The following is a 144179-nucleotide window of genomic DNA, read 5'->3' on the forward strand; positions in this document are numbered from 1 at the left end:
TTCTTTCACTACTACATTAAGTTATCTTTCTGAGTTGCTTTCCTCTTTGGCGGTGTCTTCAGGTATTTTATGCTGATCTTTGCACATTTCATACACTAGAACTAACCCGAAGGTTGTTTAAGATTCAGCCTCAATTTCTTCCTTTCGTTGTAAGTCAGCAGGTAAAATTGCTGTGCTCCTTTGCACCATACGATCATCTTTTTCCAGGAACCCGTTGGCTCACCAGGAGACCTCTTGCAAATGTTGAGAGTGCTTTGTTGGCTTGCCACATTAAAGCACTGAAGAGCATCAAATAACATTACTAATTTGCCTTTTTTCTTAGACAGCTACCATTTCACCTATTAGCCGGAAATTCCCAAGCTGTCCTTATTTAGTGTCTGTCATTGTAAATGTCCAACAAAATCTGATAAAGACCCAATCTGTCCACTTTTTTTTTTTTTTTTAGATATTATGTCCAACAGAGTGAATAGCTTTCCCTACTCATAGAGGAAACTCACTAATATTAACTCCTCTGATTCTTTCTCAGCAGTCCCTTGTAGGCTGGACCAGGGTCAACTTCTAGTAATTTTTGTATTTTCCCAATGCTTCTCAGCTAAGATAAATTTGCTACAGCTTTTCTTAAATGAAATATAATTCTCAAAGAACCTTTAAGAAAAAAGCACCACACAAGAGGAAATGTGCTCCTTACCTGATATACTGTTACGTTCCTTAGCTTTACTTTAAAAACTTAAATGACCTGTTTCAGAGCCCCTACTTGCTCCTTTAGTGTTCCCAAGGCTCTCTGGCTTCAGAGCTACACTGTATCTGAATAAAAGGATAGTTTTGGAGACAGGGGAATATTGTTAACAGAAATTTAAAAACAGGTTAAACCTTAAGCAAATAAACACTAATGAACTATAAAGACGTGAAATAGCCTCCAGAGAAGTAACGAATACTGAAATGTTGACTGGACACATTTCTCATGGTAAAACAGGAATATCTCTAATGCCAGAAAATAGTTTAAGAAGGAGCTATTTGCCAGAAGTAAGAGGAAGAACATTTTCATATGAACTGCTAGACCACCGTACAGTTCACTGTATAAAGACATTTTATACACAGGGCAAGATTAAGCGCTGGTAGATCACAATATTTCCATTAAAATATTTTCAAGAATTTCGGTTTACTCTGAGAGAGGATATGGCCTGCCTAACCCACGTCACCCAATGTCAGCTTACTTTTCTAAACTACTGTTCAACTGACACTGTAAACCTCATCTTGAAAAGATGCCAAAGATCATCTGCATTCTTGGCTGAGAAAGGTTTTGGGATGTATACTGGTTGGTTTTCACTTCACCAGATTGAGTGACCAACATGCAGATATTCGTAGGAAATTAGAAAACAAGGTCTTTATTGATTTCATGCTCAAGACGTCCATAAAACAATCATTTATGTAATCCAAATAATAACTGTAAATTTGACTTATGAAAAAATATATGCCTCATTATGCCACAGTATTTTTAAGAAAATAAACTTAATTTAGTAACTTGGCTTTAATAGTATGCACTTATTTTTTTAGAAGATTTCAAAATAAAGTGCATTAATTGGGAAAAGGGTGAACAACTAATCATTTATCAGTTTAACCAAATCATTAAACTTACTTTTTTGAGCTAGCTACCAACTTTAAAAAGAATACAAAAGCAGGAATATAAACATCACTGACTTAACGCCAAAATACAAAATCGAGACTGTACAGTAACTAAAAAGGCACTTCTGGTTTCTGATTCAAGTAAGTATTTCCAGTCTTGGCAAAATTCCTCACAAATAGGAGCTATATCAAAACATACATTTGTTACTGGAACATATAATTCTATCATTTCAACACTAAATTTTAATGTTTTATATCAAAGCCTTGGCATTAACTTTCTGTTCATTCAAAACTTCTGAATCAACAAGCAGGCATTTTTATTTCTGCAAGCAGAAAATCTGCAACACCACTGTTTCAGGCTGTTCCAACAGTTAATTGTCATTTGCAAGGCAAAAATCTTTACAATGGCACTTTAATAAGGCATCATCCAATTACAGTTTCCCAATCTTTCAAAGATTTTCATTTTTGATTTTTCTATTTGTTACATTCCCATGCTATTCAGGTAAATCAAATACAAGTATTGATTTTTTATTTATCCATCTTATTCTACAGTGATAACTAAGTAAATTGACTTCCAGATTAAGCACAGACCAACCATTAGTCTTCACTAATAATGTTCATAAAAAGGAAATTCATCTATTAGACTAAGAAACACCCTTTTAAATAGCTACAAACTGTTTCATCACTGGACATACCCATAATGTGATGATGGCCTTTGGAAATTTCCAAGGAAGTTATGGTTCTATGAGCTAGCAGTGAAAGAAAAGATGGAGTCTCAGGATTTAATTTTTTTGCACTTAATTTACAATCTGTTTTCTGGAATAAACTTTTATGGTCAAGTAGCTAACTCTCAGAACATCTTCAGTAGCCATAAATCATAACAGCCACACTAAGGGAAATCAAGATACAGTAATTAGTATTAGCTGTCGGGTTGGCCCACAGCATTTATTTCTTCTTTAAAATCTTGCATATTGTCTGTCCATCAGATACCCCAGCTTACACAATATAAAAATCTAGTGTAATTACATTTCTGTTATTAAAAATGTGTTACTCCAGTTTATAATCAAATCTCCACCCAAAACCATATCCTGATCTTTCATCACTGGCTGCATTAAAATATATTTCAGAAGTAAAGTTCCTTAGTAAGCATGGAGACCACGCAGGGAATCTGCTTCTTCTCACTGAAGCGTGGATCATCAGACTGTGATTCAAAATTTGTGGCAACCACATAGTTGACCCGTGTGAGGATCTGCATGATCTCAAGTTGTTTTCCATGCTCATTTAGCACAGAACACAGAGACTGCACAAACCAGGAGCCTCTTCCAGGATTCCTCCAGGAGTAATAACCTTACAAGAAAGACAGATAAGAAAGTACATGGGGTTATTTTTCGTTTTTTCTTATTATCTTGTGCTGAAGAACAGAATGGCAGAGAGATATGTACTAATTTGTGTGAAGGATTCTGGGCAAAGAGTAACACTGCACACACAGAAAGTCTAATTCTTATCACTTGTGTCACATATCCTACTTCATTAAAGTGGAGAATAATGTGTATTAACTCTCCAAACCTCACACTACCAAAGTGCCATACTATATTTTTGCATTTGGGAAACTGCAAGAAGTAAGATTTCATGTTTTTCCTCTCTAAGAATACGTTTCATGCTGTAACTGTTCCCCTTCCTGCCTTCATTACATATTCAACATACTCACCAAACTGGGACGTGGAAGGGCAAGATTCCCAGAAAACAGTACTGCCTTTGCCATCTGTAATGTCTGTGTCTCCTCACCTGCAAATCTGGGCTTTCTCCTGTTTCTGCTGTAACTAGTGTGAAAGGGGTGGATACAACACCCTGGCCCAACATACACTGGGCCTTAGGGTTCTGTCCATCAGTGTACAATGTATCATCAATGAGGGTCAGTCTTCAATCAAGTCAATACGGGTGGCAAGTTTTTAGGCTTTTATCCCCACCCTCACCCCCTTTTCTTTACCTGGCACTGTGGAATATGCAAACAGAAAATCTGCTTCTACTGGGATTTTGTATCTCGGATTGGCATCTGTTTCCAGAGTGTCATTTGCAGGTCCAGAGTCAGTTTGTATACCTTCATCAAATTCAGAGCCTCTGCATGCCTGAAAGCAGTGAAGATAAAGAGAACTTGTCCAATAAGGAGAATCAAGGTGTTGTAAAAATAAGTTTTCATTAACATTTTTTAATGGATACAGTTTTAAGCAGTACTTTGTATGTATTAGAAGCAGAAATGCAATTCTGGGGCACACCTAATTGTTCAGTGAAAAAGTTACTAGCTTACCCATTTTAAAATATACATCCTGTACAGTAAAGGGAGGTAATGCTGTTGCAGGCTGTGGATCTCAGTGGATTGTCAAAGTGCCAAGTCAGCATTAGCTTATTCTAATCATGATTAATTTTACTAGTCTAGAGTCATCCTCAGCACTCAATTATTACATTATGTCTTGTGCAGTGTCACTTCCGGACATCTTCTTTATAGGGGACTACACATTGTTTTTTGTTCCTGGCACGCACTGCTGTAGCACTACATTTCATAGAACAACAAAGTCACATCCTGAGATCATCTAGTCCAACCCCCCTTCTCAAGCCGGGACAGCTACAGCAGATGTCCAGGACCGTGTCCAGTTGGGTTTGGAATATCTCCACAGATGGAGACTGTACAACCCGGGCAACCTGTCCCAGTGTCTGACCACCCATTTCAAGTATATTGCATTTTTAACATTTTTTCATTTTTCTCTTTTATTCTTAATTTCCTTTTCATTATGTGGTTTAGCTAAAGGGCACACTGGGACCACAGTCCAAGTTGGCACTTTTCAGCTCTTGATCTTTGACTGACAGCTCTTGTAAAAAAATAGCAGTCTGATGGGCTTATATAACATGAGTTGGTTGCCTTTGTTAAGATAATTTTAAAGGCAACAAAGTACCCATTCCAAACTTATAATTAAAAGAAACATCACTTTAGTAGTATGAAGAGTCTAAAATATACAGTTTTCACTTTGAGGTTGAGGATTAATTGACAGAACAGCCTAGGGAAACCCACATCTGCTCCAACTCCCATACCTACATAATACTATGAAAGAAAAGAGAAATCAGACCCATGGTATGTCAGTTAATACTGTTTGAAACAGCTGTCTTTAAAAGCTTAAGTAATATACCATTAATTATATGCTAATACAATCATGCAATATAAATTTTTAGGTTACTGAGGGAGAGAAAAAATATTTATTTTAGCAGAATGCAGTAATTTGTAGAGACAACCTTTATTCAAAGAGACCTGGACAGTATTATTTCTATTGATAAGCACGTACTGTCCTCAGCTCTGTCTGCACAAGAGGGAGTTTATCTTTCCGCTCTAAAGTTTGTATGTTACCAAGCACAAAGAGAAACCATGTACAAAATTACAATAACAATATGCTGTTTACATCTGTGAATTTTGTATAGAAATTATCTTTTAAAAACAGACAATACAAGTCACCCACAGTCAACTTCTTTTCAACAGATTTTTTCACAAAACCCCTAGAAAAATTCCATAAGGCTCTTCTAGAGCAGAAAACCAACATAGCGTGTTTTCCCCACTGCAGCAGTAGGATACTGTATTTACCTTAGGGCTATTACCTGAATGAAAAATAATTTGGGTTTGCCTATAAGGCTTTTACACTTGTCTCCTCTGAATAGCGCAGTCAAACTCTTGATAGCCATGGGTCCATCAGTGCCATAGATGAGGCCTTCTTCCCCATGGCTTAGAAGGATACAGGCAAAACAAGCAGCATCACTGTGATTCTCCTCTGCAGCTACAAATCAAATACTTCTTAGCCAAAAGGAAGCAACATTTTAAATTAAAATTATATTTAGCAAACACATTTTTCTGAGACTAAATATACATTGGGCCTCTACTGGAAGGCATAAGAAAGAGTGATAAAGATGACACGACCCACTTTTTATGTGATAAGTAACTTGAATACACGAACACATCCTTCACTTGACTCCGAGACTAGCCCACTGGAGTCAACAGGCTGGACTCTTTATCTAACATGACAAGGCTCTTCACCTAATACATAGGAGAGGCGCTTCACATAATATGACAAGAAAACTGTATTTCTGAATTGACGTTGGAGGAAGAGGTAGGGAAATTAAGCCTAATCCATTCAGAAACTGAATCCTTCTGTATAGAAGATTCCATGTAGTGGGGCCTAAGCAATCTGTTCTAATTTGACCTGCTTGGAGCAGGGGGTAGATTCGGTCACTTCCAGAGGTCTTTTCCACTCTAAATTATTTTATGATTCTAAATTTTTACCTTGCTTCAGTAATTTTTCCATATCATCACGGCTTCGGTCATTGTATGTGCAAACATCAAAACCTAAGCTTTCAAAACTCTTAGCTAGATCTCCGGCATCTTTATCAGTGCCATTGCGTGTACCCATTCCTGTGAGAAAACAAAAAATAAGGTTGATTGCACATTACACAATTTAAAATAATTCATGTGTTCAAAGGTAAATTTTTATGTTTATACTTACTAAACCTAAACAATGTCATGGTGACATGATTTTAAAACAGTCCTCTAACAGCATTCTCAGCATTGAGAACAAATTGTGAGATTTGTTTTAATGCAAAATAATGAAAGGTTCAATGTTAAAATGTATCTTATCCTGAAAAATGTTGGCATACCTTCAGCACCTTGCAACACACAACCTCTATGGATGGTTCGATCTCCTTTTGATTACGCAGTATAACGTATGCATAAAGCACCCCAAGGAAAAACTGTTGAAAAGAGTCCCTACCTTCTATGTGAGATACCCGCATAAAAGAAACTGATGTAAATTCTTTGGAGTAAACACTTCATTTAGTGTGCTTGCCAAGTGTATAAGAAAAGACCTATAAAGTTGACTATAACACAAGTATCTGTCTGCTTTGAAACTGTACATGGTCTGAAAAGTTAAATGCTGGAGTGTGAACAGAGCACAGCTATGGCTATTAGCTTTTGTAGGGACAGAGAAGCTATAACATGGGCTGCAGATGCCAAAATTCAAATTTTAACAAAACAGCCTTGAACTCTGGGACAAAGGTTTAGTCTGAAGTTGGTAGAGCAAGGTGACATGCTCTTTGAAACATATAATGCAAAGAGCTGCTCTAGTATAAGTGTTAAAGAACAGGAATAAGTTGTAGGAACAACTATTTATCAGAAAAAAAAAATTCATTAAAATTCCATGTCCTAAAAAATGAAATGCTTATTGATTAATGAAAGTATAAATACTCTAAAGTCTGTAATGAGTATCATCAAAGGAAGAACATTACCTGTTTTGTCTTCAAAGTTTTTGTTGTTTATAATAATACATTTGCCAACTTTCTTGTAGTCCATATTGTACTGGAATGTGGGTGTAACAATTCGGTACTGATTACTGAGAGAGGACTTTGGCTGTTCTTCTTCTCCATTCTTCTTTTTTCTAGGTGAACCAAAAGAAATTATTGTTAGTGGTCAGTCACATGCAGTGTACCTATTTGTCTTAAGTCAAACAATTTGAGCAGTCCTACCTAATGATTTTTCTTGTCTAATATTTTCTTCCTTCATATTTCAGATTGAGGCATAAAGATCTCATGATTTCTATGACGTGATTATTGTGTGCAATAGGATTCTGATGATGGTAAAATGACTCTAGAGTGAACTGCAGCCAACAGTAGTATAAACAGATTCTGATCGACAGATAAAACAAATGGCCTAAACATGAAGTCAGGCTCACACTTACCTTTCGTAAACTATGATTCTGGACATATTTTACTTTTACTATAAATAATTCATGGAAGGACAGACAGATCTCCCTTAATAACTATTCCAAGCACAAGAAGATATGCAGTTTATCCATTGGTGTGATAGGATTTGTTTATTGAATCACCATCATCCCTAAATTCTCTGAAGATTAAGACTGAGCAGTAGGTAGTTTCTACTGATAAAGGTTATAGATGTGAACAGGTCATGTGCTAATTTGGTCTGCCAAACAGCAGTCTGAACCTATGCAAAAAACTAAGCACATTTTAGTGTAATCATCGATCCCTGCACCTCACTTCAAAACAAAACGAGCTATAAATTTTCTCTGTAATCTGTTAGATTGGATTAGGAAGAGATGCAAAGGGACAGCACAGACATTACTCACCAATTTATTCTAAACAAAGTATTAAGAACAAATCAATTACAGCCAGCACGCACACCTGAAGTATAAGCATGAGGAACTCAGCGGTACTTGCTTTTACAGGTGAACTTTTTGGCCCAAGCAGGTGGCTTCAGATGTTAGTAAAATCTCCTCAAGCAGAACTGAATCTACTGAGAGCCTATAAAGGGTCTGATTCCACCTCAGAACTATAAACAGGCTTTGGAGCAAGCTCAGTTAGAAACAATGTGCAGGAAAAGGTTGAAGTTATCAGCACCTCTCTTATTTAATCTGGTCCAGCATCCTGCCTCCAATAGTATTTATTGCTGATGTCTGAAAGGAAAACATAACCTACTTTCACAGCACAAATAACTGTATAGCAGTTTGTTTCTAACAAAATTAGATTTTTCCGATAATCTCAATTAATTTAAGTACTTTCACTATTCTCACTCTGACATATTTCTAAAGAATTACTAAGTTATTTGCTTCAGTAATAGCCTGTACACAAGAGATTGCTATGAATTGATTAAATGTTGTTTAGGTAATCTACTTTCTCACCTTCCCCATTTAACAATTGTTGTCTTTTAGCTTTAAGTGTCCTCTTTTTATTCCTAAAGGACAAGAGTAATTGGAAACTTTAACAAACCTTCTCTAGATGATTCATCGTGTTTAAATGCTACTGTAATTCAATTTTAAACCAGCTTCTTACCTTTGAGAGTCCTCATGTCTTGTTATAAAGGGTCAAATTAAATAGCTGCACTTGGCAGGCTTTCTCTGTACTCTTTTTAAATGTGCTCATCCTAATATCATCTCCTCTCTTAGACTTCTCCTAGAGACTACAAAACTTGAGGATTTTGTCTGATACTCTGGAAGTCCTGTTTTTTCTTGCAAATCACAAGTATTGGTATTCTCCTTGCATACTACTTTTTGAGGGCTCTGTGAGCAATAATAAAATATGCTTTGCCTCAAGAAAAGATTTTCACCATTTTAAAGAATTATCCACAGCTCTATGATGTTAATTTGATGTACATTTGACTTTCAAAGAGATCTTGGATTCTTATTTTAGCCTAAAATTCCCCCTGGTCCTACATCACTAGACAGCTCTCTGGTAAAGACAGAAGAAGAAATTTCAAACCAAGAAATAACCACTCAGTTTGATGAAGAGGCTAATTTCCTCAGTCCACACTGGATTCAAGTTTCAACAGATTTATCTAGCTTCACTGACTTCCTGAAAAAGCTGTATGACTAATTGTAGCTGTTACACACAATAGGCTATTTTCAAGTGGATTGTACACAAATTTCTGTTTATGCCAACCCTTGAACAGTTGTGAACACTCAGGACAGATCCATGTGAGCAGTACGGTACCATGTTTGCACTGCCTGCTCTCTCAAAATGCTGGAAGTGATCTAATTCTAGTCCAGAAATCATGCAGCCATGTTATCCCACAAAAAGCCTCACCGAAAATAGCAGCTGGGATTAAGTGACATAACAACGTAGCCACGCAGCTTCTCTGAAAGCACTTCACTTCCGTGTTCAATAGTTTGCATTCATTCATGCAGAAACACTTGGGAGTTTAAGGGGTGTACTGGTATTTCCAAAAGTACTCCAGAAGCTCTTTGCCAGTCAATGTCAAACACCACAGACAAGTCTCATCAGCACGGTAGCACACAAAACTAGCATTTCCCCATGCCTTTAGAGAGGACAGTATGGTTTTGTTCTAATGATTCCTTCCAAGCTGAACAGGTTAGCAAGATACTAAGCAACAATAGCATGCTTTGTAGGGTTACGCCTATCATTGCTTTACTGGCAGACAACAAAAAGTTCCAGAAATCTTTTGGTATCTGTCCAAACTGAACAAATAAGGAAACAAAGGTTGTGGAATATACACATCCTGGGCCTGCAGTCCAGAGAGAAATTGTTTTTTGAAGATTTTGTTTTCTGTGCCAACATCGTGCAATATGGGAATTGCCTGGCTGGATCAAACTGACAGTGTAAGATCCAAGTCTTCAGTTTCAACAAGCTAAATCAGACCTTGTAATAATGACTAATAAGGTAATAAATACGTAATAATCACTCCTTATGAGAAATGCCCTGTCAGTGACAGGCTGGCTTATGACTGAAAGCCTAAAGCTTTCCTGCTAAATTTTATATTCTAAGCTTTGAACTGGACACATGTTAACATAAATGTTTACTGCTGTTCTTCTTACTAAGCTTTTTAATCACTGTATTATCCAAAAGGGTTTCCACAGGTTAGTAATGTGCTGTTATAAAATGTTTTAAACTATTTGCCCTCAGTTTTATTTCATTCTGCTTCTCTGACATCCAGTGTCTTTAATTTCCCTCTTTTGGGACCCAAACTTGCCCAGACTAAATAGAAACTTGAATTTTATGACTGTTTACTCTTTCCTCAGCTTTTCATTACAACTATGCCGTAACCCCTCACTCTGCTAATGGTCAATGATCTTTCTCTTAGACAGAAATATTCTTCATATCAGTGCTCTCACATATTTCATGTTCTCTCCCTTTGGTCAAGAGTTCAGCAAAATTGAAGCTCCACTCTGGCACCCTCATTTAGCTTGCACATTTTCACCCTTACTGTGTCTCTAAATTCAGGCCTTAGGCTTGACAACAGTATGTCTGGGAATGTGATTTCATTGTCTAGACTTAATTGGTGTCAACCCTGGGAAAATCATTATTATCAACTTCTCACTTTTCAAATATAAAGTTACCCATACCATTTATCATTTTGTTATTGAACTTTTAAATAGTAAAGGCTGAATTTCTTATCACCATGAGTGGCTAAAATTCTGTCAAAGTCAATGGAGATACATCACTTGCACCAGTAGTGAACTTGATTGTCTAAAGGACTGCTACTTAGCACAACTTTTTTTTGTGTTACACTTTGGGTAAATTATTATTTTGGTATGTATATATATCAAGATTTAAGGATAAAAATATCACTGTTAACATTTAACTATACCTAAAAATTATTTTCAATAATAATTTTACTGAAAGCAGTGTCTCTTAGCAGCCTCTCCTTTGGCTTCCTTTCTACTGGCATCTTCCTGCACTTTCTTTGCTACTGTATATGAGTATGACAAACCAACACACTAAGAATCCATGTGCAGGAGAATGGCTTCCTTGAGTGCTGCAGTCTCTCACTGTCTCTCCCACCTGCTAAAGCCAAGCTCTTGGGCTCAGGTCTGCCAGCCCTCCAGAGGAACAAGTGTTTCAGTGAGAACCAGCTGCTTAACTTCAAATGTAGTGTGATTTATTTCCACAGGGAGGGTCTTCACTTTCCATCACATTGCATAATTAATGTCAGTTGTGTAGGCTGGTATTGCCTACCTTTGTGCAGGGTATAAAGGCCAGGGACTGTAAAAAAAAAAAAATGCTTTAAGAAAGCTGGTCCGCTCTAACTATATAGACTCCCCTCGGAACAGTATCAGCGTAATGCAGGGAAAGTTCTCCAGAGCAGAGTGGATGAAAGGGAAACATTAAGAAGAAAGTGCAATCTCTAGGGTAGAAACTGTTACACCAATCCATTTACTAAATTTCAACATTAACAATGATTAAAAAGAGGATGATAGTAACCGACAGACAATAGAGCTCTTTTGAAAACATGAGCTGCTTGGCCTTAAAAGCAACGTGACATTTAGCACTCAGAAGAAACAGGTCTCCCTGGAAAAGAACAGTCACTTACATAGCCTTATGGGCAGAGGAATAGATGAATAAAGACAAATCTCACAATCATCACTTCCCAGTCACAGGATGGGAAGAGTTTCCTGTTTGTTTTTTTCTTGTTTGTTTGTTTTTCTAAGAGGAAATTAATATGTTAATCAAAATGAACTCTAAAGAGGATATTACAGAGGGATATCCAGGCTTTGAAAACAGCTATAGTCGCTTTCTCTCCCAGGAAAGTTGGGGACTTTTGTTGCTGTACTGAAAAATGCAAGCAGATAAAAAAAAATCTACAATTACAATACTATTCAATTTAAGGAAGTTGACATTCAGAGGTGAGAGGAAAAAGACTAAACTGATTACATTAATTTCTGTTTGAAGTACACATACACAAAAGAAGAGAAATCTGTCTTGCTCTATGAAGTTCAGTACATTTGGGCTTTACTTGATAAGAATATCACAGAACATTGTGACAGTTTTTACTCTGGCATGCTTCTTTAATACAATGTGCAATCATATATGATTTTTGAATGACTGATAACAGGTTTGTGTTAAAAAGAAAATTTGCCTTTAAAAATATCCTATCTTTACAGAACACATCACCTCAGGATCACTTCTGGACTCCCCATACTTTCTGTCATTGGAAAATAGTTTTATCCTAGTTTCCATCACATTGTCAGCCTTTCTGTTGAGTCCAGGCAAGAAGATTATAGCAGTGGTACAGTGACAAAGTCCATAGTACAAATCTTCCAAGGTAATCCATCAACAACCACCAGAACTTTCATACACTTAATGTTGTGGAATGCCAGGTATCTTAAAACTGCAAAGCTCTTTATTCTATTACAAACAACTGAGATGTTTCCCTCGAACCTCTTTAAAAGCTTTTTTTTAATAAATTCCCCATTGAGTTACAATACTGTGGAGTAAGTGTACAGGACAATACATTAGTTTTAAGTCTTCTGAAGGAATTCACGTAGCCTATATTGCTGATTTAGTTTTATGCAGTTTGTGTGTCTCTCTGCTGCTCTTTCTGTCTAAAAAAACCCCACTCCTTCCATCACTGCATGCACAGTATAAATGATGTTTGCGACTACTGCTCATCACAAGTGCTATGTTTGCTCTCCTGGGGAAAAATCCTGGGCTGGATTTATTTTCTGTAAATAGGTAGTTAAAGGCTACACAGGAAACAATGAAAATGCAAAGAGGATTGTGTTTGAATTCACAAAGCATTACCAAGCTGTGTGTAGTAAAACTGAGAGTGCTGGAGACCAGTTCAGAGTTATTCTTCCAAAAGAAGTGAACAGGAAACAGAATTCATAAATTAGACAAATCAAGGTTCAATGTTTTGTTCTATGTTTCTACCTCAGTCTCAATAATTAATGGTCTATTCATGATGCTTTCTGATGATCATGCATTAATACGTCTTACTCCTACATAACCTTCTCTCTAAACTGCCAGCTTTAATACCTTTATCCAGCTTTAACAGTTTTATCCAGTCTAATTTCACCATATTTAGTACACCTCTAATTACTGTACACTCTCCCCTTTTGATTTTTTTCTCTCTTGAAGCCTATTGGCAATAACAAGCAAGACACTTGTTAAACCTGACTACAGCTTTTTAGATCATAAGTTCTTTATGGCAGATTCTTTGTTCTTTGTCAGATCCATTTTGGTAAAGTGTCACACAGATTTAGAGCTGCATGCAAATAATAGATTATCCTGTTGACTTTTCCCATTAATATTGCATCAGGTTGGCAGAGCAGCAACATTTCTGGACAAGAAGAATGTGTCACTACTTGAATTCTCTTTTATAAAACTGAATATTCCTTTACTGCTAAAAAGGAGAAAGCATAAATTGTATGGGATCAGGACTAAGCATTAACCATAAGGGCTAGATCAGATACCGAAACAGTATTATGCTGCATTCAATGATCCTGGGTCACACACTAAGGCAGCAGTGTGCTAAAATACAAAGTGAAGCCTAGGATGAACATTAACAGGACCGCTGCAGAAGACATTGGCATTTGGAAGACCTCAATTCTGTTTCCAACCTGACTGTCACATACCATGGGCTCACAAAGCTTTTCTCCTGAATATACACCAAAGGCAGGTGCAATTTCCATCTCTCTTTTCAGACAGGTAACACCTTACCAAGGACTCTTTCAAAAAAGAGGTTAAATATAATTGCAAACCAAGAAAATAAATACTATCCCTCACAATCTTTTTTTAAACAAAGGTTACTCAGGCTTCCAAATTATGTGCTAGTAGATAAACTGAAAAACAGCTTAATAGTTGAAGCAAAAATCTCCTGAAGAAAAAGGGGCAATACTAATTACACAGGAGGAAGTTCAAGTAAATATTGCATTTCAATTTCTCTACTGAAAGTTATTAGCAAATAACTGCTGACTTTGACAGACTACCACCAACAAAATATCCAGTTCTTAGAAGGCTATTTTTAAATACTCTCCAGATAAATGTGAAAAAATAATATTAGAAATTCTTTTAAGTCAGAATCTTTTCAACGTAAAAGAAAGTCTTCAATTAGAAGAGAGAAGAAAAAAGTGGTTCTACAAAACTGAACATAAAAGTTCCCCAAAAAGCATCTAAACGTTATTTCACTTATATTGCTTACTATGGCAAGGAGATACCTTATGCAAAAGGCATGAAAACTGACAGCTGCAATTTATAATAGCAAACATAAGCAATATAATAATCCCCCTGCCCCCGAATATTAAAACACAAAACCCACTCAAACAGTTCTACCTTTCTGTTCCCTCTAATGGTCTTGTCTTGTCTGATAAAGAAACTTTAAATTATGGTGAAACGTGCCAAACTGATAATACTGGAGTCTAAAGTTCATATTTATCAGTGACATATAAAGTCTGTGCAACCCTTGCATCTTCATATACTACTCTGCTGAAGTGCCTAAACCTTGAGAGTAATTTTTGGGAAGGAGTGGAATAAAGGGAAATGGCAAGTGTGCTTACTCAAACACCTCAGGCACTAACGAATGCAGCCCCTTTCCTCCTGGGAGCAGGCCTACTAAAAGCAGCAGGACTAGTCAGGAAGTAAAATAATGCATGTTTGTAACTGTTCTCAAGATCAGGGCCATAGTAATTATTTAGCCTCCAGCTTTTTGAACTGCCAGTTAGTTCATGACTTTGTAAGGACATCTTTGGAATTAGATTATCGGCTGACTGAACAAAGCCAGTTTAAAAGTCACCAGAGGCAAAGCCTTTTGCTTGAATGAACCTGAAACTAGGAAGCTAATGGAGACAGTACTTCTTGTTTCTTTGGAAATCTCTCCCAAGCCCTCCTTATAACTGTAAATGCACTGATTTTGAAAGGAAAATACTGCTGTAGCAGTCTTGAAAGAAAGGATGGGGTTATTTCCTTTTAATTATTGTTCCTATTAAACAATGGGATTATTTCCTTGAACTTGTAAAGATAATAATAGAGCTGGGAGGGACCTGAGCTATCACTAACAAATTCTTTGCCCAAGACAAGAATGAGTTCATCCATCCAATAAAACAGTATCATATTAAAAACCTACTTTTGTTCTTACTATGACATATGTAGCAGTACTGTTACAGATTTTGCAGAAAGTTCACAAAATAAGATGCTTTAATTCTTTTTAAAAAATCCTGGCATTTCCCTAAGTTTTCTGTAGCATGCTGTATCACCTCCAACAGCTGAACACAAGCCATTAAAATATTTATTAAGATTATGTGCTAGCTATGCTTTGCTCAGTTAACTTGATGAAAAGTATTAAACAATGCTCAGCTGGGGGCGTGTGTGGATACGTTCTGTTATCCACTACGAGCCACTTAGTTGTGCTCTGGATGGCGAACTGAGTGTGAATCCTGCTTCTGCTATTGAATAACTTTTGGAAAGTAACTCCATGGCTCTTGGTCTTAGCTTTTCCATTACAAAACAGAGCCTAAACAAACTTATTTCATAAAACCATTGTAGATCTCATGGCTTCTTTCCAGGGGGAGAGTAGTGTACAGTGAAATAGACAATTAATTTAAAATCCACTATTTTGTACATCTGTACAATGTTTAGGTCCAGAGCGTGCGTAGTAGTTTACTGCCATGTGTCTACTGGAAAAAAAATGCTTGAAACAAAGGCATTCTTACTGTCCACAATGGAGGTTTACCAGTGGATCTCAGTCCAGAAACGAATGCTTCACACCTGAGTGTGAGCACACTTTCATTTGATCTCTTGCAAATCAAGCCACAAACTCTTATTCAGTAGCCTCTATAAACCTGCAGAACATCTGTTTAATCTGCAGAACATCTTTTCGATTTATAACCAATCTTTTTTAAAAGATCCATTTATGGATTCATTGGATCCATTTATGAATTCTTTGCTTACAAAAAGTGTCTCCTATCTTCTGATCTTCCATCACTTATAGATTTGTACAGTACACTATATATTTGTATAGTAAAAATAAATTATCTTTCAACTTTAAAGAAACTAAATAAATTTTAAATACCTCATTATAAGACATTTTTCAGACCCTGACCTACTCTTGTAGTTTTTTTGTCCCATTTTAGTTTGAGACCCTTCTTCAATTAGGAGGGAGAATCTTCTCTAAAAACTTGGAAACCAGAGAAACCCAGTCCAGGACAACTGGAAACTCACTGTTGGAAGGGTTTGAAAGGAATTGAGTTGTTTGACAGAGCAAGACTTAGACTACAACTTCTGGCATATTTTCTATATTATATATGTATCCTCGGAGTTCTGATGATTACATCTAAATATGTCTTCCTCTCCTTTTAACTATGTGTTAGTGATGGCCTTAACATAATTCAAATCAAAACCATGGCTGCAATTTTGTTACATACAAATGAAGCAAAGTACACTGAGGCTAAAGCAGCTACACTTTGTAAAAAAGGTTTCAGCACAGACTATTATGTCGAATATTGTCTGCGTTTTGCAACAGTTAAAAAAAAAACAAACCCAGAGGAAAAAAAAAAGAAACAGGTAGTAGTCTCCTAGTCTTTGTGCACTTAATATTGTAAGTGACATTTACAGCCTACATTACAATTCCGTGGTGTAACACCTGCAGCAGAGAGGACCAAAGCAGAGTAAGTTCTAAACTCTCAACCATCAATTTGTAATTCAGCTTCAGCTTCCTAATTAGATGCATGGTATCTGCTGTGCAGGCCTCACAATATTGTATACAACATAATATTCAAATAACATTCAAAAGGTAAAATTTTACAAATAAATGATATTGCTTGCTGAAAGGCTTTCTGCTCATTTCTAGAAAACCTGCACACACACCTTCCATGAGGGTTCTGGAAACTGAGATCTTGCATGATCATATCCTAGGTAGTATAATATACATTGGAAACTGCCAATTACGTGAAAGAAAAAAAAATTTTAAAAAAGCCTCTCATCTATCATAGGTACTAAGAGCAATTAAGAGGTATATATTGCTATACGGACTGTTTGGAAAATGACTCAATATTAAACATCCCCCCCGCTAAAATACTATTTCTCAGAGAACACTCTGTTTAGGGTTAGCAATTGCAAAATGCCAGCAGAGTTATAATTAGCTGGATATATGCACTGAGACTAAACTCTTTTAGGGTATTCATTCATGAGATTTCCAAACAGGTGGCAGAGAAAGGAAGAGATAAATAACATTCCACAGTACCTGGGCTCATCATCAAATGGCACTCCACACTGCATCTGAAAACAGCTTCAGCTTGTCCTCAAGAGCGAGTCTAATCTTCTTTGCTAATGCTAGGAGGCCACCATGCTCAGGGCTACATTGGAGAGTGAAACAGGATGCTCTCTGTGTTCAGGCCCAAAGATTCGCATGTGTCAGCAGTGGGTCACACTGGACTTTTCTGTGGGGCTATTCAAACCCTCATAGCTATCACCCTGCAAGCTGAGGTCATGCAGGCCTGATCTACCTTTGCTGACAAGCGGAAAACACACTCCCATTGCTCTGATTCTATCACTGTTCCTATGTAAGAGCGTAGGAAAATACAGCAGATCTTGAGATGGAGATGGGACAGCAGACTTCCCTTTTAAATATGTCTTCCTTCCTTCTCTCAAAACTTGATCCACCATTACTACAATATTTACACAATGAATATTTCTAGGAAAATAATGCAGATTAACATGCTCAGTTTTCAAAACCTCTTTATATTCTAATTTATAGAACTATTTCCTACATATTTATCCTTTAACAGTTTTGGTTTATTATAAATTTGGCTTAATTTGAAAGCTTAAAAATTACACTACATAATGGCTTTCCTCCAAATTCTGTATCATGACAGCCCAGAGTTTGTTGTAATGAAGGAAATACATTACTACACTAAAAAGAAATTAGGATACTTGACTCACTGTTGTGATTGCTATAGATACAGTTCATGGCTAACCCAGTGTTTGTTGTGCTTCACAAGATAAAGTCTCTAAGGAGACTGGAAACAAATATTGACTGTGACTTAATGACTTCTTATACTTTAGACTAGATACTATTTCAAGATATTTGGGCATTTCCTATATGGCACATCTAGTAAGTGTCCAAGGGAAAGTACAAGCACTGATCACAATTTTCACTAATTGTTAAATACTCCTGCAGTGTTCTCCAGAAGCTGGGTTCCAGATCTAACAAAAACTGCAATGACAAAAAATAAAAACCAATCTCTGGCTAAAAAGAGAGTAACAAAAATGAAACATCCCTGTTGCACTATGTTAAAATCTCTTTATTGTCTTTGTAGGAATTAACATTAACAGACTATAGATGCCAGAACCTATTGCTTCTGAAATTTTATGTTCAGTGCTTTGGGGGAAAATACACTGATATTTAGCTTGTGCTAAAAGTAACTTGCAAGTAAAAAGTAACTTGCTATATTTATTCTAATTTAAGGATAAAAGAGACACTTTTCGTAGCAGTATTTATTTTTGAAAGGTCTGTAATATTCTGTTGCTGAAAAACCTGGAACAGAACTGCATTTTTAATTTTAAAACTGTATAAAAATTATGATAAATAAGATGAGGTATCATCAAAGCATCATCTGGATTTGAACACATTAATTTCAAGGCAGAACAGCTGACATTCAGGCAGTGCAGGCCAATACAGTTTCTTCATAAGCATATGATGCTAGCAGTAGTACTTTTTCTACAAAGCAAGAAATTTATAAGATCAGACTCAGTGTTTTCAAATGGCTCAAAAGTACAAAATGGGTAACTCTCGAAAACGTATGCACCTGCAGTACTGGGAAACTGTTCTTCATAAAGTTCTACCTGCAAAACAGCTTCTTACAAACCAAAGAAAAATAAGCTGTTGGTAATCAAAAGTGGATGGAAAATAGCTGCCCAAAAGACAGAAGAACAACAGAGAAGCAAAGCTGAAACAAAGACAATTTTCCACACCTGTTACAGCTCCAAAGCTGAGGCTCAGCTGAGGCTGAAACTCAAAAAGGAACATTTATTCAATGAACGACAAGGCTACTTATTTTGAGAAATACAGCTATACTGACTTAAGGGTCAGGAAGCTAAAATAGACATCTTTGGTAACATCTGTGCTTCCCCACTTTGATGCTCTGTAACCCAAATAAATACCATACAAATGAAAAGAAAACCTATATATCTGTGAGTCTTTTTGATCTAAATACTAGTTTACAAACCTGGTAGATATTGTAACTATATAACTATCATAACTATTGAACTACAGAAGACAAGACACACATTGATGTTTCCAGCAAACTTTCAAATTAATTACAATGAAAACTCTCAAACTTTATACTGGCCTGACTCAGCAGAAATAAATACCTTATAGACATTTTGGGTTTGCACTGTTAAACACCAAGTACTCTTGGTCACTATACGTGAGTGTAGCCTACAAGCCTCTCAAGTTCCTCAGTGGGATTTTCTTACAATGAATTTCATGTTTCTGCATTAAGGGCACTACAGAATCACACTGTTTCAGTTGTGATTACGTATTTGCAAGAATTCTTAAATTCTTAAATACATATATTTAAATGATGTTTTCTCTTTCCAGATGAGAAGGGGAATACTGACTGTAAAACAAGACAGTAAGGCTGGAGTAGCTAAAAGTAACCAGAGGACAAATAGTTCTATACAAGTAAATTAGAATAAAATAGGTACCTAGATACTGCTAACAACCATCCTCTTCTGTATAATGCTTCTTCACTGAAGTCCACAAAGTCATGATTATTGACAGTGCAAGTTCTAGTCTACCAAGCCTTGGGAATTTTGAGATGCAGGGTTTTTTTAAAAAGCAACTTTCATTAGGAGTAAGAGAAATTTTAGCTCTACTTAATACAGTGGAATCACAATTTTATTCCGTTTCATGTTACATTATGTTTCAAGGATGCTAAAATAGGTTTGTTGCTATCAATCTCTCTAATGGAGTTCTCCAACAAAAGACAAAAGATACCAAATGAAGACATTAACTCATCCTGTGGAGAAGTGAGACTATTTTTAAAGCTTTGAAAGTATAACAGCAGCACATACAGCATAGAAAAGAAAAATTTCTATAGGAAAAATTCTATTAGTTTCTAACTATCACATAAAGAATTAAAATACACTTTTGAAATCCTCAGCTCAATCTTTGTTTAACCCTGTTTTAAAATTTTGTTGCATGCAGGCTTGCCAGAGTGTATCCTGCTATTTCTGCTTTCTGAAACATAACTTTTTGCTCTACTGCAACGCTTCCTAATTTTTGTCCCAACTTTTGCAGGAAACAAAATTGATACCCTCCTGCCATCTAGTGGCTAAAAAAAACCAACACCCACACCCCTAAACCAAACACCACCGGCAGATGGTAATTCAAAACTTACTTCCTTCAACCCCTTTCCCCACCAAACAGTTTCTCCCCACCAACATTAACTAAGTACTAGCTCTTTTTCAAAGAAAAGGAAATACATAGAAGGTAATTCCCCTAAACTGTGGTGCAGTCAGAAGAATCTGCCCACTCCATGACTTGTTCTGAGCCTCATGGCCTCCATGGTAAAGCAGGCTCACAGACTTCTCAGGGAGAAATATGTTGCAGCAAAGATTTTCACTTATTTCTACTTACTGCTCTTGCTAAATAAATCTCCAGTCACAGCCAGAGAATGGTGAATTGGACCTGTGAAGCTACTGGAACCAGTCTTTCTGCACAGCTTTGAATTCAGTTTCTCATTGATCTGTTCTCTTAAATTAAATTTGATGTGCTTATTTAATGATACAGGTTACTTGTTTTCCTATTGAGCTTATATATTTTAAGCAATAATAAATGAAATACAATGTAGAATTTCATTGAAAGTACTGGACAGCTGATAAAAACTGCTAAAACAAAACAAAGGATCATAAAATTGTAGTCAATCTAAAGCTTTCTAGACATCTTATTTTACAGATATTAATTTCATGTTGCCAAAATGAAGCCTTGGCAATCAAGACACAGAGCCATGCTGGTTCCACCTAAAAGCACATCTAGCCTAGTATCTGGTACTGAACTAGTAATGAGTTTTAAGAATGCAAACAAAAAAAAATTGGACACAGAATATAGTCTCACAGAAACCTGATTTAGGAACGTCTTGCACCAAAGATTTTAACATCAATATTCCCACTGGACTTTTCTTCCACAAATACATCTAATCTCTTCCAAACCCATCTAAAATCTTGACATCTGCATATCTTGTGACTTTTAGTTCTACAATTGCATTCTGCACTATGTGAAAATTACATCTTACGGGTTGTTTTAAACCTACTGAATGAATTCTTAATTGGATGTCCCCTAGATTTCCTGTGAGGCACAAGGAACAATTTCTCCTCCACTGCAGTCACAATTTTAGATCATATCCCTTCTTCCTTTATGATCTCACATTCCTGTCCTATCTTCCTTTAGGCCAAAGAGTTTTAGTTTCTATAGGACAAAGACCCTGTCACTGTGTTTGGATTTTTAAGACCTTCTCTGTCAACCAGCTCATTCCTCTTAGGCAATCATCACCTTCTTCAAGAAACTCTGACAGATTTCTCAGACTTAATTATTTGAAAAAAAATTTATAGAAAAAAGGTCATAGAAATGCTGATTATTGCCTTTCCTTCAGGAATTATTAACTTTGAGTTGCATAATTTAATAATAGTATATCACCTCTTACAAAGAAGACCAATTCAGATATTAAAAGGCACATCTTATAAAGTTTAAAATAAACCTTTGAAAAATGTGTGGGAAGATTTATTAACAAACATTACATTGTCTATTTTGTATGACATGATTCTGTTAAACTTAATAATACACATACACATGATTAAACATATTTGAGGAATGAGAAAATGAGACAGAAAAAGTGATTTGCTTAACAGTACATCTAAAGTCTTCTAAGACTAAAGGATCTTCACTTCTCTCACAGATTTGTTACCCCATTAGATCATATAATAAGCAGCAAAAATAAAATTATATTCTCCATTTACTTTCCCTGAATTATACTGTTCACTTGAATGTGTATATTGAATAGTAAAAAAAAAAAAAAAACCACCACAAAACTAAACCTGTCTGTAAATACAATAGTCTTTGTAATAAACACCTCTAATAAAATCTCTCTAAATCCATGAAGTTCACAATGTGAAGTAGCCATTTGTGGACATTCAATAGTATTTGTAAATTTTGCATGTTCATTTTTCATTTTTTGCATTTTCAATCATATTAGCAACTGCTTTCAGGAGTACAGACAAATAGTACATAGTTCTTGCTTCCTATACATTTAATGAAAGTAAACATGCTTCAGTGAGACTACTATGTTTTAAAATGAAAGGGTTTTAATTTATTCTGTAATGAGTTATATCTCTAGACTCAGTGAGGCTTCTTTGTGCTACAACCTAGATGGCACACCCAGGCTTTAAACTAACTTAAATAGTCAGCAGGGGATTCCAATGATATAGGAGATTAGCTGAGCTGAATGCAGAAAAATAGATAATTAATGGTATATTTAATTCCCAGCTCCACCAAAGGGCGATGTTTAAGATGAGGGGCTATAAGTGATGCTAAATGAACTTAGTGGTCTCTTGACTATCAAATAAAGGTTATGAGAGATACTACAGGTTTCCCTGTAGGAAAATACTACAGAGAGATGCTTTAAGGTACAGACCAGATACATTAAACCGATACAACATAAACCATCTCCCTATCCAGGCCATCTATGACATTGTGGACATGGCAAACTGAACACCAAAATCCCATTAGAAGGGTAGTATCACAGGTGATACAACAATAATAGGAATAAAAGTAGTAACTTACTTTGCAAAAAGTGAGAATCTGCTACTTCTGTCTGGCTTTGCATCAACTACGTCATTGCAATCTTCCTCACCACTCTCTTGAGCAGAGCGATCAACATGCTGATCTCCCGACATCTACTAATAAAAGTACAAGAATATGCCTCAATTAACACTATCTTTTCAGAAACACTTCTACAAACCAAACCATTAAACCAGATACATGTAAGGTTGTTAGTCAGTTATACTGTATAATACTTCATCAAGAGCGGCTACAGATTTCTGGCCCTGAATTAACATGACATTGCACATGCCCAGGCATCTGTATTATCTTGTAGCAGTTACTAAAAGTGACTTGTCTAATACTTCTCCCAAAAGTGCAGATAAGAACAAAAGTAAAAATCATTCTGTGGTGAAAGAACTTATGACTAATTCCCAGAAAATTTATTATGGTCTGAAAAAATAATTGTAACTGCAATGCTGTCCAGTACGAAGACACCCAGAAAGTTTGCATAAGTCAAATGTACATAAGAGGAAAAAAACTGTATTATTTTCCATGGATGGGATCTTAGGTTTCCACTTCTCTGTTTTGTCTATATCAACACTTAATATGAAATTTATATTCTTTTAATTATTAATACATGCATACAGTTGTTAGGGAAAAAAAAAAGGTTGTGAAGTGTTTCTTGGAAATTAAAAGGTATTTCCATTACACGAAGCAGCCTCTTGCACAAGTTACTGTATTTCAGTCATTTTTCCCCCCCTTACTCCAGTGTAAGGGTGGAACATCTTCACTCATCTCAAAAGCAACACAGGGCACCGCTAGACAACAAGGCTGAGCTGATCTAATGACTTTTTCCAGATGAAAAATGGTCTCTCTCCTCTTCTTCCATGTACTGAGTTGTCCACTCAAGAAGTTTTACATCATTAAGCCGGCAGAAAACAACAAGAAAGGAGTAATTTTTCTGATAGCACAATGATGTGCACCAGCTGAGCTCGGGGTGAGAAGAGCAGTGCAGAAGGCAGTGCGGGAAGCCCACCCTCGCTTGTGGTGGGACGCACTGAGCCAGCTTGTCCAACTCCAGGCTTTCACGAGGAAAAGCAGCAGCAATTTCTGCCCCTTCCCCATATTTAGGCAGATTAAACTTGCTTTTATAATACAGTTACTCAGAAGAGTACACGTTTACATCTAGCTTGAAAACCACCCTGGTGACCTTGCAGCAGCTCAGAGGCTGGCAGCTGGGCCCTGTGGCTACACGGCCGCCAGCACCACCCCAGCCCAGGTCCGGGACACTGACCGAGGTTTCTGAGCTCCCTGAGAGTAACAGCAATTCCCCAAAGCTGGGGTCTAGATTTGGCTTTGACAAATACATTTGTTAGTCATCTTTTAAAAACATAAGACTCAAAGAGCACGCAGGCCGCAGGTGGGCACTGAGGTGGCCGCCCCAGGGAAGCAGCCCCGCACCGAGGAAGGTGGAGCCCTGAGTGGAGGAACCAGCACCGCCAATGCTACCAACTGTACCTATCCAAACCCCGCTGCAAGAACGTCTGCTCTCCCTCAGAAAATGGTTGTGTAGTCAGTGCGGCCACCTGAAGGGCCCAAATGCCCAGAGCTGAGGAACAGCCGCTTCCTTTCACCCCTCTGCCGCGGGCGCCAGGTAAGAGCAGCGGGCCGGGCCCCGGGGCTGCCCGCCAGAGGGGACAGGCTGGGCACAGAGAGGGCAGGAGAGGAGAAGGCGCGGGAAGCCGGCAGCAGGCTGAGGGGAGGGCGGGAGGCGACGGGCCGGGCCTACAGCGCAGGGGAGCGGAGCGGGCTCCCTGAGGCGAGCAGGGAGAGTGGCCGGCGTGACGCGGAGGGCAGGGGGCTGGGAAGGGGCCGGGACCGGATCTTGCCTTGGCGGTGGGCTCCGGCGAGGCAGAAGCGAAAGCGAAAGGAATGGTGCCCCGCCGGCCGGCGGTGGGGCGGGGCGGGCTCCGCCGGCCCGGGCTTGTCCCGGCGAGGCCGCGCCTTCCGCCCGCTGTGGCAGGACTTGCGGGCCCGTCCCCGGGGCGGTGGGGCCTCGGCCTCTGCCTTCGACCGGCGCGGCGGTGGGTCAGGTGTGGGGTTGGGGGAAGCGACGGCTCCTCCTGCCCCGCTCCCTAGCCGGCTCCCCTGGCCCGGGCCCTCCTTGCTTCCCTGGTAGTAACGGCTTCATCACGGCAAAAAGGAAATTACCACTTTTTAATAGCTGCGCTCTGTCACACCCCTGCAAAAGAAGAGCCTTAACTTTCATGGTGACACGAGATTGTCTAGATCTAAGGAAATTTTTTCCCTTATATAAACTTCAGTGGCGTTTCCTTATCTTTCCAATTATTCAGTGGGTTGCATCTCTGCTAATTACGATATCCTACTGTGTAGCTGTTGCATCAGGCCCAGCAGTCCAGTACGTGGACTGAAGATTGGCACAGTCTTGCTAATTACTCCTGGATGCAGGCTCCATTCCTGCAAAATCATACACCTACCCAGCAGTGTGTGGTGTTTAACATTCACTACCTGAAGAGATTTACATCAAAGCGAGATTTTTCAGTGTAACTGCCTCATAATTGGCACAAAACACAGACATGGTAATAAACAGCCTTTTGCTTCACGACAGGTCACTGCTTCGATGTGATGGAGGAGTATCTGAACGGCATGGCGGCTCTTGCCGTGTGTCTGTGTGCTGCTGCTGGGGCCGTTCTCTGCTTCGTGGGATTATGCCTATAGCTCCTGGTTGGATGTGTAGCCAAAGTTTTCTCCTGAAAATCAAACTAACAGAATCCCATGGTTCCTCTCATGCCATCTGTTAGCTGCTGCTTTTCAAGAAGACAGCATCACTTCCAAATCCATAATGGATCATTATGGGCAACAGAGACACTGGAAATGTGTAGATCTTCAAGTAAATGCATGGAGAGGAGATGAGGGAGACTGTGCTGTCTTCAGCAATAACTGGCAGTGGCACCTGAGCTTCAGGACATCCAGATGTGCTTTCCTGACGATGTGTATGGGGGTTACCTAGGAAATCCAGAAGCTATTTGCCAGCTGTGACCTGTATCTTGATGAAAATGTTTATCCATTGCCATCTAGTCCCCATAGCTGAATTAGTAGGCCTAGAAATAGCTTTTTTCTAAAAGTCATTGTATTGCTATTGAAAAAGGAATATTGTATCTGATAATGCTTGCCAGTTTTCAAGAGTTTACTAATAGATTTGTGTATGGGGAATTCCTGACTCAAACTGTTGATGAAGCCCCTATTTCTATTTTCTTTTCACATTGGTTGCTGGCATTGACAAAGAGAAATGCTGATTCCTCAGTGTGCTGCAATACCTTTCTTAACTACATGTTAGATTAACCAATTTTAATACAGTGTAAGGTGCTAGATGATTCAGAAAATCTTGCTTATTTTCAGTAATGAGTAAGGGAGAAATTAAAAGGATAGTAGAAGTCAAAGGAAGTATCTTGCTTCAGGGCATAGAGTGATTGCTACCTGGGGAAGGGTCAGGAAGGAAAAATTTTCTCATGTATAATATTGCACAGCTGGCTGTATGCATTACTGGGCAGGGAGAAGAGCCAGCAGTGTGATACCTATAGCACCAGCATTCCTTTTCTTACCCCAGGAGACTCACTCTACTCCCTAAAAACATTAACAATGAAGCCTTTTACTGGATATTTGCATTGCAGAAAATAAGTGTTTAACTACCATGTAAGCAGCTGCAGGATGACAATGGAGCGTGCCTTTGGGAAATTGAAAGGTAGACGGCAGGTACAAACTAGAAGGCTTGAGGCAACTAAATAGTACCTGTCTGGAATAATAACTGTGTGCTGTGTTCTGCACAACATCTGTGAAAACAAGGATGGGGCTTTGCTGAGACCTGGGAGGCGGGTGTGGGGATACATTGAGGATGGAGGATTTCAGTGACTCGCGAGGTGTTCCCTCCTAAATAGCAGTGGTTAGAATTTTTATAGAGTTTTGCAAGAAAGGATGAATGGTTTTAATACGCTGTGGGGAATATGGGGGCTGTTCGGTAGAATAATGCATCTCAGTCAACTTGGTGTGTGTGTTTTGGTGGGATTTCTCTGTAATCAGGCAGGGATGATCTGTTGCACATGCCATGTTTTACGAGTTTTAAACCTCGTCATTTTTAGGTTATTATACATTATAAATGGGAATATTTGGCCACTGGAGGTCTCATTGTATGCATATGGGCTGTGCTGTGCATGCTTTGCACACATTTCTTCAAGCGTTCAGCTTAAATTGTAGCACATCCTCACCAGTTCTTTCTCTGCTCTGTAACAGTGATGCCTTCTTAGCCTGTTGGTTCTTTTTTCCATTTCTCTCTACTCCCTCTCTTGCTTTCCTTTGCTCTGTTAGAAGCATTTGCAAAATACCCATGCTCTCAAGTTTTCCTGACACTGGCAACAAAGGGAAAGTGTAAGCACAGATCCTTTTAGTCATGAAATGTAAACAGTTGTTGGTTGGTTTCTGAAACAGCAAAAATGTAAAAAGCTACTGTACAAGTTTGGAAGACAATCCTTTAGACTTTTTTCTTCAAGTCTTGGGAGATCCTGGTGTTGCTAAATCTTTTCCAGCTTTCTTTTGATGTTTTTGCAAGCTGGATTTGCTACTATGCTAAATTTGATTAGCATGGGGAGGTGATATGAGACAAAAGGCCCTGAGACCAGATAACTAATTAACCACGTGGTTCAGAGAAGGTTGTGATGAGGCTGGGCTAGTGTTTGAACTTTTACAGGCAGCTCTTAACAGTGGATAACACCCCCAAATTGTGTAGTGAAACAGCACCTTTTTTTTTTTTTTGGCAAACAGAGGGATGATAGGGTTGCCGTAATTTCTGGTGTCTAGCTTCCTGCTATTCTTGTGGCTGGAAGGGCACAGCTGCTGTTCAGGAGTGACAGAGAAGGCGGCCCTGACTTGAATGTCTGTTAGGAGGTTACTTTGTATAACTAATGCATGCTTTTTAGATTCAGATTCAGGATGCAGACATGCTCCAAGGTTTCTATGCAGTTAATTCAATGAATTTGAGGAGGTTGGAGAGGTAACAATGTTTCTTCCTACTAATTTGCACTTTCAAGGTACTGAGTCCTTGTACTTTACACGTAACTGCAGTACCTTTAAACCACATTGATTAAGGTTCTACTGTTAAGTAAAGCCTTTTAAGATTTTCATTGATATCAAAGAGCCTTTATGGGGCCTTACCAAAGGAGGAAAAAAGCCACAATGAGCTTTTAACTGAAGAGAAAATGTCTTGCTAAGATTTGTCAAGATAACAAACTTGCACTGGTTTTGTGATTTAATTCCTTGCATGATCAAAATGCAGTGCGTACTTTGCGATGTGACCATACAATGCTTGTTTTTCAATAAACTCTCTTTTCTATTAGCAACTTAGTTTTAATCCAGGGTGGTGAAGAACAGACCATGCAACATGACAGTTTTGAGGTGCTGAGAAATGGGGAAATCTTCAACAGACTCCAGCATTCCCTCACAATGGATGTGAGGGAAGTAGCGTGGCTGGGAAAGACAGCAGCTGTATAGGACATTGTGGCTTACCGCGCTTCTCTTCTTGAACGTGCTGTAGCTTGGGAGAAGCAGGAGAACTTGGAAAATGTGTTTGCCAACTTCCAGCCAAGCCGATAATATGTGTTGCTGTGAAAAGAAAGAAACAGGCTTTGTACATCTTTAAGTTTTATCTGTGAAATAAAGGGCTTCTAGCTGTCTGACAGGCATCTTGGAAGAAACACATGGTCTCATTCTTCTCAGGGACCTCTAGCATGCTCTCTGGGTGCACACTGCATATGGGCTGTATACGCTGATGCTCCTGGCTGGCGTCCTGTCCGGATCTTCGATGTTCAAGTGGCTCCTGGATGAATTATTTGTTCTGTAGTTGCCAAGTCTTTATGGTTTTGTGTGGTTCAGGGATGTCCAGCTTTCAGCACCTCCCAGAACTCCTTTCAGGAGAGCCTTAAGCAATGTATTGTCTGTGCTGGGACAGGAGCAGGTCATGCATCTTTTTTCTTGCCAAAGTGTGAGACAAGGGCTCTTAGCATGGATTCAGATAGAATGAAGACAACTAGGACTATCTAGAAAATACACAGTATGGTGACTCTTGCAGTAGATGAACGCAAAGAGGCAGCAGCTGGTAGTGTGCCCAGTGCTAAATAAGGAGGGGACAGCCTGGCCACTGTGACCCCAATATAGGTCACTTGCATAAACAGAATGGCAATCTGGGACAAGATGAAAAGCTGTGTGAGAAGGGAACTGGAAGACTTCCAAATTATTTTGGTTCACAGGTGTGGGCATGGTAAATATTATTGTGATGTAACCTGGTCAATATAAAATTGCTTCTGATCCCACAAAGAATAACGTGAGTTAACTCAGCAGTTACTTTAATACAAGAAGTTATGTTCTGTGAACATTTTTTTTTTTAAATTAAAGTACATCTGTTTATATACTGATATTAATTACTTACTTTGAAAGGCTTCAAGTGTTTTCAGGACTTTGTGCCATACCCATTGCTCTTCAGATTAGAGACTCTATTTTCAGCACGCCAGTTGCTGACAGTACGTTGTGCCAGTACATTGTCAGCATTCAGGAAAAGTAGTAATAATAAATTAAGCAGAACTGTGTATCTCCATAGAGAGCTGAATAAGAGGCTCTCTAAGCATACACAGAAAGTTTAGCCAAAAATAATTTTGATTGAATTGTATGTAATTTACAGAAAAGGAAAGTGATTAGCAATATCCCAGGACCACTGCAGGCACAGGAAGTAGTGCAGATGCATGGATAACTAAGTAGACTTTTACTTGGATTGAGATAACTCTTAGCTGTGTCCCAGGGTTATGGAGCCCTGCAGCTGGAGGTATTATGATTAGGTGAGATGTAAATCTCAAATCCTGACCACTTGTAGCCAGTAGAATTTAATAGCTTCTTTTGTTCAGAGCAGACTTACAGACCAACCCTAATAACTTGCTTGAATCCTAATATCAGGCATAATAATTCCTTATCATTATTTGGCTGAGGAATTTTTATAGTCTGATCTATGCCAGCCTACTCTTTGTGAACACTTTTAAATAGCTGCTTTGTTCATTCTATTCAAAAGTAAATGTTTCCTTTCTGAAGTTTTTCCTGTAGGAGATAGATGTTTGGATTTGTACCCATCACGTTTAGAACTCTGAGATAAGAGGCTCTGCCCTGTTCACTGTGCGTCCTCCTACACCTGGAGATGGAGTGACAGGTTGATGAAACAGAAATACATGAGAAATGAGTGTGCTGTGCTCTGCTGCCCATAGCATACAAGGTGAAACTGAGCAGGCACCAAGGGAAAAAAAGAATGACTTGGCTGGAACAATGGCTGTGTACCTCTTCTAGATCCAACGAAGGGCCAGGAAGCTCCAAACTCATCTCCAGCCTGTGTCTCTGGTGAGACCTCCTTTGAATATGAGGCAGTTCCTAAACACAGGGTAGTCCTCCATGAGGTCACTTATTGTATATCAGGATGAGGAGAGACTGTGACAAATTGCTGCTGCTGTATATACTTTTCATCCTGGGCTGATGACAACTGGCTTTGCAGCAAAACTGAAATACTAAATGATCTGACTCTAACATTCACATGGACATGATTCGTTTCTGTGAGTTCATTCTTCTATTTAGAGATGGATATTGCTACCCTCCCTTACGCACTGACACAGTTGCCAAAATAACCACTCTTACTAACTGGCAGCTTTAAAAGCCAGCCTGCAGCTGACTTTGAAACAGAAGGTCAGCAAACGGAGCAACAGACTTCAGTTCAGAGCTTTAATAGGAGCCATTGACCACAGCAAAAGGCCTTGACTGGAGTGTCTAGAGTGTGCTTTGCACAGGCCAAAAAGTCACTTTCATACTCTTTGAACCTTTTGTATAAACCTATATATATTTTTTACTCTGTGGATTTCAAGATGAATGTGCAGCCGTGTGCTAGATGTGGCTATGGGGTTTACCCTGCTGAGAAGATTAACTGTATAGATCAGGTCAGTTGTCTTTCTTTATTATTTTGGACTATAATAAATGTATAGATTGGCACTTTTAACACAGTGCAAATTTCTTGGTTCCAAAAATTCTTTATTCATAACTGGATTCGGAACTGAAATGATGTAATAATAGGCATGTATTTGAAGAAGAATTCTTCAAATTAATGAAATGAATGTTAAAGATCAATACTGGGATTTAAAACTCAACAGAATAATAATGAAATACAAATCATGTCTGTTTGGTTTCTGTTTTGTGGTATTTTCAGACATGGCACAAAGCCTGTTTTCATTGCGAAGTATGCAAGATGATGTTAACAGTAAACAACTTTGTTAGCCATGAGAAAAAACCTTACTGTCAAGCGTAAGTGTGTTTTCTTTTCTTTTTTTTAAAGCAAAGGTTTAAAATGCCAAGTCATTTTAATGTGATAGAAGATCACCATTTGGACTCAGCCTGGTCCCATGTGTGATGTGAAATTATGTACCATTAGTGCCTTTGAGCATATCTTTAGATTTATGTGATTCACAAATGATGGAAAACTCTTGATACTGTATATAAATCTTCCTCATTTTGTCCAGTGTGTTAAAAGATACCAAATTAAGTTCCATTTCAGTATTGAGGGAAGAAAATAAACCAACCATAAAATTCAGTGCTTTCCAAATCAGCGGTTAAGAGTTAACAAGGTTGAGCTAATCATCAGGAAAATGTATAAAATGCAGATTTTGGAGTTGGTTTGTTCTAGGAAGTTTTTATTTTATAATGATCAATTCCTGTCAAATTTGTCAGCAGAAAAAGGAGAGATGACAGTTGTTTTTTATTCTATTATTCTCTTTTGTTATTAGAACCACAGCATTGATATGACGATCATTAAAATTAATTTTGCTCTAGGCACCTACTTCGTATAGTAATAACTTGAATGTAATCGGAGATCTGTGTGTGAGTGGGGGAAAAGTTATGTATAGAGGGGTGGAGGCTGGTATTGTGTTTTTGATCGCTCAAAAAGAACCTTTCTGGTGGGCTGTCTGGTACATTCTTAATATCCTTCTACGTTTTCTTTTTTTTAGACATAATCCAAAAAACAATGCGTTCACAAGTGTATTTGAGACACCAATAAATATAAATGCAAAAAAACTGTCGGAAGTGGTAAGTGAGGTAAGAAGCTTGAGGCCCAAATGTATTTAGCTTTGTTTTACATTTTGATATCATATTCATGTCTTGGTTTAGAAATGTATTCTTTGCATAATGTAGATATGTATTCTTTACTTAACCTCCTGTGTTCTTTTAGAGCAGTAAGATCTCAGCCCAGGTTTTAATCATAATTTTTAAAATGCATTCACTCATAAGAAGGAGAGGTTATATCTGAATTTGCTTCTACTTTCAGAAAGAAAAATGGATAGCAGTTTCTCACTTGCCATATCTGATAATCTACATGGAAGCATTGTTCACATTAGCTGTGGGAGATACTGCCCAGAGCTATGTAAACTTAGTAACTAAATCAGAGGGGGTTGCACAGACGTTTGAAACAAGAATGACCTACTTGCTTTATAATCTCTTCTGAAACTGATACTAAAGGGCACAAAACAAAAAGTAAATTCTATCTCAGTATGATGTAGGCAAAAGTTCTCATAAATACTTTGTCAAGTATTTCTGACAAACCTGAAATGATATTTCCTTTTGTGGGAAAACATGAAGTCCAGGGAGCTTTGCATGGTTTTGCTGAAAATGTTTTGCTAAAGCGTTCAGGATGGACTAGCTTTCCAAGCCCTTTTAACTGCATCTATCCTCTAAGAGGCTGCCGTGCCCCGGGAAACCTCTAGGGGTGCTCAAAGTCTTCTTTCTTTTCAAATGCCATTCTTTTCTGCCTTGCATTGTTTTCCTCCACATACGTTTGTTTCAAACTTGCATTTTAAGAATTTAATGAAATGAGAAACATAGAGACAGCCAATAACTGATAGCAATCTCACTTCCATGTGTAATATTGTAAACCAGTGTGTTTCAATGTGATTAGCCATCATTAAAAGAAGTTGTATTTCTTACAGTATATTAAATTCATTCTGATGTTCTGTATTAGCTGTACAAAGTTAATGTACATTAATAGCATGTACAATAAGATAATGTACATTTATCAGACACTGTGTCTTTTATCATGCGTGTACAGTATTCTTATGCATCAGTTTTTGCAATATCATGGGCAGTAACTATTTCAGCAGTGACTATTGCACTTACTTTAAACTATGTGTGACAGATCTGGTCAGGAATGAATTTGGGATTACTGCAGGTTCTATTTCTGGTTTTAGGCAGTGATATGAGACTCTGATACTTCCAGTGCATGTGAATATACACTCCAGACAAATTATAGCTCAAAGATCACTTTCCCTTGTTTTTTACACCTAAAGCACCTTCTGTCCTTTTCAATCACATAATGAGGTTCTGCTCCAGAGAGAAAATTGCTAAGGGTACTAAAGAAGCTGATTCTGCAGTACTTAAAGGGAGTACTTCTGTAGAAATTATGAGTGCAGGAAAACTTTTCCATTGATAGATGTATAAAATAATGCTAACTTGGGAAAAAGTTTCAATTGATGCTGTAGTGTGTTGGGGTTTTTAAAGTAAGATTATTTCTTATGCAGAAAATAAAACGTTTCTTCAATCCTAACATGAATTCTCACATAAGTCTTATGTTGAGTCACCGACTCAAATGCAGAGATAAAAATTCAGCTCACTCTCTTTACACAGAATTTCTGTGTGACCAGACAAATCATTCATCTCTCAGTGCTTCTGTACTTAATTTATAAAATGGGAATAATGATACACATGCTTAGTGATTTTTCTGTCCAGTCAGTTTAGATTTTGCACTCTTTGGGACAGGGACTGTGAATTTTTGCATCTGTAGAGTGAGTTGTATAACAGAGCTGTGATTGCAGTTGGATTTCTGTATGCTATCATGATTAACAGTAGGAAAATGTACTAAATCTAGTAGTCATTTACATTTACACAGTCATGATATTTTGTGGACACTGTGCAGGGAAATAGAAGAGTAGAATATTGTCCACCAGGTAATAGTTCTTTCATCTAATGCTGCATTGATATGTTCTGCTTAAAATTTCTTAGGGATTTCAATCCTCACAGATTAGTTCCCCCAAAAGTATTATCTAAAGACCAAATTATTCTTTCAGAACTTCATTCCAGATTTCAGGTCTAATATGCTACTCCTTTACAGATGTACAGCTCCAATAATAGCAGAAATCTTAGGCAGACGCTGAGTGTGGATTAGAGAGTACAGTTTTGACCTTAGAGCTAAATGCAATCTTCTCTTCCATGAAAAATCCTTTGCCAAGAATGGGCAGTGTGGAGGAAGTACTTATGTCATCTTGGTGTTTTTCGTCTTTGCATGGCATAGAGCTACGGGCTATGTGGCCTTTTTGTACGTAAGCAGGGTGTAAGTGGTGTTGCTCTAAAGAGCGAGAAGGAGGAAAAGGTGGAGTTTTGCAAGCTCTCAGAAGGTGGGCTGTGGAGATTTTGTAGATCAGGTGTGTTTGTCATAGTCCATTGGTTTCTGCATTCCTATCATATATAAATGTGTCTTCAGGGTGAAGTTGGCACCGAAAACTGGGCTGGTCTATAGCAATTGGAGATCTAACACACAGACACAGGTAAACACGATGACTAGAGTAAATCATCTTAAACTGAGTTGTGTTGTTGCTGCCACCCAGAGAATTAGTTCTGTGCAGTCACATTGTTCCTCTTGTGTTGGTATTGATGATTTCTGCACTGAGGCAGATGAGGAACTGACATAGCTGAAAGCTAATGCAGCAAAAACCGACATACTAATTCCCTGGTCTAATTTGCCCCACGGCTGTCTGTCTGATAGTGTCTGTGTGATAGACAAGAATAATGGTCGCCTAGTAGGGCCAGAGGTGTTTTTGAAAGTAGCCTTCCTTTAGACTGGTTTAAGGTGCAGCCAAAACTAGCAGGCACTGAAGTGGGTTAGTGGTGGGAATTGCACTGTTTTTGTTGTTTTGTCTCCTTTTGTTGCTGCAGTTCATGCAGGCTCCATATCACTGTGGACTAAGAGACTGTGTTCACCTTGTTTGACTCCCTTCTTCTTCTCCTGAGAGAGGTGTGCGTTAGTCTATACTGACAAACTACTAATACCAAGTTAATTTTTTTACAGATAAAATATCGAGAAGAGGGTGAACAAATCAAATCAGTCTTTCAATGGGATGTAAGGTCCAGAGAAATTGAAGCTGCCTATAAAGCCCAACAGCTGGCCACCCAGGTAAGAAATATCCCTCAAGCCTCCAAGCCACTAGACTGCGGCAGACCAAGGATTGGCCTTTGCAGTCCTGATTGTTGGGGTTTTACTGACAGCATTACAATGCTAAAAAAGCCGTAGCTTCTCATTTCACTAAATTTTTCAAGGCAGCATAGCTTGATTATAGCTTAGGGTGCAAGAATCAGATGATGAGGAAGGAAGAGTGTATCTATACAGTTAGCTGTTTGGACTGCTGCACGTACAGCCATACTCAATGTGTCTTCTTTCTACTGACACTGAAGCTTCACAAGCGGTCAGATTCCCAGGGGGAATAATTTGAGTCTGAGTCCAGGATCCTAGATCCTGACATCTTGATGTCAGTTCTTGTTGTACAAGCTCTGTCCTGGTATTCTGAAGGTATGTGCAGTGTAGGCCTTGTGCTGTACGGCTGCAGAGGGTAAATTTCACTTCCACAGCAGTGTGTGTGTTTCCTTTTTTTCTGTCAGTTCAGCTGTTTGTGTATTAAAACACAGGTGAATATTTGTAGTTATTTAATTTTTGTTTTGTAGAATGCTTACTATGCTGCCTATCAGGAGGGAAAATCATGGTACTCGGGAACCATCCCAGATCCTGAGATGGTGAGGATAACACAGGCACAGAAGACTCTGAGTGATGTAAGTGGGCTGGTGTTTGGAATAGCTTTATTTTCATGGGCTATCGTATTCTAAACACTTAGCAGTGCATCAAAGCCAACCTTTGGTGAGATGTTACCAAAGGAGAGACTGACATGTTTGCTTCTGTCAATAACAATATTTAACCATGTAAGTGATTGAAGTCACAGTACAATGCTATTGCCCATCCTGAAAATCATACATTTATATATTTATGTAATTGAGAAGCACGTCAAATACTGACCAAAGATATCTGAGGTGAACTTTATTATATCCTGATCTAGCAGGCACTGGTGTTTCCCTCAGTAGAGCAGAAGTCATGATGGAAAACGTGTCTTATTTTCCAGAGCAGACCTTTCATTGACTGTATTTCCATGAGTGATGAAAATCACTCCTGAATTATGACTGATTGTCTGTGCCCATACAATGGGTTAGTGACTCAGTCAACATAGTCAATTAAGAGTGGATAACTGATATGAATGAGGAATGTTTTCTGTTGTATGTAGGAAATATTTCTACCTAACAAACTTATAAGGTGTAATTTCTTTAATTTTTTTTTACTTTTAAATAAAGTGATACATACCTTTAGGAAGTAAGCATTAAAAAAGAAATCACATTAAACTACAATGGGTTCTTCTGTAACAACAGAACAAAAAATGTTCATTTTCTAGTTTCAATATACAGAAGAATACGAGCCACGGAGAGGCAAAGGCAGCTTTCCCGCTATGATCACTCCAGGTTATCAGGTCGCTAAGAGAGCCACCCAACTAAGCAGTAACGTAAGTCACGTTTTTTTTTAATTTTATGTTAGATTTCTGAATTTGGAGACTCCTGGGTTTAGGCCATTTGCTTTAGACTGTAGGTTCTGTGATGGATATTTGTTGTACTCTTAGTTCCACAAAATTAGAAACCTTTATCATGATGCAGGAAACAGAGTTAACAAACTACTTGGCTTGGGAAGACAATCATAAATGGCAAGGTAGATATTTTCTGAAATATGTAGCCACTTTTGCTGTAATTTATCACAACCTGAAAGAGATCGTGAATCACACTAAAATGTTTATTTAATTCATTACCTTTATTTTCTCTTTATGGCTTTATTAATCTATTTATTTACATCTGATGTTTTTTGCTTGCATTATTATTTGAAGTTAAATACCATAATATGGAATAAAAACACTGTGATATTTAATTTAATTATGCACACAGAAAATTGCTTATTTGTAAAAAATAATAATTCAACAAAAAAAGATCAAGTAAAAATAAATTCGGTAGAAATTATTTTAAAGTATTGCATTGTTTTCTGCAAACACTGTCTGCATTGTCATTGCAGTGTGGTCTTAGTGTTTTGGGCCATTAATGACTATTCTCATAATGTTTTAATCAAATGTATGGCTCACATAAATCTAGTATAATTTGAAAATTTGATTATCTGGTTCCATTTCTGTCTGCTTCTGGCATTCACTTTAAGGAAATTGGGCCTTAAATATACTGATAGCTTGACCGTACAGTAGGGAGTGTCATGACTGCTGTTGCTCATTTTCTCTTGCAGTCTTCTGATAGAAAATGCATATCTGCTGCTTATTGTTTGTAATATGTATTTTATATGTTTCGTCCCTCAGGTAGAATACAAGCGGGGACATGAAGAGAGAGTTTCAAAGTTCACCTCTGTTGTAGACACTCCAGATATACTTCATGCAAAGGTTGGAGGACAGCTTTCAAGTGATGTAAGTGAAACAAAATAGGTTGGGCTGTTTTTGACTCTGCAAGTGGCTCTTAGGACACTTATAAATCACTTAAAAATATGAACATAAAGAAAAGTAAAAAATTAATATTTGAAAGGCAGACTCTTGAAATGTGTATTGCCTTAAAATATTCTTGATACATTTTACCATTAAGTATTTAATACTTCCAGTTCTAAAGACCATATTCGGTTCTAGGCCATTTTAGGGACTAGCTGTCAGAACTGAAGGTGGAGAACTAGTGGCATGGCATCTGGGTGCCATGCAAGGTAAAGAAGGAAGCTGCCTGACTCTAACATAAATAGAGCAGGCATCTTGCAGGCAACTTCAGTATTTTCTTTAAACAACTGAGATCCATCATATACACTGAATGAGACACAGAGGTCCTGCGGAAGATACGGGATCATGTAGTTGAAGACTACATTGCAAAAATTCAGACTTCATGGCTCATCTTCCTTTTGGCAGATGACAGCCGTTCAATGCCTGACTTTGCAACTTTAAGAATTGATTATGTGTGCAATCAAGATACATTTGATCTAATTGCTCATGAACTGTCTTGGATTTTTACAGTTGAAATACACAGAAGACTTTGAAGAACGGAAAGGGAAAGGCAGCTTTCCTGCTATGATCACTCCAGCTTATGAAATAGCCAAGAGAGCGAATGAATTAGCCAGTGATGTAAGTGTCAAAGCAAAGTCACTTTTTTTTTTTCTTTATAAGACACTGTAACAGGACATCAGTATTGCTTCAAAATGTACAGTTAATTGTGTTTTGTCATTGGAGACTGAAAGGAAAGCTCTTTTTATTGGAGAAGATAACATTGTGCTAACCCAATGGAAGTGAATTTAAAACATTATTAAGAGTCATTGAGGAAAATAAGAAGAGATCTGTAATTTTTAAGGCAAAAGCAACTGACTTTAAAACATTTAAATGTTTTTGTTTGCCTTTGATCTGTGGAAAACCTTTCATTTATGTCAGCAAACACACATGGTGATTAAAGGGCACCATCAGGCTATAGGCATTATTTTGACTTCAGCAAAGGTAGTGTAAATCTTGGTCTAAACTTGAAGGTTCATTGTCTAAAATTCCCTTGATCATTTGGGATATCAGCATCTTTCAGAAACAAGCCCATTTATTAATGGTGTTCAGATGACCCTGTGATAAAAAAAAGTGCTCTGTAGTAACCATGAATTTACATTGCAATCAGTTCTATATTTTTAACCTGTTGGAGCACCAGGGATTAGCCACTGACAAGCAGGGGGTACTGAACACACTGAACTAATGGTCTGGGTTGAACTGGCAAGCCCCATGTTTCTAGTGCATTGTTAAAAAGTACACCACTATTTTTGTTTTTATATCTTCAAGTGCAATATTTGACTTCTGTAGATTGATGACAATGGGAATTCTGACAATCTTTTATTGTCAACATGTGCATGTTGTTGATTAGTATTTATTATGCAGCATCTATGTACCGGACTAAACTCATCCAGATGATTCTTTTCCTTTTCTTTTTTCCTGTTAGGTAAAGTATCATCAAAGTTATGAAAAAGAGATCAAGGGAAAAGCCAGCCATACAGCTGGAACAGATGTTACTTTTGCAAGAGAAAATGTAGATCAATATGGCCAGGTATGCAACATCTGAGAGATACCCATGCTGATGTTGATCAATACTATGGCTGATTGCTCAAGACTTTAGAAACTGCACTGAGATCTATTTTCACTTTGCTTTCCTGTATGAGAAAGCAAGGTCTCAAAGGAAAAGATGGTGTGCAACAGCACCATGCTCTGAATGTGTATAATATATTTGTCCCTGGCACTTACAAGATGAGACTTCAGGGTGCATGCAATGTCACTGCATGATCCTTATGGTAGAATCATTCCAAAAGGTAAGCCTTACCTTGGCAGATTTTATCTGTGTGCATGTATGCACTATACATTTCTATTGTGGTGGTGTTACGTATCACACTGAAATGTGTTTACTTGTGGAAACTTTCCCATTCCATAAGAAAGAAAATGTAAATTCGGTTAGGAGAAAAAGTGAAAGGGCTGTGAAATAGTAGAAAGTTAGTAGATATTTAAGCATCTTTTCCCTGCCAGTATTTTTAGAAATTTTAGAAGCTTTGCAGCTCTAAATATGTGCAAGTGGAACTGAAGATCGTACACAATTTCTTAGATTTCAGCTCTTCTACAAAAGTGGTATTGTAAGCTTGACAAGTTGTAGTTCTGCATTTGTGGATCCAAATAAGCTTTAGCTATGTTTTAGTCGGTGGCATTCATTTTGCTTTTATTTAATTTTTAAGGGAATGCAATAATTTTGTGGTCTCCCAAAATGCATCCAAAGTTTTATTTCAATTAAGTCAGGGAAATAGTACAGCTAAATAGAACTGAATACAGCTAAAGGGAATTTGAAAGGAATTGAATAGTGGTTTTGTATAAACAAAACTGTATGTTAGTCTTAGGTTTTTTGTCCTAGCTCCTCATGAGACCCATATACTTTGGAGAAATGAAGGAACAGGGAATATATTGTCCTAAGACATTTGGGAGTTTTACATTTCTTCATTTCTGTCCAAACCTACATCTTGTAATGTGCAAAAAGCAAACTATCCTTGAAGAATATGAGTTTAGAATATGTGGCATTGAAGGCTTCAATTAGTTTCTGTCTTTTGAATTACTACAAGTTTTAGTAAGAATAAACAAATAAAATGAGTTTGAAAAAGTGCTAATTGCATTTTCAAGTGTTGGAATGCTGCTATCTTTAGAATTAATTTTTTTCTTTTCTTTGAAAGTATCTTTGAAACTTCAGTCACAGACTTCAAATTTAATTTGAGTTTTAATCTTCATAGATTGGATTCTGATATTTTATTCAAATAAAATACAGCCACTGATATTAATGGATCTTTCTGAGTGAAGTGTGACTTAACATGGGTAAAGGGATTAGATTTCTAACTGTTGAGATCATGATGGTGCATCATACAGATAAATAGATAATGAGACAATTTAAAGAATCTTACTGTAAAATTCCTATGTGCTGAACACCTGGTTTGTTCATGTTTAAAAATCTTAGAAGTGGCAAAAATTAATTATCTGGAAAATTCTTGACCTGCCACACTTTTTTTTTTTTACTTAAACAACTGGCTCTTTGCAACAAAGAATTTGTAAAATATTACAGAGAAAACACATTACACTGTATCTTACTTGTTTGTATACTTAGCATATTCTCCCCAGATCTTGCCATACAAAGCTTTGACATCGTCACTGTGTATTACCATTTTAAAAAAAGCTCCAGTATTTTGTTATTAAATTATCAAAAGGCTTTTCAAATTGCCAAACATTTACACATAAGCTTATCTGTAGATAGATTTCAGAGTATTAATTCCACAACAATTATTTTTTTAAATCAAGCAAATGAAATTTTGTGATTTTGTTCCTTAAGGAGTTTACCACTTTAATATCAAGATATTTCTGCTTCATTAGTGAATCCCTCCTCAAAATATATCATTGTACTAGAGAAATATTATTTTTGGTCAGTTATGATGTGAGAAATGGCCATGGGAAGATCAAAAGACTTCTGTCATGTCACAGAGGAAGGCTAGACTTGGAAAGTTAAAGCAAATCTCCTGGCTACACAAACCATTAGATATTTTTATAGTTTTCCAGGGAAACATATATTGACAAAGAGAGGGGCTAGCAGATATAATTTTTGTAAAAACTGAGGTGAGATTAGAGGGATGTATATCATTGCATACTTGAATGCTATCTTGACCGCAGCTAATTGCTACCTCAATTCCACTTGCAATGCAACACAAGTAATTTTTACAGGCACAGTTAATGGGTGATTTTATTCTTAGAGTTGGTAATTTTATTCTCTTTTTCATAAAAAAATGATAAAATGAAGCAATGAACTTTCCTACTAACAAGGACTATAGGGCTTTGTGAAATCACCCATGGCCCCACCCGCTCATGTATGACGAGTAAACACACTGAATTTTCTTCAGGATTATATGGATGAGTATGAAGAACGCAGAGGGAAAGGAAGCTTTCCTGCTATGATCACTCCAGCTTATCAAAATGCCAAGAAAGCAAATGAATTGGCAAGTGATGTAAGTATGAAACCTGAGTCAATACAATTCATAAACAATTAAAACTAGCAGTTTGTCAGAGCAGTGCCTGGGAGGAGAATGCTAAAATTACACTTGAGAAGTAAACAACAATGACATTTGACCGCATTGCTGGGAACTGGATGGCTCAGGGGATTAATAACATCCATTAATAGAAAGGGACACAGCTCCAACTTGCATGAGGGAGGAGATGGATGTAGCAACTAATGGGGATCCCTACTGTTAGGTTAACCCTCCTGGCAAATCTGCACCTGTATTATTAATGAAACCTTCAACTGCCTTAATCATCCTGTGGACTACTGTGGTATTCCCAGTAGTGAATAAATGGAGGATGAATGAGCTGAACTGGTTTTGATATTTTGATGTATCATGCCTCTAGCACAAAGCAAGTCATATGGAGGAAAAGAAACCACGGAGTACAACACTGTCACTTCACAAGCCTGAACTTATTTCTAGGCTGGGGATTTTTAGTTTTGGGTGGTAAGCTAAAGAATCGGCAAAAAAGGTGGTGATGTGTGATTCTGGCATGCAGCCCACTGATTAAAGAGCTGCAGTCCTATTTGAGGAGACCATTTCTAGTAGTGACAATAAATGGGTCAGTCTGTAGGTCCCTACCCTGTGGCTGCTGTGAAGGGTTCCTGCAAGTGACAGCCTTTGTAGCGTGGACACCTGTCCCACATAGAACTATCTGAGCTGGTGGGCTCAGTCTGTTTTCTAGGGAGCTAATAGTTGACTCTTTCAGCTTGTCCTAGCCTGGACTAGACACTAGTGGTAAACTAGAGTGAAAAGATCAGTCATTTTCTGTTACGTGAGCTTATGACTGAGAGGATATAAAAAACCTGAAACCTTCTGTGACCAATCCCTATTTTGATGACAAACTCAGTGATCCCCTTTTTAAACATGAAATATTTAACCTTTCCAGATAAAGATGGCAGTTTCATAGGTTTTCAAAATACTAATGGTCAGTAGTTTCCTTATTAATTTGTAATACCTGGAGTGAGGAGAAGGGTTGGTTCATGGCAGTAACATTTGCACACTAGAGTACTTATCAAGCTGCTTCATATCTTTAAAGCCTGAGAAACTGTGCAGACTTGGAAAATAAAAAACCCAAACATTTTGCACTTCAGCACATTTAAAATAATTTGTTATTTTGTACATTATGAATCTAATTTTTGAAGCAGTAACATAAGATGAAGAACATAAGCATCTCCTTTGTATGCAAGAAATATTGAAATATATTCCAAACAGGGTTTTTGCTGGACCAAGTTTGGCAAAAAGCCAATATAAGTATTATCTCTCTTCCCCCATCTGAGCCCAATTTAAGTCAATAACCTGATGTCTAAATTAAATTAACAGATCCCTTATTTCAATCTTCATTTGGTAGAGAAATGTAATTCCCTTAAAAACATAAGTTCACAAAGATAGAGCTTTTCTAAAAAGCTGGTTTCTACAAAAGGAAAAGTTCACAGAGCACTTGATGACTATCTGTAATTTTCTGACTCGAAGTCTAAAATTAAAGTACTGAGAATTAACTTCAGTAATAGAAGAGAACACAAGCTCCAACCAGTCACTAGCCAGGAATCTGCTAGTTATCTGTTCAAGCTATAAACAACAACCAATGCTGTTCAATCTATCTAAAAATGGATTTTAAAAAAATACTGTCTAATCAGGTGGCTTGACAGGGATTGTTAGGGCTGTGATTTTATATGTGGTTTATTTCAGGAAGCAACAACCTGCGATGTTTCAACTGAGCAAGTTCTATTTGCTTATCAAAGCAAAAATAGGAAAAATCTTATCCCGACTCATGAAGCCAGTCTAAATAGCAATGGTGAAAAGATAGACATCTATTTTATAATTTTCCCTACTTCTTTTCAGATAAAATACAAGAAAGATCTTTCCAAGATGAAAGGTGCAGCTCACTTTCACTCCCTGAAGGCTGAAGACAACTTAGTCCTTAAACAAGCCCAAAGTGTTAACAAGCTTGTCAGTGAGGTAAGGGGTTGAATCGATCTGTTAACAAGTTGAGAGCAGCTCATACAAACATTTGTCTGATGGATAAGGACTACAAATATAAAAAGCTGTTGTTCTTATTACCCCAAATGTAGCAAAAATTGTCTGTGTGTAGCACAGTAACTGGAGAGAAAGGTGCAAGAACAGATCTTCAGGTGCTGTTATCAAGCACTTCCAATGATCTGTATGAAAGTATGGGAAATAATATGTATGAAAGTATGGTAAATTAACCCCAGAAGAGAAATTCTAATTATGGCCACATGAAAAATAGAAATCTAAAAAACCTCCCCAAACCTGAATTGTGCTGCTAATGTGCTGTGCAGTTATAATCATAAATGCTTTAGGATGACTTGGGTGTGTACCTTAGTGTGTTTCAAAGAAAGTTCTACTGATAGTTAAAAAATAACACCAACAGAGCCAAAATTTGTACAGTTCTGTTAATACAGGTTTCTGTTTTCTTCCATCATGTGAAAGACTGAGAGTTACTGATAATGCATTCTTCTTCTGCTTGGCAAGGGAAGATTGCTAGGGAATTCTCAGTAGATTCTGAATTATTAATTTATTTATAATGTCATATCAGCTATAAAGCTATTAATAAATGTGAGTTTCTAGAGCTTCCCCATGGCAGTTTAAAAACTTATACTCTTGAGATGTCAAAGTATAAAACCTTCAATAATGAAAAACCCCTGGAAGTAGGACTGGAAGGGGCCTCCTGGGCCAATGATTCCTGGCTCCTGCTGTTTCGGCACAGTATCATATACTCCTCTTCTAATTTCTAGCTTACATTTATTCCTGTCCACTTTATTACTATTGTGTTTTGTGCCAACATCACCCTTTAGTTTAAAAAGTTCTTTTCCCTGCATGATTACCTTTCTGAGATGCTTACAAACGGATATAATTTTCTTCTTTCTGTTTTCCTAGACTAAGCAAGCCAAATTCTCATCTCTCACAGTCTTTCACTGCAGCTGTTACAGGCTGAGTGCATGTTCCTTAAACAGGAATGACTGTAAGAGTACATAAGTTCTTGATGAGGTCTTGCTGGAACCTGGTACATAGCATACACGCTTCCTGCTAAAAAGTCTCTTGCTCGTGCCTTGGACTGCTTTTGCCTTTTTCATGGCTGTGTTACTTTGGCATCTCGCCATCTTTCTGTGGTCAGCCTACATATGAACAGTTTTCTCTTTCTTAGCCTTTCCAGGTGATGAGCACTTATAGCTGAAATTTTTATGACTACTCTCTATGTATATTAACCTCTACATTGCTGAATTTAGTCCTATTTCTATTAGCCCTTTTAATATCACCCTCAACATTCCTACTTCAGAGCAAAGGTACTTAATGAAAATATTAAACCAATTCTGAATTTAAACTTTGAAGAATTCTGCTGGTAAACTTCCTCCTGTTCAAACCTTCCTGTTGTAAAACAGCCATTGCTTTTTCTGCTTTTGTTTGCTCCACACTCACCTTAAAATTCCTTCATAAATCCTTGTTTGTTAATAATTTTCCCCGTGGCACTGTCTCATACACTTTGCCGAGGTCCAAATGGATGAAATTGATTGCAGTTCTTTTGTCTATAAAGCGAGAACTGAGTATATGAAAATCATCTTCATGTTAATTTTTATCATATGCCATCTGATGAAAGCCATGTATCACAATCTCTGAGCAGTGGGTCTGGCTAATAAAAAGTGTGTGGAGGAACTTGACAGAGCAGGTTAAGGTTTTACCATAACTTTCCCTTGTGCGTTTTTGTCACTAAGGTGGAGTATAAGAAGGATCTCGGAAACAACAGAGGCTACAGCATGAACTACTGTGATACTCCACAATTCAAGAATATGAGCAAGATCTCAAAATTCACCAGTGATGTAAGTTTTCAGTGCCTCATGTGTGGCTTGCTTAACCTGGTAGCTGCTGGAATTGCAAGTCATCTGTGTGCGTGTTTCAGATAAGTGTGCACTGGGAATTCGATTATAACTGATTTTAACCCATGGCTGTACGGCACCTATCCTAGTCTGTTCTTAGGATCAGTGGGGTTCATTTAATATAGGATTATGAAAAGAACTATTATGATATATGGAAGACAGGTTACTTACAATGGACTGCTAATCTATACAAGTAGCTGGCAGTTGTTACTGCTGTCTACCATAATTATTTCTTATTTCATTACGTATGTCCATTTCCTGACTGAAAAGGTAGGCAGAAGATACTTTACCAGAGTTAATGCCAGAGAGGAACATGTTTACTGTGTGGAGGTAATCAATATTAATAATGATACTGCTTGTATCTCATGATGCTGAAGTATAATTTTGCTTTATACTGCCTGCTATCATTCTCTGAAATCCGGGAGGAGTAAATCTTTTGCCATACAGATGAGATGGTAGAGTGGTTAATTTATATTGTTGTCGAATTCCCTGCTCTGGCCTTGCTGAAAGCTGCACCAAAACACACTGGTTTTGGTAGATGGTTATGTGTTCATTTGTTAATGTACAACTAATGTTTCCCTGCAACTTTGTTCTAATATTTATTTCTGATGAAACAATGTGCAGCAATAGAATGCAGAGGTATCTCCTTTATGTGGCATCCAGGTGATCTGAAGAATATGTAAATGACATCTTTTAAAATAGGAAACTCACAGAGGGTTTTAGGTTTTATTTTTTAAAGTACCAAGGTTGTTGTGGACTCATGAGTTTCTGTAGTGGTGCAACACTAGACCACAGCTGTAATAATTTGTCTCACTGCTGTAACACATGGAAACTCATAGAAAAACTAAATATATTTTCTCAGTGTACTTTTGCCTTTTTTTAACAGGTTAAATACAAAGAAACCTACCAGAACCAGATGAAAGGTCATTATGTAGGTATCGGCATGGACAAGCGAATGCTACATGCCATGAAAGTTGGTGGCTTGGCAAGCAATGTAAGTCTTTTTTAATCACACTTTTATGATTGTTGCTTTCTTGTCTTTGAATTTTTCCGGAATTAAGTTGATAGAAAACTAGATCGTATTGTACTGGGGATCTGAAGGGTAGATATGTTGAGAAGAGGGGAAATTCTGGAAATCCTTTTGTACTGATTTATAGCTCACTGTGTGGAAGAAGTTAAAATAAGCAAATTCAGTGATCTGGCAACATACTGTGCTCCTTCAGTTTTCTTTGACATCAGTAGGATGCTGAAGGTTGCTTGCCACCACCCCCAGGGTCAGACCTTTGCTGAAAAAATAGTCTTTAATGAAGATTTCTGGATTCCAATTTAATTTACTGGGTTAGTCAAGAAGCTATTTTGTTACATACCATTCCTTCAAGTACATTATTTACAAATCTGTAAGAAGCTTGAGAACTAAGCAGAAAGATAAAAGAGATGTGTCATAGGTGGAAGTTAAGTTAATGCTCCCACTGTTGGCATTGGATTAATTGAGGAGCTGAAAAAGAATCAATTAGTGGCTAAACTATGCAAATAATTTCATTTTCTTTGTCACTCATGACATTGAACTTACTTTGTTTCCTGCATTTAATATTAATATTATTGTTTCTCCTTTCCTCTTGACTGATAATTATTCAAACAAATGACAGCTTGAAAAAAAACAGACTGATTTTTTTTTTGTTCTCCCTGTGTTTCAGATAGCCTATAAATCTGATTACAAACATGACGGTGTTGACTACAATTACCCAGCTACTCTTACTCCTTCGTATCAGACAACGAGGAAGTTGGTCCCTTTGAAAGATGTAAATAATTTTATGGGTTTTTTTTCTATGACTTGTATGGCTCATCATCTCTCTATAGGAGAGATTGTGATAGATTGCATGTGTCAAATGATGATTTAATCATGGGAGCAAACAGCTAGTGATAACAAAGTTAAAGCAAAAAAGTGCAGGGAGTCCAGAAAATTTGTGTACTGCTGTGGTTATATGTGCTCTACAGATAAATGGAAGACATCAGACTGTAGAGGATACCATACTTCAACTTCTTACAAGCATTAAGCATTGATTGATCTCATCTACCATTGGGAACTTAACCTGTGCCTTAGTTAGGAGCACAGTCACCAAGCATTAATTATAAAATTGACAGGAAGAGAGCAGCACCTCTGCAAGGCATTTCTGACTACCTAGGATATATATAACCTGTCTTTCCTTTGAAATGGCAAGAAACCAGGGGCAAGATGCCTTAGAGAGGCCATTAACATTATATGAGATTTATCTGGGCCTAAATACCTCTTCCAAGAAAAAAAAGGTAGCATGAAGAGGTAGAACTAAGAACCCTGACGTTTTTGAGGAAGTACTTGATATACCTCAACTGTAAGATGCACTATTGCCTCTTGAGCAGAAATTTCAGCTTTGTCTTTGGAAAAGCTTTTAAAAAGTAGTTCACTACCTTATTGCTTAGTTTGTGAGGCAATTGTATTCTTAATGAGTTCGAAGTAAACATGAATTCATGTCCAAAATGTACAAATTAGTTCTACTCACTCTAAACATTTCAGCACTACCTGTGGCTCTACAATTCATAGTCAGCATTCGGTTTTGGAGCACATAAATCAATTGGCCACAGAGACTCAGTTGCACTAGTCATGACCATCATTTAGTAGTTTGAACAGTCCCAGGGCTCATCTGCTCACTGATAACCAACATGCTTACTGTGAACTCTTTCAGAATACAACTCTCTCGCACACTAAGCAATCACAAGAAGCAATAAATACAGTTTCAGTTAAAAAGAAATCCCTTTTTGTGGAAGTAAAATTCTCTCTGTAAAGAAGTAGATGAACTGCTTTAAGTACCTTGATCACTTTGGACCTGTGAGATAATTCAAGCCGTTTTTCCCAGATTTGGTCATTATCACAGAAAGAACAAAGTTTATGCAAGGATACCTGAGATAAGAAGGTTCACATTAAAATGTTTCAGTAACTCAGTCTCTAGAAATATCCTCCACTTTACTGGAAAAAATGTTCTTAAACTAGTTTTAAGCAATATGATTTGCAATGTTTGCGAAGTGGTGATTAACTACAGTGAATATTAATTACGGCCTACAGAGAATAATAATTGTGTCCTGCTGTGTGGCACTGAGTCCTTTGGCAGCAACAGGTTTGAAAGAAAGCTTCTCCATGATTTTTTATCTTGCATAATTTGAGGATTTAAGATACTTATTTTATAGCTTATTATTCCTGCTACCATGTTAATGCATTAGGAATTTAGTGGGCTACAATCCTATGAATTGGTGACACTAAAATGTCTTCTTTTGTACCATAAATATCTATTTTTCTTCTCCTATCATCCACACAAAACTCTTGCCAGGGAAATTCTGTGATTAATTATTAAATGAAAATTCAGTAAAGACAAAGTGTAAGAGAGTTCATTTACTCTGCACAGCGTTATAGTGGGCAGAACTCTTGACAGGCAGTTACAATATTCCTTTATAGACATACTCTGATAAAGATAAAAATATTCTGAGTGATGGTTAAGGATATCATTTTGAGAGGAATGCTTTGGGGACCAGCTAAACCTGCATCTTTTTAAGAATTTATGCTTTTGAGGGGAAGGGGTGAAGTTCATTTTCAAAGTGGAATAAAAACTGTGACCTCAGACTAGGAAATTTTCAGAGCCTTAACTCAGATCTCATCCAAGAGATCCTGGTGTTTTACCTCATCTCAATTTATTATGGTTTAAGTAATGATTTATCAAGAATATAAGCTAACAAAACTTTGTCTACACAATCTCTCATTTTCCAGTCTGAACATTTCTTCCTTTATTAAATCTTCTATTTGATTTTAAATTAGGTAAACTACAGGCAAAGCATAGACAAGCTGAAGTACAGCTCTGTTGCCAGCACTCCACAAATTGCTCAAGCCAAAATAAATGCGCAGCAGCTCAGTGATGTAAGTTTTGTCATTAGCCATCATTGTTTATTAGAATTATGAGATAATTTTATTTCATAACATTTGTAGCACTTAACTGTTCTTATTGTTGATAGTTCATCAGCAGATTTACAACCAAAACAAGAAAACAGATTGAATTAAATCACTTCCAAAAATTTGGCAAGCATACCAGTAGATTTAATATTTTCCTTTATTTTTAAGATTTGTATTAGCACACTTTTTTAGGGATTTACCTTCTGTGTATTTATTAATGCATGTTTTTTTAATCAGATATTTTCTACTTTTAGACAATCAGTAACTATTCTATTTATAGAATAATTATTCAACTTCCTGGTACCTAGGTAGAAGTTATAATTTCCTTATTGCCCTCCTATTTATGTCAGCCATGAGCGTCTCTATAACGTATGACATTAATAGACTGAAATTCAACAGCAGTCAATCAGTATAACGTCATATTTTTAGTGAGTTAAAAATAACTGAGTTTGTTGTTGACTTTTTCAATATCTGGCAGTTGAACTACAGAGCCCAGTATGAGAAGACAAAAACAAATTACACTCTACCTCAGGACGTACCTCAGTTAGTCAAGGCAAAAGCCAATGCTGAGTTATACAGTGAGGTAAGCCAAGCAATGCGGAAATATTGGTATTCATGATGCTGTTAATGGAAATGAATGTAAAGATGATGGCACTGTTTCTAGAAGCATTTAGCGTTTATCATCGGTCTTTACTCAACAGCATTAGATACAGTAACCAGAATAGATAGGGATACAATCTCAAGTACAGTGAAACTGCTAGACTTTTTTTTCCAAGGCCTTTTCAGATAACTTTCATTTGTCTAGTAAATCAGTGTTCACTTCACAAAATTAACTGCTTCTGAGGTGGTATTCCTATAAAGAATCAACATTTGCACAGTTCTAATAACTCAAAGCCCACTGAAGTCAATGGAAAGGAACACAGTGACTTCAGTGAACTTGGATCAAGCCCACTGTTGCTGCCATTCATAATTTATGACAATATGTAGTGATTTACCTAGAGACTTAGGTATTAAAATCAAGCACTTGCAGGAAAAGTTCAAGTTTTATTTAATTTTTAAAGTGTTTTTGAGACCTCCATTGTTGTAGGTAGTTTTGGAGGGAATAAAGCCCAACAGGACAAATAAATGCAAAACCAGAAAAAAACTCGACTTATTACCGGTCTGACTGTTATTTTTGACCCAGTTTCATAATTGTTCATGGTTTTGAGTTGGCATTACTGCAAATTTTTCCTGGCACATTTGTACCTTGTGTTCTTCCCCTAAGTTTTATTTGGGTTGCATTGGTGGAGTGTTGTGGAGCAATACACCTTGTGGCTATAATGTGTTGGGATGCATGCTTATCATTGGATACTAGTGAAAAATAACCATACGAAAAGCCAAATCCAGAAATCAGAGCTTCCTGGATACTTCATTAGGTGCATACATAGCATGAAGGCATACTTGATCCTGCTTTAATGGCATTTGAAGTGGAACCTTGAAAAATAGCTTAAACAATTAGTACTTTAATTTCCATTAACTTTCAGAAGTTAAGCATGTGATTCTCATGCATTTCATCTAAGTTTGTGATATGGTGTGGCTCATGAGTGTGCTTTTGAAGCAAATCTGATCGTAGGGATTGCTTCACGGAGCTTTGCTTCATTTTGTGTGGTAGTCTGAGAGCACATGAGCTGGATTCCTTTCGAATGAAGCCAAACTGAAAGGTGCTCTCCAGCAGCTCACATAAAGGACTGCAGCTACAGATAGGCATTCAGTGCATAGGACCTGACTAGCTCTAGTTTGGCGGCGGGAGGAAAAGAAAAATCCTGAAATGAGTAGTGAAACATCTGATTCTGAGCCCCAGCTGTTCCTCCTTACAGATCAGCTCCTATTGATCCACAGTATTTGCATATGTAGACATAACCACAGGCACTTTAGAAAAACCTTCCCTCCCCGCCATGTTTAAAATTGAGAGCTATTGCTGCATGTTCTGGGATTTAAAGTGCCTGTAAACTCCAAGAATAAAATTCTTGACTTGATCTTGGCCAATTAATTAGCTCAAAATGATAATGAACTGTGACTTAAGGAGGTTCCAGTTTGTGGACTGAGCATATTTATACTGTTTTGCTCTTAGTCATTTTCATGTTAATTTGAAGATCTTGTGTGTTTATGTGTTAGTGACATGTTGCTGTCTTTTCTTTCTCAGATTAAGTACAAAGAAGGCTGGGAGAAGAGTAAGGGCCAAGGCTTTGAAATGAAACTTGATTCTTTGCCTTTACTTGCTGCCAAAGCTTCAAGGGATCTTGCCAGTGATGTATGTTATATTTAATTACTTAGGAATTATTCAAGTTGCTATAGCACAGGGAAATAAAGCTTAGCTCACTTCATCGGATTTTTAAGTCCTACATTTGGCTGTTCATCTTTCTTAATGGCTGATGAACAGTTGGAAGCTTTCTCAGACTCTGCTATGAAATTTCACTTTCTGAATATTATTTTTTTAGATATAAGTGTACAGAAGGAAGCAAAATTTGCAAAATAACAATGGCTCAATCCTCCCATAGTAAAATTCAGTGGTTTGAATTGTTTATAGCCTAAAAAATGCTATCATCATTCATTGCTAAGAGAATGCTTATTTCTTTAGTCTGCCTCTTTAACATAAACACATGTATATTAAAAAAATTCCAAACAAACTGTTTTTAAACAACTTATTTCATGATTCTTAACCTGTGGAGAGGCAAAAAAGGAAGAAACTTTTCCTGCAGCTGGAAAGTGTTCAGTGATTCAGAAATCCTGCCTCATTAAAAAATCAAATCTTGAATTCCTTGCTTAGTTTTTATATGACTGATTTCTTATCTTTTACTTTAAGAACCAGATAATTTAGCTAATCAGAAGGCTCTAAGTTTATAAGTATATCCACCTCAGAGCAATGAGCCTTAAAGAATGAGGTTAAAGACAAAATACGTGAAACCAACCTTGCACCTTTGGGAATTTCTGAGAAAATTGGGAAATCTGAAGTGACAAAGTGAGAATCAGACTAAGCCCCTGTAAATTTTGACCATCCAAATCACCAGTGGAAAACATATTGCTTATCTCTTGGGTAACTGAAAATGTTCTTTCACTTAAACTATTTTTTCACAGATTAAATATAAAGAAGAATATGAAAAAACAAAAGGAAAAGCAATTGGAAGCAAAGATTCAAGACTTTTGCACTCTCTGCAGGTGGCCAAGATGAATAGTGAGGTAAATTATTTATTTCTCTTACTCAAAAGGTGTTTTTCATAATTATTAATCTTTCAGCAACAATATGCAATCTACCACTGTTACCGCTTTCACTAGAAGAAAATCTTGGAAGTGCTTAACAAAAATTAGCTTCCTTCCTCAGTCTGTTAATCTGCAATAATTGCACAGTAATTTTGTTCTCAGAGAGAGTTTTGGGTTGATGGTGTCCTTATTTTGGGGCAGAAAAATAATGTCCTATTAAAACCCCAATATAGACACTTCTACATGAAACTTTCAAGCAGATAAAATTATGTTTAAAAGTAAGATGTTCTGTAATAAAGAAGATGTCTCTTCTTTATTACATGGAGATTTAAGATTGTTTTTGCTTTGCAATACACTGATACAGAAAACTTATTTTCATTTCCTTCTATTTCTAGATTGCCTACAAAAAAGATTTTGAGGAGAGTAAGACCCATTTCCATCTGCCTATGGATATGTTAAACCTGAGACATGCTAAGAAGGCCCAGGCGCTTGCTAGTGACCTAGACTATAGAAAGAGACTCCATGAATACACGGTGGTTCCAGAAGATATGAAGACCAAATGGGCAAAGAAGGCCTATGGTCTTCAGAGTGATGTAAGATGATACATACTCAGCTCAACTGTTACAAGCAGTATGAGTGTTTGTAGAGTTTTTCAGTTTGACATTATTTCTTCTCTCATATGCACATTGTTTGATTTGCACTATGACTTTTTAAAATGTCTTCAAAGTGTCTTTGAAACTGGAAAGTGCACATACGTTCACATGCAAACATTGTACCTGTGTTCCCCATGCCAACACATGTCATTTTCCTCTACAGCTTCGATATAGGGCAGATCTGATGTGGATGAAAGGAGCTGGGTGTATCACAGAAGGAAGTCTTAATATACAACAAGCCAAAAAGGCGGGAGATTTGGTCAGTGAGGTAAGCAAAGTTCTTAGACTTCTGTCTGTTGTTTGTTCAAAGGCTTATGCACATTTATTCCACTACGTTATGTGGAATAGGTAAAGAATTCCTAATGCAGACAGTCTGAGAAGTGGAGGAACCGATGGACATTGTCTAGGCATTATACAGTTAGGAAATCCTGGATTAGAGGTTAAAAATATGTGTTCCCATTATATGATTATTGATTTCTGTCAAGTTTGTGAAGAAGTCCATATAATTGTGCTTCCACCTCTTTTCATTCACCTGCCCATTTTGCAGAGTAGCATTTAAAGGAATCAGAAATTCCTATGGTACATGCTACATGAAGTACATAGAGTTTTAAGGAACAGTGCTGAAAAATTAGATATTTTTTTAGCCATGTCTGGAAATTTCCTTTCTCTTTGGCAAATAAGGGCTGTGACTTTACTGGCATTTTCAGCTTGTTCTTTCCCTTGATTAATTCAAGGTTTCACACTGCCATTAACCTTATGGAAGTACACTTCCTCAGCTGCTTAGCTATGGTTGAGTTGTCTCACTAGTGCCAGGAAAACTAGAGGACAGATAGAAGAATAAATTAGGGGAAGTTTGAAAGGAAGGATAAAATCCCACATAGTGCTGGAGGAAGAAACAGAAGCCAGCTAGTTACTGGAGATCACACTCTGATACCTTGGGTCTCTGACATCCTCTCACTGCTCCTGCAAGGGGAAAAAATACATCTTAGAAACAAAAGAAGAGCAGGTACTCTGAGATCCAGTGTCTTGCTAGAGATAGACTGACATCTGCTGCTGTGGTGTGCTGTAGTAATAATCCCTTCCACAACTATTTAATCCACAGTGATCTGCCTTTTCATTCCAGTGCTGTGCGAGGCCATAAGATGGCTGACAGTCACTTAAACTGGAGATTGGTGGATATTATTTGAGAGATCTCTATTGCCATACAGAGCCTGGAATTTTGTCATTTCTTTGCAGAATGTCACTACATTGTGTTCCATGTGATGTGACAAAACATGCTGGTTTTAATCTGCCTCCCTCCCTTCTAGGTTCCTAAAATAAAGCGATGAGCACCTCTTTGAAGTGCTGCGTGCTTGTTTAACTTGTATTTTGTGTTCCCCCAGCAGAGACACAGTGTAAACTGATCTGTTTACAGAACCCATCAGTTCAAACAGAAGGATTTCTCTCCTGAAATGCTAGATGATGAAAAAATGCATTTACACATTACATTGGGCAACGTGGTCTAGTGGAGGGTGTCCCTGCCCACAGCAGGGGGGTTGGAACTAAACGATCTTTAAGGTCCCTTCCAACCCAAACCATTCTATGATTCTATGATTCTATACACCCTTCCTAGGTGGAATGCCCCACATCATGGTTGAACTGTTAGAGTAAGAATTCAGCTAAAGTACACAAGAAATCTTTGCTTGGTCTCCCCTATCATCCTGTGGTTTTGAAATAGAGTGCTGCACATCCTTGTACTGGCTAAAAGATAGAAAGAGATGCTTAGCTTGCTCTAAAAGTAGTGATGCAAAAGGCTTAAGCAGAGACATTGATTCAAAACAGGCCTGATCCAAAGCCTGATGAAGTCAGTGGAAGTTTTTCATTCACTTTGGTGTGTTTCAGATGTAAAGTAAAAAGTAAGATGGAATAAAAGTAAGGGCACTCTTATTTACCAAACTAGAAACATTAGACTCTATGCAAATTTCTCAGTTCAAATGGATTTTATATAAATACTAGTACCAGAAGATGAATGCAGCATGATGGTTTTTCCCACATCCAAGACTTGAGCCTTGTGGAGGGCTCTCATAGCTGTTGCTCCCAGGGAGGCTTGACTGCAGTGTCTATGCTGAGCTCTGCTTTGAATAGAACCTAGGAGATGGTCGGGAAGATTTTGAATTTAAGTTATCTTCAGGATACTGAAATTGCCTGTTCTAATTTAATTGATAATTTAGAAATATCTTAATAATTTACAAATATCTCAGTAACATATGTTCAGTGATTTGAACAGCACATGCATATGCTTGAGAAGTCTCATGTAAGAAAATGAGATAGTAATATTGGCTTTGTAGTTCATGAGCTCTCTTGGGTCCTGACTTAAGTCATACCCAGTTTGTGAAGAACACTCACTGGCTGGTGTGCAACCTAGATCTTGTAAGATATGTAGTTAATACATCTGCCACCAGAGAGTATCCACGCTTGCAGTGTCAGCAACAATGCATTTGGCATACTCTTGCGCTACCTTCCTCACCACTGGGGTCCTCCCAGCAGAAAATACTAGCACTAGCTAGTATTTGGAAGCTTATTTTGTTGATACGAGTGCTAAAAAATTACTTGGGAATTTACAGAGTACTTTTGGCTCTATCAGTCATGTACTTTTTGAAAGCACTATATTTTGGGGGGAAAGTAAATACTGTAGAAACTTTTGTGTAACCTGCTTTAATTTGATGTAGAAAAAGTACAGACAGAAGGCTGATGCTCTGAAGTTCACCAGTGTGGCTGACAGTTCTCAGATCAAGCATGCCAAGAAAAGCCAAGAACTGCAAAGTGATGTGAGTCCTTGACTGAATTTGTGTCTTTGCAAGTAGCTTACTCATAATGCAGTCATTCCTGAGACATGTACATTGAGTTGGTGGTGGAAGAGAACCTAGTCATGAAACCTTTCAATACATGAAATTTCTTGAGATTATTTCTAAGGGGTTTTATTTGTTTATTTGATGAATTCTCTCATTGGATTCTCTGAACTAGAACAACTACAACAATCAAACCCCAATATGAATGGAAATATGTAAGTGAGGCTTCTTATAAATGATGTCAAAGGGCAGAGAGAGGGGAGGATGCCTCTAAAAGACAGTCTTGGTGACAAACTTGTGGGTGGTGCAGACTGGATTCAAGTATGGCTGAAATGCATTCATGAGTGGATACCTGAGTATTCCTGAGGCATTAATGTGATCTGCTCAAAAATTGGTAGCAGAAGTGAGGAAGTAAGCTGGAGGGAAAACACAGCTGATCCTCAGGCAGTGCTTCAAAGGTAGACAGACGTTAGCACAGAGACTGATATACATCCACCCCAGGTTCTGTGTTTCTCTCCACTGAGGGCCTTGTCAGACTACTTAAAGCTGTATCAGCCTTGTTGGACCGCATGTTCTTCAACTGCTGCTGTTAAGGTACTTTTAGCAAAATGATAAAATAGGCATATTTTCCCAAACTGAGTGCCTTCAGAATGCTCCCTATTCTTCTTTGGGGCAGGGTGACCCTGGCAGATGGTATTTCAGAACTCCTTGGCAGGTCTTAGGTGACAGCAACTCACTTTTAAGTTTCAAAAAAAAAAAAGGGGGAACCTGTTAAAATTGCTGACCAACTAATTTTGGAACAGTCGTGACTTGCAAAGCTTTTTTTTTTTAAATTACTTTTAATATGTTGTGCCTCACACTGAAGATACTGTCAGCTTCTTAGTTGTTATGTGAATGAAGCATTATTGCTTCTTGATTGGTCTTTTTCAGGCAGCTACCATGTTGCCTTTTTTTGCCCCTCTGCATCCATGAAAACCTGGCACTTACTTGGATGAGTGTCGTGTGTCTCAAAGATGACACCAGAGGAGAATGCTGGTCTCCTGACTCCTGATACTTATCCCCTACGTACTGGACAATGCTGCCTTTCTGTATGTGTGTTGAAGTCAGAATAGTAACCATGGATTTAGAGCTTTGTAGCAGGGATATTTTTTTTTCTTTTTCTGTGAGATATAAGAAATGTAACACCTTGTGAAATGGGACATCTTTTCATAGCTTTTCAACAGCTTGTCCAACAGCTTTATGGGCTTCTGAAACAGAGCAGTTCATTTCTCTGTTGACGTTGCCCTGGGATATAAAATGGAGATGTTTGCTGCTTGGATCATAAAAGGTCCTGTATATTTTCATTGAACGTTGGAATGTTAGTCCTCATTGGAGTATTATGTCAGCAATTACATTTAGGTCACAAATTTTCCTTGCAGATTCAGTTGCTTAGTTTTCTTCGTTTCATGCCTAAAGTTCACTATTTCTGTGTCCTTTAATTCCACCTAAAAAGTAGATCCAGTTTAATATTGGGTGAAATATATTCTTGCATACATTTTGTACTGAGTATGAGTTAATGTCAGCTTTATAGCCAGTTAAGTAGCTAACTTTATGGAAGAGCATTAAAGTATCCCAATATGTATGTTGTTTCACTGCTTTCTTAAAATTTAACCATGGGTAATTTGGTCAACCTGACTCTGTGGGTCAGCTTTTTAATTCAGATTTGGCAAAAAAAGTCATGATGCTAAAGACTAACTCACCAAATTAACCCTAACAAATCGTTGAATATTTGTGTTTTAATCAGTATTCCTTCAACATTAAACATGGACTACTGCTTGTTAAACATGCTTTGCTTTTTGTGGACAGGTTGCCTACAGGTCAGGAAAGGAGCAGTTTCTTCATCAGTACACCATCAGCAAAGATGATCCTGTCTTCATACTGGCCAAAGCAAATGCTGCTAATATCAGTGAGGTACTGTGTGAGACAGAGGTTTGGATTCCCTCACTCCTGTGAATAGTTACAGCTGCTGTTAAAATGTTTGTTCTGTAGGTAAAAGTTAGGTTCCTTCTTTGAGAAGGTCCAAATGTTTTAGACATAAAAATTTTATATCTAAATTTGATTACTTGCTCTTACTTAAATACTAGTCCCATCTGCTGTTCTGAAGACTTGTCACTTTTAGAGTTTGAAGCTGTATACTTTCCACATGCTTCCAGATGAGTGGAACCAGTGAGATAATGGGGTTACAGTATCCACAGTTACAGTATGTAAGTGAAGACATCAGGATCTGATCCTTAGACATATGGTTCCTGGGCATGGAGTGTACGCTTGTCTGATGTTACTTGAGAGCTTTCACTGTGACTATAAACCAAATAGAATATATTGATAGTAATGAAAAGACTGTGTTATTGTCATCTCTTTAGAAACTCTACAAGAGTAGCTGGGAGAAGCAGAAGGAAAAAGGATTTGTGCTTCGTCTGGATGCTTTGTCATTCTTGACAGCCAAGGCAAAGAGGGATCTGGCAAGTGATGTGAGTATGGACTCCATCAGCCTTCTTTATTCTTGGAACAGCTGGCAATCCAGGTTGCTACCAGAGTGTTGAGCACGAGTCACATATGTCCCAGTGCCCTGAGCCACCCTCACTGGATTCATGCTAGGGAGCAACGGAGGAGTTGTCTGGGTGATTGGCATTCTGTAATTAGTCAGAAGGTTTGCTCTGAGCAATTCAAAGTTTTTCCCCACATGCTGATTGTGTTTTCCTATTCTCATTTTGACCCGAGGGTGAATTTTAGAACTCAAAATGAAGTGGAAATCTCCTGTGAAACATCATAACTTAATGCATCTATGCCTGGCCAGAAAATTCCTGAAAGAACCTTCTGACCTCAGTGCTTAAAAAATGTTTTTTCCTAGAGAGAACCAAAAAGAAAAGATTTCTTAAACCTTTTTGTGAACATATTATTATTGAGAAAGGGTTTATTCATTATAAACACGTACTAATTTCTAGGCATTCCAGTTCTCTTTTGCAAATGGACTTCTTAACTTGCTCTTATCGAGGACCAAGCATGTCACAACACTGAAAGACCATTGCTTTACTACTAGCAGAGCTGTCAGTTTGGCAGCTTAGATCATTTACTTGTGGTCTATTTTTTAATTCACAGATTAAATATAAGGAAGGTTATGAGAAGATGAAGGGTAAACTGATTGGAGTAAAAGCTGTGGAGGAAGATTCACAGATGGCTCATTCCCTTCAGATGTCAAAGTTGCAGAGTGATCTGGAGTACAAGAAGGCATTTGAGGACACGAAGAATCAGTTCCAGGTCTCCATGGATATGGTTAACCTTGTCCATGCCAAAAAGGCTCAGAATTTGGTCACAGACAGAGGATACAAGACAGCTCTCCATCAATACACAGCCCTGCCTACTGACATGAAAGTGGCATGGGCCAAGTGGGCTTACGGATTGCAAAGTGATGTAAGTCTAGAGCTTAATGTATTTCAACACCCTTTCATTAAACCCCTTCAGGCACTTAGGGCTGAGTTTCTTCAGACATTTATGCTTTTAATGCCTTGACATATTTATGCACCTAATTTTTCAACTATTAAATAGTTAATATTAAAACAGTAAATATTAACTACTTGTTTGCTCAAGAGATATATTTAAGGTGTGTGGTATTTTTGAGGGAGTTCTAAGCCTGTTTATGAGCATGGCTTCTTCAAAGCCTACTTCAAATGTTAATAAAAAACTATGATTCATATACATTCATACAATTTTATATTTTTTTTTTTAGCTAACGTGCAGGGAGGTTAAATAATTTATGGTGATAAAATTGCTGATAAAATTCCATATGGAGACCACCTGTTTAGCTGTAACCATCAGATGAACTGTCTGATACTGTAAATAGTTACTATTAAAGTCAGACTTTCTGTTCTGAGGTTTTAAGTCATAACTTTTCAAGGAGACTAAGATAGATATGTATACAGGTCTTGTTGAAGTATAGGTGCTGAAACCCTTCTGGCTTCTTTGAAAAACCCAGCTGTAGTGCTTGTATAACTGAAGTTGGTAGGAGAGATTTTGTGAGGAAAGTGAGAAGTACTTCTGTACTGTTCCTCCTTAAAGACACATGGAAAAAACAAACCAAAATGCTTTCCTTCCAGTATAACAAAAGGACAAGGGTTGGAAAATGCTAAATATTATTTTCTTATCACTGCAAATAATTAATGATCTTTTAAACAGAACACTATGTACAATAAAACTGAAGTTTTTGCCATGTTAGATTAAAAATTACAAATGACAGTAAAGTGTAGACCACTTCTAAAAATTAACTTGCACAGCATATTGCACAAGTGCTGGTGAGTCCTGACACTTCTATTTCATTCCATAATTTTTTTGCTTTCCTTGCAACTGTGCAATAGTGAATAAAACAAAAGCAGACATTAATTTGACTTGGTTGTTGTTCCTGAGATGTCTGAATCCTTTAATGGCATTTTAAGTGTATGAACACCAACAATAGGACTTTTTTTTTTCATTGTCAGAACCGATACAGAGCAGATTTGAACTGGATGAAAGGAGCTGGATGGATAGCCACTGGGTCATTAAATGTGGAGCAGGCTAAGAAGGCAGGAGAACTCATTAGTGAGGTGAGATTTCATGACAGCATGTAACAGAATTTGCTGCATAATGTGTGCAAAATGTCTGTATAAAATTAAAATAATTTCTACTCAAAGGGGAAAGAAAAAGGCATACCACATGAAAGCCCTCAAAACCAGGGATAGGACTGGTAATTAGAGGGAAACCAGATACCAAACACACACCAGTAGGAGTCCATATAGCCTTTGCAAAAACAAAGTAGGTGACAAATGATATTATGAATAATAATGGCAATCAAACAGTGCTCAATTGCTACCCACTAACCTATCTTTTTAATGAAGCAAAACAGGAGAGATGATGAAAAGATGCAGTCATTGGACCGAGAACCTTCTTTTGTAACACATACACGTTCCTCCTTGCTCCTTTTTCATATATATTCACGTTAGCTATTGAAATTCATATAGATATCTCTGTCTGTAGCTAGCTATCGGCCCAAGTAGTTTTCATCCTTATTTCTCCCTATAACCACTATCACGTACAGGAAACGGCAAACTCTAGAAGCCTTTGTGCCAGTCCCATGAAACCTTCAAAGAAGGTTCTGGTGGAAATGGTTAAAAGGGTCATAGTATTCTGTTTCTGTTATTTTGGATACAGTCCTACTGGCCAAATCTACTGCAGTAGAAGACTGAATACTGTTATTTTTTAGATAACTACTGCGATGTGGGAAGCATCTGTCCATTCACTCAATGAGAATAACAGCATAACCACTGGTGTAACGTCTCTAGAAAAATTTTGTCATCCTTTCATGTGTGCCTGATTGCTAACACTATTTTTTCCCATGTAATCATCTACAATGAAGAAGGATGATTTTTTTAGACAAAATAAACTATATCCTCAGCTAGTGTAAAGCAAGGTAGCTTCATAAAAGCTGGCTGGAATAGTAACTGTGAATCTGTACAGGCATACCATATTGATGTTATAGTAGTGAAAACTGCCAAGTAGAAATTTGACCTCCTAGATTGTTCATCTCAACCTTTTTGTGAGTACTAAATAATTTTAGGTGGCTGTGAGCCACCTCCATTCTTACATACACAGAGTGACTAGCCCTCATAATACTGCTGAAAAGCAATTGCTGGAATATAATTTCTAGGAATTTTATGTAGACGTGTTCTGGTCAACTCTTATTTTTCTCTACAGCTGATCAGGACAAAGCGTAAGCACTTTTGTCCCCAGTTAAACTCTGTAAGATTGCTCATTTTTAAGGGATTTCTTTCTGAAACCAAAACATTGCTCATAAGCTTGTAATACCGTCAAAGAGTTAACGTGTTTTATATTGGTGTTTTGAGTCCCCAAAGGATCAAGATGTTGCCTCAAATAAACTTCTGTGGTTCACAGTTCAGTTTAAAGGAGTGGCATGCCTTTAGATTGGAACACTGAGAGACAATTTCCCAAAGAGCCATGAACATGCTTATTGAATTGGGAGATCATCACAGGCATGGGGAAAATTAGTATGCACTATTTGGAGAAGAGATAAGAGTATCGATGGATATAGGACAACTCATACAGGAAAGGAAGCTTTTAGTGACCAGGCCCATATGGAAAAAGTGTCATTTTGCCATCAAACAGCCTTCATCTTAATTATGTGTGTATATAACAAGATCTCTCAGAAGCTACTATGGGTCCTTTCAAGCAAGCAGTATTAATATTATCTAGAAGATATACCATAACAATTAGACACAGTCTTATGGCTGCACAGATTTGCTATAGGTGTTTGTTAGGAGGAAGCCTAAACCCTGAAATAAGTTAATGGTTGCTGTTATTAACACACTACAATTGTATATAATTTCTTGCTTAAAGAAAGTATAAATAAAAAATATAATCAGTCATACGGTATTTGAAGTAATCTGAAAAAGATTTTCAAATCCTGAGTCCTGGAGTATTTAGGTAAGCAGAATCTGATTTTGAAATGTTTTCCTTATATTAAGGGAGAAATACTTTAATATTAATCGGCAAAAGGTTATTGTTAAATTGAAACAAATATTAATCTGAAAGTACCTAGGACATAAGATGAGGAAAGAGGAATAATAATTATGTTCACAAATTCACTCTAATCTCCAGCAACCTATGATTTTTCTCTTTCAAATAGCATGAAAGAGCAGCACAAAATTCACAGCTTTGATCTTTTTCTGCTCAACAGAAGAAGTACCGTCAGCATCCATATGCTTTGAAGTTTACCAGTATTAAAGACACTCCTGAGATGATCCAGGCTAGAATTAGTTATAACCAGGCTGTGGATGTAAGTTATAATGTATATACATTATGATTATAAGAGTGGTATCCTCTTTGAACGACCTGATTGAAGCACTGGCTTTCTCTCTCTTTCTCTGAGATTATCCTTGGGAACCATGAAACTTCTGTGTTCTGGTGTGGTGCATCTCACAAAGAGCATGTTTCTAACTTGGAATGGGAAGTCATAGAGATCCCACTGAAGTGAATAGGAATTTCATGTAAAAAGGGCTTTCTGTCCAATTTTTTTTTCCAGAAGTAAATTTTAGGAGTAAGACTGACCTTTGACCTCTAGAGACTTTTGGCCTTTTGAGATTCATTGAGGAAAATCACATTTGGGGTTTTTTCCCCTTTTCAAACAGATCTTTGAAATTTCAGTTTCTGCATATTCTTTGGAAACAAAATGTAAGTCAGCATGACAAGGAAGAAAAATAAATTATTTCAAGCTGTCATCCTGCTGAGAGAGAAATCCAGGAGGGGAAATCTTAAAGGGAAGAATTTAGGCTGTTTGGTGTTTAAACATGTTTATTTTTAATAGAAGAGCGATTTAAAAATATTGTAGACTTAACTGGGATAATACAGAAATGAATAATAAGCAAAAGTCACTCAAAAAAGACAAGTTTCAAACATGAGAGGATGTTTTATTGTGAAAATAGATATTTTTAAAGTGAAGAAGAAGATGAAAGACTTCATGTAAAACACATGCTATTTTAATACTTATAGTGTCTATGCCTTTGGTTTAATTAATAAGATCCAAAAGGCTTACATCTCAGGCAGGATAAATATAAGTCATTTTGTTCCACTGAGCCACAGTCAAAATCAGTCTGCTGCTCTACTTCTTAACGCATGGAGTTCTCATTAATTTTCCTCTTATGGAGCTGCAGTACAAGTGGGCCTACTTGCTAAAGAAAGCGGCAGCAAGGTAAAATTAAGAGGCTCATTCTAACCTAGGGGGTCTCAAACCCTCACACAAAAAGAATATCCTGGGAAAGGCAAGTCGGGTGGTCAAGACATGGGTCATATCTAAGGCCAAAAAAAGTGGTGGCTATCTGTACTCATCTGAAAATTATGCTATCAGTGTAAGAAGAAACTAAGCTAGGAAAGAAAAATAATGTGAAAGAGGTGAGCTCTGCATAGCCATTGTAGGGGAAGCTCCAGTTAACTGTGTAGAACTCCTCTTATTTGTTTGCAGACATCCAAAAGTTAGCTAGTCCTGGGCCAACCCTATATTCTTCCCCAAGAATTGATATGAGTAGACCACATAGACACCTGTTTTATGATGGAATCAGTCACCTTCTGAGTTTTTTTTAATTTCTTGCCATTGACTATTGAGCACCCACTTGCAAATAACTCTGGAAATAAATTTGGAGTAATTGCACAGATAATTACCATCATATTTATCTGTTAAAATGAACAACTTTGGAGAGATGTGTTTTGGAACTTCAACTCCCTAGATTTCTGTGGAATTTTGGAGTGTTGGTGGGTGACTCATGGCTGCACATCCTTAATAAATGCTGTTTATTCTCCCTCTCCCTATTCACTTCTGTTGGAACTTTTATCAAATTAATATTTAAATATCTGAATTTTCATATACATTGATTTATACAGTCAAAACTTCAAGGAATTCCTCTCTAGCATACTCTAGCTGATAGGTGTATCAGGCTCCCAAAGCTTTTTGAATACTTTTTGACTGATATAATTGCCTGTATTTATTAATGCTGCTGTCACTTTTCTGTAGTCTTTGCTTTCCATAAACTAATTTGTTAATGTTTTTGTCTGAACTAGTGATAGTGTGTAGTGAGTACTTGCTACTAAAATTCATCTCTATTTGCAGAGGCTGTACAAAGAGCATGGAGAGAGTGTAAAGCATCAGTATACACCAACAACAGATCTTCCTGAAATCCTTCAGGCCAAATTAAATGCTATGAATATCAGTGAGGTATATATCTGACCTTTAATATTTTAAAGGAAAGTGAAAAAGTTGGTAATGCTTTGCTATTTGTCTTACACAGGAAATCATACCGTATTTCTTTCCTTTCCCCAGTATATGATCATTCTATGGTCTAAATATTTCTGAAGTAATATGAGTAATCAAACTTCTTATCAAACTTCTAAGTTAGAAAGATTAAGAATGAACAAACAAATAAATTTTTACAGTCAACATTTGTAATGCGATTATTCCTGTTGTATATTGATAGTTTCATTTATGTTAGCCCTCTGCATTAGAATAGAATGAAAGTAATACGGTAACATTGCTCATATGGCAATAATGCTGCAGTGTCAACCCTCTGAACAGCACTCTGCTTTATTCCTATTCCATATTTCCTAGATTCGCTATAAGGAGTCCTGGAGAAAGATGAAAGACGGTGGCTATCAACTGAAACTAGATGCCATTCCCTTCCAGGCAGCAAAGGCTTTGGGTAAAATCATAAGTGATGTACGTGAACTTACTGCTGATATTGTCTGGTAGAATATGTCAGTCACTCCAAACTGTTTCTGCTCTGCTGAGTGACTCTTGATGGAAACAGCATGTCCAGCCAGCTCTATATCCGGGAGACATCTGGTCTCAGTCTAGTTAGTTGTGCTTTTGGAGGCACAGCCACGATGAAGTGTTATTGGTAACTAAACAAAAGAAGGTTTGTGAAAGCAACCATCCATTAGCAAAGTTGACCAACTTACTTGCTGTAGCAACTGGACAGTCACAGGGATTGCTCAGGAGCTGTCAGCTACTTAGCTAGGCTAGATTTGGAAGAGAGAGGTTATTCAGGACATTCTACCCTTCTGGGGTTGCCTTTGGTGTCCTTTAAAGGTTGTAGAGATATACAGATTAATTTCAAGCATGAGACCAGTTGTTCTGACTTTGCTAGAGAGCTGGTGGAGAAAGGCTCCTCAGAGGTTGATTCTGAGCACCTGCACCACCTGTGTAATAGCAGGGAACTAACCCAAGCTATTTGTAAGTGTTCATTGGTGTATTTTTTTTTGTGTGTGTTTTTCTCTAAATAGGACAAAATATTAAAATGTTTGAACAGGTGAGGTCTTCCTAGCATCGGCTAAAGGTTCATTCAGATTTATTTTTATATTAAGTATAGCCAGAATTTATTGTCCATAGCTCTCTTTCTGTAATATGAAACCCCTTTTATTCAGGTTTTAACAATCTGACTAATACTTCTCTTCACTCCTATTCACATTTCTATTCTAACTTCCTTTTTAGTACAAGTATAAGGAGGCATTTCAGAAAATGAAAGGACAGATGGTTGGCTCACGTGGCCTGGATGGTGATATTCATATTGCTCATTCAGTCCATGCAGCATCACTGCAGAGTGATGTAAGTACAAGAAAGAAGGTGTGGCCATTTTGGAATTGGTTTCCTAACAGTGAGCAGTTCCTCATAGAAGCAGCACTTAGCAGTGGAATAGCTGTGGAGTAACATGCTATTTAAAACTTAGGGCTTTCTCTCCCACTTTCCAGATATTTTGATATAATCATTATATTCTTACCATTCTTTTACATTATTTACAATAACAATTTAACAAGAAAAGAAGACTGCATTCTTGCACAATTCCCTGCTGCGTACCACTGTTGCCTACCATAGAGTATTTTACTTTGCAGAAGTATCACTCAGAGGCAGGTCTAACAGAATTAGTAGTAGTAGTCTTTGTGCAGAAGTAAATTAAATTTGGTAGAGATACAAAGTTATTCAGTGATTATTTTCAATTTACTGTTTTCCTGAAAGACTGAAGGATGAATGTGTTTATGGAATTTCAAGTTGGACTTTTTTGGTTGGGGAATGGTTCCCACTTGGTCTTGGGATATGCTAAGAATCACATCATTTGTTCATTGTCTATAAGAATTGTAACTGTTCAGTGCATGTTGGACACTGTGGCTTGATCCAGAAAGCAATGAAATATTTGCCTGACTTTAAGCACAAATAATCTAAGAACTATTTATCTTCTTACTGAAACTGTCCATAATGAGCTTGATTGTGGATATAGATGGGAGAGTGTTCATGGATTTCAGTGAGTGCTGGGCATGTACTGGGATTCTTTCTTGTGTGATGGTATGTTTTAGACTGATACAGTTACCAGTAAGTGTCTGAAGAATTCATCCATCTATCAGGTTACCCTAAATCAGTTTGATGATCATCAGTAACTCTGGATATTCATTATCTGGATGAACAGCCTGAACTTCTCAAATTTGCATAATCTGATAGGGAAATGCCATGTAAAAAAAAAAGTTCTTTGAAGATTTCTACACCTTTCTTTCCCTGGATGGAGACAAGAAGTGAAAAAAAACCCCAGCACTAAAAATAACATTTAAAACTATGAAATGAAACTGGCCAAATCAATAGAGACCAACAAATATTTTGAGTGAGGATTTGTACTAATTCTAATGTAAATATGGCTGTTTGCATTTTATCCTCAGGCAGTAGCTTCACCTTTTTGTTGTGCTTTCTAGAAATGCAGAAAATTAAGAATTCATTTATCAGTTTGGTAATTTTATAGATTCAATGTATCCAGTTTTAACAAAAAATAATTATAAATAATATCTCAACTTAATTGAATATAATGTAGATAGTTACTATTTTGATGAAGAATAGGCTGGCACATATTCTATTTATAACTATTGATCATTCACAGATAATTAAAAAAGTTAGGGAACTTACTTTCAAAAGGAATAATTTCTAGTGGAAAATGGAAGAAATATGGAGCATGTCTCTTCTGAGCAAAACCTGAATTCTAATTACCATGTTGTGATATCTGTGTGATCTGTTTTTAATTTGATAGGTGAAATATAAGCAAGGTTTTGAGGATACAAAGACTCACTTCCACCTGCCACTGGATATGATAAACTTGGTACATGCCAGGAAAGCCCAGTCTTTGGTCAGTGAACAAGAATACAGACAGCTGCTACACCAGTACACTTCTTTGACTGATGATGTGAGATTGCGGTGTGCCAAGAATGCATACAAACTACAGAGTGAGGTAATTGCAAAACATCCCAGTGATATTTCCCTGTTGGTTCTGATGCAAGGTTGTTCTGTTCCAAATCATGACAGCTGACAGTATGTGTTTGAGCAGCAGCTGAGGGATAAACAATGGCTGTTCCCTCTTGATTACATTCAGGAATGAGACATTTATCTTATTGGGCAGTTGTACAATGCGTGTGATCACACTACCAAGAGATAAAGTATAGTAGTCTTTGATGATCGGGCAGAGAAGTGTTTGCAAGTGAGAATGATTGCACAGTTAGTGAAATAATACTCTTTCTAAGATCTTGCTAACCATGCAAACTGTTTACCAACTGGTATTTTAGTTGGTTTGCATGTGGGTGAAATTCATGTGTAATTCCACAAGAAAGATGCCTGTTGCTAAAAATCAGATTTGTAGGAGACTTATAAACTCTGGCCCAAGACATAACCACTGAAATTCTAAGAAGGATGAGTTTAGCTCCCTACATAATTTTAAGTAAAATTAACTGGATAATGCCTTACAAATTCAACGGTAGTCTGTGTCTGTACACACAGCCTTGAGCAAAAGGCTTTTAATAGATTACATTGCCTCTGGAGACCTCAGGAGGGGCTGTATCTTAAAAACAAGTCTGGCCCAAAAATGCTACTGTATATCAGTTTAACACTTTCAGCCAACAATCTTAAAGATGGCAGACTGTGTTCAAACAAGTGCAAACATCAGACGGCAGTTGTGCTGTCCAAACTTGGGTGAAAACACATGTAATCAGAGATTCTGAGGCAGGTTTCCATCCATGCCTCTTTTCTGAATTGGGAGTGAAATGCTGGTTGCCAGCAACACATCTCAGAATGCAGAATTTAACTCTCTCACCAGCTGGTGCTAATAGCTGGCAAGGGGTGAGGACCAAGCTCTAGTGTTGTCCTCTCTTGCCTCCCGACTCACAAAAGATTATTTCCTGTACACAACACCGTAATGCCTTTGAGTCTAGAGATTAACAATGGATGGACATAAATAGAAGAGGAGCTGATTATGTTCTCCTGGGTAGCTGAATAAAACATAGGCATAGTCCATTTCATTACAAGTGGTTGGCTGAGCCAAAACACCTCATTAACTAAAGCTAGTCCTTCTCTCAGTAGAGAGTAGCAATTTTCAAATTTTCATATATCCATTGAGTAGGTATATCTGCTTTTTACTAGTTGTTTGGTCTTTATAATTCTTTTGAAGCAGAAAATAAGATGATCCTCCTCCTCACTATTCTCATTATCAAATTAAATAATATTTGTCAGAATGTATCTACTTGTAACCTATTGGTAACTTCTGAAAAAAGTAATATTTACAGTGAGTCACTGCTGGGTTTGGTGGTCTAGAAAATATTTAAACAACAGTGGCTCAGTTTTATTTTTCCTTAGTGTTCCCTTCTTACATTATGACCATTCAGAACTGTTTAAAAGCAAGGGTATTTTGTCTGAAATTCTATTTATTAAAAAGTTACCAGCTTTTACTTAAAGATATTTTAATACACTTTTCTAAACTGGTCTTATTTTATATATATTTATAAATAAATAATATATAGCTGTGATTTAGGTATTATATATGAATGAAATTCATATATCTAGGAAAAGTTTTTTCAAGGTTATAAATGGAAGTTAGGAGCCCAAGTATCATTCGGTGTTCAAGAGACTTGATACTCCTCAGAATCTTGCATTTGTACTGTAGATCTGTAAAGGCTGTATGCACATGGACACATACATAAGCACAAGAACATAGGGTAATGTATATGAACTCTCTGTGGAAGGTACTAATTTTAATGGATTTATTTGAATTCCATTATTGTGCATTTTTGGATGAATAAATATAGGACATCTCAAATGCAAACTTGTAATTACTTCTGCTTGGTTTTCCTTAGAATTTATACCGGTCTGACATGAACTTTATGCGAGGAGTTGGATGTATTACTCCAGGGGCCCTAGAGATTGAAGGAAAGAAGAAAGCTTCTGAACTCATCAGCGAGGTAACAAAAGAGGGTTTTGATTTCTCCACTACAAACAAGAGTTTGCCAGATGTCTTTCTATTAAACTGGGCTGGCAAAGTGACTCACTGGATAATGCTAGGCTCCCTCCCCTTGCATTTGATCATTCCATTCATGTCCTAAGTGCAGATGGGTAAGCCTGATGGAGTTCAAGGTTTTGCAGACTTTGCTAACTGTTTTCACAAATCTTTTCTCCTGTGTTTCAGACCCAGGAGGCTGGTTTTTATGTTATTTATTTTAGATTTAAAATGGGCTTTTTCAACTAAAAAGAAGGTTGTGACTATCTCTAATAAGTACCTTGTATCGTTTCTCCAAATTTAGACTGACCTGTGGAGTGCCCAGTACATTACACTGTCCTCAGCTCTGCTCCTGCTTTACACTCTTAGTCTGTTTTTCACTTGCTGCCTTCTTGTGCTGTTGGTTTTCCCCCATCTGTAACTGGATTCTTGTGTTTTCTTACAGTCTCTGCTAGTTTCAAATCTTGGATCTATTGTCCATATTCACATAGATGTGAAGTAAAGAAAAAAAGAGTGCTCTTCCTAGTTGTATTCTAGTCGATGGATCCCTGCTTGCAGTGATCTTGCAGTTATTTTGTTCACAATTCTGGCATAGCACCACAGGCCAGGTGGAACCTCATTTTTCCCACAAAAAGGTTCAGCAGGCTTGTGCAGCACCTTCTTTCTGGATCGGATTACCTTTGCTGTAATTCCACCAGCCAGGGTTAATGACACCAACGAGTGAAACAACCTTATTACTGTATTCAGCATAGCAGCACTTTTTTTTTTTTTTTACACCTTATTCCTTATTTACTTTTCATTTCCCCTGTGAGACTAGAATGCATCAAATTCAGAGTAGCAAAAGGTAAATTAGTCTAATGGTTAATAGACACATACCCTTTGCAAAGTTGAGTTTTAAGGACAAGAAGCAGTACTAGACCACTGGTACTGGAAAAAGTCCCTTATCTGACAAGACAATTTAGTTATTCTGTTCATTTTTCTTTGTGTGTGCACTCAGAGTAAATATCGTCAGCAGCCACATTCCTTCAAGTACACATCGGTGACAGACTCTCCTGGCCTCCTTCATGCAAAATTCAGCAATATGATTGCTAATGAGGTAGGCTCTCCTAACGTGAATCAGAAAATATGCTTTTCAAAATGCAGTGAGCTAGAGATGGAGGAGTGGGAAAGAAACAACCCTGTTTTGAAAGCAAAATGCATCAAAAAGAAAGCAAGCATCACTGATTTGTGCTTTTTTCACAGTTAGAACACATTCTATTATTTCCAAACATTAAATACCAATTTCAGTTCAATTTCTTTTAAAAAGCTTAAATAATGCCTGTATGATAGAGTCCCGTTATCAGGTTTTTTTTACAAGTAACAGAACCTCAAAACATCAGATCGGCAGGGTGTTCTTGAGAGAGCTCATTTTCATGTATGGTCAAGTATGGTCAAGTATGGTCCACTTCAGAGGGCTCCTAAAAAAAGAATAACTTCTCTACTTTTTAAAAAATAAGACAAAACCCATAGACAAATTATCAAAATCATCTGTAATAACATGAGGAAAAATCCAAGCTAGAAAATATGGCTGGTCTACCAGAAATGTCTGGCCTTTTATTTAACATACATTCACGGTGCCCTTAATGTTCTTAGGTCCACTTTGGCCTGCTGGGAACATATCAATGCAAGGCTAAGAATGTAGTGGGTTGGCATCATGATATATGTATAAAAATTGATATAAAAGGTTTTTATACCCAGGAAAAAAAAAAAAAACAACCAAACATGCAATTGCAATGGCATACTCTTAGATGGTTTTTGTGCTGGCTGACTATAGTTTTCATAATCACAAACAAGAATAAATACTGATGTTATATTATTGAAACAATAGAGAAAATTAATTACAATTGTCTTTTAATCTCTTTCCTAGCGCCTGTATAAAGCGGCAGGAGAGGACAGTCAGCATCACTATACACCCACACTGGGTCTGCCTGAGTTTACACGGGCAAGAATAAATGCAGCCAACCTCAGTGACGTAAGAATTTGTTCTGTATTTCTTATACTTATTTGGGATGGAGGATGAATTGCAGTGGCAAGAAAGATGGATAAGTAGAGAACTTTTTAGGTCTATTCTCTTTATGCTTTCCCTGATTTGATTATAATGATATTTATCGCCATTAGCATATATATGGTTGTGAGTAAATTAAATCTACATAAAGAACAAGACATGTTTTGTCTGAGTTAGTAGGATTTCCCAAAGATAATTTAAAAAAATCCTTTGATTATGAAGAATGAGACTGTAACACAGAATAACAAATGAAAGAGGGTTCCTTTGTTTGTTCCTTTGTGCATTTAAAAGTGAAACAGCAATCTACGTGTGCCTTTCCTACTTTAGGCAAAATACAGAGAATCTTGGCACAATCTACGTGCTCAAGGCTACAAGCTGACAACGGAAGCACTCCCGTTCCAGACTGCCAGGGCCTCCAGAGAAATTGCCAGTGATGTGAGTTGAATGATTCAACCTTCCTTCTTGCCTAATTTCTGTTAACTTCATGTAAAACAATGTCTAAAGCAGATTTTACTGAATTAAAGCAACTCCATAACCATGTGAGACAAGTGTGAGACAGAATATATTACTTATGAATGAGATTCTTTGTGTGAATTAAAAAAAAAAAAAGAGGAGGAAGAATCGCTGCTGATCGGGAACCAAGCTTGGTTAAACATCTTCCAGTGGGAAATAGCTAGTGAATTAAAGTATTTGCAGACAGACAAATCAGAGGGATTCTTCTCCTTTCCAGGCCTTCAGCTCCTCATATCATAAAGTGCCCACTAATTCTGTCCAGCCTACTTTGAGCTGACTTTTGGAAGTGCTTAGTGCTCCTGAATTGAAATGAAGTCAGAAGAAGCTGAGCATTCCTTGAATCTCTGAAAATCAGGAGCTGCCTGTCTGGTTAGGAAGTGAAAATCAGTGGATGCTCCTGTAAATATGTGTCCCCTTAATTTCTGAAATAGAGGAAACAAATCTTCTTACCCTTAAAAATAGCCTCTCATTTGGATTGTTGTTTGCAAAACACTCAGACATGGTGGTATCCATTTCTCAGAAAGCCTAAATTCATCCCTTCCTCACAAGAAATTTAATAAATTCTAGGAACATCTGACAATTAAGCTAAATTTAGTAAAAGAAGTCTTCATTTTGTGTAGTATTTAGTTGCATATTTTATCTCCAATGTGGTAAAATGTGAATATATTTCAGTGTATTTGTTTTATGAAGCAACTATTTCTAGCTGTAGTTTATAATGTATACTTAACCATATTTTGCAGAGTGCTTTTGGTTACAGCTTCAGATCTGCTTTAAAGGGTACAAGTCCATAATAGAATTATATCCACTTACAACAGATCTGAATTTGGCCCTTCATCTTGGAAGCACTTTATAAACATTAGCTACTGTAATTTAATCCCCACAACTCTCTTGTGTGGTAGATAAGTGTTATTATCCCATTTCAACTACATTATGAACTCTTCAGGGCCCAGGCCTTCCCTTTAAAGTTCCAAGCACCCTGTTGATGCTGTATAAATAATCATTATCATCATCATCACTATTTCACGGAGAGGATAAATGCAAGATCATAGGGAGAGTCATAGTCCCAGCTAAGATGAGAATGAGGGGTTGCTGGTGCTTATTCTTGTGCTCAGACCACCATCTTAGGCTTCTCAACATAGTTATTGATCCAGGAAAACTGAATTTACTCTTTAAAATAGCTGGGTGGCATTTGCAAATCTGAAGGCTATGGAGTGCATGATGTTTCTCTTTTGTATAGATTTTTTTCCTTCTGTCTTTTGTTTGTTTCTCTTATGTTCTCATTCCTAGTGATGGGAATAAAATTTTATGAGAGATAATAAAAGTACATCATCTGAGGTTAAACATGATCAATGCTTTGGGCATATTCAGAGAATGTATTAAGATGCGCTCAACTTTAATGTTGCAACTACTGTGGTATTTAAATTTGAGAGCAATGAGAGATTCAAATAATTACTTTCTAGACCTGCATACCTTGGCTGTTTTTACAGACAGCATAGATGTTTCAGTGACTTATCCTAAGTTAGTTACCCAGAGCAGCCAGTCTAAGTTTGGCACTTTTTCACTTTTACCCTTTTTTTATTTTTAGTACCAATATAAACACAACTTTGTGAAGGAAAGAGGAAAGCATATTGGTGCCAGAAGTGTTCTGGATGACACCAGATTGCTGCATTGCTTGCATGCTGCCAAATTACAGAGTGAACAGGAGTATAAGAAGGGATCACAAGAAGTGTGGTCTCACTACCATCTGCCCATGGATATGGTGAATCTCGTCCACGCCAGGAAAGCCCAGGCCTTAGCAAGTGATCAAGATTACAGAAAGAGACTCCATGAATTTACAGCACTCCCGGAGGACATGAAGCTGAAGTGGGCCAAAAGAGCCCACATGCTACAGAGTGAGGTAAAGACTTTCCTTCTGTTAACAGCAAATTTAATTTAGCAATAACAAAGCTTTGAGTGATTGGCACAAATTGTATATTGATATTGGGCAGTGTTTTTAGAAAGACCATTTGTAAACTTATGTATGTGTAGCAACAAGATATCTGATTGCTTCTCACATATGGAATATATGTGAATCAGAGGTTCTTGTGTTATGAACCTGACGGGAAAATCACTGTGGTCCATGTTGCTTATTCTAGAGCTGAGGAATATACACAAGCATCTCTCAGCTCTTTGGATCACAGCCAGTCAGTGGTTTGACAGCCACTGCTCTACATGCAGAATTCTTTGATCAGAAGGTTAAATGCTTACAGGTTGATTTGGGATCTATTAGAAGGTCATCTTGCAAGCAGAAATGATCATATCAAATAACTAGTTCCCCAGATGTTTTGCTGAAATTGTTCATGAAAATGTAAGTTCAGACAAACTTTGATGACAGAAATGGTGGAATCTTAGCATGGGCCACATCCATGCTCACTTTGCCTTAGCGTGTACCTTTGTTCAGGGACAAGCCACTGTCTGTATGTGCTTACTAACAGATACAGATGTTCAGTGCATGCATAAAGTTGCATGGATGCTGGTAGTTGTATTTTGACAGTTTAAGGACTAGTGTCATTAGCTGCTCTGTAGCAGGAAGCTCTGTTCGGGTGGTTTTTGTTTTGTAAGAGACGAGACTGAATCATTCAGAAGTGAAGTGAAGTGAAAAAGGTTGTTCAGAAAGTTAGGTTAACTCTTTCTAGGTCTTTAGAGAGCTGATCATTTACTATGCTCAGGATTTTATTGTGAGACGAAGTGATGGGATATTTGTTGGACTTAGTCAGATCTGATGAACAGATATTAACAGATATTCCAGCCGTGAAAGTCAGAGTGGCAATCAAAGCACTGGAGGGCTTCTATCCTTCTTTCTTAGTGTACTTGCTATCTAGTATCCCAAATATACTCTTCATTGCTAGAACATTTTTGGATATTCTTGGGATGATACAGAAGCTGTTGCTAGATGCAGTTCTTTGCCTTTCCAACTCCCATTCCTGCCTTCTCCTGTAATGGCTAACAGATGGCATACAGGTAGTTAGGTTCAGAAATGCAGGATGTTTTACTATTTATTGATGTGTGATGGTGGCTTACATGATAAGAAAGTGGCATTTCCAGGGACTTAGTCTTTAGACTCTAACAGCATGTACTTCAGAGCTTGCCTACAAAGGGACAGGATAGGAGGTGACTAAGAACCTCAGCACTTGGCTCTTTGCCTTTAGAACCCACAAGTTAGGAATCCAGCGAAATGATGAAGGTGGTTTTGTCTGATACCTTCACTATCTAATAGATTAACTTACAACACGCTTGTGCTAGCCGGCTGTTATGTCCTTTTCCATATGGGGTGGGGGGAAACCCTGAAAAAATGGCTGATTGGATTAAAGTCACACAGTGAGCCACTGTCACTCTGAAGGAGAATTCAGAGTTGTTGGGATTGCAGGTACTTTACTGGCTTTCACTTTTTATTGGGTCTGCCTTGTTTTCTTTACTGGATCGGGAGGTAGAACAAGTCTTTAATGTGAGTAAAGAAAGAGTAATGTGTCCTCCTAGAAATGGGGTTAATGAGGAAGCATGCATCAGATAAAATAATTAGTATTCCTGACTTGAACTCACCTCAGAAAATTATTTCAAAAGGGGTTCTTTTACACCCAGTACAAACAGGTTATTACTTATTGCTTTGAGTCATACTAATTCACTCGTGGGGCCTCCTCTTGTAACTTGCATATGATACATTATTTAATTCCTGGTGGAATGAACAAATGCAAACAGTTTGGCTTTACGATGTGATATGTGCATGGCAAATGAAAAACCTCAAAATGTTAATATGAATCAGGGAGTCTTTTTAAAAAACCTTAATCGCTGTGGATACAAAATGGATAGCTAACGATTTTCATTTTTAACAGCATCGCTATAAATCAGACCTGAACTTCATGAAAGGAGTTGGTTGGATGGCTCTGAGATCTCCGCAGATAGAAAGTGTAAAGAAGGCTGGAGAGCTCATCAGCGAGGTAACTGATAAATCTTTCATGGAATAGCACGTCTGTAGGAATTGTTTACCATCAAGGCTCCTTGTTACATGACACTTACGAATGTAGCTTATCATTTCCTTTTGATGTGGGAGCCTGTTTATACAAGGTGTAAGTTACCAAGAAGCAGTACAGGAGATGCAAGTCCACTGTGTGACACCTGCTGAATATTTTCCATTCCGAATGAAACACAAGAGTATAAACAAAACATGTAGCAATAAATAAATGCAGTAAACCCCATTATGAAATTCTAAGCAGGTGGCTATGGAAGTGATATAGAAAGATACAGCATTGACAACCACACTGAAGGGACATTTGCCTGCTCGGTATCATGCATTAATGGCGAAAAATTATGAGCTGTCAAAAGCGTAGTGTTCGAAAGCTTTTTGCATGTGAATTTTCAGTGGGAAGTCTTTCTTGCACACACACAAAATAAGAAGTTTGGTGCCTGGGCACCACAGCAATGACACAGCAGCGTCCCCATTCCCTAGCTGAAAGAGCAACTGAGACTTAAGCAGATCAGTATGTTTTTAATACTGTGGCTTCAGGAAGGTGGTTTTTATGTTTTACTCCAGTTATCAAACACTTGGAATTGTGATATATCATTAACAGAAACATCCTGTGGTTTTTTTTTCCTTTGTTTCTTTTTGTTGCCTCCTTCCCCTCTCAGATAAAGTACCGTCAGAAGCCAGAAAGTTTGAAGTTCACTGCTGTGGTTGACTCTCCAGATCTGATTCATGCTAAAACCAGCTACCTCCAGTGCAGTGATGTAGGTGTTGTTTTACTATAAGTGATATTAACTTTTGTCGTACTATAATGCATAAAAGAATTGATCTCAACATTGCTTCCAGTATCAGTTGCATGCAATGACTTTTGTCTCCATAGAGACTGTACAAGGCTGGAGACTCTGAAGCCAGGCACAGGTACACCATGCCTCCTGATCATCCAGATTTTATCCGAGCCCGCCAGAATGCACTTCATATCAGTGATGTAAGTAAGCCTTTTACTTTGAGGAGTTGACTTGGTAACTATCATCAAGGAAAACAAACTTGCTTGGAAATGAAAAATTTTCATGTATGTGTAGAAGCTGGGTTCTCTGAGCCTGACCAAAACTGAAAAAGCCAGCAGCTGTGGACAGCCAACACGTTGCTAGGTTTGGGCTGGAGGAATCAGGAAAAGTCTGTTGATTTTTCTTTTGAGAATTGGTTCTGCTTTCTAGGGCAGGAAGCTATTATTGAGGATTTCAGTCCTTCAATATAGGTATGGTTAGTTATGAATTTAAATCTACGTTTGGGTGGGGGAGGAAGGAGAATCCTCTTTCCTTGACTATATAATCGTCTTCTTGAAGCTGCAACACTGGTTGAACTGATCCCTTAGGCACAGTTGTCATCAACCTGGATGCAACTGAATCAGTAAGTGGAATTGGTTTAAAGGGATTTTGTTTCCACATTATCCCAGACAGAGGTACTCAGTCTATTCCTAATCTACTATTCTCTGACTAAATAGCTGTTGTCCTTAACTGTAGAGTCAGAGTGACCTTAATTTTTAAGAAGCTTTGAATTCCTTGTTTGGTGATAGGTGCTCTGTAGGTGAAAGAAACAAATAGGATTTATATTCTTTGAAGTGACAGAGGAAAAGGTAAAAAGCCAAAGGGGTGACTGCACATAAATGAAAGATCAGACCTAGACCAGTTGGCAGGGTGTACAGTAATGCTTGCATTGCTTCTACCCAGGCTGTCTTGCAGGATTTCTGGAATCTCAGTTTACCTTCAAATTAAGCACCACCTAGCACTAAATTCACTGGAGAAACAGAAGATTATCTTTTGAAATGTGAAGTGGATTTTGTATTTGTTTTCATATGCTCACAAACTCCAGAAAGGATGAATCAAAGTCTTATAGAAAGCAAATGAATAAAATCAGAAAGGGACAGCTGAAAGTGTCAGCTAAGATACCGCGGATATGTAGCAGGACCTGCAGACAGGAAGCTATTTTAAGAAAGCTACTGATGGAAGAAGAACCAAATCTAGAGCAATTTATCTTCAGGATGTAAATGTATTTCACATCCTCAAAGTCACATTAAATATGTTAGAACTGGCTGTTATTCCATATGAGTTAATGAAGCCACATGTGGCTGGGGATAGAGACAGGGATCAGTTGAAAAGCTTGAAATAACGGGTATTGAAATTATGATGCCATGAAACCCAAGACACTGCAAGTGGATGCATCAAAAGAGAGAATAAGGGCAATACCAATGCAATATTGATGTGACTGATGCATCGCAGTTTCTAACAGAAATTAAATCACATCAAAACCAACCACATTCAAGTACAAAAGGAAACCCTGGTGGCACTTTTCAGATGAGGCATTTTATCATTATGGTGAATAGAAAAGAAGTTGAAGTGCAATAGAACTGGATCAAAACCTTGGAGATGGTACTGATGACTCTTGATATAAATAAACCCAGTAGGGTAAAACATTTATTATCGCAGTTATGGGACTGCGTTTAAGAAACTGCAGGGGGAAATGACTGTTTTGTTCTTTTCTTTTCAACACAGAAATTGTATAAAACATCTTGGGAACAGACAAGGGCATCTGGCTATGATTTTAGGATTGACGCCATCCCATTCCAGACAGCTAAGGCTTCAAGAGAGATTGCTAGTGATGTAAGAATTGTTCTGTTCCCAACCCTCTTCCCATGCCACCCCCACCCTGTAAAAATGGGGAAATTCTGACGTAAGTGAACCTTGTTCTAGTTTGGAAAATTGGTGACCCGGTGAAACCAAATGCCAGTTAAGTGCAAAGATTTCCAACTAAAGGCTCCCATTAATAATTTCCAATACCAGGCTGCTCTGTTTCACTTCAAAGAGTTATTCTTGGGAAGGAAGCATATTATGATGTAGTTAAATAAAATAGGTACTATGCTGTGAATAGTTAAAGCATGGTCTAGAATAAAGTGGGTCATCTTTGAACACACAGACCACAGTTGGCAAGAAAGCTAAAGATGGAGCAGCTTCATTGCTTGAGCTGTGCATTGGGTGTGCCCAAGAGTGCTCCGATCAGAGGACTTCTCATTGCTTTTGAGAGATGAGTAATTTGGGCTCCTAAGTCTTTCTACTCCTTTAAAAATTAGCACAAAGAGCATTCTTCTAAAGTGTCTTGTTAGATTAGGAGATGTAATTTGATATCAAACCAGCCCGTGGTCTTTGTGCACTACAGGAAGCATTATTGATAGCTTGGGGAGGGTATGCTATTTCATAACAGAATTTGAAGGTAATCTGAATGTGAAAATGAGATTTTTCCTCTGCCCTTCCTGCAGTACAAATACAGAGAAGCCTTCCTGAGAGACAGAGGCCAGCAGATTGGATTCCTCAGCGTAAATGATGATCCCAAAATCAGGCATGTCCTCAGAGTGGGGAAACTCCAGAGTGACAACCAATACAGGAGTGGATATGCCCAAACCAGGGCACAGTTCCAGAGTCAGCTCAACCAGCCAGGATTTCTCCATGCTAAGAGAAGCCAGCAGCTTGCAAGCAATGTTAACTACAGGCAGCCTATGCACCAATACACTTGTGATCCTGAGCAGCTAAATGTGAAGCATGCAAAGCAGGCCTACAAGCTGCAGAGTGATGTAAGTATAGCTGAGTGACACTGTCCTGCCAAGTGCTAGGAGCTGTCTGTGCTTCACAGACCTTACCTATCAACAAAATCACATTCTTGAAAGAACTACAGTCTGGTTGCTGAAAATGCGTAATTTGTTTATTATCGACCTGTGCTCTTTATATGGTCTCTCTGGAATACCCAGGGCATGTGGTTTGATTAGAGCCAAACAAAATAATACACACTGGTGTATGTTTCATTCTCTCAGGTAAAATACAAGTCTGACTTGAACTGGCTCAGAGGCATTGGCTGGACTCCCCCAGGTTCTCACAAAGTCGAAATGGCAAGAAGAGCTGCTGAGTTGATGTACATTCGGGAAATGGGATTGCAGGGTGCTTCTGCTCAGTATGGACCTGCAGTTGTAAGTAGAGTAAACCGTTCTCACAAACCCCAACAGCTCTGCTCTCTAGAAGGCAGGCAGGCACGCATCCTGCTTAATGCTTTTGAATACTCCCTGGAGTCTACAGTTCTCCCCATTATTTGAACAGAATATATATACTTCCGTCATGAAGCTTTTTGGCTTATGTGTACACCTTAATTTGAAGGAACCTCTCAAGAGAATTCAGCACTGTCATGGCTGAGGAATTCCTGTAGGGACTAGGAAGTGCCACAGGATAGGATTTACTTATACCATGGGACGTGTTTCCCTTAACTTGTGGATGTTGTCAGATCTCCAAGTGTCCTGGTACCGCCACGAAAAGCAGAAGTAGAGGTGGAAGGGAACTCCCTGTACAGCTCCCTTTCTCTTTTCGTAATTTCAGCAAGATGCATCTGTGTTGCCATGTGATCTCCACTGGCAACTATATTGACAGGCTTAGTGCAGACTCCTAACAGCATAATGTGTGCTGTGGGAGGCTCCCCAGTACTGTGGGAGGCTTTTTGCGAAGGGGGAATGCTCAACCCTCCTCCATCTCTGTCCAGCCCAAGGTGCAAGAAATTACAAGCAGGGATCTTCCAGGTTTTCCTTCTCCCTACCTCCACAGGGATGACTTCCAATCTGCAGTGTCCCAGCACAAGAGAGCAAAAGTCCATACAGGGACTTTGTAGACTCTACGATTAGGAAGCATTAAGTTACAATAAAAGAGAAGTTCTGCACTTTAAATACTTGTTTCATTTCAGTTTTAACTTTGGCAACAAGTCAAACAATAAGCCAGCCCAAGAGAAACAGGACATACCCGTAATTTACATTCCCATCTGAAAAGTTACTCAGGAAATAAATTATAACTGTGGTCAAGGAATGCAGACAGCAGGGTCTGCAGGCAATATCTTCTTAAGTCTTACATATGATAACAATCTGATGGTCCCAGGGAAATCTACAGGTGTGCAATCCACCTGGAACTCAGGTGTTTGCTGGTTTGCTTGTTATTTAGGGCTCAAATTAGAAATTAGGATTTGAGCACATTTAGTCTTTTGATATATGTAGTATCTGACTTACATGAATGGCTCTGATTTTTGCACTTTTCTGTGGTAGAGATTTGCTCAATGCAGAGCAGTGAATCAGATTTGGCTTATTTTTTTGCCACTTGAGGTAATTTTTAATGTACAAATATTTTTATAGAATAATTGTTAAAACCTTCTCCTGTCCACTGGCTGTCCTCACAATTTAATTGGTTTTGATTTAACAGGACCAATTGGAGACGGAAGGATCTCAGCAGGTCACAGTCAACCCCGATGCTTCAGAAATTCTGCAAGTCAAGAGAAGGAAAATGCAGCTCTATCAAAAGTAAACAGAAACATGACATAACACAAATAGATTTTCATGTCCTGCAAATCATGTAGCTTTTCTAGTTTTCTGGGAAGCACAATAGATGGCATCTAAGAACTTTTTGTTTTGAAAAGCAACCTAAACATTGCAATTTATAACATCTTTCTATTTTTGTGTGGATATTTTATCACTGTATGTATTACAGAATCTGATATTTATTTAAAGCTGTAAATGAAATTAGTACTAGGTGACTGGCAGGCTCAGCTTTGTACTACAGATGAATTAACCTGATTGGTAGAATATAAAATAATTTGTAATGAATAAATCAGATGAATCTTATTCCATACTTCTAATCTTTGGAGATTTCTATGTTCATGGATTATTGGCACCACTGATCTAAGAGAATACAAAAGAGTGATTCAGGTGGCTTAACAAGACAAAGGCCAGTGGAAGCAAAGTTATCAATGACTAACAAAGGGCATGCCTTTTAGTGGACATCAGAGAATTTGTTCTTGATTGACATGATGTATTCAGATCACAATTAGTTCTTTAGTCTTTTTCAAATCTTCCAAAGAAAAAAATGAGATGCCATGAGGAAATATCAATAATATGTTTGGTCAAAGAGGAGGCATTTGGGGAAAAGATAAAAATAGGTAAATATCTCAACCTTACCATTTGTCATTCCAAAGCTGTCTCTTAATGAAGTGACCTTTACTTAGACCGAATTTTGGATTTAATCCAACTGAGAAATGTTGTCACCTGGGTATAAACTCCTGGCTTGTTTTTTAACCCGCACTCATCACCCCAGCTCACAAGGCCATATACGTAGTAGGAGCCATTTTCTACACAAGTTAGTGGGCCTCCGGAGTCTCCCTGATGAGAAAAAGCACACACGTCCAAAACATGAAGCAAAATGTTAACCAAAATAAGAATGCTCCTCAGCCATCATAAGACTTTGAAGCTGTAATGATGTGTCTTTCCTATCGGATGTACCATCAGATGCTGCTTAGTTCCTCAGTGGGCTTACAGTTCTGGAACCAGGTCAAATGATACCAAACTTTTTGGATTTAAGTTTTTGTTTGTTCAAGTCTGTGATACGCATCTGACAAGGTCACATGAAATTTCCCAGACATGAAAGTACCAGGCATTCAGAGCTTGAGCTTGGAAAGATAAAGACGTGATCCTTGGCATAAATGAAAAGACTTGATCTCTCCCACACCCCTCAAAATAATTTTATTCTGAGCTGACTGGTCTCATTTTTTGTTTTATTGGTGATTTCTATTGCAAAATATGCTTGCAGTGGTAGTTTGCACCTCAGGTATATTGTTCAAAGTCTTCCCTGGCTTAGAACAGTATAAATATGAACTTGCTTCACATTTGCACTAGTAGTAACGGAAAGAAATATCAATCCTGACTTTCCCTGCAAGTCTTAGCTCTGATATAGAATCAAATTAGAATTGGTGCTCATGGCAGAGGCCATAATAAAATTGAGAGAAAAAAGGCAAGTTTTCAGGTTATTATGACAAACTGCCTCAGAAGCCAGACTTTCCAGGCTAGTCTCTAACTTCCATAGATCTGCCTGTGCCTGACAGTGACGTTAGCTCTAGGGATACACATCTCAAACTGAACTGAAGAAAGACGATGGCTGTTGAAATAATACACTGATGGGAGAAACAGATACATATGCAGCACCCTGCCAAAGCTATTACTCTGCACAGCCTGACTATTTACACAAAAAATTAGTGTTCAAATACAGAAAAAGCAACAGACCTGACAAGAATCAGCTCTGGGTCTCTGAAGATTTCCCGCACAAAACATGCTTTCATCCAGTATGTGATCATATGCTCTGGGTGCATTGCATTTCTTCTGCGAAATCAGTTTGACATTCGCGTCTAACAGCTGACGGGATAGTTCATCTACGGGATGTGCACCAAAAAAATGGAGTCACCTTCCTCCCAGTCCTGTTACATGTTGTCTTTGTTCAAAATAGGAGCTTGCTTGCCATTTGGATGGGAAGGGGGAAGAGCAGGGGGGATGCATGGGCTAGCCTGGGAAGAAAAGAAGTATCTGTCTGAAAAGATAAGGGTTAGAGTTGGAGCCTGGAAGCTTCCCTCAGGACACCGAGTTGTTGCCTGAACAAAAGCAAAGTCAGGTATTCAGAATTTGGCTCCAATCAGCTCTATCTGTGTAATCCTGCTTTTCAACGGTGCTGGTTGTCTGCAGCTCCCACGGGTCCCAGTGGGACTTCGAGCTGCTCAGCACTTCTCAGGCTGGTGCCATTAGATGTTTTAACACGCAAGCTAATGAAACAGATGAAAACTGAAAATCATGCAATATTTAAGGGCAATGATTAATTACAGTGAATCTAAAGACATAACTTGACATCTAAAGGCAATAGCCAGACTTTCAAAGCACTACATCTGTAGATAATTAAAGGTGGTTTATAAGTTTGGTTCTGCTTGAGTTTCAGGAAATATTCCATTTCTGCAGTGATTTCCTGAAATGCTAATAATAGCTCTGCTCAAAGAAGGAGCCATCTAGTTTGAACACGTACAGGGTACTTGGTATTCTTTGTTGGGGAAAAAAAAAAAAAAAAATCCCCATCCCCTTTTTAAGAGAGACTTTTTATTTGGAACTTAAAAAAATGTCCATTAAATTCTGTTGCTGCATTCTGATCAAATGAACACGCTTGTCTCTTGTGGACTTCAATAAGAGTTACATCAGAAGGGAGAATTTGGTCCTATGTATCGTATCAGGCTGTATCAGTCACAAAGCACTAGGACACCTACTGCAGCCTCAGTGACACATTTTCCTTCTGCTGCTTTACAGCAACACATCAATCAGAACATGAGAAAATGCATTTTTTCAGAAAATTGCCATTATCTTTTTTTAAGCATAGTAATTTCTCCCCTTAGGATTTACCACGGGCAAGAAAGGTTTTGGATAGAGCTGGTTGAACTTGAAAAGCTTTGGATTTTTTTATTATTTTTCAGCGCATCTGAAGATCCAGATGCTGCTTCTGAAAAGCTTTATCTGACCCAATGGGCTGGAAAACCATGTGAAAGTTCCCGTCTTTCTTGGTCCTGTCTTGAAACACACAAACTATACAATAGCCTCTCTCTTGATACTTTCTTGCTTCTGTTGCTGGCTTCAGATAAAACCATGACATGGTGTGTCAGATGGCAAGCAAAAAAAAAAAAAAGTTGCTTCGGGGATTTTTTTTCAGAACTCTGAAAGGTTTGGTTGGTCTAGCAGTTGGAGATTTCTGCTAATGAGTAATTTCCATGGCAGGGTTTAGCCGTTCTTAGTTTTGAATTCCATGTCTTGGTTTCACTAAGTGCCTAGGTCCACATTTGGATCTGGCAATTGCTACTGAAAGTACCAGCCCACCTTTCCATGGTGGAAATCCAAAATCACCAAAATCCAGCTAGCCCACAAATACCTGTCTCTGTTGTGCCCCATCCAGAAATGAAGCAGTCAGTCCCAACGGGAAAGAAGAAGTTAGGTAGACATGCTGTTTTCACATACTTTGTTTCCACTGCACAGTGTCCATCAACTGGCTTCAATTTAAGTAGTGCTGGAGAAAAGATAAACAACAACAAAAAGTATTTTTTGCAAATATTAATCCCTAACCATCATTACCAGTCTGTTACACAACCCTGCGCAAAGCTGTGTATACCTGATGTGCTATTTGCACGACATGCCGGACCTGTCCCTCTTGTTTTGCTCCTCCCACACCGTGACTTCTGCCTGCCCATCACAATTCACATCACAAAGATTCAAATGGGTCTAAACCACAATTTGGCCTAATTATTTCCTAATTTTACATTGACTTTAGTTGGAGAGAGGTGCTTCAGACCTTCAGACCACTGAGTCTGGAGGTGAGCCACATGAATATTCAATAAAAGGGATTTACCAATATCATTGTGTGGGACACCATCCTTCTCTCTGTATTTGTAATGTACGATGACCTTCTCCACATCAAATATTTGCTCTTGATGCTCTTTCTTCTTGAGGTCTTGCTTTCCAAGGGCTACTTGGAGATTTTCTGCTGGATGTCTGGGGGGAAAAAAAAAAAAGCAAATTACATGCAGACGTTGTCTATCAGCAGTGGTGAAAACCTGCACCTTCAGCATCTGGAAGTCAAGATATTGCATGGCCAGATTTCCTAAGATCGTTATAGGAGGACTTAGGCAAGTGGTGGTGTCACGCAATACATGTGCTCTTAACTTGTTGCAATCATGAAATGCGGTGATTTAAAACTGCATGAACGTGGTTTTCTGTGCATTTCAGGGCAGAGTAGCAGTGTGCATTCAGTCTATTACTGTGGCTGTGACAATGAGTGGCAACTCATGGAGCCATGGGAGTACAATTGCTCGCCATTGTCTGGGCATACTTAAAATCATCTGTGCTGGAATAACCTCCAGAGTATTATTTACCAGTTTCCAAGGATGGTGGTTTTCAACCTATTCAACAAAAACCTTGAAGGAAATGTCATATTCTAAGCTAGCTGCCACATAAACAATTGAAAGCAAAATGCTTATTTTGGCTGCTCTGGAGATCTTAGTTATGATGCAGTATGTGATGTTGCTTATGGTATTCCCTAAAGTTTTCATGGAGTCCTTCTTTTATACATTGCAAAACCTTGTTACTGTCCTCCTTTTTTCCTCTCACACAACTATTTTAGGTCATTTTAGGTGAGGGGGGGGGGTAAGTTTACTTAGTTATTCTTCTAGCAAGCACCATTTTCAAGTGTGTATATATATATTTATGTATGTGTTCTTTTTTTCACATATATGTTTTCCTTTCAATTTGATTCCCAGCAATCATTTCAATTGCAAATAATTTGGATTTCAAACTGTCTCTAATAACCATCCTGATTTTTATACATTTATCTACCCTAGGCATAGGACATGCACCTACTCAATGCAGTGCCCAGCAGTAAGAACCCAGCATGCTTTAATTAGCACGCCACCACAGAAATGTGTGCTCCTTTTTGAAGTCTTTATCTGCAGAGATGCTATCCAGGGATGTTTGCCAGCTGTGGTCTTAGCCCCACCATAGATCCTCTTGAGTGTCTTTTGAATTTCTGGTTGTCCACATGTTTTGAATATTTCATTCGATCCAGGTTGGTCTGTTGGGCTGTCTACTGGCCGTGGGCTCTCTTCAGCTGCGTTGAAAGAGACAACAGATGTATAATGTAGAGATAATATCAGACTGGAGGAGTTGAGTAACAGGGAGTCACCTGCTGCCTGGACCACCTACATGCTGCCAAACAGCTCACTTTTCTAATTCTTTACCTGTTCCTGAGCAGGGTGAAATGTCACAGAAGTCCCATTCCACTTTGTGATTTTTTCTGATGTAGCACCAGGGTTTTTCATCCTCATCAGGATTCCTGAAGGGAACAGTTGAGGTCATCAGCCAGCAGGAATGGGAAAAATCTCCACGAAACCAGTGAAGGAACTGAGGATGCTTAGGGGAGCAGCCTCAGGCTCCCATATGAGAGTCAAACTTCCAAAGATACTCTTTCATAATATTTGACAAAGAAGATGCCTGAGATAAGAGAGTGGGGCTTCTGTTATTTTACTATCCCCATACCTGTCTTAACCCTAAGAAAAATGAGGGACTGATTCAGGGAAATGATGGCTGCTTCTGGAAGCCTCACATCAGTACAGTGACTTAGAGAATGCACCTCTAACATCCTGGTATTTTATAGATGGACAGTGTCTAGAAAGATGTGGGATCTTAACGTCATCAGTTTGTCAAATTCATGAGCAGCTTGTCCTCAGTGCTCTCTTTGATATAGATGTCTACAGTTGCTTCTTCAAAATATTACCTGCAGAAGTTATGTTCACCAATGCCATAAGAGTCAGCATCCTCCATAAAGGCATTCACAGGGTAGTCCAAGAGAACGTGGGAATTCCAGTGCAGGCAGGTCTTACCGTTCACTGCTTGGTTCACTTTTCCCCTGTACTTAGAGGAGGCCTCTTCGTAACAGTCATCCAATCCTGTAGGAAGACAATGCTGATATGAAAGTGACTTTTGTGTTGTTCCTTGCCCAAAGTGGTTCCTCTTCCTTACCCTCCTTGCCATACGTTCATTTTATGGAGGATCAGAAGGACCTACTGGGTCCGGTAATGATATCCCTTATCCTACACAGGCCAGAAATAAAAGTAACGTCCCAACATCTGTCCAGCTTGAAGCTTGATTGACTTCAAATGCCTGAAACCTCTTTGCAGAGTAAAGACCTAGCAGCTAAGAGCTGTCTTAATGCCAAAGCAGAATCTCTCCGTCAGCGGCCTGGGCAAGAAATGGTATCAGCAGGATTAGACAGAAGTGGGCACAGAGCTGCTGTCACGCTAAGGCAATGGATGTGCCCAAAGGAAGGTTGTGGGCTTGTGAAACTAACCTGCAGGTGAGGAAGGAAGTCACCTGCAATATGGAGCATGTTGTGGTGCACAGAGTTTGAAGTGCAATCAACTTTTAAAAGAGAAAGAAACAAATCCTTCTTGGAAAAATATGTGTGGGGTGTGGTGCCCATGGTGGTGCTGCAGAGGCAGAAGGCTCTCCATGCAGGCTCGGGTAATCCCACGCCCTTGGCCACCCATCCATTTATCAGTAGCTGTCCCCTCAGCCTGGGGAGTCACAGGCAACTGGACATGAATCTTCACTACATCATCGGTTTTCAAATGTTTAAGGAAAGCCCCATGTTCCTTTCCCATGGGACACGTGCAACCTCTGGGAAATGTGTGCTCACTTATATACCAGTGGGACCCTGCTGACGCACACTTAGAAAACATCAGTATGGGAAGTGTTCTGAGTCCCTTTGCCAAAGGTGGCTGCAGAAGTCCGCCTCTTCCTCTGACACTCTCCCCAAGGAGGCCAGTGCCCCAGGTGTAGTCAGGCGCTTGGTGCAGTGACAGCATCAGTTAGCGTGGCTGCAGGGTGAGGCCAGCCCTTGGCTGTCTGGAGGCTTCGTCCCTACTCTCTGCCCCCGGGAGCTGTGACGTACCGATCTCGCAGAATCTCCCTCTGAAAGATTCAGGGCACTTGCAGGTGAATTTCGATCTGATTCTGTGCCGTATGCAGATACCTCCATTTTTGCACGGGTTTGGCCTGCACGGTGAAGATGCTGTCAACATGGAAAACACAGAACAGCCTTGTCACTCTGCTGAACACTGTACAGCCACTCACATGGCCGATGGAAACTGGGGAGAGCTCCCACTTAGCCTGTTGGCTTCGAGATCTTATAAACTCTTGCAAAATGCTTATCACCAGGGGTTTTACCAGTGACCGAGCCACCACTCCGTAAATCAAGCGTGACTCATCACTGACCAGCCGCACGGATGGAAACTGTGCCAGACTCAGGCTGGACGACGAGGGCAGGATGACCCTGTGGTGGGCTGCGTGTGATTTCCCACCACTGACCAGCCACAGTGAGGTGACCTCTCCGTGCTGTCCCCAGCACAACTCCGTGCTCTGCTGAGTGCTCACCTTGGTGGCAGTCAGGTGTCTCGTAGGGATGATGGCAGCTGCACTGAAAATAAGGTGGGGTTAATGTGATCAGGCAGTCTCCCCCGTTGCACCTCTGCTCCAGACACATGTTCTTCACTGTGGAAAACAGAGGTACTTCATCAGCATTTGTGTGTGCACAAGAACTGTGTCCTTGCAGGGAACGTGGGAAGACATGCTTTCTCCTGACGCTCTGAAGAGGCTTTCATTTGGGATTTCCCTTCTTGTTCACTGTATCTATGGCAAAAAATCTGCAGGACCAATGTGCAGCTCCCCACTGCCCACCTGGCTGGGGAGAGAGGAGTGCTTTCTGCACACCTGAAGTCTATTTTACTGGATACAAGTAAGCTACGGATGGGAGCTAAGTGTAAGACCTAAGAACGTGACTGCAGTGGGCTGTCAAAACCCTCAGCCCAGCTGACAGTGGGTTTACCAAGCCCTGTGTTTGCTTCCATTGACAGAGCTGTAACAGTAACATTAGATGCCAAATTAAGGAGTGTAAGTTAGCAAAAGAGCGATTACCTTTCTCGCATGTAGTCCCGGTGTATGGCTCAGGGCAGAGACAGCTGAAGCTGCTTCCTCTGTTTTCACACCTACCGTTGTTCTTGCAGGGGTTGGAGGAGCATGGGTCTGCGGGGGTAAGGATGGAGATCTTTTAGGTTTACTTTCAGCATCTCCACTTCCATCACCTGCTTTTTCTTCTTGCATTTTCTGACTGCAGAAGGCTGCCTTCCTGGGCACAGCATCCCGTGTAACATGTACCGTGCTTATACATCAGCTCACCAGCCACAGGAGCAGCTATGAATTGCTGCAGAGCTTTCTGCAAGCTGTAACAGCTCACAGCTTTGAGTCTGGAGGTCCTCAGCTCCCTTTGCCATGCCTATGACAGAGATGTAACGGGGCAAGTCCCTTCTTTTGCTCAGGGACAGATTTGCCTCTATGGCAGCAGCAGGAGCAGATGCCTTAAGAGCCAGAGGTGGCCCTGGGCATCTGCCTTTATGCACTTAGTGTGGAGGTATCTGGATTGGGCATTGCCCTGGTTGCATCATGACACTAAATCTCCCCTGGAAAAGCCATCCACCACCAGTGTGCTGCATCATACACCTGGGCAGCTTTGCTCCAAGGGAGCAGGCACCTGCTGAGAGTCACTTGAGTGCTCAGCCTCTCCACTCCACTCCAGGCTGCCAGGAGCAATTGGTGTTGGGGACAGCCACATGCCAGCTCTGCTTTCTTTGTACCAGGGGATAACCGAGGAGCTGTTGCAGGCGCTTTCCCTGTCTCTCCTTTTGTATTCCCTGAGCAATCTTGAGGATCCTTTCCTGTCCTCCTGAAGTTTGGCAAAACAGGAAAAGAAAAAGAAAGAAAAGAAAAGGAAAGGAAAGGAAAGAAAAGAAAAGAAAAGAAAAGAAAAGAAAAGAAAAGAAAAGAAAAGAAAAGAAAAGAAAAGAAAAGAAAAGAAAAGAAAAGAAAAGAAAAGAAAAGAAAAGAAAAGAAAAGAAAAGAAAAGAAAAGAAAAGAAAAGAAAAGAAAAGAAAAGAAAAGAAAAGAAAAGAAAAGAAGAAAAAAAAGAAAAGAAAAGAAAAGAGAAAGACCCTGCAACTGAGAAAAAAGAAGAAAAAAAAGAAAGGAAACCTGCTCTACATTTGGTTCCCAGCATAAATACAGAACATATATCCCATGAAAACAGCAATTACATCTTACAGTGTCTATAGACAAATAAGCCTGTGCTTTTTTGTAGTAGCAATCAGAAATGTTCTGCATGATCAGAATCCATCCTGTGAAACCTGGAGATAAAACACAGGCTCCTTACAAGAGAAATACAAAGGAGAACACTGCAAACAACCCTCCTAACTCATCCCTTTGATGCAGGCATTTCGAGAGCAGGCTGGCAGCCGAGGCCTGCCACACTTGCGCTGCAAGCAGAGGGTTGGGATTTTACCCCTTCCTCGCCTCCCTGCCCACCCTCAGAGGTACCTTTTCTGGTATCGCTGTAGCCAAAAAATGCCTCAAACCAGTCAGGGTCCTCCGAGGACTGCTGCTGGAGGGAGGGCTTCTGCTCCGGTTGCGTGTACTCATCGTAGTACTCGTAGTTGTCAGACTCGTCTGCAGGGAGGGGTGAGAAGAGGGTGGAGGAACAGAGGAATTAAAACTGCTAGAAGGAGAGAAGGAATGAGAGAAGTTACTCTCTGGGATGGACAGTCTTCTTCTCCTTCAGCTGATTTGGGATGTCAGCGGGTCTAGAGCTCGCATCACCTCGAGGACCAAAGGTGCCGTTCAGCTCTTCCTTGGCACGGGCAGAGCTTGCCCAATGCCCAGCACGGCCACCCCGAGCACCGCTGGCCCCGGCTCTGCCCTCGCAGCTGCTCCTGGAGGGTGCCGGGGCCCTGGATGCCCAGCCAGCTCCTGCGGCGGCAGCCAGGACAGCCCGGAGGGGACACAGGCTGGGGGCCCTGCAGGCGTGGGCAGGAGCTCCCGGTGCAGCACCACAGCCGGGGAGATGCTGATGGCTCTTGCCAGCACAGGGAGAAAAGGAGATTTGGATTCCTACAAGAAAGGGTTTTCTTTGTCCAGCCTCTTTGACGACCAGCATCACCTCAAGGCAAGACCTTCACTGGCACGTGGGTGCCTGCTGCCTGGGGGGACACAGAAACCCTTTTCAAGGGAAACTGGAGAGGAGCGAGGGCCCAAGGCAGCTGCACACCTGTGTGGCTCCCCATCCACAAAACCCCTTTTGAGGAGTGAGGTCCTGGCACAGCAGGAAAAAGCCTGTCCTTGCCTCAGTGGAGCCTGCAGCCTCCCGGCAGCGCAGCGCCAGCGGGACCCACAGCTTTGCCAGCCCATGTTTGGGGGGGACGGTTGATTAAAGTGGGCTGGCAGCTCCTTGCACAGGTACGGCTGCTGCCGGTGGAAGCCACTCCGGTGTTTCAAAGACAAGCTATGGTAATGAGCAAAGCTAAGCTACGTACAGAGACATTTTAAAAAGCTCTCCCCTAGGGCCGGACCGATGGCCCCATGGATAATGCTCTGCCTTGAACTGATTATTGACTGCATTATCTTAGTTTTCTCTCCTCATTCATTCGCTTGCAGCCTTTATCTTTATTCTTTCTTTGCTTCTGAAAAAAAAAAAAAAATTCCACTTTTGTACAATGGGTGTTTTATATTTCATATTAAAATAGAACCGTCTTTTTTTCTTCTTTTTTTTTCCTACATGCCAACTCTCGTTTCTCACCAAAAAAAAAAAAAAAAAGAGGAAAGTTTCACCTCATTTATTGCTATGTCAAGTCAAGACTCCTTTTCCTCAGCTCATTATTTCCACAGGAGCTGAGTCTCGACAGTGTGCAAATGTTGCAGAAGTGTGTGCCTTGCTGAGGAACAGAAGGCTCTCACTGGAAGATAAGGACATTGTCTACAGTGAACAAAATTAAATTTAATGTGATGTAGTTAAGAAAGAGAAACAAAAAGACGGTTTTGCCTGAAATGCAGCCTGCAAGCTCACTTTGTCGGAGGGGAGATTTTGCAAGTGGATTTGAATTTGAGGGAATTGTCTGAAGGAGTCTGATTTTTGTTTCCCCTGTTTATTTTCAAAATCTTAGTGGGGAACGTGTGCTTTTATTCCACAGATGCTTCAAAGAAGTATTCTGAGGGATGGGGTGCCCTTTGTATAGAAAAGACATACCTGTTAAAAGTTATGAGGGATGAAAAAGGGAGTTGCTGCTGCCAAAAGCAGACTGTAAACATGCCCAGCGTGCTTTACAGAGGCTGGTGAGGACTCTCTTGAGTCAGTAGAGGAAAAAGAAGTGCTTCGAATGAGCACAAATAGCTAAGCCATTGTAGAAGCATCTACCATGATTTTTAAACCAACTGCTCAGTCTAAGTATGGTGTTAAGAAATGACAATACCGTCACTTCATTTTATTACATTGGCATCATTTCTTAGCAACGGATTATTCATTTATTAACAACACTTATGAAATTACTTGTTGACCCATTATGGACTATTTTAAGGGCATCTCTGTGGTAAAAGCCAAGTTGGCGAAGATGCAATTCACGTTTTGCAGGGTGTCTGCTTCTGGTGGTTCTGCGAGGTGGAGGAGCACAAACCCTCATTTGCACTGATGGGACAGATGGCCCTCGGGCAGTTTTGGGACAGGCTAGTGCACACCTGAGAGCAGGTTGGCACCTGGCAGCCCTCGAGGAGGGCACTTTTGGGTGGCCAGGGTTGAGGTCGAGCAGGTGGCAGAGAGCAACCCCTCATGGGCCGGCAATTACCATTGAATGAATCTTTATGACCAAGCCATGGAGTTAAGGGCACACGTGGAAAGGGCTTGGAAAACATCAGCAAATGGTTTTGGGTACCCTGCCTCCCCATGGGAAGAGTGGGAGTCAGGACGCTGAGCTGCCTGGCTGGGAGACCAGCCAAGGTGACATGAGAGAACAGCCGACCTGAGAAATCACCAGCTTGCTCCATCACCATCCCTCTTTATGGAACTGTGAAACAGAAATGGCTTCCATGGGCCACGTGAGTGTTGCTTCCCATCTCCCAGCTACTCCATGTCCTCCCCAGCTGCACGAAGCAGTTAAAAACAAAGAACAGAAAACCCTGACTTGGGTACATGACATCAAATTAAAAGGTGTCTTCTTATTTATCATTGCTTCGACACTAAATAACTATTTGGCTTCTACATCTCTTATTTAAGAAATGCTCCCATTCCATTTTTTTAATTATTCATAACAAGCCATAGGTTTAGTAAAGCAAAAACAACACTTTTTTTTATCTGAGCACATAATTAACGCACAAAGTCTGATACACTGATTGATTTAAACATATTACTAAATCAGAGTGTTCATTCTTTGTAAGTGCTGGAAAACCTTAACATACTTAAAAAAAGCAGTGATCTGACATTTGTCACTGAAATGTGACTATTACATGAAATTAAATTAGACATCCTGCATGCAAATTTTCAAAGAATAACTTTCCTCTGTGTAGTACAAAAAAAATCCCCCATAACTGATAGACAGAGATTGACTTTTAAAGCTTCAAATCAGCTTTGAGGTCTGGGTGATCTTTTAAACTGCTCGAGCTTTCATCTGCAGTTTTTTCACATTGCCAAGAACTGTCAATCAAGTGATGGATTTCTGATCAATATCCCCTTGTTCATTAGCTTACACGGGCTCTCTGTTACGGAGAGAACAGATATCCCAATGCTGGCAGTCACACTGTTTTCAAAACCTTTGCTGGATCAAGTCATGACTAATGTTCCGAGTGGGAAAGTGATGCATTAGGACGCCATCGAGTGACCTGAATTGCGAGGTAACTTTGTTGGACTGCAGTTGTCAAGATGAGTGATGTGCAAAGTTAAAGCCCATTGCCAACACACATCAAGAGCGCCAGGAAGTACCCAGTGTTTATTCAAGCTCTCTGAACCTCTGGGGATTGACTCAAATCTGGCCTAATTTAAGCAGGATGAGTTGTCCTACCACCTTTCAAAATCCTTTTTGTCTCCAGCTCTGAGAATAATGTAGTGTTATTTTTATGAGGCTGAAATCCTGACTGCATTTTAAATAACGAGATGTCCCCCATTTACTTCTGCAGAGATGAGACCTCACGGTATTTCCTCCCTTCCACGCAGGCTGCGGCTGGGAGTATCTGAGGCTTCAGAAAGAAATTGTGAAAAAAGTGAGACCAGCTAACAACAAAGCCAGCAAGCCTTTCAAATAGTTTTGGGGCTGTTACTTAAAGCCAGTCTTACAGAGCATTTTCCTGGGAGGGACGGGCGCTGGGCGAAGGTGGACGATGACGGCTGAAGGCGTGGGGACTCGTAGGAGGATGGGAAGCAGGAGAGGACAGAAGTAAGGACCATAAAACATCAGGGAGGGAATGAATTAAGAAATTGTGAAAGCTCCATTATTGAAAAGCAAATCAGCTGGTTTGCGCAAGGTTTGTGTGTAAAGCCTGAAGCCAGCTACATGGCTCTGTGGCCAAATACTTGCAGAAGTTAAATACTGAGCTCAGATGTGTGAATGATTTGGGTATTTGCTTTCCACACACATCTCGTTAGAAGAGCAACATTGACTTGGAGCAAGAAGTGGTGCAGTAGGAGCTACAAGGCTGCTGGACTCACAGGTTTGACCTGGAAGCCAAAATGCCACTGGAATGAAGAGGAATGTGGCTGAATTGTGAGTGCAGAGTAAAAGAGTAAAAGAGTAAAACTCTTGTTTGCAGGTAGAGGAGAAAAAGTAATGTAATACTTTATTAACTGTAAATTATAAACTCAGACCTAAGAGCTACTGAAATCAAGAAAAAGAGGAGCATGGTTTCCCTGCAAAAATACTAAACTTAGCAATAAAACAGTAATCCTTTACATAGTCCAAGTGGGCTGCAAAAGGATGTACAAATCCTCACACAATATCTACAGATCCTCATACAACTTTCAACACAGCTTTTCTCTTATCAACATCTTAATGCTGCATCAATGATTTTTACTTGCATGAGCTTGTAAACACTTTTTCAACCTTCTTGCACTTTGGAGAAAGCCTTGCGGGAATAAGTTCCACAGTTATGTGTATGCTGCAAGGGAAAGTTAGCCTTCATTTATTTGACCTTCAATTTGCATGCACAGATAGACTCTTCGCATAACCTTCTGTGAAGTTTGCAGCCCAGCACTGCAACTTCTCCTCCAGCCTGTGACCCAATGTGTCACCCATGGGTCCCCAAAGCTGTGTTGAGTGCAACCAGCCACAGAGTGCCAGAAAAGTCCTGGCTTGGAACAGAGCTGGGAGTTGCAGGTGCAGTTTAGGAGCAACCCATGATCAGCTGCAAAATGGTACTGCTGTTACATCTCTGTTTTGGGCTCCAGTGTGCCAGACACGGTCCTGGCTGGGATCCGATGCAGCATTATCCCCTGCACTGACACAGAGCACATATGCAGGTCTGAAAGTGCTCACCATATTACCTGCCCAAAGTCAAGCAGACTTTCTACTTCATCACAGGCCTTATTTTAAGCTCAGCAAAGCTGTGCATCAAGTTAACAAAACTCAGCGCTGGGCACTAGCGAAGGCTCTTGATGGACCATGGCACCAGCCTCTCAGTGTTGCGTGCAGAAGTTAAAGTGAAGAAATGGAAACCACTTACCATGCAGCAGGTCGGCCAGGGAGAAGAAATGGGAAGCCTGCATGAGATAAAAAAGGGCAGAGAGTCAGTTTGGAGCTAACTGGGCTGGATTTTAAGAGCTCTTTCAAAAGATTAACAAAATGTCTTAAAAAGCCCACTGCTCTCAACAACCTGTGCGGGAGCTCTGGCTTTTCTGAGCATCCAGCCCAAGCTGCAGGCTGGGTGTGCTTTGGGAAAAACTGGTCCTGAACAAGTTAAATTGCCTTTTTGCTTATCAAGTGACGGTGCACTGACTATTTGTCTAACTCCTCTGAGATACAGACAGAGGCCACGCTCCAGCCGGCTGCCAAAGCTGGAGGACAGGATGTGCTTGGGCAGGGCAGAGTGGAGGTCGGACAGCGCGGCATGGCCCGGGAGCCTACGTCTGGTGCTGCCGGTGGGATCTGAACCTCCGAACTGGAAGGCTGTCAACAACCTTTGGATGGAGGAGAACATTTCTGGCACTTCCTGTGAGGAAATGCCACGTGTCTGACCTCCGACGTGGGGCTCCAGCCTTTCCTGTTTGGCTCATGATCAAGGGCAAGTGACAAAAGGGAACAGAAGAAGGAAAACAGCTCTCAGCCTTTGAAGAGTGTGAGTGAGGCTTGTCTGAAAGGAGATGCGCTGACTCCACACCGGGATGTATCCCCCGTGTGAAGATTTCAGCTCGCTTTCCTGCTTGCTCTAAATCCCAGCTGCGGACAGGATTACCTGCCTGTGACAAGAATATGTGTGCTAACAGCAGGTGTAGAGAAGGAGATTTGGAGCTGCTATTCTTCATTCCTCGCATGATTTGTTAGAAGAAAACGTATTTCCGAACAATTTAACACTCATAATCAAGGCAGTATACATACACACACTCACATACGATTATTATATGCACCTATGAATTGCTATAGAAGTAATGAATAAGAAACAGGACAAAAAAAGCTCAGAATTCAGATTCGCGAATATTATCTGGAATATATAAATGAGTTTTTGCTTCAGGCACATTTGCGTCCCTCTTGTGTTTGAGCCAGGGAGAACAGACACTCCAGCACTCCCTTTCCCACTGACTTTAATGAGAGTGATGTCCCCTGAACCGCTCAGCAGAGCCCCTTTCCAGGTGCACTTAAGTGAGCCACACACATACATAACTAAATCCTTTGCAGCTGGAAGGACACACACACTCACACAATTGCCCCCCCGAATGAGAGCAGAGATGATGGTAAATGAGAAGGCTGTAAAAGCTCTGCCCTTGGTGTATATGTTTCTTGAGTGCAGGTACAGGGTTCGTCAGATCCTTTGCCAGACCCTGGATGCAATGGAGATTATAGAAGGAAAAGGTCTAATTGCTCCATTTACAATTAGTGGTAGCGTTCATCCATGAACACAGGCCAAAACAAACCCTGCCAGTGTACTCCTTTCTTTCAGAGGAATAGATGAAACAAAGAACAAGGAAGCAGCAACGGGAGCAGGATGAAGCAAGAAACATTTCATCTCCCTCCCCAGCTCTCCACGGTGCCCTGTTGTGCTGTTTGCCTGATGGGCTTGGGAAGGGTTTGGGGGCAGAAGGGTTTGGGGTCAGTGAGGTTGCCCCTGCATACGGGGCAGCCCTTGACGCCCCGCGGGAATGTCAGAGGGTTTCAGCCCAGGCTGAGCAGCACTCGACTGCATCATGCTGTTCTGTGCCTCGGTTTCCCCCAGCTGTAGAGCAGAGCTGATGATAGTCTCACGACACCCAAGGGGATGGCTCACACACCAAGAAAAGAAGAAAGATGAAAGACCTAGCACTTTGCTGTACTACTTTCTTTTCCCACCACCCCTCCTGTCCAAGCACTCCTCCATGGGCAGAGCTGCCTGCAGGAGGGCAGATACTCTGAACTCCCTCTTGCCATAAACTGGTGCCCTAGAAAATGTGCAGGTTTCCAGTAACATCCTTCAGAGCAGGCAGTGGCCTGTACTCTAGGGCATCTGAGTCCCAAATTTTGGTGCCCACTTTTGGATGAAGGCCTATATTTGCTGCCACAGTACAAAAGTTACTGGGATCAAAATCTCCTGCACCAGCCGGCACAGAGAGTCCAAGAGTTGAACCCAATCTTTATCGTAAGGCTCCGGTGTCCCGTTTTGTCCCGGGGCTTTTCCCGCTCGCGTGCCTGTCACAAGCTGCAGCAGCAGAGCTGTGGGGACAAACCCCAGGCAGAGCTGACCTCTCGCTGTGGAGACTTTTCTCCTCCCTTCTGAGGTCCACTGGACCACTCGCCAGACCACACTGGTTCTGAAGCTTTTTCACCCGCACTTGCCAGCACAGGGCCAAATTTTAGCCTTTTGACTCCCTGCATAAAGCTTTCCATGGCGGTGTGCAGCAGAGGAAGGAGAAGCGCTCGACTCCTTCCCTCCTGCCCGCTTGAGCTTGCCCTTTCCTCCGTGCCATGGGGGGATGCGGGATGCGGAACGGGGGCTGCAGGAGGTGGGATGCAGGATGGGGGCTGCAGGAGGGGGTGCAGGCAGGGCAGTGAAGGCAGGGCCTCCTGCCTGCCGTGCCGTATTGCTCGTGGCCAGCAGAGGAGGATCTTGTCCTTCCGACGAGGTGCAATACTGAGCCCAGCCAGGAGCAGGACTCGAACAAAAGGAGGAGGAGGGGAGGGGGAGAGAAGAAATTAGACTGTGGGGCTGGTTTCACCAAACAGTCTCCTTGCTGCAGCTCGACACCGATACTTTGTGTGCTCTCTCAAGAGGGAATAAAATCGCTGGATCCTGTTCGTAGCAGGTCCGCAGAGACAGGGGACGAAGCTGGAAGAATTTGCGGAGAGCAATTTTAAATTTTATTACTTTAGGCTCATAAAAAAGAAACGCTGAAAAAAAAAAAAAAATCTGGGAGAGACATTTTATATGGGTACCGGTGCATTGCTGAGTGTGGAGCCAATTACATTTATAGGGCTCCTAGAAAAAATGGTGGAAAAATGGCTGAAATTCAAAATATCCTAATTTCACCTGACCTTTGTTGTTGTCATCATCATAATGATTAGCACTTCACTAAAGCTTCATTTCTCCAAAGAACCATCAAAACTTTGCTAATTAGGCTTTGTACCAAGGTTAAACACTGCAGATACATGATACTCTGCATTTTTCCATTTCAACTCCTCAAGAAAGAGAGACTAATGAAATATAATAGATTTCAAACAGTAATGCCAGAATCATGAGCTTTCTTGGTCTCAGGACACAATCCTACAGCTCTTTCTCAGATAAAAATGTCCAGTTAATCTCTGGTGATACTTTCTGAATAAAGCCAGGAAGATTTGACCCCAAATTCAAGGGAAATTATTTACAGCTGCCAGGGGCATTCTGCAGTTGAACTGTTGATTGTGTCTCAGGTACATTTGCTACCCCTTATTACAATCAAAATGAATAATTAAAACACAAAAGCAGGTGGAGAAACAGGCAGCACAAAGGTGACAAGCCAGGGTTAGGCTGTGAATTTACACATGTGCAAAACAGAAGTAATTCTGAGACAGCGTAGCTACTCGGGCTGGCGTGACAGGCGAGCAGAGGGATGAAAACTACCTCTACACATACACACACTTTGCAACAAAGCACCACGGGAGTTCAGACATTAAACTGCATTGGTAGGAATTGGCTTACTCACTTAATTGCACTAAGTCATGCAAATTCTCCTACAACTTGCCAAGAAGTGGCCTCCACGACAGCAAAACAAATATTGCCCCTTTCATTTGTTCTTCTGGGCAGTCACAGCTTTGTAGCCGAGAAGGAAGTGGGATGGGGAAGAACTGGAGAACAAGGATGGATATTTGATCAACTTCCATCCACGACTGACATAAGGCATGAAGGAGCCACGAGGGCAGACACAACTACTGCCTTTTCGTAGTGAACCCCTTGATCCCGCTGACAGCTCTCAGTGGGAACCTTTGTCTGGGCTTCTCGCCAAAGGAGGAGGGAATCGACAGTTCTGATGCTCTTACAATCGGCCAGATTTTTGCCTGCAACCATCGTGGGTAGTGACAGTCTTTGAACTTCAAGGGAAAGTGGCTTTTCCAGCAATGACATTGTATTTCTCAGCCAAGGCCATGGTTGCAGTATAATGAAAGCAGGGCATATTATCATCTGGAGCACACATGCAATACATGTTGTATTTTTAGCCTGGGAAACCATTCTCTGAAAGGATTCCACCAAAACCTCAGAGTTCTTCACCTCTCTGCTAGCAAGACATCTCCTGCCTCCACACTGAAACGCAACATGTGCCTCAGAGTAAATGACATGTTCCTTATCGACTGGTCCCAGGGTGCCCAGAGAAGTTCACATTTGAAGTCTTCATTTGGCTGATTATTCAGCTGTGAATCTTTCCCACCTGATACAAAAACCACAGGGATCCAGGAAAAAAGTAACAGCCCTCGGAGGTTCTGCTGAAACCAGCTTGGTTCTCTGCACAGGAGTTACCTGCTCCTGTTTTCCAAGAGATCAAAGTTTCCAAGTTAATCTTTGCACCATGAGAGGTGGCCTGCTAGCAGCTGGCTGTTTTTAAAGTTGCTCAACGGTGGATGAGGTGTGCTTGCACTCCCAGGTGGAAAACAGGGTCAGCCTTGGATGCCACAGCAAGGGGAAACTACAAAATCTTCCAAGGGGGCTGCAGGAGCCAGCCTTGTCACACTGACAGAAGCGTGCCGCGCTATCAAACACTTTTGCAGCCGGTGCCGGGAATGCAGGTTATACTGCTAGACTTAAAGCTTATGCAAAGTCATTAAGTCCCTTTAGTTACACGGGATATCAACCTGCACGCTTCAGGGCATAAGCTGATTGCCTTCAGGGGTCAGCGAGGAGCGCTTCCCTCTCGGAGAGCGCGGTGCACAATTAGCTGGGGGCGCTCCCAAGGCTTTGTTGCTTTCCTGCTGCATCAGGCAAATTTAGGTGAGGGCTGCAGAAGGGCATTACACCTGATGGGCCACAAATTGAGACGGGCTTGACAGGGTTCACTTCTCTTTGCAGTGATCGGTTCACGATGCGACGGAGCATAAAGCCCTCGCGTGAGTGGTGCAGCGCTGGGGAGAGGGTGAGCAGCAGTGGGAGTTTGCTGCAGGAATAGATCTGCTGGTGGGTAGAAAAAGACATCAGACAGAGTTCACTTTGGGACACCCTAAAATGTTGGTCTCCAAGCACCTGAGGCAAGGAAAGACCTGTACTGCCGGTAACAGCTTCCTACCTGCTGTGGGCCAGCTAAGAGATAGGCACTGATGATAAATTTTCTTTGCAACTGTTTGATCTTAAGCCTTCCCTTTCTGCTACTAAGTGCACTTGGTTATTGGACTGGGCATGGCTAGTGACTTCAAAACACTTTCCATCACAACTAAGAACACATCAAATTTTTGAAGTTCTAAAATATTCACTGAAGATACACCTCTGCTTCTCTGACTCCTGCATTTCTTCCTCTCTGCTGCCAGGGGTGTTGAGTTTGGAGGGAACATTGATATGAGGAAAAAAGCCTGATCTGAACACCTGTTGATTTAAAAATGACCCTTTTTTTTTTTTTTTTTTTTCCTGCAAGCATGTGCTGAAGCACTTTAGAGTGTTGTTAAATGGGAGCTGCAGCCTGGTATATGAGCAGCTCTGTCACCAGGGTGTTGTGGGCCCAACTTGGTCTCGCCCTGTTGTGGATTTCTCTAGCCCAACTCAGCACAACATTTAAGCACACCATTTAAATCTGTGTGCATTAGTTCAGAAAAGTTGCTTCAATACAAGCCCAAGTCAGGGAGGATAGGCAGCCGAATTGCTGTGTCTGAATGTTAATACAACCTGCTGCAGCAGAGCTCTTTGGATTTCTTTTTGGCAAAGTAAGGAGTACTTAATACAACACCTTATGGCAGGCACATTTCTACCACAGGATCTTGCTGAGCAAAAGCGTATTGATTTCTCTAAAAGTTCCTGCTCATACAGAGCTGATGTGTGCATCAGTGAGGACCTACTGAAATCAAAAGGAAAAAAAACCCCAAAAAACCAACCAAACAGCCTGAGAAGACCCTTCATGTCTGAAGAGACAATCTTTGGTGCAGTTCCATCATATATGCTAAAATAAAGGACCAAATTTTGTTCTCCCTTGCACCCAGCATGCAGCTTCCTGCCTTTTATGGAAATAGTTGGATTCATGCAGGTGAAATCAGTTTCTCTTCAGGTAATATGAAAGAACCAAGTGGAAATTTTTCCGTTAGGGTCCTGCTCCAAACCCACCAGGTCCATGAGTGTCTGAGTGCTTTCCTGTTCTATTTTTGACTGACTCGATACAAGCTACTGCCTAAATCTACATTTGACTTCTGCTATATTTCACCAATAACATTGATTAATCAGAGCGTTACATATAAAAACTCCTAAAACCAGATTCAAATAAAAATGAGAATGATGAAGGTAGATAGTTCTGGGCAAGGACAGAAATAGGACTTTAAGGGTGTTTTCCATGGTTTCAGCAAAATGCAAAGTCTATTCTTTTTTCGTTCAAACTATTCCAGTGTAACTTTTTCTTTGGAAGAAATCATTAAGGCAAAAATGTCCTCTCATAACATGTTTGTCATGCAATGGTCACGTCATGGCGACTCATTCGCCTCTTTTTTTTCTGGGATCCATGCCAAGTGCTAAGCCAGAAAACCTTGTTAGATTAATTATGAAGAAAAAACATGTTTTATTAAAAACTAGCCTGCTGAATATTCTGTCGTGCTGCTTCTCAGTGACAGTAGAATTGCTTTTGCATTTTAGCAATGTTAATGAATTTTCAGGGGCAGGGGGAGATATACACTACATTTTCCACAACAATATTTACTGCAAGTCAGATTACGATTGTCAAAACTAGTGAATGAATCTAACATTTAGGACTAGCTAGGAAAAGTCTGTGCAAGACTTGTGTTGTCTAAGACTGCATCTACATCTTCCTCACTGAGTGTGTATTAACACAGTCGATTCATGATGAGCATATTTCTATAAGACTGGGTTCCCACAACATCTGTACAACTGGCATTGAACCACCCTAGAACTGATCCCCCTGGTAAGCTGCCACACGTACTGGTGGATCAAGTGTGCCATATCCACTGCTGCCAGCGGATAGATAGTCCTGATGATACAATTAATGATGATAATTAATGATGATAATTAATAAACCCCCTATTGTCTTGTGAAAATCCGTGATCGTAAATTCATGGAGGTCTTCAAAAAGATCTACAACCCATTAAAATCCCTTACGATACGTTTTTCCCAAAGGAATCAATTTAAACATGTCAACATCTGAAATTTTGCAGCGCATTTCAGTAAATATGAACCTGCATGCATAGGAACCGTCATTAAGAAAGCAGAGGTTTGAAAGAACCTCAAATTCCTTCATAAGAAAATCTACTTCATTGCAGTGCTTGGAGGAACAAAAGAAATGTTTTTAAAACTGACTTTTAACTTTGCTTTGCTACGAGACATTCTTTCAGTCTTCTTTAAAGAGGAGATGAATAGATTTGGGAAAGTATATCGAGCTCTGCCGGAGCTGGGCTCTGGCCATCTCTAGCTCTGTTGAATATTTTGCCATTAACCTTCCTTCCACGTTAGCGGCAATGATAATTCAGCCATCCAAAACATATGGCCAGGGTAAATTTAACCTCTGACGAAAGAGATTGCAAAACTGCCAAGCCGGCGCATAGCCCTGACCTGTTTAATCTGACAGCCAGTCCCTTCAGCATGACGACGAGCAGCCCACGTTGCAGCCCAGAGGTTTGGAGCATCGCTCAGCACCCAGGGCTGGGGGAGCAACTGCACTCCGCCCCCCTCCCACACCCCTGGGAGCGCATCCAGACAGGCCATTCCTTGTCACTGTAGGTATCTGCTCCAAAAAAAACCCCATCGGGCTTTCCTCTTATGCAGCATTTACTTGGGCACCTCGCTACCCTGAGATGCGGATACTCAGCTAAATGCTCCAGCTGCCCGGGAAGGGCTCAGCAAGGAGCAGACCTGGCACGTGGCAAGAAAAATAATATAAAAACATACTCACGCACAAATGTGTGTTCCCTAGGAGAATGACCAGTGGAAGAACCTGGAGGGTCAAAGCACTGTTAACCATCCTTACGGTGGTTTTTTCTTGAAATTAGCTTTTTCTTCTTGCCTACGTTTTTACAGACACAATCATTTGAGAGTTAGCTAATTCGGTGCAAATAATTAACTGTGTTTCAAATATTGTTTAATGTTCAACAGATTGCCCTGATCAAATAAGCGCATCCTGTCCAGATAATCACTGCACTGACCGCTGGTAAACATTTCAAATCAGTAAGTATCAAAGATGGGAATAGTAGAAATTAACAATGAAACACAGTATTTTCCTTGCGTTAGAATTATTTTTCAACTATTGTAAATTGAAAAAAAGTGTGAATCAATCAGACTTACTTCTCTCCCACCTGAAAAAAACAGTGAGATATAGTTACAAAATATAAGATTTTTAAAAACATGAAAGTGTGCTTTTTATTATTTTCTAAATTCCAGGCATCAAGGTTCATGTTCTCAAGCATTTGCCTACAAATGTGAGAATCTGGAATCTTTTTTTTAATAAAAATTGAAATTCTTGAGTAACCCCAAATCTCCAGAAGCTGAAGCATTTGTAACAACAGCAGCAACAGAGGAAATCACAATATTATTGCAAGAATAAACAACGCTCTATTGCAGAAATGCTGACAAACTTTTACTGATCAGATTGTGTTGGCGCTACATGTTACGAAAACAAGTGAAAAGACATATTTTTTCTCCCAAATAGTTTAGAGCCTGAGTAGAAAGAAGGAAGAGGGTGATAGAAATACAGTGTTTGCACATCACAGTCCAAATTCACAAGGAATTCCCTAGCAATATGTTTCCTCTATGGTTATAAAACAGTTAAATAGGATAGTGCTGAGCACATTACCCGACACCAGGAGAAAAATGAATATGGCTATCTGCTCAGGAGGACTTGAATAGTGTAAAGTAAATAAAACAGATGGGTGGGGTGTCCACATGTTGAAATATGAGGAAGAAAACAGTGAAATCACAAAGGCCTCATCATTTCCCATCCTGAATGGGATTTTCTACTGAAAAAGAGAAGATGTGAGCACTTGATTACAGACTCTGTGACAAGGGCTGAAATTTGGATGTCAGGGAACCTTATTTCTGATGATTCCTCACTTTGGAGCCTGCACATCCTAAAGGAGATTTCATACATCAAAAAAATACACAAAGAATTTAGGTATGCTAATTAAGCCACATGTGCATAATTTAAGCAGGTGCCTACAAGCAAAATGTGTTTGAGATTTAGCATGTTGGTGGCCACACACACAAGTTTAAGAGATTCCAGATTCTTTAACTAGTTAGAAAGACAGCAAGATAAAAGGAGTTAGATAACGCACGACTTTATGTAATGTGTCCTTGAGTAAGCTGATTTGCACTGAATTTTAATAGAGCCCTGATTCATCAAATCTCAAACAGAATTAAGGTATGGTCTGGATCCTAATACCATCATGCTTTATATCCATGAAAGATAAATTAAAGGATGCAAAACTGCTATTGACAAACATTGATTATATGTACTTTGATGGACTTTGAAGTTGTGCCAGATGCATCTTGTCAGCCTCCAAAGTTTTCTTTTAAATCTCATTGCATAAGGCTTTTACTTTTTAATTATTTTTTTTCCCTCAGCCTCTTTGATCAAGAAAAAATGTAGATCATATTTGCGTGATGCTATTTCCTATGCATTTTATTTAGATATGCCCTTGCGCACAGCTCATGATATGTTAAAAACGTTACATGGCACACAGTCATTTTACTCTATTATCCTGGGTGCTATTTAACACTTAATTGATCTACTGAGTGAAATCGCACCATGTGCAGAGGGCTAGCACAGTGCTCATATCTTTTTGTGCGCCATAAATCTACAGAATAAGACGCAAGCGACAAAGTTGCTGGTCTCTCTTTGTTCCCAGGAGAATTTTGACCAGTGAGAATGTGCTATGGATACATTTCATTCTGCCCTTCTCCCTGTGGGAAAGTGGTCCTCATGTCAGACCCTAGGCAAAGGCAAACCTGCTTGCAACTTCTGCTGATTTTAAAGGATGGACTAAAGTTCAAACAAATGAAACTCGTTCTTCCTCTTTCCTGTATGTGGAAATGTCTTGTCAGTGGGGAGCTTCAAGAAACTGAAAAGAAGCTTTGGCGCCATTTGGATTCTGAAAAGTTGTGAGCCCATATGTACCATCTTGCTTTCCTTGTCCATCGGGATATGGTCAACCCTTTTGGGGTACGGGAGTGCATAAAGTATGTTGCTGTGCATGGCAAAAGGCTTCAAAGGTGGTGCAGGGTTTGGGTGCAGATGTTCTTTTTTGGGAATGGACTCATTCCCTACATCTCCAAGCCCATCTTAGTGATGATGACTTGCTCATCAAATATGAAGCACTTCTCTCTGACAGTCTAGGTGTCTTCAAACAATAAATATGGTGAAAGAATTCAATAAGAACCATCTAATCCTTTTAAATTGAGAATAAATAGATTAAAACAAATATTTTAAGTACTGGATTAGAACTGTGGTGGACTGCGGAGGGTGGCGGGGGTGGGTTCTGCATAGCCATCGATACTGCCTTGCAAAAATCATTTACTCTCAATATTCCTTCATTCCCACCTGAAAAATGTGGGTAGTAAATTCTCTTCTTTCAGTATGTGTTGCCTGTTTAGATAATAAACTCTTCTGTCTCAGGTTTGGTTTTTTTTTTTTATTAATGAGCAGCTCCAGGCACAAGAGATGCCCCGTCTTGGCTGTGATGCCTAGTATACAAGAAGGAAAAGAATGATTTATTTGGAATTACTACCAAGTATTGTAGTCTATAATGCTTCAGTAGTCTTGGTTGCCAAAATAAACAGCAGAAACATTACTTTGTCCCCTTTCCGCCCCCCCCCCCCCCCCCCCCCCCCCCAAATGGGAATTTCCGCTGAAAAAATATTTCCCATGGACATTATTCTGCCACTGTGCAAAACACTTGAATTCCGATCCTGGAAAGCATTTCAAGCCCTTCCTGGCTGATAACTCTTCTCCACCCTCCAACATGAATGAAGAATATTCTGTGCTGGATCTACCTATGTGTGTCTGGTGTGTGTGGAGTATTACGATGTTAGATACACTAATTGCAGATCTAGTTATTAACACCGGAAGAAATAAATCACCACAGCTGTGAGTGAAGAGAGAGAATTCCTAAGGTAAAAGAAAACCAAACCCACCTACTATTCAACTTTAATAAAACCAGCGATTCTAGAAGTACTTCCCTGCATCAGCCATCAGCACCATGCCCACAAGAGCATAAGCCAGTCTCTTTGAGGGTCAGGAAATCTTTCTTCAGACCCAACAGCAATGCCATGGAATAAGCGAAGATCAATACTTTGACTTTGGCCTTTTCCACTGCTACCATTTTGTGGCTTTCTTTAATTAACCTAATAACTCAAAAGCCCTATACATGTTCGTGCTTCCTTTTTAGTGTTCCCTCCACTTCCATTAAATACAAGCCTTTTTCAAACGGCAAATAAAAATGAGAAAGCAGAAGCCCTATTATTCCTCTTTATACAGAAGGACCAGAGTTGAGTGAGAGTATAGGGAATTGACTTTTAATATAAAATCTGGGAAGGGGAGGAGGGGTATTCTCTTTGTGAAATTCATCTTGGTGCAGAAAGCCAGCATGAGGTCTAGACACCACTTAAATCAACATTTAAAGTGTTGCGGTTGCATTTTGTTTCATAATTCTCTCTAGCAGCACATTCCCAGTGATGGTTTCAATTCTTGGGCTCAGATCAAAAGCACAGTAAAAATTTAAAGACAAGCAAACAAACAAAAACCAGAATAAGTGCAGGCAGCAGAAAGTTCTGTTGGACATGCAAAAGGACTCTTCCCTCATCTCTGCCACTATAATGCAGAAGTAACTCTTCAAAAGCTTTATGCAAACTCAAAGCTAGTGCAAGAAAAGGCTCAGCTAGTTTGGGAGAGAGGCAATCCCACTCCAGCCGTATGCACCAGGACCAGCAACCTCTCTCTGACACTGATTTGGTATCAGACTCTTCCTCTGAAGGTGTATAAACACCACTGAGCCATTGAAGAACAACCTGCCATGGTGGAGCTTTGTTCCTGTCCAGAGACGGGTGTATGCCCTGGCCAAAACATTTTCTGTCCCCTTCTGGCCTCTTGGGTGTTCTTTTAAATCTTTCCTATAACAGCTCCGGATATTCTTGTTAGCTGTGCAGCTCTCTGAGCCCATTTTTGTGTCTTGGAGCTGCCTGCTAAAAGCATTAAAGTTGTAAAGTGGTGGACGAAGGAAGACAGTTTTCCTTTCAAGCTGAAAAACATGCATCAAAGCCCCTGTAGTAAATTTATAGAGTATTAAAAACAAACAAAATCTGACCGTAGGGTAACATCATTTTAGCAAAGATGTGATGGCCTACCTCAAAGTCTGCATTTAATGTGCACAGCTCTCATTTAACCTGCCTACGCTATAAATCCCAAGGGCCAAATTCAATCCAACCGTCCTAAAACAGAGATATTTCTACACTGCAAAGGTAGAGCTAATGTAGTCTCTCTGCTCCGGTTACCAAATGCCTCCTCCACAGGCTCTGTTGGTCCTTCTCCAGACAAAGTGGAGAGCAGGGAACGTCAGTCCAAGGGAACATGTACAAGCTGTGCCCCCGTAAGGTAATCTCTGATGGGGGAGTTTGAGACAGGAGCAGAGTCAGGGGAGAGCTGACAAGAGCTGCCAATGCCATCCTGCTGCTTTGGAGGAAAAGGTGGGTTTTCTGAAAGGTGCAGCCTTTGGGTTGTAACCTGACAGCAGCAATAAGAGCATAGGAAGGAAAGGAGAAGCTGTAACTGCCAAGCCTGGGTGATGCTGCTGGACCTGAAAGAACCTGACAGAAGGGCCCAGCACTGCACCCATGAGGGTTTTCTCCCCCAGGAGGTCAGGAACAGCAGCACAGAGGGGTGGTAGGGCACCAGGCAGCAGCTTGCACAGAGGTGCAAGGACTTACCCTGAGCTAGTCAGAGCCAGGCACCTCCGAAACACATCAAATAGCAGCTGGTAAGTCAACCGAAAGCAGGAGCCTCTGACACCCTCCTGAAAAGTGGTTCTTCTAGCATGGTGGCACAGACCAGCAGCTGTGGGCTGCATCCGATGGCCCAGTTTGAGGTGGTCCTTAGCCCACAGACTCATGAGCTGCATGGAAAGGACAGGAGACAAAATGGGGTTAGAAAGAGGTGCATGGACTTCCAGGGAGTCTCCATCTCCTTTCTGTACTCTGAGAAAGGCACAGACCTCACCAGGCACCCAGGGCTGCCAAGCTGTAATGGCTGCAGCCCTGGAGCTCCTCCAGGAAAACCTTCTGCAGTCTCGCAGGAGTTATCACGCATCTTGGTGCCACTTCAGCCTGCATCCATGTCTTTTGTCCTCTCACACTGCAGTGTAGATGACACCACTCATTACTAATGTATTTTTACAATCCCCAAATAAGCTGAATATAAGGAACACTGTGGCAACTACTTTTTCCTGCTGAAGAAGAAAGATTATATTGAAGTTTAACCCTCATGCTATTTTGCATGCATTTAGAAGGAAGCACAAAGTAGGAAACACTTGGATTTTAAAAAACCTGCCTCCAAAATATGTCTTTTTAAAAAATTACTGTAATTTTTTTTACGATTTTTTTTCTTCTTTACTCACTGCAGTGCTCTCAGTTTAAATAGAAGTCACTCGTTCAGTGTGATATCACCTGTTTCCAGGAGGGGAATCCAACAGGCAATCATACAGTAATGCATACACTAAATATCTGGGAATGCTTTGGCAGAATAATTTAGTATGTTATTCAATGAATTGTCTAAATGACTAAAATAAGAGACAAATAACCATGCACAGATGTTAAGAGTACTGCTATGCAGTTCTGATAGAGCCAACAAATCTTACTCAGGTAATAACTATACACCTACTTTACTCTCTTTAGGTGTTTACTTTTCCCTGTGCAGCACCCTGAATAAGAATATACAAATGATTTTCAATTTTCATTTATTTACTAATGTTCATTACTACATGTTGACAGAGTTAGCCCCCTGAACAGCCAGCTGAAAGGATGCACAATTGAAGCAGCACACAGTTGTAGCCCCTGCCTTACCTCTGTGGTTCTCATACGTGGAGGTGATGAAATGTGTAATAGCTCTAGTACTTATGTCATGTTTACCTTGGCTTCATATTTAACTTGGCTGACCTAGCATGATGAGCAGGGCCCATTTGGTTGAGCATAAAGACGTTTATTTCATTTCAAGACCAGCTTCCCCAGGTTACAATTCCTCTTTTTGATCCATCATCTCAGATCTATACTTTGACCTTGTATTTTCTTTCTGAAAAGCAATTTTTCTATGGACACTGATCCAGTATTCAAGATCATTTTTTACATAGTTGAAGTTGAACAAGTATTTTTTTTTTATTTAAGTGTCTGAAACTTAGAAGCAGCACAGCACTGTTTGCACTTTTCTCCAAGTAGCAGTGGCAACCACAAGTAAAATTGATTATGGTTTTTATAAGATTTTCTGGTATAAGAAAGCTGTTGCTTGAGCAGCAATGCTAAATGTGACCTCCAGATCGATAACTGTGGGGCTAATAGCTTGTAAACTAGTCACTGGAGTTGTGAGCAGATCGTAAGGGATTTTGTGTCCCACTCCCACTGAATTCTCCCTTACTTTCTCTTGAAAACCAACCACCATTCCTCCCCCCTTGTTCACTGCATTCCACACTATTTGCCTGCTTCCCGCCTGTCCTCTTTAATCGGCCCTTTTTTGACTAAGCTGCTCCCAAATCTCTTTGTTCCCTTTTCCACTCTCCACTTTCTATACTTCTCTTTGCGATCAAATTAGCCATCTTGCAGGCTTTAAAGTTACACCGATGGTGGGTACCTGGAGCCAGACCCAGCGAAAGCGATGGGAGCAAGACGCTTGTAACCTAGATGTTCTCTGCGCCCACACCACCAACGCAGCCTCCAAAGGGCCAGACTGGGAATGGACAGACCCAGCACCGTGCAAAATCAGCCTCTGGGGTTCATAATGGGAAATGCAGACACTGACCAGGGATGCTTTCCTCATTAGCAGCCAACAAGTGTATCAGTTCACTGGAAAGTCAGCGTGGTTTTCCTGCTCGAGAGTCCTAAAACAAAAACTGAATAATTTTAAGCTTGGGAAATTTTGGTATGAGCCTACCATCACAATGTTTCACGGCAGCAGTAGTCAAGTTCCTCGGCAGTAACATGGACCTTCTGGTTGGCAGTCTTCCTGTGATGCATCATAGTCTCCCAAAAAGCAGAGAAGAGGTAAGAGTCACCATGATCCCATGAAATGCTTCACAGAAAGGATATCAGTGAATCCTTTTGGCTGTTGTTAAAAAGAACTTTCTGGGAAGAAGTTGACATTTTGTGTGGAAAGCACCACTTTTCATACAGTATGTTTAGACAGGCACCTAACTTTTCACTGCAAATTTTGAAAGTTGAGGTGCAGGTATGGGTGGCAGCATGTATCAGTGTTTACATTAACAGTAATTACAGTGATGTTATAATCACCCCTAAGCCAGGCATTGCAAAACTGAATAATTTATTGTTAAACGTAATTCAAACGTGCTCCTAAGTGGAACTGATTCCTGAACAACCTGAGCTCAGCTCTGTAATGACATCCTGAAGCCAGCAAAGCAATACGGTTACATTATTTTGAAGTCTGTGGTCTGTGCTTAGAGTACACCATTTTTAAAACGTGTATTTATTTCCTCTTTTCCCTTTCCCATGGTGCCTTCCATAAGCACAAAGGTTTCTCCACCCTGACACCCGTTCCCGTATGTCCTCTCCTCTCCCCTAACACCCTCCGTGCACAGCCCTGTAGCTCTGCTACAGCACCTGCACCTCAGTCCCTCTCCTCTGGGCTCCTCTCGCTGCTCCCGACACATTGCTCCAAAGCTGCCCTCCTCACTGGGCTGGCTCAGGGATCGAGGAGAGGGGAGATTGCCGAGAGATTGCTCCTGAGGGGAGGTAACAGCTCCAATTCACCTCTCCAGCTCCCAGGGGAAACCTGTCACGTATTGTCCTTGCCCACGCTAGCGCTTTCACTTGTGCGCCTAATTAAGTGGGACCCAAAAAGTCAAGGCAAATAACCCCCATGAGGGAAGGAGCTCTCACACCATGTGCAGGATACTTTGGGAGAGGAGGCTCCAGGCAGGAGGACAAGCTGGAAAACCCAGCTGCCCTGGCCCCCAAAGCTGCTCCTGAAGGCGAGGTTCCCATGGGAGAGCTGCCCAGCGCCTGGCATCACGTCCAGGAAGGGGTCTGACAGACAGGCATTGCACATGAACCCCCTTTGCTCTGCATGTTGTTGGGACCATCCTTCCAGCAACCTGCTCCATATACTTGGTGCTAAAATAAATTCCTGGGGAAAGAAAAAGCATGTATGAAGTTACCCCTTCCCTTTCCTTCTCTGCCCTTCCATCCCCAAGCAGATGTACCCGCTCCACAGCCCACATTTGCAAACTTTTTGCTTCTTTGAGTGGTTTTTGTACTCTGAAACGGCACCATTGAATTTTGCTTAGTTAAGGCAAGACGGCTCATGTCAGAAAATGTTTGCTAGATTGGGTCTCATTTTGTAACATTTCCCCTCAAAGGATCATTCAATGATGCATCTTAGAATCAAATTCCAGAGAGGGAACTAAAAGAAACATCAATAAAAAAAGAAACTGTGAGGAAACTAAATATAGAACAGGCCAATATGAATTAAACAACATCCTAGAAATCTTCACACAATAATTGATTTGCTCATTTGTACTTCTTTCTATTCTTTAATCTTTCAGCAGGGCTTCAATCCTCCCCCCATTGCTTTTTTAATATTCTCTGTTCATCTGTTGTCTACAATATTGTTTCTGATCTCTCTCATCCCATCAATCATCTATAAAAAGAGACTAGTCCACACACTCTGGTCTCCAATCCTAATGACTGCAAAGGACTAATCACCTAAACTGAGTGATGTTCATTGTTGTAAGTGTCTCTTTGATTTATTAAACATCTCTGTATAAATTCCTGCATGTTTTGCAAGTTGTTTCCTAGAACCTGTATGAAGGCACTTTGAAATCCTAAAACTGTCTGCTTATGGGGTTTTTGGTTCACCTAATAAATGGATTCTTGTCATGAAAAATGAGATTTTCCTTAACTGAAAGGACCACTCCATTCCAAATTCAGGTCAGATCTTCAGTTTGAGCTTCCCCTGAATACACAGCAAACTTACAAAAGCCACTCATATACACTTTGTATTAATTTAAAAATACTGTGTGCATGGCTTCAGCATGTCTGCCTGCTGACGGAGAACCATAGACACTGTGGAAATGCTCCTAATGATGGCATTTTCCCTAGCTGTCACTTTCACATGCTGTTGCAAGCTCTTCAGTTGAGCAAGAAGACTTCCAATCTGATTAAATAAAGTTTAAGAACTGAACATGTTCACGCTCCGTCCTAGTCAAAACGATGTATTCACCACCACGCTGTCAGTATGCAACTACTCCTCACAGTGACGAGGTTTGATTTGAGTGCTGAAGTTGGCCTCTTTGACCATACATCAGTGGTGAGGCTACCAAATCCTCACCAAAGGATCTGGGTGCCACCAAATTTGGGGATTTTCAAAGGGGTGCAAGACGCAGGTTCTGCCAATCATGTCAAGGACTGCCTCCCATCCATCCTGGTCTCACTTGAAAGAAAAAGAGATACTAAAGACAGAGCAGAATTCAACATGAGCAAGATGTCTCTGGAGATGGCATGAGGCATTCGAAAGAGATCAACCTGATATTCTCATGACCTGGTTGTGAAAATGGGAACTAGATGAAATATTATATGGGCATAGCTGTTGGTAGAACCACACTCAGGGGGCAACACTCAAAATGGAGGAGCAGTTTGACCAACAACTCATCTCTGGGTCTCCCTTAAGACTTAGGCTATTCATGTGTTCTCACTAGCACCTTAGGATGCAGGACTAAAAAGAAAAGGTGTGTGTGTGTATATATATATATATGTTTGAATGATGCCATTCTGGAAAGGATTCTTTGCCAATGAGATGTTTATAAATGCCATTCCCCTTTCCCATGCTGAATTTGCACAGAATATTGAGTGCCTACTAAAAATAAATGCATATTCCTTAATGTTCACAACAGCCTTTACAGCAGTGAACCCTGCTAATGAACAAGCTACTGTTACAGGCAGGCGAGTTTCATGCATTGATTGCCTTAGTGCCTCATACTAAGTAAAAAAGACATTAGTGATCTTATTATTACAGAAACATCATGGAAACTTATAAATATAGACTCAACAGTTAACATCACAAATCTGTGAAAACCCTTTTTTCAGCACAGTATGGGCATAGTTATGCTGGCAGGCAAAAGAAGTGGGGAAAAAATATGTATAATTTATTTTATAGATTTGCCCACTTTTTCTGTTTACAAGATGTGCATTAATACCTGACAGCTTTTGTGTTCTGTACCGATTAGCAAAACAGTCTCCTACAACCCTCTGGTTAAACCAGGCTGGTAAATCTTGGTTTGGTGTATAGAGCTCATATGGCTTTCCTTTCACTGCCTGATTAGCAGATTGTCGAGTGTTTCTCTTACAACGAGATTTTGTTTCCTTACATTCACTTTAGCATTCAAAATTGGCTTTCTGTGCCTAGCTCAGGATCTCATGCAAACATCAATGTTTTTGTCATTACAGTTGTCAGCTAGAGTAGCCACAGAAAGTGATTAGCTCCACCACAAGTGCATACACTCAGAAAGGGCTGCAACACGCAAAAACAGCAGAAGAGGGGTCTTCTCTCTCTTTATATCTCTCTCTCCTTTTTTTTTTTTTTTTTTTTTTGAGGAAAATGTGGCAATGATGTTTGGGAAAAAAAAAAACCAAACCACAAACCCCAAATAACTGAAAAACAAATACAGAGAAAGTAGATTTAGATTTCTGTACATGCAAATATTGATGGAACTGATTAGTGAAGTTTAAAATGTCCCCATCATCTGTATTCATATATATAATGGTGCTGTAAAAAGATATTTCTATTAATATCAGGTGAGAGAACTCCATTACCTAGTCATGAGAACATAAATAAATAATAGCCATCCGCAACACTGATGTCAGCATCTTTATCATAGATGCTGATTTGGGCTAGATGATTTCCAAACTCTCAGGAAAGGGAGACACACTTCTATTCCAAGAGGCTCCTACTGAGAGGACCATCACACAAATGGACAGAGATTAGGAACAACTGACAGTTTCTACATATGTGAGCTCACTGCACTACAAAAAGGATTGCAGAGAGAAATGTTTTTAAAGAGCTTAAGAAGTAAAGCACAGGCAGGATAGAGGCTTTACATTGTGAGAAAAAAAGCACAAACAGTACAGTTGAAAACACACAAAGAATTTAACCCCCAAGCCAGTCCCACCAAAACATTTGCTTAGAGTCATATCACACTGGTCTGCAGTTGGGTCACCTGTATTAATACGGTATACTTCAAGTATCTGCTGATGATAATGTGCATCTACAAAGTTGGTGTCAGTGGGTTCACTGGGAAATGATCTGTGATTTTTCTGTGTGCAACAACCCTGACAATTTAAAATCTACTATCTCACAACCTACCTTTGGATTAAAACTGAGTTTTTGCTCTCTTCTCAAGCAAATGATCCCTAAATATGTGTGGGATAAATATGGTGATGATTTAATCTGTCTGACAATCTACCAAGCTTTAAACATGTCAGCTCATCTAAGAATGGATATTATAAATTTTACAGTTCTGGTTTGGGAGAAAATCCTACTGCTTGAAGAAAAGAAACAAAGACTTTCCTTTTCTGACTGATGAAGGGGTTTTTTTGTTGGCTTGGGTTGGTTTTGTTTTTCCCAGAAAGATGGTTGCTGCTTGAGAAGCACTGAGCAGTAAAGAAGGCTGGAAGTAGTTAGTCTTGGTGGAGGTGAACTGTACGGTTAGAGGGCAGAAAAATAAGGTCAGAGGTATATATGATCAATACAATATTGCACAGGAATTGCCACAGAGGACACCTCATACCTACTTTGTGTGTGCACTTATAAATACCTGTCCGTACCACCAATCCCTGGCTCAGCTGAAAAAGGTTCTGTATCTTTGACGCGAGGCAAGAAGATCTCCATCCCCGCAGTTCTACTGAGATTACTCAGCTGTGAACAGATAACTCGATACAAAGAAGAGGAAGAAAAAGCAAGGAAAAAAGTAGAAGCAGACAATTTCATAGAGCCCAAACCAGACAAGACTCTCTCTGATGACCAAGGGAAAAGCTTTGATAAACGGTAGGGCAGCTCCTCAAATCCAGGTCTCTGAAAGTGGGGGTGGAACACTGCAGGAAATAATATGAGAGTCCCTGCTGTGGGAGTCAAGGGAGACAGGGAAAATAGTTCAGGTAATAAAAAAAATGTTAATATTACAAGAGTGGAATGCATCTGAGTATAATTCCAGACTTTTAAGTTCAGTTTTCAAATCTTGGAGAAAGAAAGAGACAGCCCGCTGCCATCTCACTAGTTTGTCACATTGGGTTTAAGGTGTGGAATAAATCAAAACTTTTTTTTTTCCGGAACATGGTACAAAGAAATGCATTAATAATACATGAAAAATGTTCATCATGTTGGTGTGCATCAGTGGAAACACTATTTTAAAGAAGCTATGAGCAACACATGAAAAGACTTGACCTAAGTTTCACTTCTGATGTGTCGGGGTGGGGGCAAGGCAAGCATTTCTCTTACCCACTGATGTGCTGTATCTGTGACTTCCCGCTTGGATGGAGAAGTTGGGTTCCCAAAGCAGGGACAATTTTTTTTTACCCCACAAGCAAGTAAGGAAGTTTGAATCCTCTGAGCCATCCTCTTTAAGTGCATTCAAGAGGAACAGAGAGAGAAATAAAACAAAACCTCCCAGCTAACTGGTAGCTGCCATGCCTTTTCTTCCTCTGCTTGCTGAATGTTTAAATGTCTAAAGACTCTGATGTTTGCCAAGAACAGCAGTCATTTTTGTGCTCATCTCTGCACACTGTAGTGCACAGGACTGGGACACATACACACGCCCACATCCTGTGCCTTTCTAAATGGTTTTGCTTTCCATTCCTTTAGCTTCAAGATACATGCTTAAAAAAACCCGCAAAAAACAGTTGTTCTGATTAAAAGTATACAATTGCTATTTATGGAAGAGCATAGCTGCAATAAATATTTGTTTCTAAGCTAGCTGAATCTATCAGCAATCAGAGTGTGGGAAAGATCAAAGGGAAGAGAAGATAAACACAAAAATGACGTTCGTGATTCGGATCGTGGTAGCGCCCAAATGCTCCACACAAAATTGAGGCCTCCTGCAGTCGATGCTGTACAAGCAAATAGTGGGATTTTCTTGTCTTGTGAAGCACCAACAGTCTCAACAGGAAAATTGGACCCAGGGGGGATGAAACCAGATGATTTCTGATAGTGACCAGAATGAGGAAATGCTCATTTTGCCAGGGCGTCTTGGCTCCTGGGGCTAATTCAGTTTGCAAGAACTGTGGCCACCCTCTCCCTGGCTGGTGACATGGTGACAAGAGATATTTGGGTCCCGCTGCCTCTGTGGGGCTGTGCATTCATGAGGGAACCCTTTGGAGACTTTGTGCTTCAGGAATGCACAGCCGTTCCACCAGCTCTTCCATGTGGTCCCTGTCCTCTCAGGGCTGGTCAAATGCAATTGAACTGGACAATTTCCTTCACTTGGTGGACAGAGAGAGTGTGTGTGGGGGAAGTGGATGGCCACTTGGCTGTGTAAACCCACACCGCAGTCTCTGTCACGCCCTGCTCTCCCACACATGTTGGAGGACACTTCAATAGTGCCTAGGCAAGCACAGAGGGAAGGTGGGTGCTTTGCATGGTGTCCTGCCAGGGGGAGGAACCACAGCTGATGGGCCTTCACATAGCACTTTGCATGTGTTTCATTCCTCTCTTCCCACACACTGCCACTCGCCGCCTTCCTCTGCCTCTGAGAAGCCTGGGGTAAGCATGGCTGTTGTCATCTCATGTCACAAGCCACACATGGGGACATGGCCATGGGACCTCTTTGCAGTGACCTGCTGGTGGCCGTCACGTCCCTGTGAAGCCAGCAGAGCAATCCTCAGCAAACCATTAATCCTGAGCGAGGAGTGGCTCAGCATTCAAAAACGACCCCGTGTTTCCCTGCTGGACCCTGATTTTCAGGTGGAGGGTATGGGAAAGAGGGAATTCACTGCTCCAGCAGATGTTCATTGCACTCCTTATATATGCCTTAAGCCTGTTGTCACCATCTTCATTTGTAGTTTTGTGAACTACTTTTACTTTATTTAATAGACTCTTACAATAGGAAAAAAAGACCCTAAGGAAAGAGAATAAAAATTGTTACTTTGCTAAGACCTTGCCTGGCTAGTTTCAGCTCTGAAACCCCAGAGAATGCAGAAGAGATTAATGAAAATGCTGAGAATCACCATAATAATTCCAGCTACCCGCACCAGTGTCAGCAGGCTCAGCAGGGCCTGTCATTAGAAAGCCCCCTTTTAAAACGGGTGTCCCTCCTATTAGTTAAATTATCTAGACTGTGGCGAATAATATTCCAAGGTGAAAGAAATCAGAACAGTACAGACTGCTAAAAATGAAAATCAGATAATTGCTCATAAATTACTTCTGGGGTCTTTCAAGATCTTTCAGTCTTGCTGACTGAAAGGCAAGTCATTTGGAATGCAATAATTAAAATAAAAGCTGCAACATACAGGAAATGTAGTTGGAAGGAAGATATTAAGAGATATATTGTACCTGCATAAATTATCATCTGGTTTTCAATAGCATCCTGAATTTGCTCTTATTCTCCTTAAAAAGCAAGTATGGGTGAGAGTCTCGGCATGGGGACCAACCCTGGCTCTGGTCTCCAGTTTCCTCCTTGGACCTCACACGTATGCCAGCCAGGGGGAAAAGGGGAGGGATATTGTTGTCCTTCTTCACACTTTTTCCCCAGTGCTGTGTCTGGTTAACGCTTGGTGACACCCACCCTTGACACAGGGGACCAGCAGATCTTCAAGGGTGGCACAGCAGCCCTCAGGTCCCCTCGTGGCTTCAGCCGCTCTGGAGGGGGAGACTGCCCTGCTCACATGGCTTGAAGGGACAAACCAAAATGTCCTCCCTTGGGATGGGACATCCAGGCTTCACCAGGAAATATTTTAAACAGAAGGCCTTTTCTCCTAATTTGCTACATCTGAGCGTAAAATTAATGTCACTTGGTGTTCAGCAGAGCCACCTCCATATTAGATTTTTCAGTAGTTTCAGATGAAAGCTGCTTAGAGACAGAAGAGGTGCTCTGGTGAGCTGAGGGTCAAGACAGAGTCACCTCTTCAACTGTATTCTCTCTTCTTTTTCTGATCATCCCACCCAGCTACCAACTGTTTGGAGGAGGATAGCAATGCAACTCTAGAAAATGTCTGTTAAAAATCCCTTTGACACTCATTTACTGCTGACCACGTTTGGTCTAAAAAACATTAAGAAATTATTTCACCCCTCTTGGCATTTATTGGACTACACAGAGATGTTTTTTCAGACTTTTTTTTTTTTTTTTAAAGCCAGACTATATTTTGTTAGTTGCCCAGAGGATTTCATGCATGGGCTACTCTATAAATAAGACTTATTATCCCCCAGTGACGAATGTGGTTTCTTTCTGAGAAGTTGCATAATAGCTCAAGTGGGATAAACAGGGATTTTCTGATGGTGTTAAGTTTCACAATTAAACAGGGGATAGTTCCTGCTGTAAGAGGGATGGCTAACCGGTATTTAAACGACCTTTTTATTTGGTACTGAAGCCAGCAAGTTCTCCGCCCATGCGTTACAGCTGGGCAGCAAGAAGGGGAGGACATGAGCCACCAACTTGTGATTCTCTGTGGTTCCCCAGAGATAAATTCAGTTCTCCCAACCAAATTTATAGCTAGGAGGAGGTGAGGGAAGCTGTAAAGTCTACCACTGGGCTGGCACCATTATGCTGGTTTCAGCAAGGCCAAAGACTGTACCAGCAGCTGAAATACCCCGGGCTGTTCGAGGTGAGGCAGGAGGCAATCCTACGGGACAGTGACTCTGTGGCACGAACAACACAGTCTGTTTCTGGGAAGCAAAATGGAGGATTTCTGTCTTCAGGGCTGCTTCTCTGCACATTTTACCAAAACTAAATTAATGCCACGAACATAGAACAAACGTACAGGGCTTCTTTCAGGAATAAAGAGTGCCAGGTCACCTAAAGACCATCCAAATGAGCAGCACAGGAGGGGAGAGAGGACAAGTGAAGGTAATTTGAAGTTACAGTGGGGAGGAGACAGGGGTTTACTCACAGCTGAATCATCCAACAAAACAATCTGTCAGAAATCAGCAAAGAATCACAAATTTCCATGGTCTTCATCAATCTGTCCCCTGCCATAGGCCTGCCAGAGTCTCCTCTAGCCGGCTCTCAGAGCCCTCACATGGTGGAGGCACTGCAGCCTCCCGGCACAGCCCCTTCCAGCACCGATCCCCCTGCAACGCCAGAGCTCAACACAAAGGAAGGGTCAGGAATGGTTTTTCCACTTATGACATAACTTTGCCACAAATGATGCTTTTCCCCAGTCCCATCACTGAAAGCTCCCTTAACACTTGGTGGTTTAGTACATGTTCATAAGTTCCATTAGAGTGACCCTTTACCATTTTTCCTGCCCTTTTGGCTTAGGAAATACTTTGCATAGGATTCAGGGCATGCAGGTGAGAGTGTTCTTGCAGGCTGACTTTTCTATAATCTGTAATTCTCAGTGGTCACAGCTTCATCTTCATCTGGAAACTTATAGGGAAAATTGTCTTTTGGAACACTAAGAAAAAGGCTGATAAAAGAGCTGCCCATCAGCTTTTGGGATATGTGAGATGAGGATGGATGCTTATCCCTTAGTGAATGCCTGAAATCAGCAGTAAAGTACAGATAAAGAGCTCATACTCCTATTTTATGACCAGATCTCAGCGTTACATTGAAGTCAGCAGTACCCTGGGTCCTTCAGACTTTGACCGCAAAGACACCATGGGGCTGATGCTCAGAGGCATCACTGAGGTGTGTGTCTCCAGCACGCACACCTGCTCATAGACATGTTTAGGGGGACAGGATTCCTAGCTAAATCTATTGAGATGGACTCTGTGTTGTCATTATGTATGAAGTATGTGTGTGCAGCTCAGCGGGTATCAGATTCATTTGTACGCAGGGAAACTTTGAAGTCTTTCAGTGTGGAAACCCACTAGAGAGCAGAAAGATATCAGGCTGCAGAGTTGGTATTTTATGGCAGGTCTCAGCTCCAGCATCACCAGTCTCACGTGCCCCTCTTAAATTTCCCTGCTCCTTTACCACACTGTTTCTGTATACTTACTATTGAAAAATATTTACATGAAAAATGTTCAAAAAGGAGAGAGGTTAGCAAAACTGCCATCTGGGCTAAAAATATTAAGCAAATCTTTTCCAGCCTCCATGAAGTAATAGATTTCTAGCGCTGCTTACCCAAGACTTCTAGCAGGCTGCTGTACTCACAGGAGGGTGCTTTCTTAGCTTATTTTATGCATCAGCTTCATGTAGAATAATTGTTTGCTTCTATAAGTGAAGAACACATTCTCTGATGGAGATTGCCTACCTCAAGGACAAACTAAATGTAGATCTCCAGCTTGCAGAACATTAACTTTTTGTGCAATTTAGCTAGCAAACATAAAAACATGTTTACTCTTGAGGACTTTCTTCAAGCTGGAGCAAATACATCCTCAGACAAGACTGTGAAAATGCGATGACATTGAGTCTGAACTCAAAGCGGAGTACTTGAACACATACTAGCCCAGGTCCCAAGTGCTCCATTCTGATGCATTTTTTGAGAGGTAGACCTTTGCATTCATCTCTGTACTCAGACACAGCTTTGTTTTCCTCCACCAAAAGCAGGAACTCTTCCCTTTCAGATAAGCATCCAGTCACCTAAATCTCTGCATCTGAGACATACAGTAATACTGGGACTGTTTTAGCTGCCCTCCCACAAGGTAGTCCTATGTTTTCCATCTACACTGCCTCTGCCCAACTGATTAGGACTCATCCCTGCACCCAAATGAACCGGGGCATATTTTTGGTGAAGAAACAATGAAGACAGAAGAGCGGGTGTCCTGCTGTGCTGGCTGAAGGAGAAGGAATAGAGGGAAGAGGGAGGGAGAGAAGCTGCCAAACGCAGCTGCAGCGCGTGACATTGGGACAGACAGCAGAGAGGGGACAAGTACTCGTGGTATGGAGCAAATTATGCAGTTTGTTTACTCTGCGGTGATGAAAGAGAAAGGTCAGTTTCTATACACCCTGGCTTATAGGCTGGCATATATGATTCATATATATGTATTTTAAGTCTTCTATATCTCTCCAGCTCAGGCTGCCACTCGTTTCTAGTCTTCTAACAAGCAGGCTTTTGAACAGCATTCACGCTCACTTTTTAAGTTTTGAAAGAAGCGTCTCTTGCTGTAGAGGCTGCTGCTAATGAGAGATGAGGCAAAGCGAGGAGACGGCACTGCTCTAGGTAGTCTCTGTGTTGTGCCATCCTGCGCTGTGTGAGCAGATGATAGTGACGTTCTCCACCGCACTGGCTGCACCGCGTGGGTCAGAGTCTGTGTTAGCACACAAGTAACCATTAACCTGGCCTTTGCCGCTGGCTTCCAAAAACATTTCTGAGCATTCACCTCTCGTTCTGTAAATAACAGTTGCATTCAAGGAAATGTCAGTGAGCAACGAGACAGGGCTCACTAGAATAGGAGTCACAGAAAAGCGAGGTCATGGCAACAGACTTCACTCCCATCTGGGCAAATAAAGAAACTCTCTCTCGAAGGCTTGATCTGTGCAAAGCGAGCTGCAAGGGGATGGATAGAGCAATGGTGTATCTGCACTTCAACCGTGCACACACAAAGTGCCTCCGCTCTTCCCACCACTGGGCGCACACTTGACATTTGAATGGCATGACCTGCGAGTTTGCCTGATTTGCACTGGAAAGACCTATTGAAATGGGTGCTCAGCATCTCTTAGCCTTTGGTCCTTTGGGACTTTATTCACAAAGCAGAGGAGTAACTCCTCTCTCCAGTCACATCCACTTCAGACTCAACACTAGAGGTATTTGAAATATTGAGGTCTGAAAAGAAGGTATCCTAGTACATACATGAAAGGGTATGTCCCCCTGTTTTATGATTCACAAAATACAGGACTGAGAACTGCGTGTGCGCAGTATTATTATTAATGGATGCAGCAGAGCTGTCTGGCCAGGCTTGTTGGATGGTCCTGTTAGAAATTTTGCCTGTCCCTGTGGCCCGTCTGCTCCCCTCCTCCCTCTTCAAAGACCAAATACATTTCTTTTTAACATGGCTGCCAAAGATCAGGGCTTGTGAAAACAGAGTGGTTGACAGCACTGATTCCTCTCTTCTGACCCGTACCAGCCCAGACCTTTAAACTGTGGACCCTGACAATGGTCCCTTCACCAGTTCTGCTCAGCAGCTCCTGCAGCGACAGAGATGGGTGCTGCCAGGCCCCAACTCCCAACCCAGTCTGCATCTCTGCTGCAGCCCCCCAAACTCACCAGCAGCTCCCTTGAGGGTCTGTCTGTAGGAGCAAACCAATCATGCAGTTTTCTGCTTCTAACAGGAAGGAACATGGTGAAGGTGTGGCAGGGCTTTGTTCATGACTTTAACCCAAAATCTTGGTTCTTGCATCCTGAGGTGAAAACTCTGCTGACTCCCTCTGAGTGAAAACCTGGCCCATGCTGACCCTGCACTGTCCCGACATAAGGGACAGGGAAGAAAAGAGATCACCCCTTTCTGTAGGCGATGACTAGCAGTGTAAGCAGTGAGCCTAGCACATGCTTGTGTGGGGTCTCCTCAGCTGAGCTTCACAGGAGAGCAGAGGTGGGTGTGAGTCACAGGCACAGGACTGGGGACCTCTCCCTCAGTCACCTCATGAGGAACGGGGTTTTCCTCTGAGGAAAGCAGGCAGAAGTGGCAGCTACCTGCAAGTCATTGCTGCTGTCAGGGTACCACCTATGGATGCCTCCAACCCTGACTCAGTTCCACCAACACTTTATAATCCCTGACCAGTAAGAACCAGCACAGGCATAGAGAGTCCCAGTACCTCTCCTCTTCCTCTTTACAAAAAACACCTTCATAAGAACCCCCTCCCACACCAGGAACAGGAGTTCAGTATCAGCAGAAGATAAAACTAGTGATACAACAGCATCTTACTGGGAAATTTCCACACCTTTGGAGGGCATCGGTAGCAGAGGAAAAACTCTACCCAGACCTGGTCTGGCTTTGATTTGCTGTGTCCCTCAAAATGAAAAGTGATGTCTACACAGTCCCACAGAGACCTGAAAAATAGAGGAAGGAAAGATGACTCTTGCTCAATTAAATTTTTCTAAAAACCAACAAGTGTTCTCTGCCTGCTGTCTCTTTCTCAGCACAAGGCTTCAGGGGCTGGGCAACGCACTGCTCCGTGAAATGGTTATACTAAATGTTGAGCAAAAGTTCTTCTCATTTACAGCTCTCCTACCTTCAGCAGCATTACAGCAGGGATCAGCTTCACCTGCAGTACAGAGCTGTGCAATTTATACACCCTCCTCTGTCTTAAAATTCCCAAGCTGCATCGTACAAGCAAGGAAGCAATAAAAGACACCGTGCACAGACAAGACTTACAGCCTGCACTCAGTTCTGATGCTGTAAAAAATGCCTAGCTGAAACAAAGATCTAAGTTTCACATCATTTATTTAACTTTCAAATATCGTATCCCAGGTTTTACGGTGATGGGCACTACAGAAAACACGATGAGAAATAGATGGGTAATTATGGTGGTGGTTTTGACTTTTACCATCATCTAAAACTGTAGTAAAGTCAGAAGACATAGGTTTATGCTTCTTGAGATATATGTTTAAATCTAGTTTGTGTCACAAGTGATCTGAATGTAATGGTCACAGCTTGACTCCTAACCAGGCTTAGATAAGTGACTTCGATTGAGAATTAGATGTGGTTTTCCATATCAGAGCACGTGTACCGCATGGTTTGGTACAAATCAGCATGACTGGCAGCAGGTTTTGGCACTAGGAGGGAGCAAGGAATTTAATTTCTGAAAGAAAGTTGTAGACAGTGATGTGTGTGGGATGCTCCCTTGGCAGCTGCCCATAGCCTGCCTGTTCCTCAGCCTGCAGCCCCTCTCACCAGCTCCGAGCGCTGCAGTTTGAGAGAGGCATTACTTCGCCAGGAGGAAAGGAAAGGACAGACAGGAGAAGCTGGTGGAAAAAAAAAATATTAGAAGAATAAAACAGTCAGGAAAGATGTTTTAAATGGCATGTACTCATAGATCACCCGGGAATTCTGAAATGCACGATTACTCATTGAAGTAGCCATTGTGCAGTCCATAACCCCTGACTGCTACAGAAACCTCATGCAGGTAGGTACCACTCGGGCTGCAGCATCCTTTGATGCCCAGGTACATGACAAGAGCGTGAGTCATCGCACAGCTAGAGACGGGACAGATCAGACCCGATCCAGAAACAGGATCAACGGCAAGCATCCCCCGCAGACCACGGTGACGGTTTGCACTTCCTCCTTGAGCAGATGACGGAGAGGCTCGTCCCCCACAGCATGGGTGGCCCCAGCCCTGCAGGGATGCGACCCAGGACACGGGGACCGGTGTGGGATGATGGCTCACCCCCGCCAGCCTGCGTGGCCCCATGGGGACGGCGGCGATGCCCACGCAGGGTTGCTGTAGGGTGCTGATGTGACCGGCCCTGCCGACTGCACAGGAAGGTGACGTGGGGTGGGAGAGGTTCCCACCCGGGTCGTGCTGCGTGGGGGCATCCCCGGGTGGCGGTGTCCACGCGTGGGGCTGCCTGTCCCCCGTGTCCCCGCGGTGTGCGAGCCACGAGAGGGCACTGAAACATAACCGAAGCGCTGAAACACGCTCAGCCTCCCGCGCCGAAGGGGGGTCTCCCGTCTGATGCCACTGCCTTCCCCGTAATTATATCTTTAGATAAAATTCCAGAACAAAGGACCGATACAAGGATATATTCATTGCTGTGTGTTTCAACTGTCCATTATGAGGTCTGAAACAAAACCAGGGTTCATAAATACCCTACAATGAAATGCTTCATGCGTCGGGAGCTCGTACGATGAAATACGACTTTCTGTTGTAGTTGTTTGTCAGGCTAAAACAATAATTGTATTGAAATTCATTTTTAATTAAACTGTTTGCTGTGCTCTGGGAATCTGCATTGGCATTTTTGCCATGTCCATCATCGCTGTATCGGTGTGCTTTATCTGCACAATCAGTTAAGCTCAGTATATTTTAATTGAAATTCTTTCAGTCTTTCAGCTGTTACTTCCTCCTTCAGATTATCATTCATATTATAGCTGCATTTCATGCTTATCCTATACCGAGTGATTACAAGAATTATTCTGCCATTATTTTTAATTCTTCCTTACTTCCCCCTCACTTTCACAATCCCTTTTTACTATAAACTCTTACTGTTATGAGGGAATTTGGTGCAAATTGGTTCACACATTTATTTTTTTTAAACTATAAACCAGATGTAAGAAGCCCCAACATTAAAAACATGCAGCACTGAAAGACTGTCATTCCTCAGAACTGAAAATATGTCACTAAGATAATACGAAATATTTTAAAATGCAACTGCAATATGTAAAATGTAAGTACTGACATAATTTTAATAAAATATACCCTTAAAATTTCCAAGAGACAACCTCATCAAAAAAGGAATGAAAAGAGATCCTGTTACTGTCTTTTTTATACAACATATTTTCTTTCACTTCATGTAAATTAAGTTCCTTCTAAAATTTTTGTTAAGCATTTGTAGCTCATGGGGGCCCAATACACTCATCTTGCTATAAAAAAAGGAAAAAGTAACCAGGAAATTTATAATTTTTTTGCATGGAAGAAAAAGGTTAAAATTAAAATTACTTGAAGAAGAGAGATTTTGGTTTGTGTTTGTCCAATAATTCCAATATATTAACTTAAAAAATAAGTTCTACAGATAGTTATATCAATATTCTCTTGGTAGTACGTTTTTTACTGAAAACCCTGGAAGTACATTTCATTGTCTCTCATCTCACCGGTACGGCACTATTTACAGTTTAAATGTAACAGTCTTAGTGCTGAAACCCCAATCCCGAACAGCCTGCATTCCTAACCGCTGTTAGAAACAAAAGAGGCAGGATGTAAAGGGAAGCTCAGAGGAAGAAATAGCATCAGAGTTTGTTTTTACTTCGGTGGGAAGCATCGCGTAAGTAAGAACAATTTGTGTGAATAAGGTTTCGCAGGACCACAGTCCACATCCGATGCTGGCAAGGGAGAAGACTTAACCTAATATGTTATTTCCACATCTAACTATCATGAGCCGAAGTAACATCCACCATGTTCAGCCAGAACAAGGCATTTATTTCAACTTCTGAGAGCTAAATGCTTCCTGATTGTAACAGCATCGTTCTGGCACTCAGCATGGACCCGCAGCTTCTGTTAGCATCTGCAAGGGCCCTGGGAGCGAAGCCGTACCGAATAACCCACGGACACCCACTTGGCGGGATTACAGGGAATTTTGCCATTCGTTCATCAAACCTTTAGACCTCGGGAGTTTTTATACATCTAAGTCCAGATCACTTATGTGAGTGTGTGTGTGCGCGCGCACCAGTATGGTAGGGGAAAAAAAAATCTCTAAGAAACTGTATTGCCTGGTGATGTTTTTCCAAGCAAAAAAAATAGTTTTTGTACTGGCTTACGCTGTATTTCAGAAAGCTCATACCAACGTAAAAACGCATCAGGGACACCTCTTTGTGGCTTCAACGTAAGCTGTGGAAATTTTTTTCTTGTGCTTCCAAACAGCTGATTTGCATCTACAATGCATCGCAAAATATAGAAGAAATATATAAACACGTAGGGAAAATACTTGCATATATCAGAGCAGTATATATTCCATATGATTCTATTATATGTCTGTATATGTATGCATGCATAGAAATTCTGCCTACCACAGAGGGGGAACAAAGCACTGAAAATGCATCCCAGTTTAACCTGGTAAATTCCTGGTCACATTGATTAAGGAGAGTAGAGATTTATCTGGCTCCTGGGCAGATGACCAGTCTGTAGCACACTCAGTATTTTCCAGCTTTAAATCTCCTGTGGCCCATAAAAACCTTTGCAAGAATTTCTTATTGTTAACTGCGGCATCTCGCGATGCAGGTAGAGTTGATCTCTTGAATGATTTCCTCCCAGCGAAGCAAACCTGACATCAACACACCCATCTACACACGCTTCTCCTGTGCACCACCGGGAAACACACTGAGCGATATTCTGCCCGCCGGGAGCAAACACCAGCCCAGCAGTGCTCGAGATGCACTCTCCTTCAGGGGAGGGGAGAGAAAAAAAGATCTTTTCAAATTCTCTGGGAAGATTCAACTTCCTCCCCCACTCTCTTTTTTCCCCCTCTTTTAAATGTCAGACTCCTACACAGTTTCTTTGAAAGTTTGAACAGTTAGTTAGATCAGTCTGGAAGCAAAACAAACCACAGCACATTTCACCTTTTGCAGAACTTTCCAAGAGACAAAATGCATTTCAGAGCAGTGACTATTCAGCGTTTAGCTCTCTGGGGCTGGGGTGTAGACCTAAAATTCAAAACATTTTTTAGTACATCTGTGTTGAATCAGAGCTTATTTCTGATTAAGGTGGCTGAATTTTTAATATTAAATTCTTTTTTAAATTGATCACCGTTGTATTTAGGGACATCAGATGGAAGTGGATAGTTCTGCTGTCACTCTGCTTAAGATCCAAGTTAACTAGGTTGGAAGGTTTCTGATTTTTCCTTCAGCTTTGTTTTGCCTGAGGTAGAGCCTGTGACAACAGAGCCTAGACTCTTTGACCTACTCATGGCATTTTCTTTCACTGCATGTGCTGGGAGATGCTGAGGCTGCTGCACTTTCCCTTGTCCCGATGCTCGATTGGAGATTTATCATGCTGGAAGATCCCAGGCTGATGGTACATGGGGCACAGCTGAGACAGGGCTCCCCAGGCAATAAAGTACTGTGGGAGATACTGGTCTGGTTTTGAACCCTGAGCTTTGGAGGAGAGTTGCTTCTGCCTCCAATTTGCCATGAGACCCCAGCCAGAGCAGCGGCCTCACCACCTAAGTACTTGGAAGGGCGAGGGATGCAGTGTGATCACCCCCACCCAAACACAGGCCATGAAAAAGGAGGGACAAGAGAGAAACAGTTTGGCGTCCTAAGCGCACCAGGAGCTTGCGTTTCCCTGTCCTCCATTCCCAAGAGCTGAACTAGCAGCTAGCAATCTGCCAAAATCACCTCTGGTGTGTGCTGGTTTTGCATGTGTGTCATCACCCCGGCAGCATCAGCCATGGGTGTCCCTGACACTTCTGGGGGTGCACATGTGGACATTGCTGTGATAAAGAAAGGTACCTAATGAGCAGCAGTGGATCTGAAGGGCCCAGATAATGATGCATGACCAAGGCAGATGATGCTGCCAGCTCACACATCATACACACAGGCAGTGGGAAATGCCTAGCATGATGCTCCAAGCACCGTTTGCTAACTGCTAAAAGTGGGTTAGCATGTTTATGCCACATCCAGGAACCAGCAGGATACTCTCTGGGCAGCTGGCTCACACGGTCCACACCAGGAAGAGAGAGAGGACAGCACCACTGTGAGCCCAGTGCGGCCAGCAGAGTGCGTGGGGCAGAAGAAGGTCCTGCCTCCCAAACTAAGTGAAAGCACTCCATTTATGAGTAATTGAAGAGGGCTTGACAGTGGTTTGGGATCACCAGGACCTGTCACTGAACAACCACGGCTCCCATTCCCCTGGACCAGAACCATCACAGCAGCCACCTGCCAAAGCCAGGATGGGGGAACAGGAACGCCTCTGCCTTTCTGTCTGACCTTCATGGCCAGGGTCAGTTTGTGGCTAGGGTTTATGGCACAAATTTAGATGCGCTGAAAGGTGAGAGGTTGCTGTGTCAACGTTAATTGTGCTTATATCAAGTTTCAACAGCTGAGCTTATGGTTAGGCAGGTGAGGGCATAGGTGGAGGCTGGCAGCAGGTAGGCAGCGTGCTGGGGAGCAAAGCCGCCTTCTAGCAGAACCACTCAGCCTGGCATGGTGGAATGGTGGGAGGTGAGTGACAGGAACAAAAAAAATCACATCTGCACAACACTGGTGATCATGATATAATGCAAGTCATCTCTGGCAGCACTGCTTGCCTGGAGATGGTGTCTGAGTCCACCTCTCCGTATTTTCAGACTGTTCCATGTCTGGTGTTTGTACGTGCTGAGATAATGAATTACAATATTTATTTTTTTAAAGGAACGCATCATAAGCCTTAACAACCTAGAAAATATTGTGATTTATCTGTCTTCAGTCACTGGATTTGCCCACCCCGTGTCAAACTTTGTTATTCTCCGTCATCATCCATCATGCAAGAGGAATGGCCAAGGACACCCTCTTCTTAGCCCCCAAGCCTAATTCTGTGGCAGCCTAACATTTCGCCTTAACTCTTAGCTCTCCAGACAGCATCCTCTCAGCTCTGAATTAAAGAGGTTACAGAAGCACTAAAAAGAAGGGTCCTTCCGTAACAACTGTGACTTCAGAATAAGTGGTCTCTTCTTCTCAATATTAGCAACACAGAAACACTCTCGCTACCGAGCTCAACCCTGTGTACAGTCTGTGTATAACCTTTTAAACAGCTTTTGCTGTAAAACACAAGTCTGTGTTTGCTGTAACAGAAGCGTTTCATTCCTCACAGTAGAATAAAAGAGTTTGCTGAAAGAGAAAGGGCATTGCAAGTCCCTGCTTTGTGCTCTGAATTCTTTTCCAGCATCTTCCTTTTAATACATCGCAAAAGGGGGGAGAGAAGAAAAAAACACATTAAAAAAAAGTGTTTTAGAGTGTTTTCCCAAGAAATATCACACACTGAATTGAAACACCTTATCTACAAGGAGGTCCTGGTGGCAAGTGCAGAAGCAACACAGGAAAAAAATCAATACAGCCTGCAGAGATTAAAAACAGACTGGAAAAACATAAGAAAAATGCAACAATTAATGCCAGTTGTACATATAATACGTGAAAACAAAGCAGAGAGGCATTAGTGTCTACACACAGATCTATTGGATAGGTAATGCTTTTATCTCAACTTGAAAATGGAAGCTTTATTAGACTGCTTCCCATCAGGAGGCATCATACCAAGAACAGTGTAAAGCTCTAACTAGCTAAAAGCCTCTTCCCCCCACACCTTCCACCCCAATCACTTTGCATACGGGTGAAATTCAAATGGCTCAACCTCAGGCTGAGTAGGTGTCAAACAGGGGTTCAGATTTACCAGCCTGGATGAAACCACACACTCCCCCTCCCAGTAGAAGACATGAACCAGCTAACCAAGATGCCTTGTGATAGGTGGAAGCATTTGGTCTGTGATTTAAAAAGCCCCTCCGTGAAGTTACAGCTAGAGGTTGCCTTATTGTCACCTCGTGTTATGCTGTATCATCCATTATTAATTGTTTGACTTAAAAAAAATGTCTTACATAGGTTTTAGCTGTGGACTGTTTCATAATAAAGATGCCCACACACAAAAATTAAGCAAATATTTAAGGTGTGGCTCAGTGGATGATCCCTCACAATTCCCTCCAGCAGCTTCACATCTATGCAATAATTAGACCAAATTTTACCAATTTACCCAGTATCTCGAGTGTAAAGCTAAGGAAAAGACATCATATCTAACAGTTCTTTCTTACTCCACTGCCTAATGTTAAAATACATTATGAAGCCTGAGTAGAATATTGGCATCCTTAGTTTCTGGATCAGGAACAATAAAGAGGAATATCTCTCTTCTCATAGACACATACCGTCAACACAAATTTCAATAAAACTACACAAGACTCACAGCAGGACGACAGATAAGGATAAGCATCGGATAGCTTGGCAAAACTGGAAGGATAGCACTTTAACCTTCCTTCTGCTACTATCCCATCAATATAAATCAAGGTTAAAACCTTTCCTTTTAAACCCCAGAAACATGACTTATGGTTTACTCATCCCCTGCCTGACACCGGTGAGTAGAGAGGCAGTTATAGAGTCACGCGAGTGCCAGTGGCTTGGACGCTTGGTATGACTTCAAGGCAGTAAAGAGCTAAGCTGACTAAACCACCTGAGAGTCCTCCCAGTGCAGGGACTTTAAGGACTAAGAGAGCATAAACCAGCCAGGCCTCTAACTCACATTTGGTACAATTTATATCCAAATACATCCACTATACTCTCAGCATAGCACAGAGGTCAGCAGCATAGCAGCATCTTTAGTGGAAGCCTGCGCTGGACAGAAACAAGGACAATACTCACAGGGACACGGTTACATGCTGCTGTGAAGGGAGGGGTTTCATGACGTTAGGAGCTGTGTTTCACATGGATCTCATGAACGGTTCTCAGAGCTAAGCTTTATTTTGTCCTTGCTTTTTGTGGCAGGGGCACCTCACGCTCTGGCCAGACTCCCATTTTAGCATCGTATAAATCCAAATGGATAAAGAACGTACTTGGGTACTGGTGTTCCCACTACAGACAGGCTGCTTGCCAGCATGGATAAACAAAAGTACTTTTCATTTATTAGTTACTAGATTTCATTCAAACTCCCAGGGCGCTGATTCTTTTACTTTGGACGGCATCCCGTGCTTCCACTGAAGCCAGTTGTAAGATTCTCCTGACCACGTTGAGAGCAGATTCATTTGAAAAGCATTTTAAAGGCTCAACTCTGCAGTTCTCACACAACAAGGTGTAAAGCAACTTCAACTGGTAATTCCCGAGGATGGCTTTGCACAAGCCAAATTTGCAAGATTTTAATGAGCCTTGAATAAGGCCACTAGCTTTTTTTTCAGTAATGCTGTCTGCTCTCAGCAATAAGTAATAAACATTCACAACACCCCATGAGGCAAGAAGTCATAGCTGGGCCTACTTTAAGATGCATAAGCTGCAGAAAAGCTATTAAGGCTTCATAGCGAGCCAACATTGGAGCCAGCACTCCGAGTGCAGGCAGTCCTCGCTCTTAATGCACATTTGAACCTGTTAGTGCTAAGGTTCAACTTTGTCCTGTCAGATGTCTTGAGTGTTTACTAAATCCAGATGGCCTGAGGAAATAAATGAGATTAAAAAGAGTCTGTTTCATTCTCACACTTCCCAAAGCCCTCTGCAAAATATTGAGTTGCTACAGATAACGCATGTACGTGCGGGCAACGGTGCAACCATTATGAACATGCTGAAGACTTCATTTAACGCATCCTCAGCAAAGCTTAAAAGCCTTTAACACTTCCATGCCTGTATAGAGGAGGAACATGACATCCTGCCTTCTCTGTTCATTTTTACAAATACTGCCTAACCTCTGGTTTTCACCCATACAGCACCTGGGAAACACTTTCACTGACATCTCCAAGAATCCTTGGTACCATTTTCCAAAATGAGAAGGATGGGGGGGATCCTAACCTCCTTGGGGGGCACAGGAAGGACACACAGGGGTCATGGGCTCTGCAGTGATGGAGAGGTGGCAAGTGGAAGCACTTGAGGCCAGAGTCTCCCCGCTCATCCTCAGGATGTATCAGTGTACATATGGGCTGGAACTTGCCAGCCCTGTCCAGAGGCAGCAAAACATGATTTTGCTTAGTATAGTACAAAACAAAAAGGCAGAGGGCAAAATTTTCCACAGATGAATGGCTGTTATAAAAGAGGGATGAGTAACAACCCTCTGTGTTCCCCAGGGAGGAAAAGACAAGTTGCATTTGGGCCATCAGCCCCCTGGAGCAGCAGGAAGCTGTAGGATGCCCTTGATGGAGCTGTTAGGGAAGAGATCAGAAATAGGTCAGGAAGGATCTAGGAGTGCTCGATCCCATCTCAGTGAGGGGGAAGGACTAAAGAGCCTCCTGAGTCTGCCCCACAGAGTGTATGCAGGGAAGAAATTAGCCCAGCTGCTCTTTATATGGGGTGCGGAAGGAGAGATGGGGAACTTTGCAGCCACAGTCTGTAAAAGAGCACCTGGCCGTGCTCTGCACTGGCCTGCAGGAGCATGGTGTTCAGGTATGTGTCCTTCAGCAGAGAGCAATACCATGCAGGACCGACGCTGCTGCACTCGCAGGCACAACCATACGGGGCTACATAAACACCAGGAAGGCACCCAGGGTGCTGGAAGAGTGAGGAAGATGGTGCAGTCAACACATTCATGTCCTGCATGGTGTTTGTGGGCACAGGCTGGACAAGGAGGTCATCTTTGTAGCAAAGATGGGCGAGATCTTGATTTTTCAGTTTTAATAGCTGCCCTTCTCAGATCTCCTTCCCTATAACTCTCTTCCTTCTTCACTGTAACCTGATGAAACATTTCTCTTTTTGTAAGAAAGAGGCATCAGGTTGAGAGCTTCATATAGAATGAGAGGAGGGCAACGTGCTGAGGGTAAGGGGTTGTGGCTCGGGGAAGCCCAGATCACTGCTACTAGAGACTTGGACAGGTCTCCTGCTTGCTCCCCACTTCAGCTCACTGCTTGCAAGTCAAAGATAACAGACTTCTTTTCTTCCAGCCATTTGTCTGGGAAGATTTGGGGTTACTGCACATCCAGCAAGAGGTGGCCCAGGCCTCAGCGGAGATGCTGGCGCTTTACCATTGTACAAACAATAGCACCTCTGAGAAGCAAGCCTTTGCTTTGTATATTTACTTCGTTTCTTGTTCAAGCTTTGTTAGGGAACCGAGGCACTTAGGCTGGTTACTAAAATAAAGAAGCACTATAAAAAGAGATCAGCTCTTGCAAGGAAATCCAAGCTGCAGAAACATGAACAAAGATCCATTGAAAGGCAGGGTTAAATAAATACAAATTAATTTTGCATAGTTCCAAAGTCCTTCGGTCAATACACGCCTGTTCTCATTATTATTCAATAACATTTAGCTAATATATTTGGATTTGCAAGGCCAACGTTTTCAAACATTTTTCTAAATTAGCACAAATCTTCTGCTTCATCTTTTCTTCATCTACTGTCAGCAGAGCAAATAATCAGAGAACAAATAGATACGTACTCCGTTTATAAATTCTTCTTGCCAAAGATTCGACCTCTAGAGACTTGACTTCACATTTGCTTTCCTGTAGAATTTAACAAAATTAGTCAAGTGCGATTTGTTGTGTGTTTGTTTCTTTTCAAATGACAGCAAAGCTCAGAAATGTCTAGCTCTGGTGATTAAAGGAAGAAGGGAGATTTTATTAATAATGCTTAAGTGGAAGGATATTAGAATGCCAGAAATATTTATTAACATCTTCCACCTGTAGGTAAAAGCTTATAAAATTTCATCTTCTGTTAAGACTGAGGTCATATCCCACTTACTGCCACAAAGTCAAAAAACAAGGGGACAAATCCTAGCCTCACATACCTCTGCATCTTCCTGGCTGGCCTGCGGGTAGGATAGGCAAAGCACCTGCATGATGTGGCCCTATCCCGAGGCACAGAAAGCCTGAGATGATTATGTATCATCAAAAGGGCATCCTTTCCCCACTTTCTCATTAGAGCCAGAGGAACGGACTCTGGCTGAACCATTTACTGCATTCGGTGCAAGAAGGAGGCATCTGCATTTCAATAGAATACTTGTCAAGGTTGACAGTAACTGGAGAGCTACTTGTTATAATGTTGTGTACTACAGTTGCCACAGCCCTACTGCATGTCTCTGGTTACTGCAAGCACGCTCACTCGTCATTTGGAGGCTTTCAAAACATGTGACAGTGGGGGTTCAAATACCCCAGAACGGGAGGAAAAGCAGAGGACGTGGCCAGCTTCTTGAACATGTTTGTGTCTTCATTTTTATGAATCAGCCTTTCTGGTCTCGAATGATAATAAATGGAGGGTTTGGACATCAAAGGTAATTTGATTTCTGAAAGAAAACTAACTGTGATAAACATGCTACCTGGGTACGTTTCAAGTCAGCAACATCAGGGAAATTATTCAGTTACTGCACTGATGCCTCCCCAACTAAAAATAAAAAATAATAATAAAGTCAGAAACTGGTAGTCCTGCTCTGTTCACTTATGAGGGGCTAAGTCATCCCACACTGGCCAAAGTCAGCAGAGCAATGGGGAAAATGCTTGGGAAGAGTCCCAGCTATCAGTATTTGGCAAGACATGGTAGACACTCACCAAGTGATAAAGAATTATTTAGTTTAATGGAATAGAAATCATGTATAGAAAATTCATATCTGTTACAGATCTGGCCTTCTGCACTCTGTATTCATGGTCCTATGCAAGAACTATGTATAGCAATATTACTCCCTAACCCAATGAGATTCAAATTTGTAGCCATGCCAGCTCTAGCATGCCATATATAAATCAAACACAGTTGGGGTCAGAATTACCCAGGTAGTAACAAGAAAGGTGGCAAAACCCCACGCTTTATTACTCTCTACCAAGACAAACATCTTGTTTGATCAGACTTGTGCATTTAAGAGTCAAATTATGGGAGCACCTTGCTCTTGCACTAGACCTAGATAATTATGTACTATAGCCAGTTCACTAAAGCCACCAATCGGTCAAAGACTTTCTTTTGAAAGACAGAGCAAAAGACTCACTTGCACAGTGGAATAACTCTCCTGACAGTAATCCAGGAGCCAAGACGTGTTGGTTGTTATATTTCACACTCACAGCCCACCCTCTCCACAGACACAAACGCTTGGTGCAAAGCGGAGGGGCTCCCAGCTACAGCAGCTTGTGTCACGCCCATGACCAGCACCATCCCTGTGTGCAGGGCCACCTGGAAATGCTGCTGGAAGGAGGAAAACAAGTATGGGAGCTCAATGATGGCCTCACTGATCCTCTTTGATACTACGACAACATATTAAAACCAAGAAAAAAGCAACAGGAACCTTATCGTCCAACAAGCAAATCCCTCAGTGCAGACAGAGCCTTTTCAAACATATCTGGTTGTCCCCAAGACAATGTTTATGGGCCCTCCTCAACTTCTCCTGATGAAGTTCTGGGATTCAGCAGCTGCCATGGCCTGAAATGAAGTCGCAGGTTAACCGACACCTGCCTTTTGCTGGGTTAAGACCTAAATAACTGGGTCTCCAAGCAAATCCAGTACCATAACACAGACAAAATGTTCAAAAACATTTCAATAACTTTCTGCAGCTGGAAGCCTAATTCACATTAGTGGTTTCAAGAATTTCACCCTGTGTTTCAGGTAGACTCAGAAGATATTGGATCTTGTTGTAATCAAACAAAACTTTGAAACTGGGACTATTTCCACTGGCCTCAGCAGTGACTGACATTTATGTTTGAAATAATGTATTTAAGAGCCTGTACTAAGTGAGTCTGTTTTGAATATTACCCTAATCATGTGTTTATATGGAATTATTGGGCTCCTGTTACTTCACTGATCATCCATTTGTGACCAAAATAACCTTTTTTTTTTATGATTCAAGCTGTCCAACTCCTTATGGTAGACAGAGGTACCTCTTAACCTAAGGGACAGCTGCAGATGACTCAGAAAAGATTGAACTATTCCAAATGTTTTTCCTGCAAGGATGAAAGTCACTTCTCCTCATTATTTTAAACATTCTTATTTAGTTTTGGGTGGGTTTTGTGTTGGTGGGTTGTTTTTTTTTTAATGGCATGACTGGCCTTCTTCATCCTTATAAAAAAATAAATCTTAGAAACAAAACCAAGACAAAATAACCTGCTGTAAGCTTCAACAAGTGTGAAAACACTGGAGGCTCAGTCAGCTGCTCACAAGGAGTTAAGCCTGCTTGGGAGAAATTGCTAAGCACCTTCCCAAATAAATAAATACTAATAAACAAAAAGTTTGTCTGTCTTAATCTTCTGTGTTATCAACTGTGTTTGCCCAGAAAGCTTCTGTAATTTTAATAATGTGAAAAATAATTTCTTTGTCCTTATGGACAAAAAGCCTTTTTCAGCTTATTGTACACTGGAAAAATCTCAACTGTAAGGTGCTTTGTAATTTAGTTCTGATATACACCTTGGCTCACAGGTGTAATTAAAAACCCATTATAATCATCCAACGAGCAAATCAGAGCAGTCCCAAGAGGAGCTGAGCTGTGAGAGCCTCTATTTATAAAATCATATTTAATGTAGTCTTATCTCTACAATGAAAAAAACATCTGTTTAACATACTGTAAACAAAAATATTAAGGTTCCCTGGCCTTTTTGTCAGAATGACTTATGACATGATCTGCAACACATGCAATTAAGGTGTAGCAGAAGAACTGCCTAATTTCTATGGAAACAACTACAAAAATATTGTACGTTTGCTCCTGGTTGATACTTTCAGCTCAGGAGTGAGAAAACAAGGACTGATACTGGGGGGGCTTAAGGGGGGGGGTTGGTCAACAATTTGCAGACTCTTATTTTTTTTATGTCTCAGCCCAGTCAAAATAGAGGTGGCAACAATTTTTTTTTCTATGATTTTGTCTTGAGACTGCAGGGGAAAAAACATGTTGTCTCGAGTGTTAATGAGCTCAAATTTAAAAAAAAAAAAAAGAAAGAAAAGCAACAAAACCCACAAACCAACCACTACCAGCACCATAACAGAGTAATAACCATATTTGCATAATCCACTCTCTCCTATGCATTTATAGATAACCATGTCTTATATCCAGACGATGAGATGCAGTTTGTACTACCATGAGGATAAAAATGGGAATATAAGCACTTCATGATTTAAGAAGTTAGACTGAAATAACAATAAGACCAACAGAAATTGGCCATCAGCTTTTGTCAGTGTCATTCTAGGAAAGTAAACCATGAAAAAAATTTTTCAACTGCCCCATGACATCATGCTCCCCATTAATATAGTGAATTTAAAATTGGTGGATAGACACTAAGCTGAGTGACAGCATCAGGATGGACATTGATGAGTGGTGCTGCACTCAGACGCTGTTCTTCCTGGGAGCAGGACAGATCCAAGCAACACCACAGCACAGCAAAAACTGAGGTCTTCTGCTTGTCAGTGGGAAACACAGCAGCATAGGCAACGGTGCTGCATAGGCAGGTTTCCTGCGGAGCTTTATGGACCAGAGTGGGACATCACACCTGAATTCATGTGTGCAAGGACATAGCTAAAGACAGAGAAAGGGATTGAGACATCCTACACTGCCTGGTTTGTGTACTTCCATTTTCCTGTTGGAGACACTATCAGGTTGTTTGTATGGTCTCTGCTGGCTTTTTAACATACCCTTTTCTGGTATGTTAGAACACCAGAGTACAAATGGGAAGCCACTCATATGCAAAATCCAGAAGCAAACAGTCAGATGGCACTTCAGGCTCCTTCAGAAGTCCCTGCATACAGTAAAAGTGTAAGATACATAATTGCTTGCCTGGGCAAAAAGGTGTCCTTGAACTCCAACTTTCAAGATCATGAAAAGCTGTATTAAATGACTAGAACAGGAAAGTAAAGCCAACACAGGGTAAGGCAGCAGCATGTATCAGTTCATTGGGAAAATGTCCAATTGTACCATTCCCAAAACCCAACGACAATAGGTATGCTGCAGTATCGAAGCTCTTCACAACGATCCCTTGCTAAGTGCACTCAAAGCCATGGCTGAAACTCTGGGGCTACTGAAGTCCACGTTGTGAACTGATGCAGAGGGTATCTTAATTCAGACAGAAGCGATTGGTAATTATCCACCTACAGCAGCAGAATTATATGCTCTGTGTTCATTTCCAAATGGGTAAGTTGGCAAACAGATGGTATGTGGCTTGCTTGAGATTATGTGATTACAGTTAACAGCAAAATATACCTGGTTAAGAGAAATTACAGGACAATCCAGTTCACAAGTGCCATTTTTCCTTTGAAAATACTTCTAACCAGTTCTAGCTACATAACTGAGCCATTTCCCTGCTCTTCTCAATAGCACAGTTGAGTGAAAAGGGAAGTATCGCCTCTCGTGTTCACTTGAGCCAAAAAACCAAAACAACCTCAGAGCTGAATTTACCACCCTTTCGCAACCACCAAGTATCAGAAGGGACTATCTGAGACCACAACCGACGCACAAAGAAATTAATTTGGTGTTGACACTTTGCAGCGCTTTGAGATTGTAAATCAGAGGCTGCTTGGCAGATAACAAACACCACCTCCCTTAAACAGAGGAACACAGCCGCCGAGGAGACCTTTCTGAGTCATCAAGCACAATCCCCCACTATCATACATTGCAGCATCTAATATCCCTGCTTCTTAATAACCCTCATTATCACAGCAGCTAAGCATCTGGCAAAGTACACAACACTGGCACTGCCCTCCCACAATGATCTGAGCCTGTGTGTGTGCTAAGAGGAAAGAGATACTCGTTCGTACATTTTGATATACCTGTGAACCTCTGAAAACAGACAATAGTCACTTATAGCCCAATGGAAACCTGGGCAGGAAAGCTCTTTGAAACATTTCTCAGATGGTTGAGAAAGACAGAAATAAAGCAAATTATTCCGTCCCACTCTTATACCTGGAAGGATCAGAGTATATTTAGGCAACACATTCCTTCCATGCAAAAATTTAGTCCCAGACATTAAAAAGAACAAGTAACTCTTTCTAGCCTTAAAAAAGTCTGTGTACTCAGCTTAGACGGGCACATGGCGTGTCAAGTGAAACATGTATTCCCCGTGATAATAAATCTCATAACGGAAATCAAAGCCAAGTTGAACTGCACGTTAGGCATTAAGTGTCCCAAACTGCTCATCTCACTAAACCTTCATAATAAAATAACATTACAGTCTATAATTACATGGTGTAATGATGCCACAGGAGTAAAGCTCAGGAAAGGCTTAATTTTCCAGGCTTTGCAACAAGGGTGAATTGGTGTGAGGCTTAAAAGGCATTCACAGCCTGGATCCAAGCCTAGGTGCAAATAGGACTATCATATGTGACATAAACCAGACAAACGGTATGAGTTCACCCTCAGAGCTGCTAAGCAAGCACTGGGAAGGGAAGTTCCCGAAAGCCACCCAGATTTATGGGCGCAGCATTGCAGCAATGGCTGCCTGTGGCATCTACGGTGGTGTTTCTGACAGATCTGAACAGAGGGACCTGGAAAGGCTAGGAGACTTTTTGCACTGTTGCTTCTGACAAACTGTGAAACAACAGCAGCTAAAACTGGGAATGAAGAAAGATTTCAAAATTACAGATTTTAATTTTAAAAGGATCCTTTTTCCTAAAGTCCCCAAATGTGACCATTTGTGGTTTTTAAAATGCAGGGCGCTCTTCTAGGTGAGAACCTCAAGATTTTTTTGGCAAACACTGATCTGGTATTCAGACACAAAAATTCAGCAAATTACCTGTAATTACCCTGACAGCCCATGGTGGTGCTGAGATGTTTCCAGCAGCCAAGGATTCACCCCAGGTATTGTGCTCAGACCAGGCTGCTTCTACTTCAGTATTTCAGCCATTTCCCAAGCAACACATCCTGCAAGGGGATTTGTCTCCCCTTTTTTCTTGCAAAATGAACAATCACGCAAAGTTTTCAATGCTGTCACCTGATAGTCTCAAAAAATCACCTGAACATTGTTTTTAAAGTTTAATGTCATAAAATTATACTTCAAATTACCTTGCTCAGAAAGGAAATGTGTTGGGGTTTGGGGTTTGTTTTTTTTTTTTTTTTTTAGAGAGTGTTTTATACTTTCAGAAGGTCTAAATGCTAAGATAAATCCATTACCTCTCATTAAAGTAGTAATCTCAGGGGCAGGATTGTGTTTTGGCAATGCAGACTGGCTGCTGAAACAAAGCATAAGCCTTAAGTCTGCTGAGTAAAACTACAAGGACATGCTCCATAATTACAGAATAATTTAGGTTAGATAGGACTTCTGGAAGTCTCTAGTCCAACCTCCTCCTCACAGTAGGGCCAGCTTCAACACATCAGGTGGCTCATGGCCTTGCTCAGCAAAAGTCTCCAAGGGTGGAAATTTCCCAGCACCACGTCCTGGTGCTTGAACGTGCTCGCTATGAAAATGGCTTTTCTTGCATCTAGTCCAAAACTTCCCTTCCTCCAAGTATTGCTTCTTGTCCTTTTGTACAGGCTTCTCTTCTAATCTAGTAGTGTTGCCTCCCTTTACCATCAATAAAGACAGAGACAGTCATCTCCATTCCTGTGGAGAAAGACAGCCCAAGTTCAACTGCTTCAGCATGGACAAACCATCTCCTGAAATGAAGCCTCTCTTTGTCAGTGCCTGCAGAGACCCCCTCCAGGATCTGGGTGAGATGCTCAACTTTCAGATCACTAAAGTTTGGTTAAATCAATCCTTTTGCTCAGCTTTTCCTTCACCTTCTCTTGGAACTTCTAACCCATGGGATATTCCACTGTTGTGAAATCAATATAAGTGTTGAAATATCATTAAAAAGCTCATGGAACAAATTGTTCGGGAACAAATGCAGTCAGAAGTAATAAAATGTTTAATTTCAATATCTGACTAAAACAACATTTTGGAGATTATGGCAACATTTAATTTTTCTTCTTTCACTGACCTGAAATAATATATTTTGAATCAAGACATGCCAAAACCAAAACAAAATTAGCTCAGTGTTGTACTAAGCTAAATGTCTTATACTCTTCAGAGAAGACCAGCATTTAGAAGGAAAGCAAGTTTTTTCCAATAATTTTGATTTTGTAATAGCATCACCTTCCCATTAAAATGATCTTCAGAATTCTCTATCAAGCCCTATGGCTGTGTGAGATGCTAAAGTTTTAAACACTTCTGCAGATTTTTACTTTCATTACACCCATGGATCAGAATTTAACCCTGAAGTCCCACTTGAAATGAAGTGCCTATAAGTATTTCAATAGCCCACCTTAACCTCAGAAGTTGTTTTTTGTGTTTTTTGTTTTTTTTTTTTTCTTTTTAAAGCATACTTGCTCAAAAAAATTCCTGTTACAAACACAGACTCCATTTTACAGAGCTAAAAGATAATACTAGAATAGATTCAAATAAGTAGCCCTTACTTATCTATGACTTGAGTGCTGGAATTACACATAAAACAGGTCTCGTGCCATTTGGATGCTTTCTGGTATTCTGGACTATTTTTATGCACGGAAGTTCTGCTTGAGGAATGGGTGCAGAATAAGCAGCAGATCCAAAGGATGGCTGAAATCTGTGTTGCAGATCCGAAGGGATAATTTCAGCTTGGACCGCTAAGGATGATGGAAAGACACCACAGCAAAGAACAGAACATCTGACCCAAAGGTTCTGGGTTTGAACCCAGGCTGCAGGGGTGGAGGAGTCATCCCTGCCTTTCTCTCCAGCAAAACCAGGGCAGTATTACTAATCTGCCTCCCCAAATCTGTTCAAGAGTTATATCAGCAAGAAAGAACAAATTAATTTTGTTTTAGTTCAGGCAATCTGCAAGGCAAAAGTTGATAACAATTTCCGCTTTGGAAAAAATTCAGACAGCTGTAGTTTCATTAATTGTTTATACAGGGTACAGCGAAAGCTGTATCTTTTATG

At 40.3% G+C, this 144179-nt stretch overlaps 3 protein-coding genes across 8 annotated transcripts; 1 reads left to right on the forward strand and 2 right to left on the reverse strand.

Moving 5' to 3' along the window:
• Window positions 1–1408: 1408 nt before the first annotated feature.
• Window positions 1409–24739, reverse strand: CASP7 (caspase 7). 4 transcript variants are annotated; one of them, XM_075757867.1, is made up of 7 exons: window positions 24604–24739; window positions 22736–22848; window positions 6940–7088; window positions 5942–6070; window positions 5263–5438; window positions 3611–3749; window positions 1409–2970 (listed from the first exon to the last, which is right to left on the reverse strand). In XM_075757867.1, exons 2-7 carry the CDS (start codon window positions 22846–22848, stop codon window positions 2747–2749), a joined length of 930 nt encoding a protein of 309 aa, XP_075613982.1. In that variant the 5' UTR covers window positions 24604–24739; the 3' UTR covers window positions 1409–2746. The 4 variants fall into 4 exon arrangements, with proteins under 4 accessions (XP_075613982.1, XP_075613981.1, XP_075613983.1 ...); XM_075757866.1 differs by having other exon boundaries at window positions 22736–22851; window positions 24604–24731; XM_075757868.1 differs by having other exon boundaries at window positions 24243–24627.
• A 5688-nt stretch (window positions 24740–30427) lies between these two features.
• On the forward strand, window positions 30428–82263 carry NRAP (nebulin related anchoring protein). Of its 3 annotated transcripts, XM_075757861.1 has the most exons (43): window positions 30490–30747; window positions 31014–31108; window positions 31810–31897; window positions 34332–34395; window positions 34917–35021; window positions 35567–35671; window positions 36340–36447; window positions 37291–37395; window positions 37981–38088; window positions 38933–39037; window positions 41406–41510; window positions 43404–43520; window positions 45293–45397; window positions 46341–46448; window positions 47149–47253; window positions 49296–49394; window positions 49906–50010; window positions 51610–51717; window positions 52542–52643; window positions 53060–53257; window positions 53481–53585; window positions 56026–56124; window positions 57991–58095; window positions 58545–58652; window positions 59281–59592; window positions 60654–60758; window positions 62906–63004; window positions 64829–64933; window positions 65324–65431; window positions 66206–66319; window positions 67779–67976; window positions 69868–69972; window positions 71005–71103; window positions 71914–72018; window positions 72379–72486; window positions 74150–74461; window positions 76434–76538; window positions 77227–77325; window positions 77442–77546; window positions 79111–79218; window positions 79872–80183; window positions 80421–80573; window positions 81838–82263. In XM_075757861.1, the coding sequence occupies exons 6-43, from the start codon at window positions 35633–35635 to the stop codon at window positions 81937–81939; spliced, it is 4788 nt and encodes a 1595-aa protein (XP_075613976.1). In that variant the 5' UTR covers window positions 30490–30747; window positions 31014–31108; window positions 31810–31897; window positions 34332–34395; window positions 34917–35021; window positions 35567–35632; the 3' UTR covers window positions 81940–82263. The 3 variants fall into 3 exon arrangements, with proteins under 3 accessions (XP_075613974.1, XP_075613975.1, XP_075613976.1); XM_075757859.1 differs by lacking the exon at window positions 34332–34395 and having other exon boundaries at window positions 30428–30747; XM_075757860.1 differs by lacking the exons at window positions 34332–34395; window positions 62906–63004 and having other exon boundaries at window positions 30428–30747.
• Window positions 81304–104734, reverse strand: HABP2 (hyaluronan binding protein 2). Its single transcript, XM_075757862.1, has 14 exons — window positions 104584–104734; window positions 96561–96597; window positions 91404–91532; window positions 89952–90059; window positions 89412–89528; window positions 88930–89049; window positions 87754–87925; window positions 87218–87312; window positions 86841–87087; window positions 85834–85976; window positions 85360–85494; window positions 83688–83833; window positions 82590–82790; window positions 81304–81897 (listed from the first exon to the last, which is right to left on the reverse strand). Exons 1-13 carry the CDS (start codon window positions 104650–104652, stop codon window positions 82629–82631), a joined length of 1680 nt encoding a protein of 559 aa, XP_075613977.1. The 5' UTR covers window positions 104653–104734; the 3' UTR covers window positions 81304–81897; window positions 82590–82628.
• Window positions 104735–144179: the final 39445 nt, after the last annotated feature.

Source organism: Balearica regulorum, chromosome 7 (assembly GCF_011004875.1).
Source record: "Balearica regulorum gibbericeps isolate bBalReg1 chromosome 7, bBalReg1.pri, whole genome shotgun sequence".
In the NCBI taxonomy this organism is placed as follows: domain Eukaryota; kingdom Metazoa; phylum Chordata; class Aves; order Gruiformes; family Gruidae; genus Balearica; species Balearica regulorum.

Bases quoted from the DNA above. Each gene is read 5' to 3' on its own strand.
- CASP7 (XM_075757867.1), bottom strand. From the start codon at position 22,848: ATGTCGGGAGATCAGCATGTTGATCGCTCTGCTCAAGAGAGTGGTGAG. The intron at 7,089-22,735 runs GTAAGTTACTAC...TGGTTCACCTAG, and splicing joins AGATTCTCACTTTTTGCAAA to AAAAAAGAAGAATGGAGAAG. The intron at 5,439-5,941 runs GTAAAAATTTAG...TTTGATTTGTAG, and splicing joins GGAAAAATTACTGAAGCAAG to CTGCAGAGGAGAATCACAGT.
- NRAP (XM_075757859.1), top strand. From the start codon at position 30,676: ATGAATGTGCAGCCGTGTGCTAGATGTGGCTATGGGGTTTACCCTGCT. The intron at 30,748-31,013 runs GTCAGTTGTCTT...TGGTATTTTCAG, and splicing joins AGATTAACTGTATAGATCAG to ACATGGCACAAAGCCTGTTT. The intron at 36,448-37,290 runs GTAAGTCACGTT...TTCGTCCCTCAG, and splicing joins CCACCCAACTAAGCAGTAAC to GTAGAATACAAGCGGGGACA.
- HABP2 (XM_075757862.1), bottom strand. From the start codon at position 104,652: ATGGTTAACAGTGCTTTGACCCTCCAGGTTCTTCCACTGGTCATTCTC. The intron at 90,060-91,403 runs GTACCTCTGAGG...TTACCCCCGCAG, and splicing joins CTACAGCGATACCAGAAAAG to ACCCATGCTCCTCCAACCCC. The intron at 87,088-87,217 runs GTAAAGAATTAG...CTTTCAACGCAG, and splicing joins TTCACCCTGCTCAGGAACAG to CTGAAGAGAGCCCACGGCCA.